Here is a 142133-nt window from a genome sequence, read left to right on the forward strand (position 1 = left end):
CTCAGAACCCGCGTCGCATGTGTGCGCAGAGAAGGCAGCCAGCACGACACACATCCTCCCATCCCCCTGCATGCAACGGGACCATCTTCACGCCCAGGGGCAGCGACACGGGGACATCTCTGAAGCTCGAATCGGCACAGATGAACACCGATGCGATTCAGGGGTCACGAGACACTTTTGTAACCGAGTGTCTCTCCCAGAACGTTTATCCGGTTGTTAGGACTAGGAATCAGCCATCATCCGGGAGGATGAAGAACCAGAAATTCCTGCTACAACAAACACGAGGACCAAGTGTTCCTCGTGACTGACACGTGGGATTTTCTAACAGACTGACTTGGGCTAATTATTCTCTGCCACTCAGAGAAAATGATCTTCAACCCAACCCCCCACCCCTCCCCTGAAAAAAAAGGAAAAAAGAAAAGAATCCAAATGCCCGAGGACTCATCCTGTCTTCAATCTGTTTCAACTGCCACAAAGTTTGTGGAGGTACAATGTAAGTGGCCGTTCTGAACGGTCACAGGCCTTGGTGGGCAGGTGTTACAGACAGGAAATGTGACCTGTGGGTTTCAAGAACTCCATTCTCAAACTGGGGTGCCAGAAAGATTTTGAAAGTATCTTAGATACATTTTTTTAGGTGTATTTATTACCCGAAAGAAGCCAACACAGAATCTAATAAAAATAACCTCAAGATTAAAATGTCATAGCTTAACTAGCAGTGCCCAGAATATAGAGACATTTTCATTATTTCCTCCCAAATGTCCGTGTAAGCAGGTTGGAAGCATCTCCTTCCTGGCTCCAAAACCAAAGTGAAACCAATGTCATGGCCAAGAAAAAGCCTATGAAAGAAGAAAGTAAACAGGCAGGGGCTCCTGGGTGGCTTAGTCAGTTCAGCGGCCAGCTCTTGATGTTGGCTCGGGTCACGGTTTGAGGGATCAAGCCCCGAGCTATCAGCACGGAGCCCGCTCGGGATTCTCTCTCATCCTCTATCTCTGTATCACACGTGCTCTCTCTCTAAAGAAGTAAATAAAAGAAAAAAGTAAACAGGCCAGTTATGTTTTATGGTTCACATAAATAGCTACTTCTTACCACTGCCTTACCCCATAGCACTAACTGTAGAACACATATGTGTAAATACATATGCTATACCGTATTCACGCAATTACGTGCATTTCTAAGGGTTCCAGACCCCGACTTCATCATCATCTAATTTCACTTGCAGGGCAGAAAAAGCGAAATCCAGATTATGGAAGACTCGGGGCACTCCTGAGTCCAGATCTGCCCGTGTGTGGGTCACACCTAGGATGCCAGCCTCCTCAAGACCCGGGGGTAGAGAGGAGGCAGGGGAGGGAGGCAGAGGCCCCTGGCTACTGACCGACTTCACTGAACTCCCCAAGCAGGATGTGAATCACCATGCATTTTGCTGTCCTCCTCAGAAATGCCCTCAGGACGCCGCGCTGTGGTCGAAGCACTGAAGGGTATCCGTGCCGCACGCGAGCTGCTGAGCCAGGGCACCCGTGTCGTCCCGAGAGTCCCTCAGCCCGGACCGCAGGAGGAGCTCGACGCAAGCCGCGTGCTGGCCTGCGCAGGCCAGGTGCAGGGCTGCGTGGAGACAGAGGCCACACAAATCTGGCGTGGGACCCCTGGGGCGACGCCCACCCGGGGAGCAGCTATTCCTACAAACAACACCCCTTCGGCTACACAGAATTTCTGTATTCTGTAAATTTGTCTCTACACCTTTGTCTCTACTAGATCAAAACATTTTTCCTTTTAACCTGATTGGGTTGGAAATGGTTTTAAAAACATCAACCAATTACAAGATTTAACAGATCTGTCTACGGCAACCAAGCAATTTAACGAACGAGAAACGGGAGACTTGAAATGGCAAAGAAAAGACTTTCAAAGTTCTGTGAATTTTCCGTGTACGTAGAAATCCTGCCACAAATGAGAATGATGTGACAAAAAGAAAAACTGACACACCTTCCCTTGGGAAACTAGCACTGAAGGTTTCTGGCATCATGAGCCCCAGGATCCCATGTTCTGCGGAGAAAAGTCTTGTGTCCCTGAACTTGGTGACTGTCCTGTGCGGCCTCGGAGGGAGGTTCTGAAGCATCACGAACGTACTGGCAAGGTAGGCCGCCAGAGCACAGGGTGTTAAGGGGAGGGTTTATTCTAACGTCCGAATCCAGAGGATTAGCTCTGAAAGCATTTTTCTGAGCCCCAACTTTAAGAAATTATAGTGGTTACAGTTTTCAAATACACTTGAAAGAGAGACAACCTAAGAAAAATCTGTACTACTGGGACAGCTGGCGTCGCCGTGGATTAGGATAGAAAGTACGTCCACGGTGCACGCACGCGCTGCTGTGGTTCAAATACCGGTGATAACGACACAGTGGCAACGAGCAGCAGGCATCACCATTGCCATGGTAACAGCAACATTCCCACAGCTTTGCCAACAGATGTTATTCGAAACAAAGCTTGCTGAGCTACTAGGGGCGTAACATGAAAACCAGTGTTTTTAATAAGAAAGTCCGTGTACCATTTACATCCAGTTTACTATTAACTTCCAAGGCATGTGTAAGAAGCCTACCTGATCGATTTCTTGCGTCTTTACAGTTGATGTCGGCACCCAAGGCTAAGAGCACCTGGACTGTGCTCACGTGTCCTTCCTGAGTGTTGAAATACACTTGTTATCACCGTGACAAGGACACAAGTGAGGCATTCAATGCTAATAATGCACGCTAGGTACTTCTTCTAAAATACTCAACTGCTAACACTGAATTCTCACCTCTAAAGGAAGACACATGCGGCTCTCAAGTTCAAGTATAAACCGTTAAAGATTTTGGTGACATTTGGTTATTAAAATACAGAGGATCTACTCTCTAGGCCCAAATTATCGACTAATACAGCTGGGTTTCCTTCAGTGTAAGGAGTATATATCTGGATTCATACTGAACTTGCAATTCCGGAATCTCTCCAAGCAAACGTGCTTGTTGCTGGATAAACAGGAAGAGACAGCAGCCTGTCCTGGATGGGAGTCTTATCATGGCTCATGTCATCATTTACCAAGCACTTTACAGGTTTCCTGTCCAGCCAGCCAGCCAGCCAGCCAGTCAGTACACAGTGAGGCGGAAGTCAAGGTTGCACATTACAGTGTTAGGACCCACTGGTTTGAGCCCCCAGGGCCACCCCAACCCCCCCCCCCCCCCCCGCCCCACCAAATTCCTCCTGGGGGGACACCAGTAGGAGAGTGCAGTTCACAAGAAAAAAAATTATTCCTGTTGCAGCCAGAAAAATAAGTAAAGCCGCTTAAGATAATACACAAAACACCCCTAACACTTAAAACGGGGCTGTAAGGAGCCACTTTTCTAGTGAAGATGTTTTGCACGTCTTAACCGTTTTCTAAGCAGAACAGCCTCACAGAAATCTGAGCTGAAATCCAGTGTACGGACAGAGCACTAGGAATTTCACAGAATGAATTTTTTTGGCTTCGAATAACATTCCTGAAAACGGAAAGGCACAGAGGCGGAAAGGCAGGAGCGAACACAAAACGCAGGCATTACTGGGAGTAGAGGTTTTACCCAGAGGCAAATAAGGGCAGGTTTCTCTTTTAAGGGACACTTCAGGGGCAGGTCACGGGCGGTTCCTTCCCGCACAGAGATGGAACCAAAGAGACAGGGCCGCGAGCTGTCCGCCGCAGGGAAGGAACAGACCTTCGCCGCGTAGTGCAGTGCAGTGAGGTGGCCTGATGCTGCTCTCACGTCCACGTCCGTGCCGAGTTCACAGACCAAGAAGCGGATGGCTTCGTTCTGCCCAGTGAGCGCTGCCCTGTGGATGGCCTGCGCCCCCAGGGAATCCTGGGCAGACGCGCTGGCCTGGTAGATGGGGGGTGGGAGGGGGGAGAACAAAGGTAAGAAGCAAAGAGACCCGGTCCACGGACCTTCTGACATCTGGGCAAAACTTTGGACTTTGTAGGTTTTTCTGGGCAGATGGTAACACAGCTGGTGCCAGACCCTCGCAGGCTCTCCAACCAGAAGGTGGGCACGCTCCAGCCAGAAGGGCACCCAGTGGGGGCAGTGAGACTGCCGCTCAGTGTTACATTATCTACTCCTCACAGGGACCCCCCCCCCGAAGAAATTACGTGTGTCTCCACGTCACAGATGGAAACGCTAATGCTCCAGGAGGTCAAGGGGTCCCCCAGGGAGACCGTGGCGGAGCTGGGATTTGAACCAGGGATTGGAACAACTATGCGCTTGGTTGTTCCCGGAGCTAAAACTTGTAGGAAAAAGCAAAGACATAAAACCACTTCCGTACCTGATGCTTTTCCAGCAGCAGCCTGGCTACGTCGATGTGGCCACACTGAAGTGCGTCCATGAAGGGTGTGGAGCCACAGCTGTCCCTGCAGTCTGGTTGGTACTGGCCCCTGGAGTCCAAACCCACGGTAGGTGACGTGTGGTGCGGACGAGCTGGGACAATCTGGAGCGTGCTCCCCTCCCCTTTCTCCAGAGCCAGCCCACTGTCCCCTGCACCTCCGCTCCCCCTCTGACCTCCCTCCCCCTGTCCTACAGACCCTCATCTTTCCAGCTTCTTCTGCCAGAAGCTGGAGGTCACCCCTGATCCCTCATAACTGCTGTTACCAAAATCTCAGTTCCGTGTCCGAAACACAGCCTCCGACCCATCTTCCTCCCCTGGGCTCCTGCCCGTGAATCCATTCTCTTAGGTACCCTGGGTGTGGCCGTGCCTGCTTAAAACTCGTATGGGCCAATCACAAAGGACAAAATCTAAAACGTCACAGCCACGGGGTCAGGACATTGTGACATCCACCCCTCTCTCCAAGTGCCTTCCTTGCACCCTCCCTCCTCCCTGCGCTCACCACACCCCACCTCCTTCCGGTCCCCCTCCTCCCACCTTCTTCTTTGTCCCACCTCCTTCCTGGTCCTCCTCGTCCCACCTTCTTCTCAGTCCTACTACCCACTTGTCCTACCTTCTTCTTACTCCTACCTGTTCTACCTTCAGCTGGGTCCTGCCTTTTTCTGTTCCTACCTACCTCACTGTCCTATCGTTTCTGTTCTCACCTTCAGCCTATCCTCTTCCTGGTTCTGCTTTCTCAGTACTACCTTCTTCCATTCCGACCTGTCCTACTTTTTCTTAATTCAGCTTCCAAGGTGACCTTCTTCCTTTCCTACCTTCTTCACAGACCTGCCTCCTCCCATCTTCCTTGTTTACGGCACTACCAGTCCCACCTACTTCCTCGTTCTCTTCTCAGTCCTGACTCCAAACGGACTGACCTTCTTCCGTTCCTATCATCACCACGGTCCTACCTCCTACCTGAGTTTTCTCCGTTTCCACCTTCCTTATGGTCCCAGCTGTCCTACTTCCTACCTGGTCTTCTGCTACTCCTACCATCTTCACAATCCCACCTCTACCTTCCAACACAGTCTTACCTCCCTCGTCCTCCTAACATTTTCCATTCTTATCTTCTCCGTGGTCACAACTGTCCTACCTTCTTCCTGGTCCTCTCTTCCTTACAGTCCTACCACATCCACCTGTCCTACCGACTTCCGTTCCTACCTTCTTCTTGGTCGTGCCTCCCACCTGACCTACCTTCTGTTCCTACCTGTCCTACCTCCCACCCATCCTGTCTTCTGTTCCTACCTTCTTCCTGGTCTTCTGTTCGTCCTGGTCCTGCTTCCCACCTGATCCACCTTCTTCCGTTCCTCCCTATCTGACCTCCCTCCTCCCCTATCTTCTTCCATTCTTACCTTCAGGGTCCTATCTGTCCTACCCTCTCCGTGGTCATTCTCTTCTCCTCCAGTTGCCTAGCTCTTTGCCGCCTTTGCATTTGCCGATCCCCTCTGCTCGGAACACCGTTTCTCCCTTCTTCGCTAGGTGAACTCCAACCTCTCCTTCAAATTACAGTTTCGATACGACCTCACAGAGGCCTCTCCTCTCCCTTCCATCTACCGTACGACCTTTGCTCCTGCACAGCACTGCATGAAGCCCTGTTCTCTTCCTACTATACATCATCTCCTCAGATAATCTCTCCCAGTCTCGTGAATTCAGTCAACACTTCTATGTTGATGATGCTCACATTTATAGCTCCGCTCACACCTCTCCTGGGGGACTCAGATCTGTGTCTGTAGCTCCCCACTCCATGTCTCTGCTTGGGTGCCTCACAGGCACATGCAACTCAACATGTCCCAAAGCGAAATTATCACCTTCCCCGCAAACCTGCTCCTCCTGCAGTATTCTGTCTCAGTAAATGGCACCAGCGCCACTGCCAGCTGCTTCAGTGAGAAACCTGTCATCCTTGACTTCTCCTTCCTCATTCCCTTGATCCAATTATTCACCCAGATCTGTTGATTCCGCTTCCTTAGTATCTCCCAATCTCTCTCTCCGCCCCTACAGTCAGCATCTTAGTACAGCCAACGATTTCTCTTAACTGTAATGGCCTCCCAACGTTCACTGCACCCACTCCTGCTTCCCTTCCTACCCGCTCTCCATTTTCCAACCAGAGGACCTTAAAAAATGCAAACTTCTTACTGCCGTCCACCCACCCCTCTGCTTACGACCCTTCAGTGGGGTCTTACACGTTTCGAATAAGATCTAGAGTCTCACACAGCCCCACCTGAGTCCAGTCTTCCTCTCCAGCCTCATCGCGCACTGTCTTCCCTTCACTCCTTAGGTATCAGCCCACCCTGAACTTCTCTCAGCTTACTAACACACATGCTTTCTCTCTGCTCCGAGCATTCCCGGGTACTGTTACCCCTGGAATGCTGCCACACCTCCCACGCTCAGCCTCCTTCAGATCATGGCTTAAATATCCCTGGGGCCAAGATTTCACACTCCCGGCCAAGTTGGGTCTCCCTGTCTTATGTTCCTGGAGGGATCCTGCAATTCCTGGCACTCATCAGACTCACAGGATGCGAACAGTGTCTTCTCTGCCTGTGTGTGAGTTCCATGAGGGGGGACCCATGCTGGCTGGCTTCTGTTGTAGCCCGTGCATCTGGCATAGTGCTTAGAGCTTAGATGCTGAACGAATGAAGACATGAATCCTTGTCGAATGAACAGATACATGGATGATTTTTCCCCCTTATGGTTGTCAGCTATTTTTGTGTCATATTCTTTGAGTTATCTTATGTTCTTTGTTCATTTCTCTTTTCGCACTGTAGCTTCTGAGCAATTTTTCTGAGCTCTACTTACAGTATCAATATTAAGCATCACAATTGGTGAATACTTTGTTCAATTTGCTGTCTTGTTCTTACCTCTGTAGAAGCACCTTTACTGCCTCTAAACAGCCATGCATTGCTGGGAGAAGAGAGTTGAGAGTCAGAGCCTTTTAGTGCTTGTATAAAACTTTCTTTTCCTCTTCTTTCTGCCCTGTCCTTTTAGCTATCACTTATGGGAAGCAGTAATTAGATACACTGTTACCACACTAGAAAAATAAAAATTTAGCTGGGTAAGTGGTAAAGATGTTGCTAGTCAACATTTGATTATCTTGTCTTTATAAGCACTTTCATGGCAAATTCTCAGTCCTAAACTTTCTCCTCAATTTTGTGCTGCAAATCCTTAGGGCCGGTCAGTTTTTGTGTAGGAAAAACATATTATCGTAGACAAACATATTAATAGTGATCCACAACAAAATAACCAGGAATGTAATTCTCCTGCTAAAGACAACCAAACTTGATAATAAAAATTTCAACTATCTGTTCTCCACCACTTTTTGTGAATGGCTAGGTGCTGATTGTTTCTAGTTTCTATGGCAACTAGTCAAACAATTCAAGAGCAAAAAGAAAAGTTTTTCTACTCACTTATAAAGTGCTTCCCCCCCCCCCCTTTTTTTTAGTTGAGAGAGACAGAGAACATGAGTGGGCAGAGGGTGAGAGAGAAAGAATCTTAAACAACACTTAGCATGGAGCCCAAAGCATGGCTCAATCTCATGACTACGAGAACATGACCTGAGCCGAAATCAAGAGTAGGATGCTTAACCAACAGGTGCCCTTCACTTATAAAGTTTTAGAAAGAATTCCTTGGTCTCTAACAGCCCTCTGTGGCTGTAATAATTGTATGCGTATTTCCTAAACTATATCATGTCATAGGTATTCATGTTTTGAGAAACTATAGCCCTGTATTCTAATTCAATGTACTATGCAGGAGGCTGAAGATTATTTTCTAAATTTCTTTTTTTTTTAAAGTTTATTTCTTTTGTGGGAGATAGTGAGTGGGGGAGGGATAAAGAGAGGGAGAGAGAGAATCCCAAGTAGGCTCCACGCTGTCAGCACAGAGCCCGAAGTGGGGCTTGAGCCCACAAACTGTGAGATCGTGACCTGAGCTGAAATCAAGAGCTAGGTGCTTAACTGAGTGAGCCACCCGGAGCCCTTATTTTCTAAATGTCCTGATCTGGACTTTTGAGGTCTTTAATATCTGTGTTATACCACAGCACTTTTTGCTTTCCACTAATTAAAAATAATCTACAAACAGGCAATTCAGATTTAAGGATAATCATTCAGTTGTGCCCCAAGTTTTTATTGACATTATCACTGGATAAGTCAAATACACTCAGGCCCAGGTACTTAATTACAAGCACCTACATTTATTTACATGGTCAGCACTATGGTAGGTGCTGCTGACGATGTGCAGAAATACAGTCTCTTTTTATCCTGCCCGAAACAGTAACAACATAAGAAGATGCTGAAAATAGCAACACCCAGCTGCTCTGTGCTCACTGTGCATCAAGCACTGTGCCAAGGGATTTATGTACATCACGTTCCTTGAAGTCTACAACAACCTTGTGGTATGGGCATCGTTATGGTCATGATTTTGCTGATGAGGAAACTCACTTAAAAGACTAAGTTCATTGTCCACGGTCAAAGACAGTAAGGCACGGAACCAGCTTTCTGTCTAGGAAACTGGGGAGGATTGGACAGACATACAGGAAAAGCGAATGAATGCGAGGAAGAATGTTTGTGCCACGTTCCATTAGTTTGGACAGCAAACTGTGTGCCAAGATGCCCCAAAGCTGCTCTTATTCCTGGCCCTCTAGTTTCCAAACCCCACCCCCGTGGGCGACTCTAACTAGAAGGCGTTCTGCGGCGTGAGGCCAAGTGGCTGCACATCTACGCATGCGTCCCTGCGGGGCTCCTGGCCGTACCTGCCGTGTGCAGGGGGGTTCTCCCGATCTTGCTCTCCGTCTTCCAGGCGTCTGGGCAAACAGTGAGCAAGTACTGGAGGATCACAGGGTCCCCCTCTCGGCTGGCAACGTGGACACTGTTCCAGCCGTCTTTGTTCTTGAGAAGTGGATTAGCGCCATGTTCCACAAGGTCCTGGATCACCTCGAGATTCCTCCTTGTGCAGGCCATCATCAGTGGGGTCCTAAGGCCAACGAGGACAAACCGTCAGACGGAAGGGCAGCTGAGACGTTAGAAGTGTGCGACCAGGTCTTCAGAAAATCACGTGTCCTTGGCAGAGATGAAAACCTACGGGACTCGGGGGTCTGGGAAGCAGGAAAACAGCTTCGACGGGCAACTTCTCTGCCTGCTGTGAGGCCCCTAGAATAGGTGTACCTGAAGGAGGGGAACAGCGAGGAGGCAGGCCCGCTTCTGAACTAGTTTACACTATGGGACTGAACTGAGACGGAGCGAATCGAAGCCACAGTCTGTCTTGTAGTATTTGTGTAAGAGGTACCCTGCCAGACTTATCCCATTTACTTCAATCAGTAACTGTTTCTTAAATTGTGCTGAGAAGGCATCAAAAAAGAACACTGGACATAGTGCCTCCCCATGAGGAGCACACATTGGTGACACAAACCAAACAGCGTGACTATAAGAAGTTTCTGAACTGACTTGTGTCCACAGTTATGGGAATAAGCTACATGAATGTCAAGGGAGGTGGCTCTATCCTTCCTTTTCTGCCACATAAATGATTTGGATGAGCCATTTCAATTCCATGAGCTTCTGGTTTCTTCCCTGCAAAATGAGGAAGACACAACCCCTGGAAAGCAAGGGCAGATCTTACTTACCTCCTTATTCCCAGGGGTTAGAACCCACGTCTGGCACACAGTGGGGAGCTCACTATACCTGGATGACCTCCAAGGCCTCATCTAGGATCTAGCTCCTAAGATTGTTATGATATTAATTTATTACCCACACTTTGGGGGAGGATGTAGTAGTGATAGTAAGAGGGGGAAACCCAAATAAATGAAGGCTGGAACCTTCCAGAAAGACTTCACAGAGGGAAGAATCTTGAGCAAGGCATGAGGATTGGAAAAGCAGGGAAGGTACTGCAGAAAGCCAGGAAGGGGAGAATGGGCAAAAATGCCTCCCTAGGACTACACCTGCCAAATACATCGTCAAATGAACCTTGCCCTTTAATGGTTTTTTGAGGGGAGGCCGGTTCCCCACAGAATTGTTTTGAGGCACGTATGAGGTAACGTGTTTCTTGTTAAGGTCTTTAGACCTACTGCCCAGCAGCAGCAGAAATTCAGTCTTGTGCTAAGTCATGGCCAAAGTGCAGCCCTCAACACATACCCATGCAGACTCCCCCATCCCAGTGGGCAAGACGCACTTCATTTAACTATAAGGCTATCTGCCGTGGCTCATACCTCTATCAGATCAGGAATCTGTTGTAGGCAGGAACTTCATTACGTTATGAATCTTAGGCTGTTCATAACCCCTAAGGAGGCCCAGGTAGTGAGTACTGAACACAATGTCGCTCTAACAAAATGCAGCTGGTTTGGGTGATGGCACAGGTGAGAATGTGGACTGTGGAGGCGGTTAGGCAAGGCTATTCCCGTGATAAGATCACACAGAGCACCGCACACACTCCAGCGTCCTTACAACTGGTGAAATCTGAGTGAGTACGCTGACTACTGCAGCAACGTCAGTTTCTTAGTTTTGATATCGTACTGCAGCTGTGTAAGATGGTACCTTTAGGGGCAGCTGGGGGGGTGGGCGTGTGGGGTTTCCAGCAACCTTTGTTTGCAACCTTCTGCGCACCTTTAACTATTTCAAAGTAGCAAGTTCAAACAATGACACTGTTGTACTCACGCAGCTAGGCGAGGCTCAAGCTATACAGGGTACAGACAATTCCCTGTTTGATCGTATTCTATACTCTTTCATGAAGAGAACGGGTTTGGAACACAAGGCTGGAGCAGTTGACCCCGCAAGAGTACGAACAGTGGTCGCAGTGGGTCATCTGTCCTGTCGGGGAAGGCTGAGAAGCTATGGGGTCGAGGTGGACAAAGTACACGGGAATCTGGGACTCTGCGGAAAAGGGGACGGGGGAGAGATCTTCCTGGAACTCCAGCCACCTACCAGTCTGCCTTCTTGAGGCAGTCCACCGCGGCTCCTCTGCCCAGCAGGTACCGCACGCAGTCCCGGTGGCCCATGCAGGCAGCCTCGTGCAGAGGCCGCTTGTAGTCCCGGTTGGCGGCCTCGATGTCCAGGTCCCAGGACTCCACCAGGTAGGCCAGCACGTCCCGATGGCCGTGGCGGGCGGCGCAGTGCAGCAGGGTGTCCCCGGCGGGCCCCGGGCAGCTCGCGCGCCCGGCTCCCCGCAGCTCCTCCCGGAGGGCGCACAGCCGGCCCTCCTGAGCCAGCCGGTAGGGCCGCCGCGGGTCCCCGGGCGCCGCCATGACCGCGCGGGGCGTCCGGGGCCCCCCAGCCCTGCGCCCCGCGACCCCCACCCTACACCCACCCGGCCCCGCTGCTCCGCGTGGGCCCAGTCCTCCAGCGGGCGACTCGCCCGGCGGGCCGCTGCGGAGGAGCTCACGGGCGCGCGGCTCGTTCCCAGGCTGCAGCCCGCGCGGGCTTCTTTTGGGGGCGGCACCTCAGGTGGGCGGGAGCCTCCGAGGCCCCGCCCCGCGCCCTAGCTCACAGCGCGCCGCTGCGGGGTCCCCCCGGCCCGAGCGCCTCCCGGAGGAGGAGGCCGGCCCCGCGGCCGAGGGAGCCAGCTGGGGGCCGCCGCGGGCCCTCAGCGAGGGGGTGGGTCCCCGCGCGTCCCCACCCCCGACCCCTCCCGCACCCAACCTCAGCCAGCCCCTCGCCCCGCCGCGACCCCTCCTTTGGTCCCCGGGAGCTCGGAGGAACTCTGGGAAACTTTCCGCTCGCCTCCCGGGCCCCAGCGGAAGGACGGACGGGGCGGAGCCTGCCAGCGGTAGCCGCGCCCCCTGCTGGAGCGCGTTCCGATTGGTCGCTGGAGCAGTCCGTCAGCGCGCCCCCTCCTCCTGCCGTTCCGATTGGCCGTGCAGGCCGTCCGTCAGCCCTGGCGACGGGCTCTTCCCGGGGCTGCGGCTAGGGCGGAGCTGGCGGAGGAAGTCGGCGGCCTGCTCGGGCTGGCGCTGCCCTGGGGACGCTGGGACTGGGAGGCCGGGTGGCCCGGGCCCTGCGGCGGCGGCGGCGGCGGCGGCGGTGGCGGCGGGAGCCCGGGTCCGGAGCGCCATAGTGCGTGAGGCAGCGGACGTGGCAGGGAGCGCGGGCGGGGCCCGGCCGTGGGGACACTGAACCTCTGGGGGTCCTGCTTTGGGGTCCGGCCTCGCGGGGCGGGGAGCAGGGCCGCGGGGGCCTCCGGGGCCCGGGCGGAGGTCAGCGGTGGAGGAGTTCGTGCCCGCCGCCGGCCGCCGCGCTGCCGGGGCTCGGCGGGGCGTGCACGCAGTAGGGCGAGGGGCGCCCCCACACTGCGTTCTGTGGCCCGGGGAGGGGACAGCTGGTCGCCCCTCGTCGGTTGCTGAGGACCGAGTCTTGGGGGACGTGGCCTCGGTGGCTGGTAAGCCAGCATTGCCTTTTCTGCCCTAGTGTTTTGACCTTGGGCGAGTCACTTGATTGTGTCCTTCTGCCACTCTTTCGTTTGCGGTCTCCCTTCCCTTTTCTGGATATTAAGAAAATTGGGGTGAGGTGGGAAGGCCTCGAACTTGTTTTGTTGAGATCTAAGCAGGCTTTATCGGGTGATGGGAGAGATTAGGGCAGGTACTGAGTTCTTAGCCAGATCTTACTGGCTATTAGTCACTTAAACCTTCTGCTGTTTTCAGTCCAAAAGTTGCTATTTGCTAGGCCTGGAAAGAGGCTTTACATTTTTGTGTTGTGCTGTGTGGTAAAGTACTTTACGTTAATTATCTAATCTGCAAACAAGCCTGTAAGGCATCGTTACAGGTGTGGAAATTGAGGCCTGAAGAAGTCCTTTCCCCCGTGCAACTACAGGTAGTATAGTCCTCTGGAACAGAGGTAGCTCCTAGCTGGTGGTTCCTGGAGCTGTGCTCGCATAGGTTAAGGGAGATTAAAAAAAAAAAAAAAAAAAAAAAAAAAAAAGACCTCTGGTTAGGGACCCATGAAAACAAGCCCGTTTTCCTAACGAGCATATTGAATTTGGTTCATTTACTGAGTGATATGGGTAGTCATTGGAGACAGAAGTGGGTCCAATATCAGCTTTGCCAAAGTTACTGTTACATTACGTCTTGCCACTTCAACAAAAGGTAGGCATCAAATTATTTTGAAATGCATGACGTTTTAGAACATGCCCAGCATTGCTTTTACTACAGCCGTTGGTTTGGTGCAAATGGAAGTTGAACATCTAGTAACTTCCTATTTTTTGCTGCTAATGCCCTCCCCCATCCTAATTACACACGGCTTCACCTTTTCTTGCCTTATGTCTCCAGTTTCCCTGTTTTAAAAAACAAAATGGGGGGACACACACAGATGCACAATAAGAATATTTCAGACCCAGAGAATTGGTTATGTAACTAGTGCCCAGCGCAATTAATTCTGCCTCTCCTAGGTTCTTCAGCAACCTAGCTTCCGTATCCCCCTCTAGATAACTAGATGATAATGGACATGAGCATGACCACAGCCCTTGTAATTTTCTAGAGCAAAAGCTTGGTGTAGAGGGGAGGAATCTTTATAGTATGCTAACAGATGGAGCTGTGCTTGGGTCTCGCTGATTTCCCAGTTGGACTGCCCGTTCCTTTTGTGCAGGCTTTGGAATTTGTGGTCTGGTGTTTAGTGTCACATTTCTCACATAGTCAGTGCTGGCATTGTGATTTGCTACGTGGCTGTCTGCTCTCCTTATGTCGTATTTTGTGGTGCTGTAGCATTCAGCTTTGGTCATCAGTTCATGATAATTGACATCTTTTTGTGATCTGGGAGTGCATGAACGCTATTGGTATTGGTCTTAGAACTGTACGTTCAGATTTGTTGCCATCGTCTGTTCTCTGCTCATCATATCCCTCTATCCTTCCCAGGCTGATTTTATTTGAAAGCTGAATTTGGATTCTGTCTGTGCCCTTTGGGCTGTGAAATCACTTACTCCTAGAAATTTATCTGTCATCAGAGCATCTCCCGTCGTCTTAGAGCTTCAGCTGTCTCTCTCATGCCTTTTGAGGACCAGTCCTTCCTGGAGCTTAACCTGGCATTTCACAGGTAACTTTAGAACAGAACAAACAAACAACTGTTTTCAAAACAGGAAACTTTCATCTTCCCCTTCAAGAAAAAGGCAAGTGAAACAAAAAACATTATCTCTCTTTTACTCCTTAACATGGTTACTGACCTGACCACTGGGTTCCAGGCAGAAATGTCAGTTACCTTTGTTGTTCTTTTTCTCTTTGATCTCTTTCAGTCTTGTCAAAAAAGAGGTGTTGAACTTCCTTCCTGTTCCCCTTCTCCCTGTTTCTGCTGCTCCCAGGCCTTTACCAACTCTTGTCTCGGTTAGGGAAGTGACTTTGTCTTATTTTACTGGCAGTCTCTGTGTCTACCCATCCTCTGGACCCAGCTTCCAGGATTACTGTTCTGGAGTGTGGATTTGACTGTACATTGACCCGGCTGGTACGCTGGATGATCCCCTGAATCTCCTACACTAAAGCCCACAATTCCTTTAGTGTTATATTTAACGCTTTGCAATCTGTGCCTCTAAATTCCTTTTCCAGCCTTGTTCCCCATCCATGAACTTCTTGTTCTGATGAAATTCGATTTCACACCACACCAATGCTGTGCTATTTCCCTGTGTTTTTTGCACATACTGTTTCTCCTGCCTTACTGAATCCTACTCCTCTTTCGAGGCTGAACACTTCATAAAGCCCTTTTCAACGTTGTTACTCTGTCCCCTTTACTACCACAGCCCTTCGTGCGTGCACTTGTGCAGCATTTATATTGCCTTATGTATGGTACCTTGTGTTTGTTTTGTGGGCTGCCTTATGGGCAGGCAAAATCTTTCCTGTGTTGTGTGCTCACTGTTTAAAATAGCATTTGACATTAGAGATACTCAGAGAGGAAGCCCTCACGGTGTTTATAATGAATCTGGGTCATGGTAGATACTTGAATACTTAAAAGTGGTCGTGGAATGAATGGACAATAGAACAAGCGTCTCAAATATATGAAAATGTATTCTGGTCTGTAAATAGCCATCATTGTCTTATTTTTCCTTTCACCGTTCCTTCGTATCCTTGTGAGAAACCTGCACCTCCGTCCTTGTGCACTGTAACAAGTGAGTGCTGTCTCTCCGTGGGGAGCAGGTGTTTGTGGGGCGTGAGAGGATCTGAGGAAGATGAAGCCTGGGGGCCTAGGCCTTTGGGGTTTAGGGAGAAGCAGGATGTGGCGGTGGGAGGGACCTGTGTCATAGGAGCTAGACCCGGAGTGTTTTCTTTCTGTGTTTGTTTCTGGTAGTGCTAATGGGGACAAACTGTTTTGAAGTTTTTCCATTTTGAGCTTACCGTATTTAGTGATATTTTCCTTTCAGCTAACATTTCCTAAATACTTGCTTGTTATTAAATCTCTGGTTATGACATTTTAGTGAGTAAAAAAAAAAAGTGATCCAGAAATTAAACCTGAAGCTGCTTTTTTTTTTTAGAAGCTGCTTTAAACCTTTGATTATGGAAGGCAGACTGTGACAGTAGAAAGAACACTGCCCCTTAGGGAGTCAGAAGAACTACGTGCCGTCACCTGCAAGCCGCATTGTGACTTGAAGCAAGCCTTGTCTGAGCCCCCCGTGAAATCGTGGCCCCGTCGTAACATTGCGTGAAGTTCCAGTGGGCATATGTGAAGGAACTTCAGCAGCTACGAAGCACTTAGAAGCTGTGAGGTGTAGGGGAGGGTTTCGGAGCCAAGGAAGAACCAAACTTTTATTGAGGGAAACAGCGCAGTGGTTGTGCATTTGTTAGTTTAATCGCAGTCACTCATGGAACAATATGTGCTGGGTGCAGGGCTGAGTGAGTCCCTCCTTCCTCCCTCCTCCCCCTAGAATACAGACCTTTCAGTCCAGCAGGGAGGACCTGTTAACGTACAGTTGGCGATAATATAATAACGATAAAATAATGGCAAGAGTGGTACAATTTGCCTATGAGACGTAAGAAGTACGTAGTTACGTGAATAATTGTTACCAGTATCTCAGAGATGTGAGGGGGTGGTTTTATCACGGAGGGGTGCTTGCTGGCTCGAATGAACACTTTCTGCAGTGCTCAAGTTGGGGAGGTAACTCCGTTAACTGTGTTTAAATTGGGCCCTTAGTTGCAGTTTGAGCTGTGAACCCCTGTCCTCACACCGCAGCACACCCCCGCTGCCTCCATCAGAAGCGCGAGAGGGAAAGTGCCCACCTGTCCGTCCTCACAGAGCCCCTCCGAGAAAAGCGGAGGCTCATGGGGAGCCAACACGAGGTTCGAGGTTCGGGGACGCAGTGAGTTAGTAACAGGACTGCCCTCTGTGGCTCTTGTTCTGAGCACTCTCTCCGATCAGGTACCTTGTACTAGAGAGTTACCTCGATTTGTTTATTTTTTTAAGCGGTTATTTCGCAATCTTTTCCTCCAGAAATTGGAGGCACTTAGTATCTTCATCTTGTCCTTTGAGGTCTGGAACCTGCAAGTTTTAGAGGACTTTCTGTTATCATTTCTGGTTAGTAATGTAGAGGAAGAAAGAAAGTACTTCATGTTAATTTCGATGATCCTCGACCGGTTAAAGTAGGTTTGGCTGCAGTGACAGGTCCAAACATGTAAGGACAATCAGAGTTCATTTCTCCATCTTCTAACAGTCTGAGGTGGTTCCACGTTGTGTGTGTGTAAGTATCGGAGAGTGGGAGATGGGGTGGCACTCTTTAAAGCAGTCATCCAAGGACCGAGGCTGCTGGAAATGCTTCCATTTTGAACTTGGGGCTTCTAAGGATGCCCTAGGGAGTCCAGTTCTCCATTAACTGGAAGAGGGGCACAGAATGGAGGAGTAAGCCTGAGAGGTCTTGTGGTCCTGACCTGGAAGAGGAACCCGTCCCCCCCTTTTTTTTTTTTTTTAATTTTAATTAAAAAATTTTTATTTTGAGAGAGAACGGGACAGCAAGCACGAGTTGGGGCAGAGGAAGGGGTAGACAGAATCCCAAGCAGGCTCCGTGCCAGGAGCACAGAGCCCGACGCGGGGCTCGGACTCACAAACAGCGAGATCACAACCTGAGCCAAGATCAAGAGTCGGATGCTTAACCTACGGAGCCAGCCAGGAGCCCCGGCACCCATCCCATTTATTCACGTGCCATTGGCTTCAGCTCAGTCAGGGTGACATCCCAGCCGTGGTCGAGACAGAGGAGTGTTAGACGAGCTGTGTACCGAGGAAGAAGAGAAACCACTGTCTTTGCCACAAAACCAAAAGCACCCCGCTTTCTGTGACTTGTCGTGCAGCAGAGATCCTGGAGTGAAGCCGACGGATGAAAACAGGATTGAGGAACCACAGCCACGTGTTTCTCATTCATCGAGTATTGGAAGGTCTGTTACTTGCAAGGAGTTGTCCTCAGAACTTTGAGGGATAAGGTGATACAGTGGGTTCTCAGCCGTAGAGGGGCTGCTAGTCTAGGAGAGGTTGAGAATAACTAGTTCCAGGGAGGCTGGCGAGGGTCCAGCCTCTGTCAGCGGGCCTGGCACAGGACAGAATGGCATCTGTGCAGAGATTGGATGATGGGTGACGGTCATAATTCCTCCCGGTAATCACCGCTTTGAAGTCAGACAGCAGAGAGTGGGAACCTGAGGTGCTCGCGGTCTGAGCTGTGGGTGCTCGAAAGGGGGGCCATGAGAGTGGGGGTTGGGGACACATGTCAGGCTGTACGAAAGCCATGACAGAAAAAGCAGCGTAGGAACAGGCAGAGTTCTGTGTGACAAAACGGCTTTCGTACGTTCTCAGTCTTTCCCTGTCCTGGCACGAGGGAGACGATACGTCTGTTAGTCACTGTGCCAGGGTCCCAAGAGGGGCGCAGACGCCTGCTGTGGTACGCAGGGGACCCCTATGGCACGGGCCTAACCTTGCGAGCTTGTCACAGAGCACTCTCCACCTGTGCTCCTTAGAGACTCTCCAGCAGCTTCGAACAATAAGGGGAGCATCACGCTTGCCGGTCAGAGGAGGGAGGCATGCCGCGAGGTTCGGGTGATTCAGGAGGAGGAGGCAGCATTTGAGCATCTGTTTCGAAAAGTTATATTTGAACCGCTGGCTTGTTAATGAGAATGGAGAGGTGATTGGAATTTTGCTCTGGTATTTTTTTTTACCCTCTCACAAGAACCCTCCTGCTGTTACAGTGGATCCTGGGCCTTTCAGGAGACGCCCTGGTGTGGTGGACTCTCATCCTCACATGTCAGCCTCGATGGGACGTCATGAAGTGTTTTCCTGTACGTTGTCTCATTTGGGCCTCAGCCATCCTGTGCATTCAGCGTGGCAGGCTATCGTATTGCCGTTTTTAAGGATAAGGGAGTCAAGGCTTTCGGTGGTTACTGCCCCTCCCAGGCGGAGGGGGTCTTCCGATTCCGGATCTGAGAAGGTGCCACACAGCCCTTTAGTTCAAGGATTTGACTCCAGGGTAGCCGGACACGGGGCTGCTGGCTCTCAGTGCAGTGGGTCAAGGCGCATCATGTCTCCGAGATCTGAGGGCCAGAGAAAATAACAGGCTAGTTTTTCTGACTTCTCGCTGAAGTCCGACAAGTAATTTGTGATGTGTCAGTCCAGTCAGAGTGTCTGCTCTGGCTCCCAGGCAGGCAGTCACGGGCTCAGGGGACGCCATCTCAGATGGGCGATGTCCAGAAGCCAGATCTCTTGGCCTAGGCGCCCTGCTCCTACCGCCGCTCTTAACTGTAGCTTCCTCCATGATGGCTTCACGCCAGAATACACGGGAATATACCAGAACCCTCCGGAAGCAGGGCACCGTGTTCCCCTCATACCTGTTAACGTCTTTCCTCTGCTCTTGTGCCTTTGTAAGGTTTCTGCAGACATTTTATTCTCTCCACAAACATTTAAGATTCTGGCGTATTTTTACAAAATAAATACCTACCTTGTCCATATTGCCTGCTTTTCCAGAAGCAGTTCATTTTGGGTATTCCTGATGTTCTCTTGTCTGTCTGGGGCAGTGCCTTTAGGAGGCCCCCCTGTGTGGTCTGCCCTTGCTGAGTTCCACATGCAGGCAGTTCTGTGGCCAATTCCTAGTGATCTTGGAGCTTGGGGTCCTGTGCCCCCCAACCTAACCGCTCCCCTGCTCTCTCCTCCTCCTCCTTCACCCTCAGTGGCTGTTGAACAGGTGCTGTGTGCAGAGGGTACAGTAGCGGGAAAGACTTAGTTCCTTACCTGCTTGGAGCACACTTCTTGTCGGTCTGACTCCTGGGCATGTGTTTAAGGCATTACTACCTGGTTGATGGTCATTATCAGTGCCTCTGTGTTCTCATTATGACATCGTTGCTATAGTTAGTCAGCTGGGGAAGGCTGGGATGAAGCCATTCTCAGGTACTTTTACAGAAAAAGTTCCAGGGTGAGTGGCGTCTGCATTAGTACCTCGTCTATACACACCTGCTGTCAGCTACTGTCTGGTTTAACAGTTTCCAGGGGCGCTTGGGTTTCTCAGTTGGTTAAGTGTCCGACTTCGGCTGAGGTCATGATCTTGAGGCTCATGAGTTTGAGCCCCGCGTCGGGCTTTGTGCTGACAGCTCCGAGCCTGGAGCCTGCTTTGGGTTCTGTGTCTCCCTCTCTCTCTGTCCCTCCCCCACTCATGCTCTGTCTCTCTCTCTCTCTCAAAAATAAGTAAACATTGAAAAAAAGTTTTTAAAAAGTTTCTGAAAGCTGAATTTAGGGGCATATTGTAGACTTGGGTGGGCATCTAAGCCCTTGATTGACCCCGGTGTTCGAACTGGTTCTGTGTCTCTTGCCTTTTGGACGTCTTCCTTTACCTGACTCGTACCGGTTAGCTGAGCACGTCTGAGCTGGCCCCAAGGCCCTGAGTCGTATGGATACGAGTGGTTTGATGTCCCTTTTATTCTTTTGTGACTTTACCTGTGACAGCTTTCCCCCTCTCTCCAGGCCACTTTGGCAGTAGACCTTCACCTTCTTTAAATAAGATACTCTCTATTAGTAACTTTTTGCACCTATCTCCTGTTCTAATTCTAGACATTCTGTTTGCCGGCTCTGAAACAATTGGGGATATTTGAATTGCTAAAAAAGCAAACTCAGTCATACATTTGGGGTGGGCAGTGTTAGTGGGCTTATTGGTTGGAATTGTGCAGCTGAACCTGGTGTACACGGAGCACCCAAATTGGGGGCCAGGATTTGTCAGTATTCTGGAAAGCGCACTGTAGCTTTACCTTCTTTCACCTTTACTGTTTTTTACCGTTTACCTTCTTTTCCTTCTTTACCTTCCTTTGCCAGTCAGACCACAGGTCCCCATTCAGGCAAAATGATTAGGTTGTTGACTTTTGTTATATGAAGGGTTTGGAGCAGAGGTGGTAAAGTCCTGCTTACATACAAAAAGAGAATAATCAGACTTTAAGTTTATTTTTTTCAATGTACAAAATTTCAAGTACATTTTATTTTTTTAATATAGACACAGCTTACATTCATTTTTTGCCTCTAAGCGTGAATGAGGCTATTTTTTTTAATGTTTTTATTTATTTGCTTATTTATTTTAATGTTTGTTTATTTTTGAAAGAGAGTGAGAGTGGGGGAGGGGTAGTGAGAGAGGGAGACACAGAATCGGAAGCAGGCTCCAGGCTCTGAGCTGTCAGCACAGAGCCCGATGCGGGGCTCGAACTCATGAACTGCGAGGTCATGACCTGAGCCAAAGTCAGATGCTCAACTGACTGAGTCACCCAGGCGCCCATTTTTATTTATTTTTGAGAGACAGAGTGAGTGGGGGAGGGGGCAGAGAGAAAGAGGGAGACACAGAATCCGAAGCAGGCTCCAGGCTTTGAGCTGTCAGCACAGAGCCCAACATGGGGCTTGAAATCACGAACCATGAGATCATGATCTGAGTCAAAGTCGAACACTTAACCGACTGAGCCACCCAGGTGCCCCAAGATTAAAAAAAAAAATTATTTTTAAGTTTACATCCAAGTTAAGTAGCATATAGTGCAACAGTGATCTCAGGAGTAGATTCCTTAATGCCTCTTACTCATTTAGCCCATCCCCTCCCCCACAGCCCCTCCAGCAACCCTCTGTTCTCTGTATTTAAGAGTCTCTTATGTTTTGTTCCCCTCCCTGTTTTTGTATTGTTTTTGCTTCCCTTCCCTTATGTTTATTTTGTACCTTAAGTTCCTCATAGGAGTGAAGTCCTATATCTGTCTTCTCTGACTTATCTTGCTTAGCATAATACCCTCTAGTTCCATCCACATAGTTGCAAATGGCAAGATTTCATTCTTTTTGATTGCCGAGTAATACTCCGTTGTACATATATATACCACATCTTCTTTATTCATTCATCTGTCGATGGACATTTGGGCTCTTTCCATAATTTGCCTATTGTTGATAGTGCTGCTATAAACATTGGGGTGCATGTGCCCCTTCTAAACAGCACACCTGTATCCCTTGGATAAATACCTAGTAGTGCAGTTGCTGGGTCATAGGGTAGTTCTATTTTTAATTTTTTGAGGAACCTCCATACTGTTTTCCAGAGTGGCTGCACCAACTTGCGTTCCCACCAGCAGTGCAAAAGAGATCCTCTTTCTCCGCATCTTCGCCAACATCTGTTGTTGCCCGAGTTGTTAATTTTAGCCATTCTGACTGGAGTAAGGTGGTATCGCATTGTGGTTTTGATTTGTATTTCCCTGATGATGAGTGACGTTGAACATTTTTTCATGTGTCTGTTGGCCATCTGGATGTCTTCTTCAGAAAAGTGTCTATTCAGGTCTTTTGCCCATTTCTTCTTTTTTTGGGAGTTGGGTTTGATAAGGTCTTTGTAGATTTTTGGATACTAACCCTTTATCTGATATTCCATTTGCAAATACCTTCTCCCATTCCATCAGTTGCCTTTTAGTTTTGCTGATTGTATCCTTCGCGATGCAGAACCTTTTTATTTTGATGAGGTCCCAATAGTTCATTTTTGCTTTTGTTTCCCTTGCCTCTGGAGACCTGTTAGTAAGAAGTTGCTGCCGCCAAGGTCAGAGAGGTTTTTGCCTGCCTTTTCCTCTAGGATTTTGATGGCTTCCTGTCTTACATTGAGGTATTTCATCCATTTTGAGTTTGTTTTTGTGTATGGTGTAAGAAAGTGGTCCAGCTTCATTTTTCTGCTTGTCGCTGTCCAGTTTTCCCAGCACCATTTGCTGAAGAGACCGTCTTTATTCCATTGGATACTCTTTCCTGCTTTGTCAAAGATTAGTTGGCCATACGTTTGTGGGTCCATTTCTGGGTTCTGTATTCTGTTGAAAACAGACCTATGTGGCTGTTTTGTGCCAGTACCATACTGTCTTGATGATTACAGCTTGAAGTCCGGGATTGTGATGTCTCCAGCTTTGGTTTTCTTTTTCAGGATTGCTTTGGCTATTCAGAGTCTTTTCTGGTTCCATACAAATGTTAGGATTGTGAAGCTCTGTGAAGAATGCTGGTGTCATTTTGATAGGGATTGCCCAAGATTTTTTTTTTTTTTTTTTTTTTAAACTTGTGTTAAGCCTTCAAAGAATGAACTGAAATTTGGAAGGATCATTTCTGAAGAAGTTAAGGGCCAAGGGGGATTAATGATAAAAAAAACAAACAAATTGTGCTATAGTTCTACTCCTCAGTGACTTGGTTTTAGACATTTTCATGCTTAAACGTTGAGTGAGCTTCTGGCATTTGACACTATGATTTACATGAGTATTTTTAGGACCTGTGAAAACCGCTTTTCTTCTTTCTTGACCATCTTCTGGAAAGGACAACTTTAATTCTGTCCTATCTATTCCTGTCTTTTCTCTCCCCTTTTTCTTTCTTTTTAAATGTAACTAATCAAAATGCTGAACAGTAGTCTAACTATTCTATCTAATGCCATAAGGAGGTAGTTAGATCTTCTATGTGTTAACAGATACAGAAGCATGAAGTCTTGGCTAAACATGAAAATAATATCCTGATGGGAAACGATTAATGTAAAGCTACTAATGTCAATACCCCTGAGACACAGTTGGTGCTGTGATGCGTTGCTAAGGGAGGATATGAAATTTCCTCCTCTGCAGATCCTCCAGAGTGTATCCGATTCTCTTCTGCTTGGGGGCTTTGCTCCTGTCTTCTACATCAACGCCAATACTGACATGCTCTGGGGGTGGAGAGGCATACATCGTGGTCCCCTCAAGGAATTTACAGTGACTGTTTCATTAGTCACTGTGTTCTGCTTCTGGGACTCAGAGAAGCTAGTATGCACAGGGGATGACAAATGAGTTTATTTTTGCAAAGGTGTAGCCAACTCTGAAATATTTATGGTTATTATGGGAACATCAATGGCCTGGCTGAAGTCAAGGAAAAGATGCCAGATCTCAATTTATCCATTAGTGGTAAATTCCTTTTGAATAAACAGTTCATGAGCAGGGCTTTCAGAAGGTATAATAAATAAAAAAGAATCATTTTAGGATCTTATTTTTGGGTTCTTCCTTAAATTCTAAGGAAGAAATGCTAAGAAAACTGTAAAATGACTGAAAGTTGATGGGAATATAGGGACGAAGGAGAGGGCTGGCTGGGGTGGTCCACAGTGACTGTGGTTCTGGAAGTTAAGTATAATTTGCTGGCTAGCTTGTAGAGTTGGTGATAACTAACGAGTGTCCCATTTTTTCTGCCTGTTGGTACAAAACAGTGAGACGGTTTAAACGGAAGCATCTTACAGCCATCGACTGCCAACATTTGGCTCGGAGTCACTTGGCTGTGACCCAGCCCTTCGGTCAAAGATGGACCAACAGAGACCCGAACCACGGTCTCTATCCTAGACCCAGAACAAAAAGAGGGACTAGGGGTATGTCTTCCCAAAATACCTCCCATTTCAGAATCTGTAGCGTGTGTGGCCTTTGAGTATCTCCTGGTGTTTGTAAATATCCCTGCTGTTATTTTGTAGTCCCGTTGCAATAGTTTGACACGTTTTTCATTATTTGTGAGTTTCCGTGAAAATTCCATCCACTATATATGGTTGGTAAAAGCCCCAGGAAAACATGGCTGAATGAATTCCGTTAGCTTGCTTAATCACAGCGTGGCAGAAGACGTGCATCAGCGTCAAACCACTGCGATTTCCTGACTTTCAGTAGTCCGTCAGTAAGTCTGCTGGGGCCATTAGTATTCTCCAGAAGGTCCCCTCACCTAGTGCTTTCATGGTAGGCTGTACCCTTTGTCCCCTTGTCCCCGGGTTGCTGCAGTAACCTGTCTCCATGCCGTTAGGTTTTATTCCAAATCAACTGGAAAATACATCGTCAAGTTAACATTCTTGAGTACCATTTTCTGTCATGCCACTGCAGCGAAATGTTCCCCTGTTATCATCCTGGACGCAGGCTCAGACTTGGCCATCACCCAATACTTATTAATTACATGCAAGTTCTACTTCTGGTAGTTTGGTTTTCTCATTACCCCTCTCTATGCCACACGAAACCCTACTTTTGTTACTAATACCTGTTAGTGTAATCCTGATTGCATTATTTCCCTTTGATGTATTTAACTTCAGAATCCAACTCAGATCTTACCTAGTCATCTTTAAATATTGTCTGATGTTGTTTATCACTTTTGGAACTGCCGTAACCAACTAATGAGGCAGTTTAAACCCAGTGGTGATCTTTTGTTTGTTTTGTGTATATTCAGTCAGCTTCTCTGTGTTGTGAGTTCTTCGCTGACAAAGACTTCATTATCATGTCTATGTTTCCGTGCAGAGTTTTAGCACTCAACATGTGGCAGTCTCTCCAGATATTGGTGTGATTGAATCCCACAATTGGAAAATACCGGCATTTAACCCAGACCTATCGACTTTAAACTCTGGGTTTCTATCAGATTGCCCCAGAATCAGTTATACTTTTTTTTCACCTAACGTAGAAAATATTAAATTCTATAAATTCTGTTAAGGCTGAATCTAGTTTTGTTCCACTCTCTTATTTTCCAAAGTAAGAATTCTGGCTACAGCCATTTCAGGAAGGAATCCTGTATTTTGTTGTATATATTGCTGAGGGTTTAAAATACATCGGTGATGTGTGAAATCACCATTTGGACTCCCTTAAGTGCCTAAAAATCTGGGAGGTCAGGGACTGTATATTCCATGGTTCACTTTTTTTTTTTTAATGTTTATTTATTTTTTGAGAGACAGAGAGAGACAGCGTGAGTCGGGGAGGGGCAGAGAGAGTCAGAGACACAGAATCCCAAGCAGACTCCAGGCTCTGAGTTGCCAGCACAGAGCCTGACATGGGGCTCGAACTCACAAACCATGAGATCATGACCCAAGCCGAAGTCAGATACCCAACCGACTGAGCCACCCATGCACCCCTTTCTTTCCTTTTTTTTTTTTTTTTTTTTTTATCTTCATGTGTCACTTTCTATTTGTCTCAGAATCACAGGTGCTGCATACATACTTATCGAATAAATGCATGGACTAGGTTAGGTACCGCTCTGATAATATGAAAAGGATATTGACTCCCTTCTTTTTATTTTAAGATAAATTAATATGTTTGCTTCACAGGAAGAAAAAAACATAAAGGGATTTTAACTGAGTCAAAAGAGTAGGTTTTCCTGACTCCTAATAACGTGAAGCCTTTTCTACTCATGCAAACTTAGATTTTCTGTTGTAAGAGCGAGCCAGGAGAAGTGAGTTTTTGTTAGTGGGTGTGTCCACGTGAGCAGCTGTTGACTTTTTGTCTGTCCATTCAGGTGTTCAGTTTGTACATACTGCGAGGTGGAATGTGGTCCTCAGACCAGCCAGAGACTGGCCTTTGTCTCTTTCTGTGTATGTGTCTGACTATATGATAGAGCCACATGGAAATATTTTTTCAATTAAGCCATGTATGTAATCACTCGACCTAAATCTATCCTCCTCTCTTCTCTGTGTTAATACACGTTAATTAAAAAGTAGCCGGTCTCGTTTGGGTCCACAGTGGGTCGGCGGTCACTGTCCATTTCTTGTTCATCATGTTTGGGTTTCCATACAGGTCAAGGATGTCCCAGGTACGGCACTGAATTCCTCCTAGCTGGCCAGCAGCGGCGCACCAATGACATGGCCAAAAGCAATTCTGTGGGCCAGGACACCTCTAAGGACTCGGAGGGGGAAATGATCTTTGCCGCGGAGAGCAACTGTGCCCTGCCTCGAGAAGGTGATGGAGAAGCCAGACTGGGCTCGTCAGGGTCCGCGCCGCCTGCGAGGAAGCGGTCCCGGTCCTTTGAGGACGAGAGGAATCCGGCAACAGGGACCAGTCAGTGGGACGGGGCTTCTAAGAAAACGCCACGGCATCGTTCGCTCCTGTCATGCCCAAGATCCCGGGAAGCCAGGCAGGAAGCAGAGGACTTTGTGTCCCGGCCCTCTGCGGAGTCCGGAGAACCCAGCCAGGAAGTGGAAGACGTCGGTCCTGACCCCATTCCTGACTCTTACTATGGGCTCCTGGGGACCTTGCCTTGCCAGGAACCCCAGAGCCACATGGGCAGCCTGCCCAGTGAGGTCCTGAGGCACATCTTTGCTTTCCTCCCTGTGGAAGATCTCTACTGGAACGTGAGCTTAGTGTGCCACTTCTGGAGGGAGATCATCAGCGATCCGCTGGTACGTATAGCACGCGTGGCTCTCTGAGGTCTTCTCTGAAAACACGCGGATTAGTTCCACCTAATGTGTACCTCCGATCTTTGTGCCGCCTCAGAAATGGTGGTTTCTGTTTGCCTGCAGAATAACATCCAGATTCCCGGGGGGGCTTTTAAGGCTTTCCTTGTTTGTCCTATGTGTTCGCAGCCTCCTTGCTCGGTTCTCAACATAGGCCTGTGTTCTCTCCCCAAGTAGCTTTCTGCATCGTGAGTGTCGACTGCATATTCCTCACCCTTTACTGGGTGGTCCAGCCGCTTCCCCACCCCCACCCGTGGAAAGGGCCCCTCCTGTCTTTGTTCGCGTCTTACGCCTTCGAGGTCGGACGTCTTCGAGGCTTCACTCCTTGGAAAGTGAAGTGGAAATCTCGTACTTTCTCTTCCTTGTGTTTCTGTAGCAGTCTCTCCCTCTGTCTGAGGCTTATCTCATCTGTATTATGTTTTAGAAAACCTTCCTCTTCCGTTTGCATTGTTGGCTCATGGATGGGAGGCTCTGGTCCTGTTTGTTTTTGCATTCTGTACCGTGCCCATGGTATTTTACACACGGTAGGTGATTCATAAATGAGTCTTGCGCGGAATCACCCCAGTGTCCCTTTTGAGGCTGATACAGTGGGCAGCCCGTGCTCTCAGAAGAGACTTCCTGCTGCTCACTTCGTCCTGCCCTTCTGCTTGGGCTTTAGGTACCCTTCTTCCGTCCCAGGTGCAGGTTCAAGGGCAAACCTGAGGGCTGGGAGTATGTTTTGCTTGGCTTATATGTCCCTTAGACTAGCCAGTGCGGATAAACCACAGAAATGAAGATGAACTCTGCCTTCAAATGTAGCGAAGTTTGGAAATTTAGGCATTTAGTGAGAGATGCACGTATCCAGACTTAGTACGTTTTCCTTCTAAGCATGCAAGATCTGGGTGGAAATTTCATGTCGCCCTTGCTTCATTCTTTGCTTGAGGTCTTGTCTCCTTTCTGAGAACTGTCTTTCTGCCCCCCCCCCCCCCCCCTTGTTTTTGGTCTTTCCGCCTTTAGATGGGAACTCTGTTTTATGACCTAGTATTTCTACCCACTAAATTGAGATGTCTCCAGCGCAAACTGAAGAGTCACAGATGGGGATAAGCGAGGGCTTTGTCCATTCTGCTCGGGAAGATTTGGGGAAAGATATCCTGGCTTACGCTCACCTCATGAAATATCAGACTGATGCTGTTTTTATCATTGCTAACAATGACATGATGTGTTTATTTCCGGTTTTCTGTAACAGCTTTCGTTTTTGTGGCTCACACTTTCTCTGGCTTTCGTATAAGGTGATGGCGGCCTGATAGAATACGTTTGGAAGTCCTCCCTCCTCTTCAGTTTTTTTGGAGTGTTTGAGAAGAAAGGATACTAATTCTTCTAAAAGAATTAATGCTCAGGAGAATTCTCCAGCAAAGCCATCATCTGGTCCTGGGCTTTTATTTGTTGGGGGTCTTTGGTGACTGACTCAGTCACTTATTATTAGTCTATGGAGATTTTCTGTGTCTTCATGAGTCAGCCTTGCTAGGTTGTCATTTCTTCTTCTTTTTTTTTTTTTTTTTTTTTTAACGTTTATTTATTTTTGAGACAGAGAGAGACAGAGCATGAACAGGGGAGGAGCAGAGAGAGAGGGAGACACAGAATCTGAAACAGGCTCCAGGCTCTGAGCTGTCAGCACAGAGCCCGACGCGGGGCTCGAACTCACAGACCGTGAGATCATGACCTGAGCCGAAGTCAGACGCTTAACCGACCGAGCCACCCAGGCGCCCCGGTTGTCATTTCTTCTTGATTGTCCAATTCATCGATGTGCAATTGTTCGTGCCCTTTGATGTCTGTGATGTCACTTGTAATGTCCCCTCCCTCATTTCTGATTCAGCTATTGGAATCTCTCTCTCTTTTTTTTTAAAGGCATTTATTTTATTTCTTAATGTTTCTTTATTTTTGAGAGAGAGAAAGAGCTCAAGCAGGGGAGGGGCAGAGAGAGAGGGAGACACAGAATCCGAAGTAGGCTCCAAGCTCTGAGATTGTTCTGTTCCTTTTGCAGAGTGGGGTATTGAAATCTCTATGACTATTATGTTGCTGTCTGTGTTTCCTATATTTAGGAGCTCTGATATTTGGCACATATGTATTTATGATTGTTTTATCTTCCTGGTGAATTGGCCCTTTTATCTTAATGTAATCCCCTTCTTTCTCTCAGAGTAGTGTTTGACGTAGACTCTATTTTTGTCTGATACTAGTACAGCCATGGTTCTCATATTATTTGGTCTTCTCTAAAACTCAGAGGTACTAGTGTCCTGATAAGGGAAATTGAAGCATCAGCTTTCCCTGGATTCTATTAACAAGTTGGTGTTGGAACTGAAACCAGGGCCCAGTTCTCCTGGTTTCCAACCAAAACGTGCATAATGTTTCGACCCTACCTGCCCAGCTTTTGAATTGTGAGCTCTAAGTGCTTTTCAAGTGTTAGAAGGTTGTTTATATGTGTGTGGCTTCATCTGCTGTCTTGTAGCCATTGCCTGCGTGTTAGTTTGGATTTTTTTAAACTATTCAGTTCATTCCTTGGAAGAAGCTGTATTACCGATACCTGATGAATGAAGAGCAAGCCGTGAGCAAAGTGGATGGCATCCTGTTGAACTCCGGTATAGAGAAGGAGTCGGACTTGTGTGTGCTCAACCTCATCCGGTGAGTTGCTTGTATTCTGGGAAGAAGGCCGTCTCTGAAGTCCTTTCCCATGCGTTAGCGCTGAGGGTCACCTTCCTCACCGACTCTGCTGTGAATGTCGTACAGCTATACAGCCACCACTAAGTGCTCCCCAAGCGTGGATCCCGGACGGGCGTTGTGGAGTCTGAGGGATCACCTCCTCCTCCCTGAGGCAGAGGCCTGCGTGCGTCAGCACCTCCCCGATCTCCACGCGGCTGCTGCGGTAAGTGAAGTGGCTGTGGGGAGTTGCGAATGCAGCGCCTTTTCTCGCTGGAAGAAGTGTATTGGTGATTGGGTTTGGCTGAAGATCATTCTAGATTTATTTTCAAAATCTTTCTTTGATCTCTGCTTTGAAACCTCAGTCTTTTCATTGGTCCCATTATGGAAATAACAGACCACGTTGTTATAGATTCGTCATTTTGGAATGATGAAGGAATTTTAAGAGCATTTATCTGATTTCCCATCCTGGTGAAGAATCTTCAACAGAAAGTGGTCATCTGGCCTCTGAAAGCTGTGGCTAATAAGGATTTCTTTACAAGGTAGCCCATTCATTGCCAACAACTGGGTTATTTGAAAGGACCAGAGAAATTAAGGTTCTGACTACAGACACTCATGAGTCAGTGGGAAGCTAGAAATAGTCTTCAGTTTCCTGACTCAGTCCTGTGGCTCCTTATCTAGATCAGGAATTCTTAAATTTTCTCTCGGAAGCTACGTGCAACCTCAGCCTGTATTCTGCAACCAGCAGATGGGTGGAGATCCAGCCGTGTGCATTTCTGGCTTTGCTGAAGTGATTTCTGGTGATGGTGGAGTGAGATTTCTTTCTCGGGCTGGCTGGAGTGAAGAGATGTGTGGCGAGATAAGAATGAGAAAGACCCACGTCTAGGGTTGATCGTTTCCGTGTTGGTGAACATTTTCTTAGATCCTTACGGCATGCTGTGTCCATCATGATTCATTGTCAATCATTTACTTAATATTTAACTTAAAGTTTAATAATTATTAAAGAATAACACGAGGTAAGTAGTAGTAATGTTTTAGTGCCAGAGAGTTGTCAGTCTTGACTTTCTCCCCTAAAGATTGCCGTCTCCTTTTGTGTCTCTGCTCCGTGGTGCCTCCCAAGCGGGTACCCATGTCATATGTGCTTGCTTGGACCCTGTTGAGTCTCTGTGGACCTGAGAGCTTGTACTGGCTGGGCCAGGAATGGTGGGGAGGTGAGAGCGTCCTCTCTATGCAAGTATGCAAGGTCCTACGTTAGGTCCTTCAGTAATGTTTCCTAACTAGAGAAAACTAAGAACTCAGATCCAAAAGTGGTGAGAAGAAAGGAGTCTAGGGTGAAAGAAAAGGTTCCCATGGTTCCCCAAATGCCGTGTGGGAAGTCTGCACTCAGTTCGGGCCATTCGAGATGGCAGCCAAACCCCAGGCTCGGCTTTCCTCACTGGTTGTGTGCCGTGGTTTTAGTAATTGTGTTCTGGGTCTTTTCTCCCCTCCCCTCGCAGGGTGTCAACGTGTGGGCTCTGGTGGCGGCCATCGTGCTCCTCTCTAGCAGTGTGAATGACATCCAGCAGCTGCTCTTCTGCCTCAGGCGGCCCGGCTCCACCGTGACCATGCCAGACATCACGGAGACCCTGTACTGTATCGCCGTGCTTCTCTATGCCATGAGGGAGAAGGGGATCAACATCAGCAACCGGTAAACGATGGGAGGCAGAGCTGAGGCCGGGGCGCGGGGAGAGGTCCCATGCTCGCTGCGGGTTCCAGCCCAAGAGCACGCCTTCCCGCTCCCGCTTCTGTAGCCGTGAAAGGAGGGGAGTGTGGGAGTCCCGCGTGGCGAGGCAGGGAAGGGTGCTCTGCGATGGGAAGCGCTGTTCGAGTGGGACATGGCACTGAGGCAAGTGGACGGTCAGGGCTCCAGAAGCCTCAGGTGAAAGTTCCCTCACTAAAAGAATTCTTCGTTCATGAGTGGCCAGATTTTCCTAGGAAAGCATTAGGATTTGGTTCCTCCGTTTGTCTATTGGGGCAGGACGTAAGAATCGTGGCCGAGTCTTGCCTGCCTGATCACCTCTAGTGCGTGGGTTGTTGATCCCGAGCGACCGTCCTGCTTTTGCTTGCCGGCAGGTGCACACAGGCCAGGTTGGAGAGACGCAGCAAACTTTAAGCACCTACTGCATGTCAGCTAGTTTTTCAGGCGTCCGGGATGCCACTGGGAATGAGTCAGCCAATATCATTGCCTCCGTGGACTGTGTGTTCTAGGGAGGGGAGCCAGATACCATAAGTAGATGCGTTCAACAGGGACATTTTAGTGAGTGGGAAGTGGTACAAAGAAAAAGACCTGGGGGGGGGGGGGGCGGGCAAAGGAGGCGGGGAACACTGCGTTACGTGGGGTGAGGAAAAGCTTCTCTGAGGAAGTAACGTTTGAATGGAAACCTGAAGGCCAAGGTGGGGCTGGGCCATTTGAATTAAGATTTGAGGGGAGAATGTTTTAACAGAAGGAGTAGATCATTTCAGGGCCCAAAGACGGGAACGAAGTTAGTGTCTACAAGGAACAGACGCAGTCTAGTGTGGACGACTGTAATAAGGACACCAGTACATGGTTATGTGAGGCCGACAGTGGCCAGATGAGGGAAGCTGATGTGGGCCATGGTGAGAAGTCAGGATGAAACCCAAGCTGTGAAGGGCAGTGGTCAGAGGGCCCTGATCACCGACCCAGAGACAGGCGGTGTGATGATGCACCTGTCCTGGGAAAGCGGAAGGTGCAGAGAGGATTTCCTTCCTCTGGAGTCCATGGGCGTGGCTGGTGGTGCCCTGTGAGCTGTGGCCCCGTCGGATGGAGCATTCATTCTCCAGAAATGTCGGAGTATACGCTGTGTTTCTGAGTTAAGTTTCATCATTGAACATAATTTACGTTGTATCCCACACCAAGGGACAAGGAGTTTAATAATTTTTTTTTTTTAATTTAACGTTTATTCATTTTTGAGAGAGAGTGTGAATGGGGGAAGGGCAGAGAAAGAGGGAGACGCAGAATCCGAAGCAGGATCCAGGCTCTGAGCTGCCAGCACAGAGCCCGGCACAGGGCTCAAAACTCACGAACCGTGAGATCATGACCTGAGCTGAAGTCAGACGCCTAACTGAATGAGCCACCCAGGCGCCTCAAGGAGTTTAATGATTAATTTGGGTGAGACAAATACACAAATGGTGAATCATGTTCTCAAGTGCAAATTCGAACCTGCTAATTACCTCCATGCTCAAAAGGACAGAGATAAGGGATGGAGGGTGTGATGTGTTGAATTTTGTTGTGTTTCTGTATTTCGTCCTGCTTTACCTGGGAGATAATAATACTGGAGACTGACGTGTCATGTTATTAAAGGGGTTTGTTGCTTGGAGATCACTTCTCACTCTGGGTGCAGGGAGCGGTGCACTAAATGTGGGCAGCTGGTGATGGAGGGAGAGAAGTCTGGGGTCGGTGTGAACATAGACTTTGGAGTGGCCTCTAGCAGGTGCCCTGTGTCATCTTTGGCCCCTTGTGGTGACTTGGAGGCCGTTTTGTTTTCAGTCGTTGGTAATCATATCTTGTTATCTGTGTAGCACCCTTCCTTTGGGCCCTTAAAAGATAGAATGTTCTTCATGCTTCTCTACCAGTGATCACCTTACAAGAAGCAGAGAGCAGAGCAAAGGAGTCTCAGAAAGATAAGATGATGTTAAATTGATTCTGAACAAGAATCTCACTGCTGGGAGTAGAATTTACATTTGTTTTCAGCTGGTTCTTACTGCTTTTGTGTTGAGTTGTCTCTTAGGGTCATAGCTAGTGACTTGTTCCCCAAAGAACATGTCCTGGTCTCTCTCCTTTGCCATTACACACTGGAGCCAGGCATCTTTCCCGAGTTGTGCTTTCCGAGTGTTTCGGTCAATTCTAGGTATATTTAAAGTGTTTTATTTTTAGTTTTTATTTTTATTTCCATAAAATGGTGGTAGGTATTTCTTTTGAGAAATGGTAAGGAATCTAAATACATCTGTGGAAAACAAGATACAGATTGTGACTTAATTTGAAAATCTCTAAATCTGCTTTTTCCCTATTAGGATTCACTACAACATTTTCTATTGCCTGTATCTTCAGGAGAATTCCTGTACTCAGGCCGCAGAAGTTAAAGAGGAACCATCGGTTTGGCCAGGGTATGTGTATAGGGGTGTGTGTGTGTGTGTGTGTGTGTGTGTGTGTTATCTTCTAGTCTCGATTCTTTCTTAAGGAGGAGAGGTGTTTTGTCTTAACAGCTTCCTTGAGGTATAATTTACATTACATGAAACTCACCCGTTTTAATTGTACAATTCAGTGACTTTCAGTAAATTTACTGAGTGTGCAACCAACATCATAAGCTAGCTTTGGAGCATTTTTATCACCCCAAGGGAAGGCCTTTTGTTTGGTTAATTTTGTTTCTCCGATTTGCCGGTTTGCTTTGTGACGGTCCGTCACCTGGTCTTTTAAATTCCTTTCTATTTTTCTAATTTCTGTAATGATTATAGCAAGAAAACAACCATCCAGCTCACACAGGAACAACAGCTGATTCTGAACCACAAGATGGAACCCCTCCAGGTGGTAAAGATTATGGCATTTGCAGGTAAGGGAGCTCGCCAGTCGTGGACTACAGTCAGGTTCATGCCTCTTATCCCCACACCCCCTTCCCTGTTACCTGCCAGAATTTCTTCCCTCGTTCTCTTATCCAACTCCCACAATTAAATACTTTTAGAAGCAGCTGTTAGGGAATGCTTGCCTTTTTTTTTTTTTTAATCCAGGGAGCATCCACACTGGAGTTCTAGGTTGGACAAATAGTTCATAGGAATTAGTTTGTGGGATAGATACCACCAGGATTGACCCAGCTCGTCATTTGTCATTGTATATGCTCGGTCACTGATGGCTCATGGAGTGGCAGGTCCTGTGCCAGTAGCTCCCTGATTTCTGTAGGGTAAAGTCTAAGAGCTTCCCTGACCATTTGATTCTAACCTACATTCCTAAATACGCTGTCTGTCATTTTCTTGCCTCAGTCAATTAATTGTACTTATAGTCTCCTAAAGTACTTGGTTATTCTTTTGTCTGAACCTTCGCCCATATTGTTTTCTCTACCTGAGATTCCTTCCTGCTGCTTTTCTGCCTAAATATCCTACTGTAAACAACAGCAACCATTCATCAAATGCCTGGCACTGTGCTGAATCCTAACAATGTTCCATAAGGCTGGTTAGTTATCTGTGTTTTATAGATAAGGATTTGAAGCTCAGAAAAATTAAAATGACTTGCCCCAGGTTAAATAAGTGGAGGAGGTAGAATTCAAAGCTGGATCTGTTTCTTCCTCAGAACATGCTTTTTCCCCTCCCCTTCGCTCCCCCCCCACCCCCTTCTTTGCTGTGTTTGACTCTGTCATTTTCGTTTCTTCCTGATGGAGCCTTCTTTAGCCATTTGAGTCCTACGTGATCTCTGAACTCTTACAGCAACTGATCATGTGTATTAACTATTTGGTACCTGATTATATAAGAAGTATAGCCAACACAGACATTTTATAGATACTTCCACACTGTGTCATTAATCTTCACAGTAGCCCTGTTAGGTAGGGAAAGAGTTACTCTTTTTTTCTTTTATAGGTGAGATTTTTTTGTTTCCAAATTCATATTCTTTTTTGGTCTACTGAGTTGTCACACTTCCATTTTGTTCTAATTGTTTCGACTGTGTTAGTATTGTATTCCCAACAAGATTATAATACAGGAACCTTGCTTTATGTTTTGTTTTTTTTTTTTTTAACATACTCCCAGTGTTTAGCATACAGCTGATCATGCAGTAGGTGCTCATAGGTACTTGTGAAGTGAATGGTAACTGAATAACTGAGTGAACGGTGGAGAGGCAGGGCACACCAGAGAGCTCAGAACGGGCCAGAAGCATCCTTGAATCTCTCTCGCGTGCTCTTGCTGTTGACGCATTACTGATGCCTACGCCGGCAATAGCTACTCTTCCTGAACTTCTCGGCTGGGATTATCTTTGATGGTTATCTTTATCCTGCCAGACCCTGCATAGTCAGTGTTGCCCGCACATGGCTGAGGAGCAGAGTGACGGTCAGTGAGGTCAGGTGCTCGGCTAGAACCTGCCAGAGCCATGATCCCAGCCCAGGTCAGTCTGGCTTAGAATGCACTCCTCTTTGCACTGCACCCTTTTTAGTTTTTACCAGTATTGAGAAACTTGTCACTGTCTGGTGTCAGGCAAGAGGCAAGGTAAGCATGGATAAGACTTGATTAGGACGTCCTTCGGAACGGTTTTTCCTGGTCAGAGGGTCACCTCCTTTCCTCTTGGCTTCCCCAGGCACCGGGAAGACCTCTACCCTGGTCAAGTATGCTGAGAAGTGGTCTGAGAGCAGGTTTCTGTATGTGACATTCAACAAGAGCATCGCAAAGCAGGCCGAGCTAGTCTTCCCCAGCAATGTCATCTGCAAAACCTTTCATTCCATGGCCTATGGACACGTCGGGCGGAAGTGAGCATGGCGTCGCCACCGTCATTGTTGTGTCTAATTCCTGTTTTTCCCATTGTGATCATCATGGTTACATATGAACTTGTATACAACAGCACTAAGAAAATTTAATGCTTTTCTCTCCATTCAAAGGCAGGGAATACAAAGATATTTAGTGATTTCTACTTTTACCCTGTAAAAATATATTGTTTGCAAAGACTAGTGTCTTACTGAGGTGAGCATCCTCCTTCTTCTGGAGCTGAGGCACAGAAAGTCAGAATGACTTGTCTGAAGTGCAGACTTTCACCATCCTGACTGACATGTTTCCCTTGGCTGAGGGAGGGGGGACATCGCAGCTGAAGTGCACTCTGCCCAGGCCTCCTGGGGGCCTCTGAACTAGCATACCATCAGACGTGAAGGCTTCAGGGAGCTTCGAGTGTCCCCCCAGACCTCTTGGAGTCTGGTCCACACCATGGAGTAATAGTGTCTGCCTTGAGCCACTCCCTCTTTCTGGTTATTGTGTGAGAATTTTTGAAAGCCTGGTGAAGCCATTTCAAATCCTACATGGACCTTGTTAAACTTCTCTAACTTTTTTGTTTTTCTTTTACCCCTCATGTATATGTGACACTCCAGGTGGCCAGGTGGTGTCACTGTAGAGAAGGGGGTTGGGGTAGTGGAGAGACACTAAATCCCATGTTACCAGTAAAGTCAAATACTGTTTATCTGGGGTATGCATTCCAGGTACCAATTAAAGAAGAAATTGAATCTCTTCAAGTTGACCCCTTTCATGGTCAATTCTGTCCTTGCTGAAGGGAAAGGTGGATTCATAAGGGCCAAGCTCGTGTGTAAGACTTTAGAAAACTTCTTTGCCTCGGCTGACGAAGAGCTGACGATTGATCACGTGCCTATCTGGTGTAAGAACAGCCAAGGACAGAGAGTCATGGTTGAACAGAGTGAAAAGCTGGTGAGTATCTAACTGTTTTTCATATTACGGGTCTAGGACAAATGAGCAGAGCTGACATGATCCAGTGTTCTGCTTATCTTCCGTTTCTTTGAACCTGCTGGCAGGGAGTCCAGGTGGAGGGTCAGACTGCAGGCCTGCCTCGATAGCCATGAGGTGTGCGGTGTCTTCTGTGAAGCGCACTCACAGACTTATCTTCACACTGGTCCTCTTTATTTGACAGATGAGGTTTATACCCACCCAGACACAGGGACACGGGAGCCCGGACCAGGTCTTTGTCACGGTTCTGCTGTGACGGCAGATCCCTCTGCTGTAGTGGCATCCTCCCAGGGTTTATGAGAGCTTGTAGTGAGTGGGTCTGCTGAATGTAGAATCTACAGATCGGGAATCACTTTTCTCGTTTTTATTGTCTTTTTAATTATTAGCCATTCTTTGTATGGTTTAGTGGTCAGTCATAAATCTAGAGAGTTAGTCCAGCTTTTTCTGGTTCATCAGATCTTGTGCTCTTTATCCACCCCCCCCCCCCAACCCCACAGATCTTGTGCTCTTTGAGCGATGTTCTGTCACTGGGCTTGGTATGGCCCCAGCTTCTTACTCATCTCTGCACTTGACATTGTCCAAAGGCTATCGTGGAGCCAGAGGGAGGTTAGGTGACTGCCGCTCACCGTGCTGTGATGGTGCCTTTGCTCTGACCTCTGTATATGGGAATGAAAGTGATTTCAGGAGGTGTCTTTTCGAGGGTCTTAAACCATGACTTGCCATATCACTTGCTTTCTAGAACGGTGTCCTTGAAGCAAGCCGACTCTGGGACAACATGCGGAAGCTGGGGGAATGCAAAGAAGAGGCGTACCAAATGACTCACGATGGTATGCCAGTTCCCAGATCTCCACATCTGTTAAATGTGACTGTTCCACTTACGGGTTCTGACTCCTGCTACTCCCTTCTTTTAGGCTATTTGAAACTCTGGCAGCTGAGCAAGCCTCTGCTTGCCTCTTTTGACGCCATCTTTGTGGATGAGGCCCAGGACTGTACCCCAGGTGATAAACTATTCAGGACATCAGTAGTCTCAAACACATAGAAACAACATCACGATTATGTAAGAGGACATGTGAAATAAGTTGATTATTCTCATTTGTCATAAAGAAGAGGAGCAGATGATAATTTAGTCATGCGGAAATCCCTCATTATTTGACTCTGGGTTCCAGCACTTGTCCTTCCCCCCACTGAGAGCAAATTTATTTTCCTGTAAATGTTTTGCTTTGGTTATTCTTAAAACGTTGACTAAGCCTAGGTCATCAGGCGATCAGGTCCTAGACTCCTGCTGAGTGGGCACAGCCAGTCAGCTCAGAGTGGAAAGTTTGCGTTGTGTGGTTTTCAAGTGGCTGATAGAAAACAGTGTGACTTTGTAGGTCCTTTCTGAGCTTTGGGTTATAATCATAGAGAAGGCAATTTGTCTCATTTTTTTTATTTGCCAATGTGGTTTCTTAGACTCCATCACTTATCCGGGACTAAAAATAATCTGCATTCCTAGGATTAGAAACGGTTTCTCTTGTCCACGATACAGTTGTTTCTTTGCATTGCCTGCGTATCCCGCAGGGAAAGACAACCCTGTTGTCCAGAGTGCCCTGGCTTAGTTTCATAAAGCATTTTCATCTTTTTCTGTGGTAAATATGGTTTCTTTTTGCTCTGTGAGTTGGCATCCTTCAGCTCTCTTACCGTGCCTCTTATTGGTTGCAGCTATCATGAACATAGTTCTGTCTCAGCCATGTGGGAAAATCTTTGTAGGGGACCCACATCAACAGATCTATACCTTCCGCGGTGCGGTCAATGCTCTGTTTACAGTCCCTCACACGCACGTCTTCTATCTCACACAGGTAAGCGCTCTCTCTGCTTCCGAGTCCCCGGAACCATATAAGCGAGCATGACGCTTCCCCAGCCTCGTTTTCCGCTGGTTACCGTGCGCCAGGCACCGCGCAGGGTTTCCCGTCGGGCGCAGGGTGTGTAGCAAATCCTCGCTTCTCCGCCGTGGTGCCGTGTGCTGCTCAGGGGGCCTGCGGGGTCCCAACTGTTTGCATAAGTTACGCGCCTCTGTCACCGTGTTCTCACTCGCACTGCCGGCGCCTTCCCGTGAATCGAGGGGGTGGCACCAAATGGTGCTGGCAGTCTTCGTATTCTTCCCTGTGACGCCCTTGGGGTAAAGCAAACAAGCGGTTCACTCGAGAGTGCCCTGGTGACGCAGCAGACGTGACTGACTGCTGGCCCTTGGGTACGTCCCCAGCATTCTGCATGACGAAGCGCAGAGGGCGAGTAAGGTGCGTCTGCACGCCCGAGCGTGCCTGCCGGCCGCGTCTGACGCACGGTGCCGCCCTGACGCACGGGCGCTGTTGTGAGCGGGTTGTGAGCTCAGCGGCCTGCTGTCGTGTGTGGCGCCGCTGGGACTCGAGAGAGCGGCTGACAGACTTGGGTGTTTGGCGTTTTCTCAAAAATGAACGGAGGGAGCTGTGACTTCAAGGAAAACAGCTGACAAATGTTTGTTGCCAAAGAGAAAACCCCTGCTTTCAAGTGAAAGGAAAATTTTGGAAAACGCCTGTCTGCCACCGCCAGCCTGACAACTGGTGGCGTCCTTGGTTGTCTGAAAAAGCCCGAATGATCCTCCCTTTTCCAGTACCTGTCTAGATTTCTTCTGGAAAGAAGATTTTTATCTTCTCCCCCCACTTAGTTATTCAGTCGTTTACATCAATATGGATTCACGGGTATTTTATTTTTAGATTTTGGGGCACGGCTCACGCCAAATGGTTCTGCAGCAGCCAAGTATTATTTGTTCAGAGTCTCGTGTTTTCCTTCGACAGCATTCTGGACGTTCACCGAAGCACGTAGTAGTGTGTTTAAGTCATAAATGCCTGGAAGAGGGCAATACATACATAAATACAGGAGTTTGGAGACAAGTGGTGTCTTTCTAGTTGCAGTGATCAAGGAAGCGTTGGGTATGGGGCCAGGTTTTGAAGGGTGGGGAATTGTTCTGCCGTGTGCGGAGGCAGGGAGGTGCAGGGAATGCTTGAGAAGGGAAGCTACTACTGATGGCCGGCCGCGTGGGGCCGTGGTTTTAAATTAATGTTAGGGAGTCTCCGAGGCAAGGGGAGAAGCCCCCCCACCCTCCCTCCATCTTTTGTGTAGTTTACACGTTTTCATTAGATTTGATTTGGAAGGAAGGGTAGATTTGCTTAAAAGTTTTCCACTGGTCTTGGGGAATAAAAGGAATCAAGGCGGTGAGGGATGTTGAAAATGCACGCATCACCTTTTCCTTCACGTGCTGCTCTTCCGTGTCTGTGGCCAGGGTGTGGCCCGATGAAAGTGTGCGGGGCAAGAGTCATGTGTCAGAGGCATGGAGACTCGCTTGGCAGCAGGAGGGAGAGACCCAGGGGGTGAAGCAGGAAGCTCGGGTTGCTGAGCTGAGTGGAGCTGGTAGCCGTGGTGGGAAAAATAGTACAGAGCCCATGGTGGGAGAATTTCCTAGGTGTGGATTTGGGGGTAAGGAATAAAGAAAAATAGGTAGCCTGAAGGTTCGAGATGGAAAAATGCAATTCTGAAAGCTTGAAGTCAGCGATGGTTGGGTTGTTAAGATTCTTCCATCCAGTCCTAGTGGGCTTACCGTGGGGAATCGGCCCATCCCCTTTCCAGGTAGGGTGTCGGGGGTGACCGGTTGGGTTTGGCAAGGCCGGGACTCGGTGGTGATAGAAACATGCTAACGTACTTCAGGGAGGGGTTGTTGACTCCTTTTGTTTTGTCATTTTCCCGCAGAGTTTTAGATTTGGTGTAGAAATAGCTTATGTGGGAGCTACTATCTTGGATGTCTGCAAGCGAGTAAGGAAAAAGACTTTGGTCGGAGGAAACCATCAGAGTAAGGCTTCGGTTACTCTCTGTTTATTTGCTACAAAAATTAGTTTTCCTGTTTATTTGGATTTGCCACAGTTTGTACTCTCTCCCAAAAGGTGGCATTAGAGGTGACACAAAGGGGCAGGTGGCTCTGTTGTCCCGGACCAATGCCAATGTGTTTGATGAGGCCGTGCGGGTGACCGAAGGAGAAGTGCCTGCCAGGATACATTTGATTGGGGTAAGAGTAAATTTCTGTTGACTGCTTCATGTTCAGAAACAGACATAGCCGATGAAAACCGTCAACTTAATTAGGATTATTATGCAAGTTTGGGGCACTGCCTGCACCGGGACCAAAGTCTTCGCCCCTGGCTGTTCTGATTATGTGAGCCGGACGTTCCTATAAACACTCAGTGATGACTGAGGACCTTTCCTTCCACTTCTTGAAAAATTAAGGCCCTTCTCATCTTGGCTGTGCAAATGAGGCCGCCAGCTGGCTACCTGTGAGTGTGTGTGTTTTGTTCATTAGCCTGAGAACGAGTGAGCTGCCAACACAGCTGGGGAGTGCTGGCGGGCTCCAGTGTAGACAGTGTGAACACCTGGGTTCTAGCTCTGGTTCTGTCACTAACTTTGCGTGGCTTCTGGCAAGTCACAATTTCTGTGTGCCTCGTTCTCTCCATCTCTGAGACAAAAACAATGCCTTTCCTTTACCTGTTTCATGGGGAAGTTAGGATTAAGTGACACGTGTGCGACATTTTTAACTCTTGGAGGCAAAGTTAGCTGACTAAAAGACATTCGCTCCTTTTATGAAAAAGTGTTTTTGAGGGCCTACTATGTGTAGGTCCTCACTAAATAGAGTCAGTGAATCGTAATCAAAAGATGTTCAGTTTTCTTTTTTATTGATAAAGATTATATAGCCAAGTTACAGAAGTTTTAGAAGTTAAAGGGGGAAAAAATCACCCTTAATCTCAGTGTTTCAGATACTACTTCTCAGTTTGCTACATATGTCTTTGTCTTTATAGACATGCATTTCTACATATTGCAATTATAGTGTACATAAAAACGTGCATTTTTTTTACTCCGCACGTAAGCTCCTTTTCTATCATGTTGCTACGGGAGTGACTACAGTATCTCATCTAGTGGTTATAGTGTAATTCATGCATTTTTGTTATTGTAAGAAAATAGCACTTCTGGAGTGTTGCCCATGCTGGGCATGGTAGACCGTAAGCGGCTCTTGTCCCTCTGTCGCTCCCCCAAGCTGTCTGAAGCGTGTGTCAGCACCTTTGACCACATCTGCCTTCCAACTATAACACGTACTGTCTTATTTTGGTCTCTGTTTTATGTTAATGGCTTATGTGTCCCTTCCCAAAATGATGGCACATCCTTGGAGTGTGGCGCCTTGGTTGTGGCTCTCTTCTCTGCTGGGGTACCCCGGCAGTGCTGAGCTTGTGCTGCTAGGTAGAATGGGGTACACTACGATATGATCAGCCCCTCTCCTGCAGGAGCTAACCTTTTACAACATGCAACAGGTTGGGCCTGCAGACATTCTCTAGTGTAGCTCTTTCCTCCAAAGAGAGGGGGTAAATATTCATACTCCACACTTTGTATTCAGGCGTTATTGTATCTTTCATTATAGCCATGTTCCTGTCCCTAGAAGATAGATAATTTTTTTTTTTTAATTTTTTTTTAATGTGTGTTTATTTTTGAGAGAAAGAGAGAGAGTGAGCAAGCACGCATGAGCAGGGAAGGGGCAGAGAGAGAGGGAGACACAGAATCCAAAGCAGGCTCCAGGCTCTGAGTTGTCAGACCCCAACGCGGAGCTTGAACTCACAAACCAGGAGATCATGACCTGAGCTAAAGTCGGATGGTTAACTGACTGAGCCACCGAGGCACCCCTGGAAGGTAGACAATTTAAATTGCCCCTTTTTGACAAGAAAGCGACGTGCAGCAGGTTCTTGCCCCCTCTTTTTTTTTTTAAACATCGGAAGAGTTAGAGGTGGCAGCCGGAACTTAGCATTTGATAATCCTGAGTGTTCAGGCTGCGTGACAACCCATTGCTTCTGTGCTTGATGAAGGTTCCCGCGTTCTGTCTGTGTGCTTTGGGGTGCAACTTGGGATCCGTTCCCAAGAAAACCTCTCACCCCCAAATCCCATCTCTATGTTTGCTTTACTTTGTTTTGTTAAAACAATGACAGTAACAAACTCGCATGGAGAACAACAAAAAAACCAAAAATCCCACCACAAAACTTTTTCAGGGGATTAAATCATTTGGATTGGACAGAATCATTGATATTTGGATCCTTCTTCAGCCAGAGGAAGAACGGAAGAAACGTGAGTACCCTCCTGGCAGTGGTGTAGTGGACCAAAGTGCTCTAGTGACAAGGGATGGGAGAAGGCTGGGCGTGTTCTGAGTCAGCACTCTTGTTTTCCCTGGAGAGGATGGAGCAGGCGTGGCTCTGTTCCCACCCAGAGCCGGATGCCTGAGGCCTCCTGTTTCCAGAGGTGCAGAGAGCCCTTTCCAGACCCTTCTCTCAGGAGTCTGAATTTCTGCCTAATGTTGGTCCCCCAGGCCGTCTTCCCTCACCATCTTTCTGTGTGCCTGGCACCTTTACCCGCCGAGACCTCTGCATGGGCCCCCACGATCCTTTCTAACACTCTGGAGCGCATTTCTTTCCCGTCCTGCGCTTTTTCACATCCCTGTGAGGTAGGTAAGGACGCCAAGGGTAGGGCTCTTGAGCCTCGGTTTGGAGACAGAGAGGCTAGAGCACAGGTCCTTTTTGACTTGCCCCGGGTCACACAGCAGGTTAGTGATGCAGTCGGGACTAGAACCCGGATCTCGCAGCTTCGAGACGTTTGCTTACGATGCCGCAGTCTAGTGCGGCCCCGTCGTGTTAACCCGAGTGCGTGTTCTCCTCAGAGAACCTCGTTATTAAAGACAAGTTTATTAGAAGATGGGTGCACAAGGAGGGCTTCAGTGGCTTCAAGAGGTATGTGACCGCGGCTGAGGATAAGGAGCTGGAGGCCAAGATTGCAGTCGTTGAGAAGTATAACATCAGGATTCCAGAACTGGTGGAGAGGATAGAGAAGTGTCACATAGAAGACCTGGACTTCGCAGGTAAGGAGGGCACGGCCTCTTCTCGTCCTGGCGGGACGAGGGTCGGGCGCTCGACTTCCTGCATGCAATCCCGTGTGGCCACGAGGGTGTTGTGCTCCCGGCCCCTCCTGGGAGGAAGGGAGCAGAGGGGCTGTTCGCTGGGGGCCCTGTGTGTGAGCCCGGGCTGGCCGCCCAGCGCTCCCGTGGGCCTCTGCCCCTTCGCCGGCAGACGGGGGGTGGGCAGGTCCCCGTGGGCCCGGGGGTGTGATTCCGATGGACTGGCTCGCCTTTAGTGAATTTGCTACATCCCCTCATTTTATTTCTCTCTCTCTTTTTTTTTTTCCCCCGACTGTTGTTTCCTCTTTCCCTGCCGAGCAACATACGGGTGAGGGAACGTTGGTTTTAGGAGTAAAGCGGCGAGAGCACGCTTTTCCTTTCCTGTCTCGGTCCTTCCCCTGTCAGGCCCCCATCTAATCGTACGCTCTCTGTTTGTTCCAGAGTACATTTTGGGCACTGTACACAAAGCCAAAGGCTTGGAGTTTGACACTGTGCACGTTTTGGACGATTTTGTGAAAGTGCCTTGCGCCAGGCACAACCTTGCACAGCTGCCCCACTTCAGAGTCGGTGAGGAGCCTGTGCGTGGGGGGGGGGGAGGGGGGGCTGGGCACCTCCTCTGGATGGCCTGCTTTCTGTTGTCTGGTATGGGCTCTGGGCAGGATCCTTCTAGAAGAAAAACAGCTCCATTTCTGTGGTTTTTTATTGTTGTACTGTGTTTTTCGAAACGCCTATCTTTGGCCCACCCCCCAGGGCTGCTGGCGGGATGGCTGTGCCCACGGCCGGCCTGTTCTGCCCATACCAGCTCTCAGCTCTGGGATTTTCACCACCGCATACCCGACGCCCAGCCTCATTTAAGCTTTAACATACACAGGTGACCTGCTCACCCAAGTGTTGTTTTTTAAAATTAAATCCCCTTTTTCTTAAAGAGGCCAGGAAATCCTAAAAGGTGAAAAAGTAAGCACTTTGTGTTGTCTTTTGATATAAATTTATACTCAAGGCTATTTGTTATGCTTTGAGCATCAGTGCAGTTATTATGGTTTTGAATCGTAGAATTAAACCATGTGAAGTTTTTCTGCAAACAAACGCTTCATTAACTGTGAACTCTGAATCTGGGGCATAGGGTACATCGGTGGGGTGCAAATAGAAATACTAGAAACTCCTTATCTCCCATGAATATATTCGTTAGGTTATAGAAAGACGTGGTGTTGAAGATAAATTAGAGCAGAGGGAGGCAAGGAAGGGCCCTTGAGAGATAAGAGTGGCTTGATACTGGGGAAGAAGAGTTTACTTAATATGCTACTGTTTTGTTTTTTTTTTTTTTCCCCTTGCTGGTCATTGAACCCGTATGTGTGTTTTTGGTTTTTCTATAACAGCTTTATCGAGTTGTAATTCACATATTATACAGTCTACCCATTTAAGGCACACAGTGTAACAGCCTAACACGTACTGACACCTCAGCCGCTCGGTACCGAGCTCCCAGCATCGTGTTGGCTGTTGTGAATGTGAGGGGAGTGGCTTCAGGCAGGCGGGAAAGCCTCGTAATGTGTGATTCTTCCCTGCTCGTCGGGTGCCAGCCCAAGACGTTTCCAGCTTGGACTGAGTAAGGGAGGCGGACGGTGTCAGGAAAAGGAAAGAATGTGGGCTTTGGAGATAAGTAGCATTGGGTTCGGCTCCTGGGCACTTGCTTATTAGCCTTGGCCTGTGTGTCAAAGTGACTCGAACTCTGTGAGCCTCAGTTTCCCCCATCAGTGCCACCTGGCTGTCATGAAGGGAACTGGGAGAGTGGATGAAAACATGCACCCGGCACAGCACGGGTGATGAGTAACTAGTGAGCAGGATCCTGGGATGTACCAGCAGCCGCACAAATTAAAACTTGGCGTTTCGTGCCACAAGTCTTTTAGGTCTTTGTTTGTTTTTGGAGGTGGTATTTGTAGGAAAATTTTGTGTATACGGCCAGCCGGTCTTGAGTGGTTTTTCTTAGTGGGGGAGCATGGAGGGGTGGTAAACATTTAGATGAAGACGTACATTGTCGTAAGCAGGCTTTTGAGTTGATCCACTTCTTCCCTTTACTTTCTTCAGAGTCGTTTTCTGAGGATGAATGGAATTTACTGTATGTCGCGGTAACTCGTGCCAAGAAGCGTCTCATCATGACCAAGTCCTTGGAGAACATCTTGACTTTAGCTGGGGTAAGAGGAACCAGTAGCATAAGTTAACTTAGCGACATTCACAGTTTATGCGTTTGAACGAGGGGTCAGTCTGTGGCCTGTGAAGGCCTTTGGTTCAGGCTCCTGAGCGGGAAGAGAAGGGCTCCTCTCGCTCCAGCGCACAGGGGCTCGTGGCTCTTGGGAAAACACCAGCAAGAGTGTTTTCTGTGTCTGCACTTCCTTCCTCCCCTTCCCTGGCCGGCTTGGAAGGAATATGTCCTCAGCAGGGGAGCATGAATATTCAGGCACCTCCCCCCTCCCAGGGAGGGGTGGGGCTGAGATGCCAGAAAAGGTCGGTGCTCAGTCTTCACCCCTTACAGACCAACCTGCTCCCCACCTTCTTGATTTCTGACTCTTTGCTGCCTTTCACAGGTCGGAACATAAACCATTTCATCTCTTCAACCCTGTTGGAAACTACACCAGAAATTTGAGCTCTAAGTCACTGCTTTGAGTAGTAGTCCATCTTTCCCTGAACCAAAGATACTTAATTTTTACGCTTAAGTTTCAGGTGTCAGCTTATAAATACTCTTTCCTTCTTCGCGCTCTCCAGAACAGAAAGGATTTTATAGAGCAGGATGAGTTAGTCCAAGCGCCGTATTTCATGCTCTGTCAGGGTGGTGAGAATATTTGGAGCTGTAGAATCTAAGCATTGCCACCAACGGCTTTGAACCTCAGGGCGGGCAGAGGTGTGGAGGGGTAGTCAGTTTTCAGTAAATGGCGGTCAAAGTCCTTGCGTTGTTAAGTGGTGGAAACACAGAACCCTGATGTTCAGAGATGCCCATTTCGAGGCACCGGGGGTGGGGTGGTGGGCGAGGGGATCGCTGCCCTCCCAGAGCCCGATTTCTAGGTGAAGAGACAGATGGTAAACAAGACAACACGTAGGATTTCTCTTCACATACTTGAGGGAGATGGTCTGAGCCTTCCAGCTTGAAACTTTGCAGATCCATACTCTGACCCATGACGACAGCTAAAGCTTCTTGCATAAGACTGATCACTTTGCATTTTCATAGTACTTTTGTCTTTCAAGCCTCCTTGTCCTTTTTCCTTGGAGCCCCTCGGGCCCATTTGGCCCTAAGAATGCATCTGGAATTTGAAGTCAGCTGCGTGTTCCCCACGTGGCGTTCCCTCACCCGGGTCTCACCGTGTGTGACCCGCTCGCGTGTCGGAGCTCAGAGCAAGAGCCCTTTTTTTGATGGCATTCTGATTGGTTTCTAGAGATGACCTGGAGCAGACCTTTGCACACTTTTTCTGTGAAGGGCCAGACAGTAAATAGTTCAGGCTTTGAGGCCATAGGATCTCTGTTTAATCTGCTCCACTCTGCTGTCAGAGCACGAGAGCAGCCACAGGCAGTTCAGTAGTGAATGATGTGGCCGTGTCCCAATAAAACTTTATTTACAGCAGGCACTGGGCTGGATTTGGCCCCATGGTTGACAGATAAGTGTGGCTTTTCTTGATGTCTAAACCAGTACCCGGGGAGGAAGTAGAAACGCATTGGATGCTGAACAACACTGGGGTTAAGGGCACCGAGCACCCCACCCCCACCCTCCCATACCCCACACCATTGAAAATCTGTGTATAGCTTTAGACTCCCCCAAAACTTTTTTTTTTAGTGTTTATTTATTTTTGAGAGAGAGAGAGAGAGACAGAGCATGAGTTGGGGGGTGGGGTGCAGAGAGAGAGGGAGACACAGAATCTGAAGCAGGCTCCAAGCTCTGAGCTGTCAGCACAGAGCCCAATGTGGGGCTTGAACTCCCAAACCGTGAGGTCATGACCTGAACTGAAGTTGGACACTTAACCGACTGAGCCACCCAGGCGCCCCCCCAATACATGATTTTCTTAAGATAAAGTAAGTTAAATGAAAATTGTAAGGAAGGGAAAATAACATTTACAGCACAATACTATATAAAATGCATGTATAAGTAGACCCATGCATTTCAGAGTTGCTCAGGGGTTAACTGTAATAATTTTTATGTACAAATAATCTCTACCTGTTACATGAGTTTTTGTGTAAATTTTGATCGTAAGTATTTTTTTTAGAACCTATGGTGTAGTTTTCTCCTAGAAATAGCTGCACTGGTGGTTGGATTTAGAACAAAAGCAAATTGTCACATTGGTAACTTTTAGTGGAAGTGTTATAGAGCGGTGATATTTCACATGTATTAAATGGGATTTTTTTTAACTTATGAAAATTCTGAGATACTCAAAAGTCAAGAAAATAATAAATTGAGTTACCATATTCAAATCATACATATACATATTTGGAGTATGCACCTCTACAATTACCATATACAAATCATATGTATATGTAGTTAGAGTATGTCTCTAAAAATGGATTTTTTTTCATAATTACAGTGCTATTGGCATAACTTGTAAAATTTATAGCAATTCCACGTGGCCTCTGCCACCCAGTCCATAATCATACTTTTGTGATTGTCTCAAAAATGCCTTTTTTGAGTTGGTTTGTTCAAATCAGAGTCCACATTAAGCTTTGGTTGTGAGGTCTCTTAAGTTTCATAATTCAGAACAATCTAAGACCCCTCCTTTCTTTAATGCTTCTGTCTCTGAGCCACTTGTCCTACAGAATGTTCCACATGCTAGATTTGCTTTCTTGTGGGCTCGTATGGATCTCGGTTCATAACAGTATTTATTGGTTATTTACGCCATTCTACTGTATATAAAAGTTGTAAAACGACACTAGTATTATTATTAACAGAGTACTGAGTGGAATTTAAGATTTTCTAAGAGCTCTCTTTCTCCAAATCCCACTAAAGATGTGCTGTTACCATGTTCTGAGGGCACTTGAAGGAAGTCCATTTTCCCCTGTGGTCAGATCCAGCAATTTGGTTACAATTAGGTAACCTCTGTTTGCTTACTGTCTCTACAAGGATTGCTTTGCTTCTTTTTGATTTGTTTTTTTTTTTTTTTGAATACGTGAAACACTTACGTCTCCGAAGGCAAACTTTGTAAAAAGTGTTAAAAGTCTCATTCTGTCTTTGTCCCGCCAGAATCTCTCCTTCCATCATTATGGCTATGATTTATTATTATTACTTTTAAAATTTGTTTTAAAGTTTATTCTGAGAGAGACCGAGCACGAGCAGGGGAGGGGCAGGGAGAGAGGGGGAGAGAGAGAATCCCAAGCAGCCTCTACACAGTCAGCGTAGAGCCCAGCTTGGACCTTGAACCCAAGAGCCAGACACTCAACCAACCAAGCCACTCAGGCACCCCATCGCTGTTTTTTAAAATTCATTTTTGATTCATCCCGTGGTGTTTCTTTTTGCAAGTATCGGCAAATATGTATAAATGTTTCTATTCTCTTTTTTTCTTGAAAGGTAACATCCTCTATCTAATGTTCTGAACTTTGCTTTGTCACTGAGAAATGTGTGCGGAGATCACTCATTCTTATTAGTTCATGAAACTCTCTCCCAACCCTTGAGACAGCTGAGTAGTAGTCCCTGGGTCGGTGTGTCATGACTGATACGGTCCCTGACTAATGGCTACCGAGTTCCTTCCAGTCTTTTGCTTTGAATATTAATACCACGAGGCATAATCCTAGGCACAAGTCATTTTCTGTTTTACCAGTGCGTCTTGGGGAATGCGTTCTAGAATCTCGGTTTCTATGTAAAGGGTAAACGGACGTGAGATTTTTGTAGATCCTGCCAAATTCTTCACAGTGGCTGTAGCCCTTACAGTCCACCAGTTACGAACAAGAGTCAGAAGGCTTTTTAAAGCTAACTGGACGCTTATCTGTTGGTTATGGCATACGTTTTATGGAGAACGTGAGTTTTCCCCCACGAGGAGAAGGATACGGAGTCTAGAGAAATACTTCCGTCTTTACTGAGACTGGGCAGGAAGACATCTGTTGCTCGCAGAACTGCTCTGAGGAAACCCCCGAAATACGGCCCGTCTGTGTGAACAGATATTGGAGTTTGAGGGCCCTTGCGTGAGAGGAAATGCTTCTGCTTTTTGTCACAACTTAGGACTTTGTTTGGGGACATCCTCTCTGGAAGTGGCTACATCCCCCCTCTGCTCAGAGAGGAAGGCTGTGGGGAAGCAGGGCGATAGTTATAGACTAAGAGAGCACGTGAACAGTAGAGTCCTGCCTGCGGAGGCTTTAGAACAGAAGTGAGCCGCTGTTTCCTGCTACCTGGGCTGGGAGGCCATTGTGGTCCTTCGAACCCTCCTTTTCCTCTGCCCCCCCTTGGAAAATCTAGCTGATCAGCAGAAGCCTTTTTTGTTGCTTTGTTTCTTTAACTCTTGAGGAAGTGAAGGGAGTCATCGCCTCATTGAATGAGGCGTCGTGCAGCTGGGCCGGCCACTCAGGGACCACTGTCGGCCCCCCGGCCCCGCGATGCTTACTCCAAGCCGCACAGGCACGTGCTCAGAACGGTGCGTGGCACGGAGTTGGTGCTCAGTGCTCGTCCGCTGGGCGGAAGCAGCGTCCTTCCTGCTGTGAGGCCGGGCCTGAGTCCACGGCCCCAGGTCAGACCGCCTCCGTGCACATCCCAGCTCTCCCGCCCGGGCACTAGGTGGGCGCGTCACGCACGCTCTGTGCTTCTGTTTCCTAATCTGTAAACCTGGCCCCGCAGCAATCACGGCGCCTCGGAGGAGAGGTTAGAGGAGCGCCACGCGGCCCGAGGGGGGCTGTATTGGAGGGGGGGCATGGGGGCCCTCAGAGACGCGGAGCTCCAGGAGGGAGGCGTCGAGGGGAGAGCCAGCGTTAGAGGAGAGGCACGGTGGTCGGGGCAGGGACGCACTCGCTCCGTCAGCGGTACTCGGCGTGCTTTTTACACGACTGAAGTGCTGCCGTCGTCATGTGCTTGTCGTGTAGCTCTGTATCGCCACTTCCTAGGAGGGACCTCTGACTGCTGCCGGAAGACCACCGGCCCTGGGCCCCACATCTGCTGTGGTCAACTCTCTGATCTTCTGCGTAAGTGACCTCATTTCTCAACTCCCATGCCTCACCTGTGCAGTGAGGACGGTGACAGGACCGCCCTTGGGAAATCCTTGGCGAGGGATATATGTTCGGCCCTTTGTAAGCCGAGGACCCGACTGCCGGCCAGGGGCCAGTGCATCTAGAACCCAAACAGCCTGGCATCGCTTAAGGGAGGGATGTGTAGGCAGTGGTGTCCCGTGCCTTTGGGTTCCTGAAGGCCGGGGGTTCAGAGGAAGCCGTGGGGTTGGATTTTGCTTTTCCTCCTTGGGATAGTTCTCAACAGCTGGCCGTAGTCCTGTTGTCGGCCCTTGACACGGTTTGGTGTAAGCCCTTGGCAGCTCCTCCGGTGGCCGTGCTTCCCAGCAGCCCCTGGTCTTCATGCCTGTGGCAGCCTTGGAGACCCAAGATGTCACTGAAGAGGGGAGTCAGCTTTTTGTTTTTTAAAGTAGGCTCCGTTCCCAGCGTGGGGCTTGAACACAGAGCCCTGAGGTCGAGAGTTGGATGCTTTACTGACTGAACCAGACAGGTGCCCCAGGTGGTTTGATTCACTTGTTCACTTTGATGACAGACTAGATGTATGGAGCTCCTGTTAATGTGCAGAGGGGTAGGGGTAACAAAGTGAGTAATGCGCTCCACGGTCTCGTGGAATTTATGGTCTCAGAGGGAAGCTTTTAGGCAGTTTTAGATCCACCAGCAAGATCTGGGGAGTTGAGGAGTCGGCCTCATGTACGTGTGCCATGGAATCCCGGTTCGGGCCAGATGGACACGTCTCTATCCCGCTATAGCACTGTGCCTCTCGGTGCGCCCGTGACTGTTTTCAAACTAATCATCTATATGGAAAGATTTCTTTGTCTTGTTTGGGATTTTAAAAGTTGGTTTTATTTTTTTAGCTTTTAGCAATTGCTGGGCCTTGAAATGACTCTTTTGCCCAGTGGGGTCCCTCTGCATCTTAAAGATCCTATTTATGGTTTTTTGTGTGTTTGTTTTGAGGAGGGCACTTGTTGGGATGACCACTGTTGTATGTAAGTGATGAATCGTGGGAATCTACTCCTGAAGCCAAGAGCACACTACGTACACTGTATGTTAACTAACTTGACAATAAATTGTATTAAAAAAAATGATCCTATTTATGGATTGGAAATGGAATTTCTCCCTAAGGGGTATGCTCAGTGCCCAATAGGACTTAATCCTGTTAGAATTTGATAAACTGATTCTAAAATTCATATGGAAGAGTGATAGCCCCAAAATAGCCAACTTAGGAAGAACTGGTGTGGGGACTTGTGGATGGATATTCTAAGTATAAAAATTTAAGCAGTCTGGTGTTGGTGCCAGAAGAGAGAGATCAGTGGGAGTCCCCAGAAAGTCATGTGGATGTGTGGGAACATCATATGTAATAGCTAGGGATTACAGGCGCATCTGGGTGACTGCATCGGTTGAATGTCCAACTCTTGATTTCCGTATCAGGTCATGATCTCATTGTTCGTGGAGTTGAGCCCCATCTCTGGCTCTGTGCAGACAGCACGGGCCTGCTTGGGTTCTCTCTCTCTCTCTCTCAAAAATAAGTAAACTTAAAAAAAAAATCGTAAGGGGCCATTTGGTGGCTCAGTTGGTTAAGCATCTGACTTTGGCTCAAGTTGTGATCTCATCCGTGAGTTCAAGCCCTTGAAGCCTGCTTTGGATTCATGTCTCTCTCTCTCTCTCTCTCTCTCTCTCTCTCTCTCTCTGCCCCTTCCCTGCTTACTCTTTGTCTCTCTCTCTCAAAAATAAGTAAACATTAAAAAAAACTTAAAAAAACAAACAGGGATTGCAGATGGATAGGGAAAGAATGTTCTAGTCAGCCAGCAGTGTTGGGGCAGTTGGCTTTCCATATAGAAAGAGTCAAGTTAAATTCTTTATGTCCTCATAATAAATTCCAACTGGATTAAAGATCTAAATGTAAGAAAAAAATTTTAGTAAAGGAAAAAATATACTTCTATCTGTCTGAGTAAAAAAAAAAAGAAAAATTTTAGAAACGTTAGAAAAATATCTTAGGTGAGGAGGGTTTTCTTAATAAGCTTGACATAGAAATAGGAAGTCAAAAAATAGCTATTTATGATTACATCAAAAGGTAAAACTTCAGTGTGATAAAATAATAGCCAACATTTCACGAACCTTTAAAAAACATCCTTTGAGATGCTCATTCTGCCATTTTCCAGATACGGAAATGGAGGCACAGAGTGGTTAAGTAGTTTGCTCAGAGACACACAGGTAGCAAGTGGAGGGGCTGGGCTGTAAGCCTGGGCAGTGTGATCCCGGCCGGTGCCCTTCACTGTGCGAGCCGCTGCTTCACATAAAAGACTGCCACAGGATGGCAGGGGGGGGGGGGGGGGGGGGGGGGGGGGGGGGAGGGGGACGACGCTTTTGTCCGTTTGGCGATGCCGAGTGAGCTGCTGTTCTAAGAGCCTGGCTGGGAGCCACTTGGGTCTCTGGCCTCCTGGAGCTTATGCAACAGCAGGAAGTAGGGCTGACAGAGGTCATGAACAACTACAGGTTTGTCAGAAACTGGCAGCCGAGTAGTCATATAGGCACAAGATATAAACGAGAAGTTCACAGAAAGGGAACCCCGGTGGCCGTGAACAGATTTAAAAAAAAAAAGCAAGCTCTGCCATGGTCCAGGAAACACAAACAGAAATAATCAGACTGGTAAGGGAGAAAACGTTTGACCTTTCAAGGTATTGGCTAAAATGATGGGATGTGGGCGCTCCCGGTGCCCCCTGCCGCTCAGCAGTGTCTTGAGAGAGCACGTGCTGGGGACCTCCCGTCTCCTCCCAATAGATAATAGATGCTAGACATGGACCAAACCCAAGTTCGTCTGCCGGATGTGGGGAGAGGGTTTTTTCCAGAGGCAGCCATACGGGGTGATGGGAGAGCAAGCCTCAGGCCACCTGCTGGAAGGAGGTGAGAGGGAAGGAAGTCCCAGAATTGAAAGGCAAATGAGAAAAGGGTGGGGGTGGGGTTAGAGGTCACTGCTGTCTTAGTAGTCCCGTTAACCCTTCTGTTCTGGCTTTCAATCCCCACTGTCTTTTGATCATTCTTCGCTCTTGAGGGAATTGGGAAGATGACCCGTCTTCTTACTTCCTGCTGAAATGGGGCAAAGATCCCGGTTAGAGGAATGGAAACCTGCTCTTGTGTAGGCGTGTTCTTTAGTTCCATGTTGAAACCCAACATCCTGCATTAGCAAGAGTTTTGTTCCTTGATTATTCGTTCTTGTACCATATTTGGTCTTATTTCATCTGAGCCTTATGGGAGCCTTGTAGCTGGGTAGCTTCAGACCAGTCCTCCTGAGGTAGGTTCGGGTCTGTCAGAGGCCGGTTGCTGTTGCAAGTGGGTTTCTTTTGGATGTTGTCCTTGCTGACAGCGGGTAGGTGGGGCCTGTGGATTCGGTAAGAGAGTGATGAGTCCCGTAGTTTCGCAATTTAAGACTACTTTGCTTGTAAAATAAGTCCACATTTGACAAACTTGGCCTAATTGTTTACGTATCTTTTTTTAAATCTGCTTTGCTGGAACTTTTCATAAGGAATTTCAGATTGAACTTTCAACAGCCTTTTGAGGCTCAAAAGACAAGCCAAATACTTGCCATCAGACTTTGCCTGGAACACCTACAGATTTGGGTGAATTCCTCTCTTTGAGGTCTCCAAAATATCTTGAGCTTCCTGCACCTGCCAGGAACCCTGTAAGCAAGCTATCAGACTGAGTTTTCTAAGGGGTTTCAGTGGCTCCATGAAGTCACCCTTAATTCCTTAAAGCTGTCTGGGGATATCTGAGTCTATGCATGTGTCCCTTAAATGTGACATTCCAGTCAAAGCTTTAGTAATATAACCAGTGTTTCTAATTGCATTCTGTCATAAGGAGATCAGTTTTTTACTGAACTTATGTAAATAAATACATTGCCATGAAAATAAGAATAGTCACTGAGGAAAAAAAACTAGTCACTGAGAGTTTCTGAACACTGGAGGGATCAGGTTGGGAGAAAAATATAAATGTTTCATATTTGTTTACAAAGGAATATTTTACCAAATTTGTGCAAGTCACAGCCTTCAATCTGGAAGAGCAAACAGAACCAGCAATGTTGCAAACAAGAATCTGTCTGGATGCAGTTTTCCTGTTAGTTCAAAGTCTCCGTCAGAAACAAAGGACTCTCAGCTGTAGGAAGGCTGCCCTCAGCCCTCAGCCGCCAGCAGGGATTGCCCTGACTGAAGACAGCCACTTTGCCAAGGGCATGCCCTCTACCCCAGTGGTCACAACCAATGACCTTAGTTTAGGACATTCTGAAGGGTAATCCAAGTTCTAGAACTCCTCAGAGAATCAGCTATGAGGTTTGTTATTGTACCACTGCTCAACTTCTGTGTGATCTTGCACTCTTAGGCTCTCTTCTCTTTCCCAGGTGTTGATCACTCCCTAGTAGACTTTTTTTAAGATTTTAAATGTTTATATATTTATTTTGAGAGACAGAGGGAGTGCAGGCAAGGAGGGGCAGAGAGATAGAAGAGAGCAAATCCCAAGCAGCTCTACGCTGTTAGCACAGAGCCCAGTGGGCAGGGCTCGAACCCAGGAACCGTGAGATCATGACCTGAGCCGAAAGCAAGAGTCAGACGCTTAACCGACTGAGCGTCCCCAAACTTTTTACATACTAGTTCTCCACAGTCTTAGTCCTGACCATGTACAAAGTTCCTTTCCAGATTCCTTTCTCACGGACCTTCTGCAGCTTTACAGAATTGTTTCCCCTATTATTTCCAGTAAACCAGCAACTTTAAATTAGCTTTAATTCCGAATAATTCCCCAAAGATCATGTGAACTTTGGGGCACCTGGGTGGCTCAGTCGGTTAAGTGACCGACTTCGGCTCAGGTTATGATCTCACAGTTTGTGATATCGAGCTCCACGTCAGGCTCTGTGCTGACAGCTTGGAGCCTGGAGCCTGCTTCGGACTCTGTGTCTTCCTCTCTGTCTCTGCCCCTCTCATGCTCTGTCTCTGTGTCAGAAATAAACATTATAAAAAAAAATTTTTTTTTGAAAACACTTGGGTTAGTTTCTGTCTCTCTGAGTTTTAGGATGCCTCATTTTTACAAATGCCTTTAAACAAACTAAGTAGAGCTCTTTTACAAATTAATTTTAGCAATACCATGCAGAGGTAGAGAAAGTAGCTCACATTTACAACATACATGGACACGCATATAAATACACGAACAAGATGCAAACATCTTAAAGGCCCAACTTCCAGATATCTCCCTTTTACAAACCTAATTGCAAGATGGTATTATATAATTTATGGATTTGTTAATTGGTCGTTTTTCTCCAGAGTCTAATGAATATTGTGGCCAAGCAGTGTTGCAAAAAATGCCCAGTTTTGGAGAAGGCAGCCCAAAGGGCTGCGGGTGGGGGAATCAAATGGTTACGTCCCATTTTCCAAGTAGAACATAGCAGGTCTCATTCAAAGATACCAAAGCTATAGCAACACACAAATGAAATGAAGCCCAGAATGGCTTGGTGAGTGTTGGTTCTTCCTCCCAGAAGTCAGGGCTTCATGAATGGAACAAAATAGCTTCCTAGTTTTTGGTTCTTCCTGAAAGCCTGAGTTCCACTGACTGAACCAAATTGCTTCCTCACCCGCCTTTTTTCTTAAGAAAGGGAGGCCGAGAGAACCCAGCCTCCCTATTCAGAGACAGCTGAAGGGGAGGAAGAAATCTAAGAGCCAGACCAAATGGGAGGAAGAAATGAGCTCATGTGCCATCTGATATGAAGTACTCGCCAAGAGATGTCTGTCGAAATCGAACCCCTAAACTGTTGCCTTGCCACGAGATCTAAATTAAGCACGAGAGGTTGGCTGCACCCAGTCAGGACGGGGCCCCGGGGAGGGACCCTTGGGCAGAGAGCCCAGGCAGCTGCCTGGACCCATCTCTGGCCTCCGCTACTGGCTGGGGGCCAACGAACCACCAGCAAAGAGTTCCCAGCTGGCTCGCCAGATCTGAAGCCGAACCCAAGTTCATCTGCCCAGTGTGCAGCAGAGACTGGGACATGAAGCCAGCCGCAAGGACGGGATGTATTCGAGGGGCAAACCTCAAACCCGCCTGCCGGAAGGAGGAGAGTCTAGGACTACAAGGGCAGGTGAAAATGAAAAGGCCTGGGTAAAAAGTCACAGCTGCGCTTACCAGGCCTGTTAACCCACTGGCTGCTGGTTCAGACATAAACTCTGTGCTGTTTGTACGATGCTGGGAAGCCCTCCCCCTTTGTCTCCTGGGAGTTCTCCGCACAACGATGTGACATCACCACAGATGGAATGCAGAAGCAGTTGTCTTCCATTAAGCCAGACGTTAAAGAGATTTGCAAATGCGTAAAACAATGCTACTCTCCTAAGCTTTTTTTTTCTTTTCTGAAAATACAGTTGTTTTTCATAAAAACATGTTACCAGGAGATAGGTTTGTTATTTTTAGGAAGAATAAGCATTATAAAGTTTCTTAGTCTAAATTTACAACGTTGTGAATCTTAAGGGATATAACTCACATCAATAAATCTTTGGAGCCCTTAATGTTTACTAGTGTCATGGGGTCCCAAGACCAAAGTGAGAGCCACTGTTTGGAGCGGTGCTTTCCAGAGTGCAGCTGGCAGTCCGTTCATGATTTAGGAGACTAACTTTGTGGGCTATGATAAGCTTTTAAAAAAGGGTGAGGTGGAATAAAATCCAGAAGAGAAAGACTACATTGCACATAAGGTTGAATACAGTTTCGTGGAACTATTATTTCAGTCTTTTATGTACGCGTGTATGTGTGTACAGAAGTGTAATGCTAAGTGGGTTTCTTGGTGTGGATCGTGGGGAGAGTGCTTGTAAAAAGAAACTTGCACGTATGGGTGGGAAGGCACGTCCAAGTGTATTCATTCCTGCATCTCAGGCAATAATTTGAAAAAAACCTGAGTATCCATACAGACAGAATGGCTACATAAGATGTGGAAGAACGATTTGATTAAATCCTGTGTGGCACTTGAAAGAAATGGATTAGGAGAGAAGCAAACTCAAAGTATTAAATACCTTTAAGATAACATGTAATGTTCTTAGACGCATATATAAACTCAAAGCCATTTTAGAATGGATCGAAAAGGATGCACGGCCCATTCACGAAGCTGGTTGTCTCTGGGGAGTGGACTAGAGATGACAGGCAAAGGGGATTTCAGCAAAATCTATCGTTTTATTTTGAAAGGCTTTCCTGGTTTGGTTGCCCCTCAGTTACTGGTGGGAACATGAGTGTTTGTTATCTTCTTTTCTGTAGCAGGCAGACAGATCCTGCAAGAGAGAAAACCAAGTAAATCAAAATCCTGGATATAGATTTTGCAAAAATTCGATCAGTAGCCCATTGTAATCCAGAAAATACGGGATCCTAATTACTTGGGCAGCAGATACTTGTGGTCTCGCTAGTATGCCACAACTGTGTTAAATTCCTCCGGGGACACAGTAGACCAGACATTGGTCCCTGTTCTTGGGGCATTTCGTGTAGGAGGGGATTCGTGCTTGATTTGGGTGTTGGCAGTGTGCCAGGCTCTGACCACTTAGTATATGTTAGTATTCCTCCTTCATGACAGCCGAGTGACGCAGGTGCTCTGTTACCTGCATTTTATACGGGGAGAAACTGAGGCTTACAGAGCTTCAGTATTCTCTCACTAGCACGGCCAAAAGCTTGGGAAGATGGAATGTCCCAAGTCGATGTGGGCACATCTTTTAAGGTCCTCTGTTTCAGCTTACCTGGGTTGAAAAGCGAATATGCAAATAATGTTTAATGATTCCGGGACAGGTCAGCAGGACGTAAAATCCAGAAACAGTCCTGCAGTGTCATTATAGCCAAGAGTTTTACATGTTTGCCCATTAAACTTTTTTTTTTTTTTTTTTTTAACCTGGTCATTTTAACAAGAATCTGAACTTGTTTCAGTGCTTCAGCTGAACTGCATCAGTGCTCTGCCTTGGAGACAGCCTTGCAGGCGGGGGAAAGGCAGAAAAACTGAGGGAAATCGGGGCGGGCAGTGCATGTCTCATGCAAGGACTCGGGTGTGTCTAAAGAGTGTTTCCAGTTGTGTAGCTATTGGAGTTTGCAGGTAGAGTCGGGGAGAGGCATTGCCCTTACTCCGTCTCACTCTTTCTTTCTCAGGAGTACTTCTTGCAAGCAGAACTGACGAGTAACGTGTTGAAGACCGGGGTGGTTCGCTGCTGTGTGGGGCAGTGCAACAACGCCATCCCCGTGGACACTGTGCTCACCATGAAGAAGCTCCCCATCACCTACGTATGTGCTCTTGGCAGCAGGTTTAGCCTTCCATAGAATCTCATTCGGTCATTTGCAGCTTATTACACGAGAGCTGTGTGCCGATCTGGGTCGAGATAAAAGAAGAGTCTGTATAATCCTTGTTAGGCGCTTTTCATAAGGCACAGGCGATGTCGGGTCTATGGCTGTGGCAGAGGTGGAATAATCGGGAGTCAGGCTGTGTTGTGTGGCAGAGTCCGGGAGCTTGGGTTGTGGCCACTTAGAGGACAGCTGTTTGCCTCGAGGGCCCGGTTCAGCTTTCCTCGGCCCTTCATCCCTTGCCTTGATCGTTTCTGGTTTCTGCTCTGCGGGAATCGAGAGAGTGGAGTCTAGTCTAGATAGTCATGCTCCGGGATAGGTTGTTACCTCAGAGGCTTGCACGGGTCTGGAAACATCAGAATGATAATGCACAGTTTCTTGGTGGAAAGCCCCTGTCCTTCAATCGGCCGCCTCACCTCTTTTTTTACCCCTCTCTCTGCAGAGCAACAGGAAGGAGAACAAGGGCGGCTACCTCTGCCACTCGTGTGCAGAGCAGCGCATTGGGCCGCTGGCCTTCTTGACGGCCTCCCCCGAGCAGGTGCACTCCATGGAACGCACCATCGAGAACATAGTGCTGCCCAGACACGAAGCCCTGCTCTTCCTCGTCTTCTGAAAGCCACGGGGAGCTTTCTCCACGGTACAGAATGCCTTGTGTGGATTCCAGTTACTTGAAGAAAGCCAGTGTGGGGTGGGGTTCTCACTCACCTGAGACTCTGAATTCGCTCACAGAGCATTTTTTGAGGAATACAAAGCCAACGAGAGTTGGACCTGCCATTTCTCCATTCCTTGTAGGTAGCCCGTTTCCACCGCCCCTCCTCTGTGCGCATCAGGCTGGGGACGTGGGGGTGTTCTTTTGATAAAAAACAAAACATTTTATGTATTTAAACTTTTATTACAAGATTTCAATTAAACAGGCATTGTAGCACTGGCATACCACTGTGTGACACTTGGCCTCAGCCCTGTTGTTTTTGAACTTTCTCCAACTTACTCTTTTCCACACCTCTGTCACTGCTCCCATGAGACACCAAGCAGAGTATGACACTTAACTTCCAGGGTGGTAACTGACAGGTCAAGAAAGAGATTTTTGTGCCGTGGGGACTCACATATGTGTGAGACGAGGTGTGTGCCTTTGTCATTGCACGGGGTTCACGGTTTAAACGGGAAGCAACACAGTGCACAGAAAGGCAAGCAGAAAGTGACAGTAGCCAGGCTCGTGTTTCCCACAGGTAAAGCTGAGGATCAGGAAAACTCAAGAGAGAAGTGGAATGTTGTCTGGCCACTGGGGGGTGGCGGGGGGAGGGGGCCCCGGGAGAGGGGGGACCTCGGTGCCCGGTTCGCTGCCTGGGGCTACTGGGTGGATGTTGTAAGAAAGCTGTGCGTACAGAAACCAGTGACAAAACTCACATCGTCTAGACGTACATGGATCTGGTGTTTTTACGTTTTTGCCACACAGCACGTCAGGGATGCAGATGGCAGGTAGGGGAGCTGGCGCAGCGTGACCCAGAGAGCTCGCCGCTCCTGGTCTCAGCCCACCAAGCGGCGTCCTGGAGCGGGCCTCGTAGCTTCACTTGTCACGGCCTCCCCTTAGCCTCTTCCGTCAGCCTGGTGGCGCTTAGAGTGCGGGCCGGTGAGTAGAGCAAGCGTGCTGTCGGATCGGGCCCGGGGTGCTCTGGAAGGGCGGACACCAAGCTAATGTTTGCGTACTGAGGGGCGTTCTCAGAGCGGGACCTGAACACACAGGGGGGAGACTTCCGTGGCAGGGGGACGGGGCCGTTTCATCCCCTCGGCCAGGGTTCCCGGCCTAGCTGTAATGAATGCCTCATGGATGACTTGGAATAAAAGAGCCAGTGAAAGGAATTTGGATTGGTCACAATTTTCACTGTCCTTCGGAGGAGGGATAGCGGGGAGGGGGGTAGCAAGCAAAGGTGCATGAACGTGTTTTCTGGTAATGAAGTTGTGCCAGCCAGAGAGAAAGCGGCTTATCTGCTGGAGCTGTAATTGACTCACTGAACCTTCCTCGAGCACCTGCTGTGTGGCAGGTGCCATGCTGGTGGGTGTACAGCCTCACAGTGTGGTCCCTGACTCCCAGAGACTGCGACGCGAAGTGTGATCTCAGTCTGGGGTGGACCGGCCTTGGAGGGAGGGCCGCACAGGTCCTCGAGGACTGGCCCGGCATCCTTACCAGAGCTGAGGTTGGATGGCTGCCCAGCTAATGGGACAGATAGTCAGCTTTTAAAGAATGGAAGAATTTTCTAGGCAGAAGGAACAGCAGGAAGGACACAAAGGAAGTGTGTGGTAATGGCACTGCCAGAGCAAAAGGTCAGTACTAGCATTTTGGGACTGGTTTTGAAAAGTAACAAAAACTAGGAATATTAATACTGGTATTTAATTTTTCAAGCGTTAAAAATTGACACTAAATATCCGGTGTGTTTCAAATAGGCATTTTTTACGTGCCCAGTAAAAATACAAAAGTGTTAAATATCCATTGTCATTTTTCTTAAAATTGTTTTTAATGTTTCTTTTTTATTTTTGAGAGGAAATGAGAGCGTGCGTGTGAGTGGGGGAGGGCCAGAGAGAGGGAGACACAGAATTCAAAGCAGGCTCCAGGCTCCAAGCTGTCAGCACAGAGCCTGATGTGGGCTCGAACCCATGAACCGTGAGATCATGACCTGAGATGAAGTTGGATGGTTAACTGACTGAGCCGCCCAGGTGCCCCAAAAGTAGAGTCTTTAAAATAAGAGGCTTTCATGATTTTATTTAGTTGTGAATGGTTTTTTGTGCAAGATTTTCTGTATTTTTTTTTTTTTTTAAACCACATTAACTGGGAAAAAATAAGGAACATAGTTATAAGCTAGTTCCAGATATTTTACTTTGGTTAATTAATTTTTATTGATTTCTCTTATTTGATAACTTAGAGGAGACCTTTGTGAATTCTTTTAAGAATCTTCAATCTATTGATAGCTCATCTCAAAGAAAGCATTTCTGATTTGCCTTCATCTTTGATTTGATCATGTATGTAGAGAACCTGATGCAGTTACCCATATGAAAACGAATGCTGTTACATTTAGAAGGTATTTGAAATAAGTGTTAAAACACCACAGTGTATCATAGACCCATGCATTGGTTTGTCCTTTCATGTGATTATACTTAAGGCCTATATCAGATTTTAGATTTCTTCTTTTTATTAAAAAAAAAAAGTTTTTTTAATATTTATTTTTGAGAGGGAGAGCACAATCAGGGGAGGGCAGAGAGAGAGGGAGACAGAATCAGAAACGGGGGCCAGGCTCTGAGCTGTCAGCACGGAGCCCAGTGTGGGGCTCGAACCCACAGACTGCGGGATGACGACCTGAGCCGAAGTTGGACACTTAACTGACTGAGCCACCCAGGCACCCCTCAGATTTTAGATATCTAAAAAAGGTAATGAGATGATTGGTATCAGGACACTCTAAAATATTCATTGATAGGTATTGTAAAATATCACAGAATAGCAGTAGCTGAGAGTGCGGTCACTGATGGTGTGAAGCTGAAGGAGATGCTTGAGTAAATCAGAGGCATCTGTGTGGCCAGTAGAGTATGTGCACGGTGGTAGCTGGCTAGCGGGGGCCGGGTGGGGGGTGAGGGCCAGATGGCCAAGGGCCTTGAACAGCAGGCCAGGGAGTCTGAGTGGTATTTGGAAAAATTAGGAGGAATCACTGAAAATTTTAAGACTGCAGATTGTTTTTCTAGGAAGGCTGTCCCAGTTGTAGCTTGGAGGATGTTTTACACAGGTCACAGCTAAATTAAGATGTTATCATTTAGCACAGGGCTGTGCTCGACTACGGGACTCAAGGGGACAGGTGAGGAGTGCTGGTGACTAGATTAGCGGTTCTCAAAGTGTAGTCCCCAGATGAACAGCATCAGCATCACCTGGGAACTTGTTGGAAATGACACATTCTTGGTCTGGATCAGAAACTGTCACATTGAGGCTCAGCAGTTGGTATTTAACAAGCCCACAAGCGATGCTGTTCCATGCAGAATTTTGAGAACTCTTATTCTAGATATTAAGGTAAAACCAATAGGACCCTGAGAATGTTTAGATGGGGATGGACTGTGACAGGATCTCAGGGGGATTTCCTGTTGCTTGGCTTGCCAGCCACAGGATCTCAGGGGGACTTCCGGTCGTCTGGCTCGTCAGCCACAGGATCTCAGGGCGACTTCCGGTCGTCTGGCTCGTCAGCCACAGGATCTCGGGGGACTTGCGGTCGTCTGGCTCGTCAGCCACAGGATCTCGGGGGACTTGCGGTCGTCTGGCTCGTCAGCCACAGGATCTCAGGGGGACTTGCGGTCGTCTGGCTCGTCAGCCACAGGATCTCAGGGGGACTTGCGGTCGTCTGGCTCGTCAGCCACAGGATCTCAGGGGGACTTGCGGTCGTCTGGCTCGTCAGCCACAGGATCTCAGGGCGACTTGCGGTCGTCTGGCTCGTCAGCCACAGGATCTCAGGGCGACTTGCGGTCGTCTGGCTCGTCAGCCACAGGATCTCAGGGCGACTTGCGGTCGTCTGGCTCGTCAGCCACAGGATCTCAGGGGGACTTGCGGTCGTCTGGCTCGTCAGCCACAGGATCTCGGGGGACTTGCGGTCGTCTGGCTCGTCAGCCACAGGGTCTCGGGGCGACTTCCGGTCGTCTGGCTCGTCAGCCACAGGATCTCAGGGGGACTTCCGGTCGTCTGGCTCGTCAGCCACAGGATCTCAGGGCGACTTCCGGTCGTCTGGCTCGTCAGCCACAGGATCTCGGGGGACTTGCGGTCGTCTGGCTCGTCAGCCACAGGATCTCAGGGGGACTTGCGGTCGTCTGGCTAGTCAGCCACAGGATCTCAGGGGGACTTGCGGTCGTCTGGCTCGTCAGCCACAGGATCTCAGGGGGACTTGCGGTCGTCTGGCTCGTCAGCCACAGGATCTCAGGGCGACTTCCGGTCGTCTGGCTCGTCAGCCACAGGATCTCAGGGGGACTTCCGGTCGTCTGGCTCGTCAGCCACAGGATCTCAGGGGGACTTGCGGTCGTCTGGCTCGTCAGCCACAGGATCTCGGGGGACTTGCGGTCGTCTGGCTCGTCAGCCACAGAATCTCAGGGGGACTTCCGGTCGTCTGGCTTTTTGCAGGGTAGATGAGAGCACCCTCCATTATGACAGAACATGGGAGGTGTAATAGGTTTGTGAACACAATGATGACTTCAGTTTTGGACATGTTGAATTTGGGGTACTTGTGAGAAATACAAGTAGAATTGTCCAGGAAGTTGGTGGGGAAATGGGTCTATACTTCAGCAGATGGCCTTGGGCTGGAGCTAGAGATTTTGGGGTTGTTATTGTGTAAGTGGTGGTTAAGGTGGTGCAGTTTAAGGGTCTTGTGTTTACTCCAGCAGAATATCGAGAAGAGCAGGGGTTTGAGAAGCCCGAGGAACACCAGGGTTGGGGTAGAGAAAGGAAGAGGATTTTTGGAGAGAATGATAACTGATGCCAGAAGAGAGAATTTAAGGGAGGAAGGAGCTTAGACAAAAGTGGTCATTAGCATCTGAGTCAAGTGAAGGCGGAGGGTTGTTTGACTGACACTCTGAAGTCAGGGGTGGCATAGCATGGTCAGTTGCAGTGAGACCAGAAGCTGGTGGGCAGCAGGGTGTGGGTGGGGGGCTCCAGGGAACTTGGTGGACTAAACATGTCTTCTGAAACCATACAGAAATGGCATAAACCTGCAAGGGCAAAGAAAACAAAAAGGTGATAATAGGCACAAAATTTTGCAAGTTGGAAAGCAGATAAGTGAGTGGTAACTGACTCCACTCATCTGAGTAAACTGAGTCCTTGGCCCAAGAACTCTCAAAAGATGTGGGAATTGATGGCAGTGGGTTCTTCTGGAAGGAGGGTGTAAAGGTGGAACAAAACCCAGGAAGGTTGGTAGAAAGCTTATTTAAAAACCATTTCAATCTTCAGATTTTTTGTTCTAGTCTGTGTAACTGGGCAGCTTTTCATCCTCAGCCGTAGCAGAAGACCAGAGGTTCAATCTCTGCAGAGGAACATGTCATAGGAGACTAGGCATGGCTGCGGGCAGGGCCATAGTAAAAACAAGGCTGTTGTCTTAGTGAGCCCAGGCTGCTATAACAGAATGCCAGAGACTGGGTGGCTCATGAACAACAGGTGTGTATTCTTCACAGCTCTGGAGGCTGAAAGTCCAGGATCAGGGGTCCGCAGATTTGGTGTCTGGTGAGACAGACACCTTGCCGGGCCCTCCTCACATGGTGGGAGGCTTAAGGGAGCCCTCTGGGGTCTCTTTTATGACACTGATGCCATTCATGAGGGCTCCACCATCGTGACCTAATGACCTCCCAAAGGACCCACCTCCTAATACCATCCCCTTGGGGGTTAGAATTTCAACACGTGAATGTTGTACACACACAGAAATACGAACATGGTGGCACACATACTATAGGTGGGAGATTGCCCGTTCCTTGGTTGGACTGTGTAACCATCTTTAGCGGAAACACTGACAGTGGCATGAGGGGTTCCTAAGGAAATTGGCCAACCAGATTACCCACTGCCAAGAGCTAAGTCTTCAAACCCCACCCAAGTGCTCAGATTTTCAAGCACATTTTTAGTGCTCCACTCTTATATAGTGGCAATAAACCAAGGATTGCCAGGCATCTGAAAAGAATCTCCAAGATGAAGGTTGGACATCAAAACAGTCAACCAACTTGGAGGAAACAGTCTATGCAGGGAAAAGAAAACATCTGTATTTCTTAAACATATTCAGAGAATAAGAGAAGACAGTATATCTGGGAAATAACAGGATCGATATATATATACACACATACACATGAATATTCAGAGACAAAAGTATAAAAGAAATAGAAAAAAAATAGAATTGTTGGGAGGATTGGGGCACGTGGGTGGCTCAGTTGGTTAAGCATCCGACCTCGGCTCAGGTCATGATCTCACAGTCTGTTAGTTCGATCCCCTCATCGGGCTCTCTGCTGTCAGTTCAGAGCCTGGAGCCTGCTTCGGATTCTGTGTCTCCCTCGCTCTCTGCCCCTCCCCCACTCACTCTCTCCGTCTTTCAAAATATGAATAAACGTTAAAAAATTTTTTTAAAAAAATTGTTGGAAGGATAGATTGAGAAAATAATTTGGAATGTAGAGCAAAAACAAAGATTGGGAAAAAAAGGAAATAAGTAGTTAGAACCAATATAAGAAGTTGAGCATCTGTAAAAGTTTCAGGAAGAGAAAGACAGAGGCTGGGAAATTGTTTTTAAAAATCATGAAAATTACCCACAACCGAATATATGAGTTCCCAGATTCAAATGCTCAACAAAATGGATTAAAATAGACCTACAGTGAGGCTATCATGGTGAAATTTTAGAAACACCAGAGACAAAGATCGTAGAAGCTCCCGGAAAGAAGTCATCTACAAATCAAAATGTCTTCAGATTCCACAGCAACAGCACCATGGAGCTGTACCTTCAAAACTGGGGGGAAAGGATTTCTGACTTAGAATTCTACACCTAACCAGAGAATAAAGGCATTTTCACACAAAAGTTTTACTGACCAAGAAGCTGCCGGAGGATTGAGTTACAATGAAGTCAAGAGCAAACCAAGGAGGAGGAGGAGGACGTTCCTCTAAGAAACAAGAATGTGGAAGACGTGGAGGGCATACCAAGTCTTCCTCAACATCTTGGGAGGATATTTACATAGCAGGGAGAGTGTTCAGGCTGGAGGTAGTGATAAACACCCAGAAAACAAAGGAAATGGAGAGGGGAAACAAGGAAATTGTGAATTCTTTAATAAATTAAAGCAACAGGCTGTGGTGAGAAAAAGCAGTGATTGTGAACTCACTCGGCGGCACATAGCTGTGCTTTCATAGGCTTGCTAATGTCAGTGTGTGTGATGGAGGCCGGGAAACGTGTGGACGTGTGACTGGCAGGAACGTGTTCAATCTTCAGCTTCCATAGTAAGATGTCGGCTACAGTGCCTGAAATTGAAAAATGGAAGTAGAAGTCAGTAAGAGCTTAGAGATACAGACAGGTGTACCACACCAATCAGCTAAAAGATTTTCTTTAAGGTTTTTGTTTTGTTTTGTTTTGTTTTTGAGAGAAAGAGTGTGAGCAGGGGAGGAGCAGAGAGAGAGGGAGTGAGGGAATCCCAAGCAGGCTCCATGCTGTCAGCACAGAGCCCGACGCGGGGTTCGAACCCATGAATTGTGAGATCATGATCTGAGCCGAAATCAAGACTCGGATGCTTAACTGACTGTTGTCACCCAGGTGCCCCCAGCTAAAAGATTTTTAAACCATTTCCTTTTGGGAGGGGGAGATAGAGAGGTGGGGTGCTTTTCCAGTAAAGTATCTTATATCCCTGTTGGCTTAAATCCTGCCTTTACGGCAGACCTTTAGAATATGGGTGGGCAGTGAAAAAATGGGACACGGTCCATGTAGACGAGTCTCAAGTGAGGCTGGGAAGAGGTAAGACAGTGGATGGGGGATGATGGGGCTTCAGGGAGGGGAGTTGGTTTTTAAAGTGTAAGAAATGTGAACACGCGTCGTGCTGAGTGGAACTAGCAGAGGGGCTGATGGAGGGTATGGGCGAGGGGCGTTGGTTGATGGTTAGGGTGAGGGCTGGGATGTGAGATGTAAAGGAAGCACGTATAAATGGTTAAGGAGGAAGTTTAGTTAGCTGTCACTAACTAGTTTGAGGCTGGTGTAGAGGACACGCATAGAAGCGGATAGCACAGGCTCCGGACACTGTCCCCAGACAGATGAAGACCCCACACGTACCCCTTTCTGAGGTCTCTTTCATGAAAGACCTAGGGCTGTGAGGGGTTCAGAGCGTTTGGACGGGGACTCCCTCCCTGGGCTACATGGTTACAGAATCTCCAAGAGAGCCCAGCCGGGCCGTCCCTCGTGCTCCTCACCACCAGTCATTTTATATGGTTTCCGTTCCTAGTGGTTTGGACAAAAAGGTAGAATCGACGGAGAGAGAGGAGTTTCAGCCTTAGATGCCTTTGCTTGCTTCTTCCATTTGCTGTTGTAGCAATGTCGTTTCTTCCCCTGCGCCAACCGGGTCCTCCCCTCAGCCTTCCCCACGTCAGCACAGGCACCATCACCCAGATCCTTTTGACCTTACCCCTAATGGATCTTGAGTCCATTTCTCTCCATCATCCCATCTCTTCGGCCCGCGCTCTCGTCTCTCCAGGCCCAGCGGCCACATCCGGCAGTGGCTCCATGCCTTTGCCCTGGCTCATCTCTTCTACTCTCCCTGTGGAAGGACACAGCGTCTTAAAATGAAGGCTAAATTGTGTCCCTGCTTCTTTTAAGCCCCTGCTTAAAACCTTCCAGGGGCTTCTTGCTGCAGCTAGAATGTCAGTCTGACTTGAGTTCCAGGCAGAAAAGACCTCTTGGCAAAGCGATATTTTCTGGCCCACACTCGCCCAAAGCTCATCTATCATGGGCCTTACCAACGGCCCCAGAAGGAGCCAACACGATATCAACACCTTGGTTTTATTTTCCTTTTTTAATCATGTGATTCAATGGTTGTGGATCTTTTTAAGTGATCATTTCCCCAATGGTACATTTTCCTAATCTGGACCCGTGGTAAAACAGTAACATTTTAATCTGTTGTTTCACAGCTACTTAACAGGGACAGCAGCTTTCTAGCCTGAAGTCGTGGGGACCTTTCTCCCTACCCTCTGTTCTACCTCCTCTGCTCAGCCAGTTCCCCATGTTAGGGTCTGTTAGAATATCCCCACTTTCTATTACTGAATTCAGTACCGGATTTTGTATCACTTTTTGGGCCGTAACCCAAAACAAAGACTCTAAAAGGCATTGAACAAAAAATGTTATGATTTTACCCAGGGTCTTTTGCCTCTGTCATTCTTTGTGTCCGCTTTGCCCCAGCTGACTTCTCTGCTGTTTGCAGAAGTTTGGGGCACTGTGTCCAGATGCAGCAGTGACAGAAGAAAGCCTGTGTCTTCTGTGTCTCTCAGGAGTGGGGAAACCTTTCCCAGAAGCTTCCCTAGCTGACCTCACACCTCACTGGTCAGAACTGGGTCACCTACCCGTTCCTAAACCAATCACTAAGGAGGGGGATGGCTTTACGTAATCAGCAGTTGCTTTCCTGGAGTTTGAGACGTCATCTTCCTCTGATGCGCGTGGCTGTGTGGACAAGACTAAAGACCTATGTGTTTGAGGAGGAAGGAGAGGGGGAGAGGGGTAGGCAGCCCAGCACCTGGCTGTACAGTATATAAATACATCTCAGTTACAAAACACCTCCTACGTGGTAGATACACTTAGAACCTCATGTGCCTTATTCCACGAGGTCTCCACAACTAAGCGGGAGGAACAGTGGCAGAACAGACTCTGGAGTGGCGGGCCCAGGCTGTGGCGCTCGGCGGCCTGTAGGTGAGAGCTTGGGCTCAAACTCAAGTGCCGCATCCAAACCCGTGGTATTTCCGCTACCGCCATGGGAACGGTTGGAACAGCCACTCTTCAAAAAAAACAAACAAAACCAAAAAACAACTATGTTTCTTAACAGCCAAGTGCATAGAAGGCTTTCAGATGTTCTCAGCCATGGAATTCTCCAAATTTGACTCCTAGTTAAAGAGTATAGCAGCTGTAATTAGATGGGACTCAGGGTGGCAACTAGAACGTTTTCTTTTTTTTCTTTTAATTTTTTTTTTAAGTTTATTTATTTTTGACAGAGACAGAGTACGAGCATGAGCTGGGGAGGTGCAGAGAGAGAGAGGGAGACACAGAATCCAAAGCGGGCTCCAGGCTCCAAGCTGTCAGCACAGAGCCTGACGCGGGGCTCGAACTCAAGGACCGTGAGATCGTGACCTGGGCTGAAGTCGGATGCTTAACTGACTGAGCCACCCAGGCACCCCTAACTAGAATGTTTTCGAAGCTTCCCCTCCCCCCCCAGTAGCACCCAAGGTGCTTCTGGAAACTAAGGCTTCTCGAAACATGCTGAGACATCAGCAGCCACTTGCAGCCAGGCGGCCCTTGACCACTAGGAATTAGAGCAGCTTGTGTGCCCTCCAGGTCACCTTTCCTCCAAGGGGATTTTGAAGATTACACACTCATTTTGTACTTCATGCTTTTGGCTCTCTGCCCAGAGAATTGAAAAAACACCCCTGGAAAGGTAACCATCTGAGTTCGCGGTGATGGTGTCTACCAGAAAGGGGCTGTTGGGTAGAGCCAGTGATGTGGAGGAAGACCCCAGTGTTCTGATCGCATTCTCGTCCATCCTTCATCATAAGTCCCATTACATCTAAAATGCTTCTCAAACATCCAGCCCTGTTAGTAATTTCTTCCTTCCCTGAACTTCTGTAACATTACTGCGTTCATGACTCACGTGGCATATATAGCGACTGAACTTGTGGTGTGGGGTTTTTGTTATTTTTTAATGTTTATTTGTGAGGGGGGCCCGTGGGAGAGGGAATGCACACGCTAGCGGGGGAGGGGCAGAGAGAGAGGGAGACAGAATCTGAAGCAGGCTTCAGGCTCTGAGCTGACAGCTCAGAACGTGGGGCTCGAACCCATGAACCTCGAGATCATGACCTGAGCCGAAATCAAGAATCCGACACTTAACTGACTGAGCCACCCAGGCACACCTGTTTTGCTTTGTTTTGATAGATCTTTCTTTTTGGCCAGGCTGTAGGCACGTCAAGGATAAGTACCAGGTTTTCAATTTCAGCATCTCTAGTGTCTAGAGAAAGAGGGGAGAGACACATGCCCTTTACAGAGCACTTTCGAATGTCTCTTTTGATCCTTGCCTACACGAGAAGGACAATACGTGTGTTATCTCCACTTCAAAGATGGAATGTCAGTCTGTGTAATGTAAGGGATTCTTCCAAGGTGACGAGGCCAGCAAATGGTAGGAGGACAGCTTGGCCTCAGGTTTTCTAAGTCCTGTGCTCCTTCTACTGCACAAAGGTAGTATTAAGCAAATGCCACATTTATAGGGCACGTAATGTCATAGGAGCTCAGAGGTAGATGATCTTGTACATTTGGGTAGTTCATGAAGGCCTCCTGGAGAAGGTAGAAATCGAGCTGCTTCTTGAACAGTAGGTTGGACAAATGACTGAGTATGGCAAAAGACTGACAGATGAGTTGAGACTGTGAGCAATGTGCCCAGCCCACGGGGACACAGTGGGACAGTTCCCGGGAAGCACTGGGAAGTGCAGCGAGGGAGGCAGCACGGAGCGGGGTTCTGGAAGGCCTATGTGGGAGCCGAGTCTCCACTCTTGCAGACCAGGAGTGGGGGGTGGGTCTCTAGGAGAATAAGCATCCTCCTGCAAGAGGACTCCTCAGCCAAGGAAGTAGGAGCACCATTACCGGACAGAACCGGGGGCTGCTTCTGAGGACAGATGGGGTAAGTGGGGAGTGGGGATACCGGAACCCTCTGAATTTTCCCCCCGTATCTTCATTCCAGTGTTGCCCAATCAGTGCTCTGCCTTTCAGCTGAGAAACCTGGCAGGGCTGTAAACTCAGCTACTGTTACTCAACAGCATGAGGATTCAGAATCTTAAGTTGGGTCTCCAGCCCTCTTGGCCTTGATCTCTGAAGGATGACACTCAGCCTGGTTCTAGAAGCCTCTAGGTTGCAGTCTGTGGCTTGAATTGAGACTTTGAGGATTTGAGCTTGTTACTCTCTTTTCTAAATCATTCACTGCCACTGATAGTGGCCACCCATCGGCGGCCTTGGGTTTCCTTGGCCATAGTGTTTTAGGATGGCAGCAGCTTGATTTCTACCTTCTCCAGGCCTTCATGAACTACCCAAATGTGCATGCGGTCTCCAAGAGCTGGGCCTTCTGTGGGCGTGCCATGTCAGGTAACTTCCGGGGAACTCATTCTCGGCGTGCTGTGGGCTGCTAGGTTTCCATCTCAGAATATCAGCAGGATTTCCACTACTTTCTACCCTCCTGAAGGCAGATATCCTCATTTCCCTACTCCTCTGTAATTTGCAGTGTGCTATCCTGGCACCGAATTCCCTATCGGTTAGGAACTTTTCAGTGACAAGTAATGACAATGGAATCTGTCCTAAGGGAAAAAGAAAATGAACGTCCGGGGCCATAGAACCATGGGGAGTTGGAGGATTCGGTTGCAAAAATGGATTGAGACTAAAGCCAAAATCTGCTGAGCCAAGAAACAGCATGACAACCATCCAATGGGGTTGAAGCATCGCCAGGTGCTGCTTTTTAAGTTCTGTTGTGCTCATTCATTCCGTATTCAAGTTTCTGAGTGCTAACTAGGTGAGGGTGTCTGGTGGGCCTGGGTTGGAGCTGCACACCCCCGTGGGAACAGGAGAGGGGATATCCGCCTCTAGGTTGGTGGGCAGTAAGGCCCTCCCACACAGTAAGCACAACGGTGGGCCCCCAAAATTGTAGAAGAAGGAGTGTTATATCCCAGGTAGCTAAAAACAACAAAAGAATGGGTAGATTTACAGATAGGCCCCAAGGGGAGAAAAGCATGAACCAGACTTCCACGTACATATAGTGTCATACATTCATAAATTCTGGGAAAATAAATTCCCACAGGCTTGTGGGAAAACAAGTAAACTCAAGATTCTCCTAACATTCTTGATATTCTGAGGCCAAGACGTGGCAGTCTCAGCTAATAGTAAAGGTCATTCCTTGGCGAAGAAAATGGATTGGGCAGTTAGAAACATGGAGAGATCCTTACATGTGCTCTTTTGGTCCCTGTCCTCTTACTTCCTAATGTCTAGAAGAAGGTTTAAAAAGAAGAGAGTAAAAATCTTATTTATTGATCACGAAAAAGCAAGACAAAGTAACAAAGATGAAGGGCAATCAATTTTCTTCATGGCAAATATTGTGGAAGACAGGAAATGAGAGAGGAGAAAACAATGTGAATGATGCAGATTTGCAGCCAGCTGACAGATGTCGTCTGGGCTAAAGGCTTACCGGTTGTAGAACTTTCAAATCCTTTTGAGTCCTATATACTTTTTTCACTAAAAAAAAAATAATAATAATAAAAAGATTGACTCTTCTTAGTACCTTGTGGGTATCCCTGGATTCGTTTGTTAATTCATGCATCTGACATTTATTGGCATTTACTGAGTGCCAAAGATCGAAAGACAAATTGCATTTCTTTGATGGCTCTGGAAGGTATTGTGGTAGATAGTCTCCAAAGATGGCTTCCATTGATTCCTTTTGTTGTTGAACCCCCACCCCCACCCCGCCCCTTGAACCTGGCTGCCTGGTGACTTGCTTTGGCCAATAAAATGCAACAGAAGTGACGTGTGGCAGTCCCTAGCCTTTAAGGGGTCTGGCAGTTGCTTCTTTCAGTTGCCATGTAACAGTCTGATCACCCGCTGGCCACCATGCTGTGAGGAAGCCCCAGCCAGCCCGGAAGAGTGCTGGTGCACCTGGTGAGCCAGCAAAGCCTTCTTAGACCTTGCAGCCCAGCCCAGCCCAGCCCAGCCACGCTGAATGCAGCCCAGTGAGTGCATCTAGTTGATGCCACATAAGCACCGGCTGAGCCCAGTTGGCCCCCAGAGATAACAGTGGTAGCTGAGAGCTTCCATGATTTGTTTTGCAGCAACAGATGAGTGGAGGATGTAGCATGATACCAGGTCAGTTGGCAGGACCTTCCCAGGTGGAAGGGATCTGAGGCTTTCATGTAGCATAGTGGTGATTCTGGAGAACTCCGGTGTGCAGCCTACTGGTAGGGGGGAGGTGGGAGGGATTAGGAAGGGCCCCTGATGTGAGGGAAGAGGTGCGCCTCAGACCCCGACCGGGTACTGCTTACTGCTTACACCTGCCCTTCCGTAGGTTGTCACTACTCTCTGGGCACTCCAGGTCCCATGTGTACTCCCAACAGAACCCTCGGGGTATCGGTCAAGTTCTGTTTATGTGTAAAATGGGGATAGAACTCTGAGGCAAGTGCTTGGCACTGACAGGGAAGGATGGGGAGACTGGATGCAGAAAGACAAGAGGCTGAGTGTCACCAACATCACCTCCTTTATAGCTGTGCCTGAGAACAGGCTACCCTGTGTCAGAGAATATTGCCATACTTCAGTTAAGAGCATTTTAATTTATTTATCCAGCATTTGGTAATCACCTGCAGGGCACTGCATCAGTCCCTGAAAATTCAAAGATGAAAACAGTTCCTAATTTCAAGATGTCCATCACTGCTCAGGGGGTAAATTCTGGGGCTGTGGTATGTTTTGGCATCATACAAGTTACTTAAACGTGTCCCTAGGAGGACTGCACCACCCAATAGGAGAATTCATTTTACCTCTTCACTTAAAAAACAAACAAACAAACAAACAAACAAACAAAACCACTTGATTTATTTATTCACCTTCACCCTCCTGGCCTCCATCCTTCCAGACCTCAGCTCCACCCGATGCTGCTTGCTTCTGGGTCTAGATCTACTTCTCTAGATCTATTTTTTTGTCGTGCAATTTCCCCAGCTTGAACTTGGTGCCTCATGGATCACAGACTTATTCTGTGATGGACCTGAACCAGGTGATTCTACAGCTTAGAAATGGGCCCCCAGAGGTCATCGTATTATTTTCCAAAGATGACAGTGAAGTGGAACCGCAGACCCATGAAGTGGCCATGTGACTCACCCCTCGTACAGCCACAGACACCTTTCAGAATTCTGGCTCTGCTGAACACCTGCCAGCTTGTGTGTGTGTGTGTGTGTGTGTGTGTGTGTGTGTGTGTGTGTGTGTGTGTGTAAGTTGTGTCTTCTGTCAGATTGGCTTTTAAGACAAGGGTCAAACTCTTAAAACTTCTTATAAAGAACAAAATGGATCCAGTTAATGGTGAACTCTAGAAACGCAGGGCTGAAGAGAGAAGCAAAAAGTCGCAACAGTCAGGTTCAGGATAATCAAGTATGGAGCCCGATGGCAATGAACGTGTCTCAGCTCGTGCGTGGCAGTGAGTTTCCTCTCGTTCGAAAAGAGAATCGCAAGGAGTGACAAAGGGTGTGGCTCTAAAATCCCAACTCTGGCCATTTGAAATTCCTACCCTTCCTTCCCTTTGGATGAAACCATCTAAAGCGATGACGGGAGGTTGGTAAGGAATGGATACTTTGAGAGCTTCTGGAGGCACGGGGATGCTTGCCTGTGCCCCACTTCCTGGATGCTGGCGGTGGCTCCCTGGCTGCCCCTGGCTGTGCGTGAGGCGGCTCATGGCCCATTTATAGTGGGGACTGCTCCTCTCCTACCCCACTACCCTTCCTAAATTTCATCTAAGCTGGCATCAGTGGAGCCATGTGACCTTGGGCAAGTCAACTGCTATCGGCCTCAATTTTCTCATCGATAAAAGGAGGTGAGATTAGGCCTGTGATTTTACAAATACATGTTCTAAAGGAAAGAAAGAGAACAACACAGGGAAAGAGACTGTGTGCGCCAGGCACACCTGGGCCATAACCTGTTGCTTCTCACATGGAGGTCTTATTAGAGATTTTCCAGAACTGAGATCAGATCCAGATTTAGGCAAGATTTTTTTTTTCTCCCTTTAGAAAGAGAGGCCGAGCTCTACCATTTGGGGCTCTGTATTCCCCTGCTTTCTCCTTTTTTTTCTTTGTGGTATGTTTCTCCTCAGTGATTTTTCAGTGCGCTATTTTTTTTTTTTTTTGTATTGAAAATAGACATTTTGTTTATACAAGGTACAATTTCAAAATAACAGTTATAAAATATGTAGCTATAATTGACAAGGAGTATAAATAGAAAAACGTATATATGGGAAATGTCACTGAGTTCAGTTTCCTTCTTTCTGAATCCTTAAATCAAGAGGACTCACTGGGCACAGTACCTCTTTGCTCCTTTTCAGTGCATGCAGAGCACCTAACTGGAGAGACGGTGGTTAGGAGCTACGATGACGTCGTCATCCTCGCAGCCGTCTCATAAGCCAGGAGGAGCCGCATAATTCTCTTCCAGCCGCAGGGGTATTTATTTCTCTTCTTTGTGAACTGCAAGTAGGGATGCGGGATGGAATAGTCAAGCTGATGAGCTCTCCTGAATAAGTGTCTTAATGAAGTAAAAGGAAGGCCGAGGTGTCCAGCCACTCCCAGGAAAGCTTCAAGTGCCAGGACTTTAGGAAGTCAGCCCTCCTCCTGAGACAGGGCATCCTGAGACTGGAGAGGCTACAAATACAGGAGGTGTCTCGGCTGGCCACGGTCGATAAAATGACACCAACATGTTTGTTTTATCATCCCGACGGGCTCTTTGCTGGCACCCAACACCTGAGTCTTTCCTTGGACCTCTTCGGCTAGGGAAGAGTTGGCATCCTTGCTTCAGCCTTGGCTGCCCTCAGCTTCCCCCTGGAGTTTCCTAGGTCGTATGCTTGGTTTTCTGCATCCTCGTCTCTGCCGTTGGTTCCCCCAGTCATTGGTATCTCTTCCATGTTCTCCATTGCAACAGTGCGTATCTGCGAAGTTTGCCTGTAAAGCAGGTAATTCACAGGTTTTGAAAAGAGGAGAGGGTTGCCCGCAAACCAAGTCAACAGATGGTTCCTATTGAACACTCAGATGGAGAAGGCCTAGATCGCTTCCATTCACAGATGGAATTTAAACCTTAGTTTGGTATTTTAACGCCCTCATCCGCTAAATATTCACCATGCTGTTGGAGCCACTCACCGCCTCTTTTCCCTCTGCTAAATAGCAGTAGTCAAATGGCAGGAACAAAAAGGAAAGAGTCCTGGGAGCCTGGGGAAGCCAGACAAGATCGTCTTGATAAAAATGATGCGATATTTATAAAGCTTTTAAAACAGTTCTTGGCACTTTGTACGTGTTAAAGAAACAAATATATTAATCAGTTCCTGAGTCACCAAGAGTAGGGGAGGCAGAGTCTTAATTCCACATGTTTCCCTGTCACTGTTTTTTTAGGCCCCGAGTTTCTGGGTCAGCAGTTTTCTTCCATGGATTATATCATGTACCTCTTGAGGATAGGCAAGTCTAGGGCATTTCAAAGTAAACACTTCGAATCCAAACAAAGCCAAAACGTCAATTTGAAGAGCTTTATCGACCCTAAGCTCACTGCAGTTACTGTTTACAATAGCCAAGATACGGAAGCAACCTAAGTGTCCGTTGACTGATGAATGGGTAAAGAAATGCTATGTAGATACAATGGAATATTACTCAGCCATAAAAAAGAATGACATCCTGCCATTTGCAACAACACAGATGGACCTAGAGGGCATTATGCTACGTGAAATAAGTCAGACAGAGAAAGACAGATACCATATGATTTCACTTATATGTGGAACCTAGAAAACAAACATGGACAAACAAAACAAACACACGTGTGGGTACAGAGAACAAATTGGTGGTTGCTAGAGGTGAGGGGCTAGTGGCCAGCAGGTGAAATAGGTGAAGGGGATTAAGAGGTACAGACTTCAGTTATAAATTAAATCATGGGGATGTCATGTACAGCATGGGGAATGTAGTCAATGATATTTGTAATAACTTTGTACCGTGTCGGGTAGTAAGCAGACTTAGCGTGGGGATCATATCATAATTCATAAAAATACTGAATCACTATGATGTACACCTGAAACGAATTGGATATTGCATGTCAACCATACTTCAATAAAAAAAATAATACAGTACATAAGCACTTTGAGCTCCTTGGAGTGAGAGCTAGACTATGGATCAGGACTCTAGGCCCACGTACTGAAAATAATTTGCTAAAAGCCAATTTGTTGAGTGACAAATCTACCTAATAACCTACTTGCAAAAAAAGAACTTTATGGCAAAGAATTGATTCACCAAATGACCAAGTAGTTATTATGCTTTTCATTATGCTTTTCAGGTTTATCAATTCTTCTTAAAGATACATTTATGAATATTTCCTTATTATAGTCAGTGAATATTGATGTTTTCATCTTATAAGCATACTTATTAGCCATGTATACCAAATATACAAAGTCTTTTAAGATTCTTTTTAATGTATTCTTAAAATAGACTATGTATACTTTTTTTAAGTCAATATAGTTACTCATTATAATCTCTTAAGAATGTAACTCCAAATACAACAGCTCATGTGGAAATTTAGTTACAGTGATATTTTGAAAATCCTTCAAAAGTCATTTTTGATTTTGCCACATTTGAGCATTTTTGGGATTGTTTTGACAGATTTTTGAGTAACACATCAAACTTAGTGTGTTAATTTCTAAACGATCTGTGAGGTTTCTGGCACCTCTTTTGGTTGAGATGGTATTACCAGCTTTTGAAGATTGATGTGAATATTTAGGTGACTTTTTCGTTGTGGCTTTAGAGCAGTATTTCATGGAATATTCATGTTGCCAAAGTCAGGCTCAAAGGATGATATAATCTTTATACTGATAAATTTAGCAAAGAATATTTAATGACTAGTGACTAAATAGTTTCAGCAAACTTGATTTCCATTGTTCATTGTGTAATGCTGAGGAAGGATCCAGAACAGCCATAGCAATATGGAATGCTGGAACACTGGTTATTAATTAATAGGAGTAGAAAATTAAGACTAATATGCCATTTGAGGCTTTAATGAAAATGATACAAGTACCTAAAGAGTAGAAAAATAATGAAAACTCTGGGGCACCTGGGTGGCTCAGTTGGGTGAGCATCCGACTTCGGCTCAGGTCGTGATCTCATGGTTCATGGGCTGGAGCCCCGTGTCGGGTTCTATGCTGACAGCTCAGAGCCTGGAGCCTGCTTCGGATTCTGTGTCTCCCTCTCTCTGCCCCTCCCCCAGTCATGCTCTGTCTGTCTCTCTCAAAAATGAATAAACATTTAAAAAATATATAAAAACTCAAATTTCAGCAAGTGGCAGAAGATGTACTCTACCCATGAAATGTATATATTGCAAGAAAATATACTTGTGAACGTAGCGTAAGAGCTGCATCCCCATCAACTTAGTTATTTGGCATGCTTTCCTTCCAAAAAGGAAAGAAAACTTTTCTGTTTCTGACTGGGGGCCTGCGGACTGTCTTGGAAAAAGTGAGGGGTGTCCCGGGGCTGGCTCCCCTTTGGGCCAGTATAGAAGGGGGTGCGTGCAAGAGCCTGCCTCAGTAGCCGGGAAAGGGGTCCTTCCTTTGCGAGGGCAGGCCCGGAGTCTTTACGGTGACACTCTTTTCTTGGAGGAAGAGCAGTCTCGTCCGGCGTGATTCTCTTGCTCTACTCACCTGGATCTTTTGTAACACACCAGAAGTCCCACACATACTACACAGAGCACAGTGACAGGCATGACGATGGCCGCTGTAAGAGAGCAGAAGTGAGCCGTCATGCCAGAAGTCCCGGGAGCAGGTTCACTTCTAAGAACTGGACAGTGTATGGTTCACCTTCCTGCAGAGAGATCCGAATGCCTTCCCAGCCAGCTTACTGTTGTTAACATTTCTCGAGTTCTCTGCGGCCCGATGCACTCTACTTGTGGGCCAAAAGTCCATGCTTTCCCCACCAACGCCACCAGTTCATGTTGTCCTCATCCCCCGCTCCTAATCCCATCCTTCCCAACGAGAGAGATACGGTGACAGGATGAGAAGGGAAGGCAAAAGCCTCAGAGTTCAAGGGCTGGGGTGGGACTGTGCGGACAAGAAGCCATATCTGCTATGAAAGCCACAGTCAGAGAGCGGACAGGGCGAGGGTCCTCCTCAGTTGTCCCTGAGACATCCTCTCCTTTTTCGTCAGCTTCACAGAATCCTGATTTAGAAACCACAGCATGCAGTGTAGCATATCTCCCAATTTCACCCGTGTTGTTTTTTTTATTTGCCTGCATTGTTTTTTGTTTTTTGTTTTTTTTATTGGCAACTATGGTGAGGCAGATGGTAAGGAGAATGAGGTGGTGTTCTAAGAGAGGTGTTACAGGTAAGAGGAGAATAAGATAATGGCTGAGGAGAAGGGAAAGATCCTGTTTTGGGCAAGTTGGAAGGCAGGGTCTGGAGTGGTGGGAGGCCAGTGGCTCTCGGCCATTTGAGATTTATTAGACAAGATAGGAACAGTGGGATCTCCTGGTAGCAAGAGGGCTTAGCCAGAGGACACAGTGAACCTTTTTTTTTTTTTTTTAATGTTTTATTTATTTATGAGACAGAGAGAGACAGAGCATGAGCAGGGGAGGGGCAGAGAGAGAGGGAGACACAGAATCCGAAACAGGCTCCAGGCTCTGAGCTGTCAGCACAGAGTCCCACGTGGGGCTCAAACCCACGAACCGTGAGATCACGACCTGCTCCAAAGTCAGACGCTTAATTGACTTAACCCCAGGCACCCCTGTAGTAGTGTTTAAAACAATTTTTAGGGGCACGTGGGTGGCTCAGTCAGTTAAGCGACCGACTTCGCTCACGTCATGATCTCACTGTGTCTCCCTCTCTCTCTGACTCTCCCCCTGCTCTCTCTCTCTCTCTCTCAAAAATAAATAAACATTGGAAAACCACAATTTTTATATTAATCTCAATCTCTTATTAATAGAAAAATTAAATTAGTAAATAAAATATATCCATCCAATGGAATATCATTCAGCTTTTAAAAATTATGAAATGAGGGGCGCCTGGGTGGCTCAGTTGGTTAAGCGTCCAACTTCATCTCAGGTCATGATCTCACTGTCCATGGGTTCCAGCCCCGTGTTGGGCTCTGTGCTGACAGCTCGGAGCCTGGAGCCTGCTTCGGATTCTGTGTCTCCCTCTCTCTCTGCCCCTCCCCTGCTCACGCTCTGTCTCTCTTTGTCTCAAAAATAAAAACATTAAAAAATGTTTTTTAATTATGGAATGAATCTGTATTTATTAACATGGAAAGATGTCCACAATATCTTAAGTGAAAAAAGCTGGTTGAGATAAAAATGAACCAAAAAAGAATCTCCAGTAGGCCAGATGTATGTCCATATGCACAGGACAGCCTTGAAGGATAGATCCCAAAGTATTAAGTCATGGTGGAATTGTAGATAATCTTTACTTTCTTTTTTAAAACAAATTTCCTTTTTTCCTGACGTTGTTGACACGATACTGTCATCAGAAGACAGTAAAGTTGTAAAAGCAAAACTACCTGTGTCTAAGTAAATAAAAATAAAATAGAAAAGTCCCAGAGGAAATAACGGGAAACATGGCAAATCAGTGAGAGATGTTTTGAGTTTTTAGACTTATCATTAATCATCATTATGACTAAAAACCAGAAATAAATTTCTAGGCAGAGATGGTGTACCCTAGGGTAAACTATTTCTTCACACTGACTAATAGGCTTGTTATGCATTTACTGTCCACGGAGGGATTTATTGGAAAAGGCCAGCTGATGTTAACTATGGTTCTACTTTCATAATGCATCTTCCTGTTTCTTCTGAATAAGAATAGAATCTGCAGACTCCAAGTCCAGGGAGGGGAGGGCTCTTGAGCCAACGATACGACAGAGCAGTTTGAATTCAGTGACAAACTCAGATCCTTGGCCTCTTCCTCAATTATATCGAGGCAAACTGAGTAAAGAAACCGACACCAAAATCACTAAAATGATAGGTAAACATATCAACTGGCAAGTTCCCCACCCTTTGGTGTTTCCTCGCGGGGTGCATGGGCTGGAGAAAAAGGAAGACAGAGAGGTCTGGTGAGCCAGAGGACAACAGAGGAGGATTTGAGTTGGGGGAGGGAGGAGAAAGAGTGGATTATTGCTTGGGAGGCCGGGAAAGGCCAGTAACTCCCTGCCCTGCCTTCATCCTACAGCGCATGCGGGTCTGATGTAAGAGGTGGCCTTGGCAGCCAGTGGCCACTGTCCAGTGCGGATGATGAAAATGTCCCCTGAGAATATGGGGACTCACCATTCCTTAGCAGTCCCTGCAAACTAGGTCAGCCAAGGAGTGCTATTTGCCATGTGGCCATGACCGGAGTGCTGGTGTGCCCGTGTCCGAGGAAGGCAGTTTTGAAGTAAGAATATCAATTCGTTATTCCTGGGCAGTGTTTCTCTGCTGTCTCTTACTGTGCTAAGCACATAACAAGTGTTGGGTTCAGAGTAGGCACTTAATAAACACGTAATTGATTGAATTAAACCCTTAAGGGTCCATAAATTGAAGTACTTCTGACCTGCTGTTTGCTTCTCAATGAGAAATCTGCATTTTATTGCAACTTAGGACCAACGTGGCACCAAGTAGAACTCGATTGATATTGAATACACAGACGAATGATATAGAGCTAGCTCGTATTAAAGGCTGAGCATATCAACTGCAGCAAATTTATTTCTGATATGAAAGACGAGAGGTATGACAGTTTGAAAATCTAACTCTTCCCTCCCAGCATATTAAAGGGACGTGGCCGGGTGAACACTTGTCCTAGGTGACATTCTACCTTTTTATTTTACAATCGGGAGTCCTCAAGAATAGCCTAGCCAAGGATTGGAGACCAGATAGTTAGAATGAAGGAATGAAATTATTGATTAAAAAGGCTGCCAAGTGAGCCTGTAGATATTTAAGACAATGAAATGATGAATCACACTTCCTAAACGTTTATTAATAAATGTCCAAGTCCTCAACTTCACTTATTCATTTGCTGTTTATTAGGCATCTACCATTTACCATTTTCTGTTGAACTAAAAAAAAAAAAAAAGCAACTTTTAAAAGCTGTGATAATCATTTATATAGCTTATTTTAAAAATGGTGATATCAGTGGTTATCAATGGGCTGATTAAAATATTCACATTTGCTGAGCGACTACTACGGTAAAGCGTTTATATACCCTTACAAACACTCTCAACTGCTTGCTTCTTCGTGCAGAAATAGCAACACTTACTGATGCTCAGGGAGCCAGTGAATGTCTCTGCCACTTGAATCTGACGGGTATACTCTTGGTCCACAGTACTGGGATATATATGACGTAGTCGGAAGTCACCATCACTAAGTGTCTTTAGAAAACTAGCATGATTTCCATTTTAGCTTCCACCTTCTTAGCAGATAAAACTTAACGCCTAGTGAAGTATAACTCATTTTTATTTCTTTGCTGACAATTATTTGATCTGTCTTGTTAAGTTAGGTGCTAACATGTTTATGTTGAAGCACCCTCGAAGAAGGAAATCTTATAACAGGAAAGATTTAAAGTTTTTGTTTGTTTGTTTGTTTTTTGTAATTCTCTGTATGTCCAAAGTTTCTTGCACGGAGCTATCAGACTATTGCAGGTGTTGAGTTAATGTGTATTACACGACACTTCAGAGTTTGGGAGAGAGTTTCTGATGTTTTAGTCCAGTGAAAGTCACGAACTGGAGAAATACATCATAAGATGATATCCCGTAGTAAAGTAGTTGTTTGAAAATCGACATAGGAAATATGGCCCCCAAATTTTATGTGTAGGATTTTATCCTACAGATTTCTTTGCACATAGCCAAGTGATAGATAGAAGGCTTTCCAATTAATCACTGTTTGTCATGTAGCCAAGACTGTCAACAGTCACATGCCCATAGGGGGTTGGCTACACAAACTGTAGCAAATCCAGGTAGTGGAATATTTGGTAGCTGTTTTAAAGAATGAGGTGGTTTCTATGTGTTGATATGGAAGGATTTCCACGAGGTACCATTAGTTGAAAATGAACACAGGTGCAACACAGTGAAACTAAAATACCTAGCTAGCATCGTGTATCGATCCTCTCTGAAAGGATGCCCAGAAAGCTGGTAACAGGAGTAACTTTCTTCCTACAAGGGAATTTTCAGTTTAAGATGGGGCTTTGTGCTGTATATGTTTTTGTAATTTGTAATTTTTAAACCCCGGCAAATATTACCAATTCAAAAAAATGAATAAAAAACTTAAAACTTTGTGGAAAGGTGAGCATAGTATATTACATAAGGAGAAAAATTAGGCTGGCTACTTGACTTACTGGTCACCTCTTACGTGATAAACATATTTTAGTTTCAATCTCTTGCCTTTGCATATAAGCTGTTAAAATGGCTGAAGCTGCTTGTTTTTTTTTTTCTAGATGACACTTGATGCAGATAAAATATAATCATAAGAATATGAGTCGTTCTCTAAGAGGATAACTCGTGAATAGAAAATAGAAATAAGTTGTGTTTTCTCTGTATAAATTACAGTGGTTTTTTTTTTTTTTGGCTTATTGAAAACTTGTACAGACAAAAGTCTTAGTCTCTCTTACTACTTGCATTTCTGCCTTCTTTCTCTTCTTCTCTCTCCTCCCCTTCCTTCCTCTTTTTCTTTCCTCTTTTCCTTGCAAACACTTTTCCACTCTCCTCCTTAACACTCACCGGGACAGTCTCTTCCTCTCCTACGTTGAGTGTTGTGTGCATCTTGTGTAGACAGCAGCCTTTATCCCAAGAAGTGTGGCCAGTCTTGCTGTAAAGTGCATGGGGCTAACACCCTGCGAGAGATTAATGCAGCTAACGGATGAATAACATCATGTTACTGACAGCCGCTCACACGCTTGTGGTTCTCTGCTAAGTCTGGGATGAGTCTAGCCTGGCTTAGTGGAACTGAGTAGCTGAACGAGGAGGCCCTTTTGTGATGTGCCAGCTCTCTGGTTCCCACGTGTGTAGCCTGACAGAGAGAAGCTACCAGTATTGAGATAAACAGTCATGGTAGAATCCCATAAGTAGGGTGATCCTATCTATGACTTATTATCTACACTGAGTCACTTTTGAGAGTGAAAGGGGCTGTGAGTGGCCATGCTGGGGCAGCAGGCATAAGCCAGGACTGTTCCGCACCCTGAGACCGAGGTCCTCAGGGCAGAAGCACTGCTAGGACCAAAAAAACAAAACACTTACCAGTCACAGTTCCGGAACTGTATGAATAGGTACCTGCAGAGAAGAGAGTGCAGTTCAGTTATTGCCGTAGTCCTAAAGGCACTCATTTCTCATTAAGCAGGAGGAATTCTAGACATTTTGGCTCCCATCTTAAAGCCTGAGAGAGTCATGGCTGGCGGAACCAAACTTCCGTTAGCAAAGAACAAGGGTAGTTTACTTAGCTGCTGGGCCATGCTTAAGGATCACATATGCCCTTTTGCACAGCAAAGGAAACCATCAACAAAACGAAAAGGCAACTTACTAAATTGGAGAAGCTATTTGCAAGCGACATAACTAATAAGGGGTTAATATCCAAAATGTATAAATAACCTATACAACTCAACACACACACACACACATACACACACACACACACACAATCCAATTAAAAATGTGCAGAGGACTTGAAAAGATGTTTTTCCAAAGAAGACATACAGATGGCCAACAGGCACATGAAAGGATCCTCAACATCACTGATCGTCACGGAAATGCAAGTGAAAAACCACAATGAGATATTACCTTACACCCGTGAGGATGACTAGAGTCAAAAAGGCAAGACATAACGAGTGTTAGGGAGGATGTGGAGAAAAGGGAAACTTGTGCACTGTTGGTGGGAATGTAAACCGGTGCAGCCACTGTGGAAAACAGTATGGAGGTTCCTCAAAAGATTAAAGAGCTACCACATGATCCAGTAATTCTATTGGGTATTTACCCAGAGAAAGCAAAAACACTAATTTGAAAAGTTATATGCACCCGAATGTTTATTGCAGCACTATTTACAACAGCTGAGATATGGAAGCAAGCCCAAGTGTCCATCAATAGATGAATGGATAAAGAAGATGTGGTGTGTATAATCACAACGGAATGTTACTCAGCCATAGAAAACAATGACGTCATGCCATTTGCAACAACACAGACAGACCTAGACAGTATCAGGCTAAGTGAAATAAGTCAAACAGAGAAAGACAAATACCGTACGATTTCACTTGGATGTGGAATCTAAAAAACAAAACAAATGAACAAACAGACAAAAGCAGAAACACTCATAAATACAGAGAACGAACTGATGGGTGCCAGAGGGGAGGAGTGTGGGGGGCATGGGCAAGGTGGGTGAAGCAGGGGTGGGAGATACAGGCTTCCAGTTATGGGATGACTAAGTCATGGGGATGAAAGGTGCAGAATGGGGAATGTAGTCAAATGTATTTTGTGGTAGCGAAGAAAACCCCCACAAAGAATCAGATATGCCTTTGCGGCAGACGCAGATTACCAAAGGCTGTTTCATACCGCAGATCGCGACTCCAGATTGCAGAAAGCTTCCACCGTCCTCCCATATTGGGAGACGGCAGATACCATTCAGATCGGCAAAGCCTCTGCCATGCAGGTCAATACGCCGAGCCTTCTCACCTCTGGGAGACGGACTTTCTTTTCCAGCTGACCGAGCCAAGGCAGAGCACAGAGGTTAGAGAGCAGAGCAAGGAGGCTGTGGCACAGAACAGGAGGCAGAGGGTTGCTGAGTGGCCTGGACTTTGGATTGCAAGGTGTGATGCTAGGCAGCCAGCTCACTCGAGGTCTCCACCCACATCTCATGGACTGCTGACCTCTCCTAAAGTATGCAAAGCCAGTGCTAACCTGGCGTCTCCTGCGAGGCAGAGGGGGTGTGTTCCAAGGCCTTTGCTGTTGTCTGAGCTGGGGCTCGGGAGGGTTCATTATTGATTACCCCTGTGGTTCCCGCAGCCGGAGGCTTTGATGGTATCAGCCTGGAGCCTGGCTCAGTAGCTGCCTTTGTGGCCACTGTGCTGTCTGACTTGGAAGTGAATGCTGGCTCTGTAGGAAAGTGCAAGATATGGAGAACATAAATACTTTGAAGAGTGTCTCCGCGCAGCTCTAGAAGACAGTGGACTTCAGACTTGCTCTAGTGAGCCCACCCCGGGCCGGCCCTCGCCCGGCACCCTCCTCCAGGGCTCTTTGGGGAAATCCCTTCAGTGAGTAGCCTATTCCTCCATCTGGATGGCCGAGGGACATTTGAGAACACGAGAGGATCTACAGCTATTTATCATGGTGCACGTAACCTAAAGATCCCACGGATTCGAGTCGTTCCCGGCTTGTTTACTAGAGAAGGCGCGGAAGATGCGGTGAGGGACTGATCTCAAAAAACAAGTATGACTGTATTTACCAAAGATATCTGGGCTGCTGATTTTAGTTTCCTTTCTGCGTGTTTGCACACAGCTTTTGAAATAAGGGGAAGCCTGAGATTCAGCCAGACCGAGTTTTAGAGTATTTGAAGACAGTGCCCTGGTTTTGCCCCGATCTAAGGGAGGGCAGCCCTCCTGGTGTTTATGTCCTCACCCTCCCTGTGCTAACTGGCATATAGCCGCTCCCAAACTGTGAGGCGTGGTGGCAAGACTTCACTATTCTCTTTCCATGAAAAATGGGTCTTCCGTTGCACTCTTCATGTCTGAGAGTTTGATGGCACAGTTTCATCTGACCACGTGTTTGATGCACGAAGCAAGGCTGGGAGAGGCCCCTTGATTATTCTCATCAGTGGGTGATCTGGGCATGACTTGGGTCAAAGGGGTCTTGGAATTACCCCAAACTTAAATGTAGCCAGTACTCTACTATATCCTCTTGTTTGTAGTCAACTAACTAACTAACTAACTAGGAGGAAACCTCCTTCTGGCCTGTCTTCCCTTCAGCATTGGTTCTCAGCCTTGGCTCCCTGAGAATCACCTGGGGAGCTTCTAGAATCCGAGTTCCCAGACTGCTCCCCAGACCACCAGAGTTCCAAGGAGATCCCAGTGTGCCTCCACGGCTAAGAAGCCATGTTCTAGCTCAGAGCTGCCAACGGCAGCAGAGAGAGTACACCTGGGGCCAAAAGGGGGAGACCAGGGCCAGGAAAAGCCACTGGATGACCAGACATAAAACCTCAAGAGTTAAGTGTAAAGTAAGGCTTTCCCAGGATATAGAGCACATTGTCCCAAGCAGCTAAGGTCTCAAATTTTCTTGACATCAGGACAGTGCCGGGGATTGGGTTGGTTAAGTGTCCAACTTCGTCGGCTCAGGTCCTGATCTCGTGGTTCATGAGTTTGAACCCTGCATCGGGCTCTGTGCTGACGGCTCAGAGCCTGAAGCCCGCTTCGGATTCTGTGTCTCCCTCTCTCTCTGCCCCTCCCCTGCTCTGTCTCTGTCTCTGTCTCAAAAATAAATAAACATTTAAAAAGAAAAAAACATCAGGACAGTGCTGAGCAAATTGGGATAGAAGATTACCTAGGAAAGACCCTGGAAATGCGGGGTGTTCGCAGCTTTTTCCCGGAGCTGTCATAGTTGGGATGGTTGGGGGACAATTCTTCAGGGGTCCCTCATGTTTCCCCATGCCTTGTCAGCAGAGTCCCTGACAGCCCTTTCTCAGGACTAACTTTTCAGGGATGCTCGTGAAATCTCGGAAGGTGGAGATGGCACCTCCCTCTGGAGCAAAGGGCAGACATGGCTGGCCAGTTATAAAAGACTCCGGTTGCTTGAACTCAGGCCTCCTCTCCTGTGGGGCAGCCTGCTGGATGTACAGGCATCTTCTAGATCCATCCCTGCCGCCCCCGTGGGACACAGGGAGGAGGGAATTGACAAAAGCATGCCCACGCTCCCGCTGACTGCTGAGCCCTGTAAGGGAGTCCTTGGTCTCTGAATTGGGGAGCTAATGTTCTTCGCAGGCACCCAGGAAGTTTTGGTGGGTTAACACACCAGGCAGGCAAAACCTCAGATCCTCCCCAATTCTTGATGAGGAAATACATCTGCAACTAAGTCTGATCCAGCATATGAAAAGTGGATTTGGAACCACTATTAATTACAGTAAAACCTTGGATTGCAAGTAACCTGTTCTGTGAGTGTTCCACAAGACAAGCAAACATTTCTAATAAATTTTAACTTGATAAACCAAAGACGCCTTGCAATACAGGTTGTACGTGACGCTGAACGTCACATGATCATACCTGAGCCAATGGTTCTTGAAATTCCCGTTGATATACGAGTGCTTTAGATTACAAGCATGTTTCCAGAACGAATTATGCTCGCAAACCAAGGTTTTACTGTAAGTCCAATGAAACCTGGGTATCAAGTACCTTTGATTTAAAAGAGAAAACGAAGCTACTATAAAATTTAATTTTGACTCAAATAAAAAGTGGGTTCTGTTTGTTGGAGTCTGCAGTGGGACTCCAGCAGGGCCTCAAGAATCTGACACATTTGTGGGGACCTGAGAGGTGGTGGAGAATGGGAGTCCTTAAAACGTTTCCAACGTCCCTACCTTTTCCAGAAAGGGAGGTGCTCTCTGGCTCTGGGGTCACCCCTGCCGGCATTTCTGTAGAGGATGGCTTTAGATGAGTCAGGGAGGGGTCTCCTAGAGAGAGCATAACCACATGGCATTTATGAGCCTGAGGGTGGAGACTTGCTTCAGAACTGGCTATAAATAAAAAAATAATACATACAGAAATTTAAAATGGAGATATCCGGCTTCCTGGGAGAGGTCAGAAGCACAAGAAATAGTCAACAAACAATGTGTCCCAATCTGTCATTCCCATGCAAATGCAAACAGACTGCCAACTATTTTTCTAGGCTTTCCAAAAAGTTGCGCACATATCAAATGTCTTTTATTTTTGGGTAGAAGGGTATTCATGAGATCAACTCAGTTTTATAATGTTGTCTTTTACATGGGAAAATACATGACTACTCAGTAGCTTCAGTTATTTTGTAAGGAAAAAAAATAAAATAAAAGCATCCCAAGCACAAGAGGTTAGGAAAAGTAATGGAGGGAGTTGTTAGTGGCAGAAGGTGAGATGTCTTTGTGCCAGTGAAGCCTCAGGGTGCTCGAGTCTGTAGGTTCTACAAGTCTGTAATTCCAGGTCTCCCCCCTTCCTTCCTCTTCCCCCACCCTCCAACAGCTGGTTCAGAGCCTACAACTCTTCTCCATCCTGGATTCGTTCATCCAAATGGATTGGAACTTCAAAGAAACAGTCACTCTCCCTGCAGTGGAAAGCCCTTATTTTTGCCCCTGGATTACAGGTACCAGCGCGTGCCCGGACTGGACAGAGTAAGCTGTCTACTCTGTGTTTTTGCCACAGTGCTATTGCTCGTACCTGTCCTCACCCAGCTCATCATTGGAGTGGCATTTGATGCCATGTGGTACTATGTTCTGCCGCTGAGTGATTCCCTTGCAACAAACAGAAGGCTTCCTCCTTGCCCTGATGTCTGCGAGACGGACGTGCAGGGGGAGAGGGAAGGAACGCACACTCAGTGAGAAAGTCTGGCTCTTCAAGGACTCTTACAGCAGAGGGAATTTGCTCTAGAACAACTCCTTCTGTCCCCTTCCCCAGAGAGGAGTGGAGAATGTTCACAGATGTTATGAGAAAGTATCTAGCTTGCAGTTGGATAGCCACCAAATATGCAATAAACCATGAGCTAATCTTTATGTTTCCAAAGTAAGGGACTTAGTAGTCCTGGAAATAGCCCTACTGGCTTCCACTCCAAGGTTGTTGACTTCTTCTGGCAAAATTACCCAGTTGTGGACGGTTAAAAATAATTGATTCGGACAACCTTCCCTCACACGTGCTCTGGAGTGCTGGCTGGACACCAGCCATGGGTGACCAGGCTAAGGGAATCTGCCCGGTGGGTACCCCCATTCTCCTGGGTGGCTAACAACAGAGGACAGTAATAATTTCCCTGCACACCATCTTCTAGGAAGAAATTGGGAAAGATCTCTGGAAAGCAAGCATGCTGTGAGCATACACCCTTGTCTGTAGCCAAATTCTATCATAATCTTAAAGCACCAATAGTAATAATATAGGCATAACTCAGAGAGATATTGTGGGTTCAGTTCGAGACCACCATGATAAAGTGAATGTGGCAATAGAGCAAGTCACATGAATATTTTGGTTTCTCAGTGCATAGAAAAGTTATGTTTAGGGAGGGGCCAAGATGGCAGAACAGCATGGAAGTTTTTTGCGTCTCTTGTCCCTGAAATAGAGCCAGATCAACACTAAACCATCCTGCACACCTAGAAAACTTATTTGAGGATTAATACAACAATCTGTACAACCTGAACCCGAGAAAAGTTATGTTTACACTATAGTTTATTAAATGGGCAATAACATTGTGCCTAAAAAAATCAATATACATACCTTAATTTAAAATGCTTTCCTGCTAAAAAATGCTAACCATCATTTGAGCTTTCAGTGAGTCATAATCTTTTTGCTGGTGGAGGGTCCTCCCTCGGTGATGGCTGCTGACTGATCAGGGTGGTGGTTGCTGAAGGTTGGGGTGGCTGTGGCGATTCCTTAAAATAAGACACCAGTGGGGACACCTGGGTGGCTCAGTTGGTTAAGCATCTGACACTTTGTTTTGGCTCAGATCATGATGTCACAGTCCATGGATTTGAGCCCCGCATCAGGTTCTATGTGGAGCCTGCTCAGGATTCTCTCTCTCCCTCTCTCTCTCTGCCCCTCCCCCACTTGAGTGCACACACTCTCTCTCTTTCACTCTCTCTCAAAATAAATAAACAAAACAAAACAAAATAAGAGACCCCAATGAAGTTTGCTGCAGCGACTGACCCTTCCTTTCACGAATGATTCCTCTGTAGCAGGTGATGCTGTTTGATAGCATTTAACCCACAGTAGAACTTTCAAAATTGAAGTCAATGCTCTCAAACCTGCTGCTGCTTTACAACTGAGTTTGTGTCATATCCTGAATCCTCTGTTGTCATTTCAACAATCTTCACAGCATCTCAGCAGGAATAGATTCCATCTCAGGAACCCATGGGAAGCAACTCCTCATCCATTCAGGTTTTATCCTGAGATTGCAGCCATTCAGTCCCATCTCAAGGCCCCACTTCTGATTCTGGTCCTCTCGCTGTTGCCACCTCATCTGCAGTGACTCCCTCCACTGAGGTCGTGAGCCCCTCACAGTCATCCACGAGGGCTGGAACCAACTTCTCCCAACTCTTGTTATCCTGTGAATGTTGATATTTTGACTTCTTCCCACAAATCATGAGTGTTCTTAATAGCATCTGGAATGGAGAATCCTTTCCAGAAGGTTTTCAATTTACTTTGCCCAGATCCATCAGAGGAATGGCAGTGATAGCCTCATGGAATGTATTTCTTAAATAATAAGACTTGACAGTTGAAATGACTCCTTGAGCCATGGGCTACAGCATGGGTGTTGTATTAACAGGCATGGGAACAATAATAATGCCGTTATCCATTTCCATCGGAGCTCTTGGGTGACCAGGTGCATTGTCAATGAGCAGTCATATTTTGAGAGGAGTCGTCCTGAGCAGTGGGGCTCAGCAGTGGGCTTAAAATATTCAGGAAACTACGGGGCACCTGGGTGGCTCAGTCAGTTGAGCGACTGACTCTTGGTTTTAGCTCAGGTCATGATCTTGAAGTTCATGAGTTCGAGCCTCACGTCGGGCTCTGTGCTAACATTGCAGAGCCTGCTTGGGATTCTCTCTCTCTTTCTCTCTATGCCCCTCCTCTGCTTGTGCTCTCTCTTCATTTCTGTCTCTCTCAAAATAAATAAATAAACTTAAAAAAATGTTCAGTAAACCATGTTGTAAACAGAAGTGCTGTCATCCAGGCTCTGTCGTTTCATTTCCAGAGCACAGGCAGAACGGATTTAGCATAGTTCTGAAGGGTGCTAGGCATTTTGGAATGGTCAGTGAGCATTGGCTTCAACCCAAAGTCACCAGCTGCATTAGGCCCTCATGTGAGAGTCAGCCTGTCCTTTGAGGGGTTGAAGCCAGGCATTGACTTCTCCTTTCCAGCTATGAAAGTCCTGGATGGCGTCTTCTCTCACTCCAAGGCTGTTTCATCTGCGTTGATCATCTGGATAAGCTAGATCTTCTGGATAATTTGCTCGCTTCACCTGCACTTTTATGTTGTAGAGACGACTCCTTTCCTCAAATCTCTTGAGCCCACCTCTGCCGGCTTCAAGCTTCCTCACCCCTGTCAGCTTTCATAGAACTGAAGAGAGGTCGGGCCTTGCTCTGGGTGAGGCTCTGGCTTAGGGGAATGTTGTGGCTGGTTTGACCTTCTATCCAGACCACTCACACTTTCTCCAGAAAGAAACACTCGTGTGTTCTCCGGAGTAGCACTTTCAGTTTCCTTCAAGGTCTTTTCCTTTGCATTCACAACTTAGCTGACTGTTGGGCACAAGGGTGCCAGCTTTTGGCCTGTCTTGACTTTTGACATGCTTTTTTTCCACTAAGCTTACTTATTCCTAGTTTTTGATTTGAGAAGAGATGTGATTCTTACTTTCACGTGAACACTTAGAGGCCATCGTAGGGTTATTAATTGGCCTAATTTCTGTATTGTTCGGTCTCAGGCAACAGGGAGGTCCAAGGAGGGGGAGAGATGAGGTAGGAGTCAGTCGATGGAGCACTCAGGATACATACACAACATCGGCTGATGAAGTTAACTGCCTTACATGGGTGTGGGTTGTGGCACCCCAAAGCAATTACAGTAGGAACACCAAAGACTGTTGATCCCAGATCACCACAACAAATATGAGAAAGTTTGAAATACATCAAGAATTATCAAAATGTGACCTACAGACACAAAGTGGGCAACTACTGTTGGAAAAATGGCATCAACAGACTGACTCGCTTGAGGCAGGATTGCCACAAACCTTCAGTTCGTAAAAACAAAACAACAAAACACACAATTATGTGTAAAATGCAACACCGCAGAGCGCAACAGAATGAGGTGTGGCTGTAGTGAATGTTGACCGGGGCTCACTTAACATTGCTACAACCCACAATGTTGACCTCAGGTTCATTTTCTAGATAATGAACGAAGTTCCAAGATAGGAGGGCCCTTGCTCAGGATGGTGCGGGGCCGAGCCAGGTTTGGAACTCAGAATTGTGTGACCCTAAATCCTGTACATTTCCCACCCCCAGAGGTGTTGTTTAGAGGCCCAACGGTTCAGTTAGCCTCAGACTTCCACACAAATGTCTTGTCCCCCTCCCCTGAGAGATGGGCTCCCACAGCCTTCCACACTGCCTTCCGTTCTCTGTACGGTCTTGGCGAGGGGGACAGAGAGACAGTGCAGGGCCGTGTACTTACTGATGCACTTGAGATTGGGAATTGTCCAGTGGGCAGTGTTCGTGGTCTTGTTAAGCACGCACTCTGTCAGGGTGGACGTCCCGGCTTTCCGCTTAAAGCCAGTGTTACAGGTATACCGCTCGGTGGAGTTCAGTTTGTAACTCTTGACCCGGATGTCTGCATATTCCACAGATGTGGGAGGAGGGCACGTGACACCTGCAAAGGTGCAGACAAGAGAGGAGAGGTGACCACATTTCAGCTGGCTCAGAGGAGCTCCCCAGGGTCACTTGGGTGGCACTCAGCACCTTCGAGCCAGGGACTGGCTCTCCTGGGGGCCCCTTAGGATACACCCCACATTCCAAGCATGTGGAAAACGTTCAGTAAGGGCTCTCATCGTTTAGAGGCCTCCCAGGAGCCTTGCCTTAGGCGCTCGCCATCCAGCATGGCTCGGGACTGGGGAGTCATCAGTGGAAACCCTTCTCCCTGCCCTCCCCTTCCTATTGGTCTTCCCAGCCCACGCAGCCCAGCCCGGGCCTCTGAGCTCTCTTGCCTGAAAACAGTAACAGCCCTGGGATTGCTCTCCCTGCTTGTTCTCCCTGAAAGCCTTTCATCCGTTTCTGTAACACAGCCAGGTATCTTCAGAAATGCATATGATGGTTTCACTCATTCCTGGTTGCCCACTGCTCTTAGGATAAAAACTCACATCCTCAAGAAGTCTTCAAGGCTCTGCTGGATGGGGCCCCACCTCCTCCCTAGCTACTCTCCCCCTGTCTCCCGCCCCCAGCCACACTGGCCTTCGGTCCCCCCCCCCTCTGCCACTCACCATGCCTACCACTCTCCCCAGCCCATCTCCTGCCATCCTCCCTAACTTGAACATGACTTTCTCAGGAAAGCCTTCCCTCCCTGCTGCTCCCCGCTCAAAGCAGCCAGGTCCCGTAGTTCCGTGTTCTTTCCCTGCGCAGTCAGCTGCCTTCAGGGTTGTATGGAAGACACTGAGATGTTATAATGTCTGTCTGTCTGTCTCCTAATGTGCGCTGCGAGCTCTAGAGGGTGGGGGCCACATCTGTTTTGCCCGACACCACCCTCCCTGAGCCTAGTACAGTAACTGGCAAGAGAAGGTGTTCAAGAAACACCTGTTCAGAGAATGACATTTATTATGCACATGCCCTTTACCCCAGCGATTTCGCTTCTAAGAATTTTCCCGACAGACATGCTGGCATATTTATGAAGTGAGTATGTACAGAGTTATTGATTATAGTAGCCAGTATCTGTGTGAATTACCTCGCATGTGGTCAGCAGGAGACTAATTTAGTAACTTACAGTACAGCTACTCCTTGAAGAAGTGCTAGTCAGACCTCTGTAACAGACGAAAGGGTGCTCTTTATCACTGAAGTGGAAAGATCTCCCAGACACACTGTTACATTAGGAAGAAGACGAACAGAACCCCGTGTGTCATTCGCTGCCATCGGTGAAAAAAGAAGAAATGGTACCTATCCACAATTTTTTGTCTGTACATAAAATCTCTGAAAAGATGCAAAAGACTATTAACACTGGAGGAGAGACAGCTGAGGACACGCTGGGAGTGGGAGACTTTTTACTGAATGCCTTATAGCTTCTCACTTTTTTCCTTTCCATACTTTCTGAATTTTTAGTAGTACAAATGGTTTACCTGTTAAAAATGCTTTTGAAAGTTTTTGGAATGCTCTGTTTCTTCAGCTGTTTTGTAAATGGATGTTTTTCCTTTTCATAGATTACATCTAAGCCAGGGTGAGAATTGAAATAGTTAATAAATAACCAGTGCCACCGAGATGCTGACCGATTGGGATGGGTGCGGGCAATCATGGGGGCCGGGCGGCTGGCCACTGGCCACAGATGGAAGGCCACACTGATGAGGGCTGGCAGAATATTAGTTGTGCCCAAATGTTATATACTGTTTAAAATACATGAAATTCTTCATAATGAAATAAGTTGGGGTGAGGGATTTTGGGGTTCCCTGCCATAGGAACTCAGACCTCAGTTGAATCTAGGGCAAGAGAGGGGTAAATCATGCCAGGTGTGAGTGTTCACTGCTTCTATTGTAAGATGTTGCCTGTGAAATAAATGTGAGAAATGCAGAAGATTCTAGAATTAGGTATTTTTGGCTTTCTCTGAGCCAGTTAAGGCAGCTTGAGGTAAAATTGAAGCCAAGAGGTTTTGCAAAGCCATTGGGAGGATTCTGGGCCCTCTTTTGGGAGACAACCCACCAGTCACTCCCAGCAGACCGTGGCTGTGACGAAGTGCATGCCCAGTGAGAACTAACATACCTTTTGTCAGAAGAATGGTACCAAAAGAAGGTAAGAGCCAGAGCTAGACCAATTCAAGTTTTCTCCAAGCTGTGCTACAGTGTTGAAAATGCCCCCCACCCTTTCTAATTAGAAGTTGAAAGATTTGAGCAAGATTTAGACACTAAGATTTTCTTCGGTATGAAACTTACTGGTTAAACCCCATGTCCTGGGACTTGCCCGACCATGTACATTGATTTCATTTTTGTGGCACCTCTACAGAGAGGTGCTCAGTAGATCTGCAGGGTAAACTCCAGACCTTGTCTAATGACTTGAGGGCGTGATACCTACTGAAGTTCTTGATCCCCGTATCTGGCTATATGCCAGGAACACACAGTTCTAGTCTGCAAGTGTGATGATTTAACTACTTGAAAATACTGTAAATGGCCCAAATCCCAAATGGATGAGGTGAGTTCAGTCACCTGTCCATCGTAGACTTTGGTGCAAGGTCTGAGGGGGACAGAATCTGGAAAATGCAACCATCTTCTGTATTTCTCCATGTCATAGTGAGGATTCTGGATTCTGGAACGTGAATCCCCATCCGTCCCAGAAAATGTAATGTCTCTCTGATCTTAACCTGGGTGTGGTGAGTGGTGCTGGTTTCCTTCTGCATCCTTCAAATAAGCCAGTCTAGTTTGATTTACCCAAATAGTGTCGGTGTTTGCTTTCCTGCAATCTGAGACTTCTTTTGGTTGGGCAGGATCTGGGGTCCGCTTTGGTAGCCACGGGCCCCCAAATGGCAGCTTTCTCCTTCCCTTTCACCTGCTTCCTGTGGGCTGGCCTGTCTCTTCCTAGGAACCCTAGCTTTCAGGACTAGCCCCCTGATTCCTCTGCCCCAGTCTTGCCTGTGTTTTCCTGCAGAAAGCAACCCCTGGATTGCCACACTCCCCAGCTGCTGCCTTAGGTTTGGATGTCCAAGAATGACGGCCAGAATCACCAGGACATGAACTCACAGCCCAGGCCCCTTATGCCATATCCCACCGGCCAGCTGGGCTTCTTTACACATTAGGGTCAGAGGGATCCCCCCTCCGAATTCAGAATGTGGTCAGAACAGTCTGCTGTAAATGCCTGGCAGCCTGCAGGTAGACCAGCCTGCCAGCGGATGAGCTGTTGGGTTCTCCCTTCCTCCTTCAGGAAGTAGGCTCTCCCGGCTGAGGCTCCAGCATGCCTCATACCTGAGCCCACCTGAGCTATGACAGCCCCATGGATCAGTAAAGCCCAGGCCTTACTGTAGTCTTCCTAGTCTCAGGAGAGGAAATGGATTGTTTGATTTTTGTTCTTAATCCAGCCACTGACTTTTAAAGTCCCACCGATAATCTAGTCTTAGATTTTGTACAATATAAGATACATCTGTGCTGTTCTTTACCACTCCATGCTAGTAGTCTCAATGCTCCCTCTTCATTTACGTGGCTTCTAGAGTGGACTCAAACATTTTCTTTTCCTTTTCAGTGAGGTCATAAGATAATCTTGATTTAGATGTATCAGTTTCCTAAAAATACTATTTTCTTACTAATTTCTATACACAAAATTAATAGGAGAGAAGAAATCTGTCTGCTTAGATTTACTTCCTTTACCATCCCCTGTCTTCTCTCTCTCTCCCATCTGGTCTTTGGATTGTATCTTGTTCACCTGAATCCCTCCCAGAACATTTTTATTCACCAGGTAGTCCTCAAGTTCCATTTTTAAGTTCAAGTAATGTTCTGAATCTATTGATCTTCTGTCTGTCATCTTTTTTTTCAGTCTCTGCTGTTTTCTGTGTTGTTTCCACACTGGATATTTTTCTCGGCAGATTGTTCTACATCTTCTAAGTCCTAAAATATTCTCCTCCATTTAGAATGGTGGTTTTCAACTTTTAGCATTTGTGGCACACTTTGAAATGAAACATCTGTGACCTGTCACTGAGGGGGATTTAGAAGGTCAAGGCATTGGTGACCATATCAGCAAGAGTTATAAAGAATTGATGCTATGGTAGAAGGGCATCAGTGCTAAAGTGTGACTCATTTCATGGCCCCTTGGAGCTGGTTGCTATGTGTGTGGGCAGTTTATTGAGTCTATGTGAACTCAGAGTTCTTACAGATTTCAAAAAATATGCAGTCTTCTCTGTAATCGCTTGACTTATTCCCCTTATCTTAGATTCATGACAGATAGTACCCCTCTCAGCTCAATACACCCCTTCTGCCAAATGCCGGTGTTACTGCAGGTGTATTCAGTTTTGCAGCAATCAATCTGACACAGCAACTAGGACAGGGTTCACAGGAAACATGCCATGCACACAGTTGAGAACCACTTCTTTGAAAGGAAAAGTAAACCAGGACAGACACTGAGTAAACAGTGACAAAGTTTATAGCCTCTACAGATTTTCCTTGAAAACTCATCGATGCTGTTAAATCAGAGGGCAAAGGTCTAAAGGCACCGTCAATGCTCTTTTCTTCTTGATAACCTCTGGGAACCAGTCATCATCAATGAGAAAGACAAACACAGCCCAGGTTTCCCACTGTTGGAAGAAGAAGTTACAACTATGGAAAGGGGGGGAGAGGATGACTAGAAAGTGCCCTATGATGTTAAAGAGAATTGGGACCAGCGATATCAGAATGTAACCATGGTGTGTGTGTGTGTGTGTGTGTGTGTGTGTGTGTGTGTGTGTGTTTCATGCATGTGTGTGTACGTGTGTCTGTACATGGGAATGTGCATGTGCAGATGTGTGTGTGTTTGTGTGTCTGTGCGTGTTCCAGCTCTCTCCTCTTACAATGCTTAGAAGCAATGACGTATCAGCACTGAATGTACTTGGTGCCCAGATCTTGGTCTCCATCAGAAGAAACCATGGCTACTTGAGGAAAAGGCTGATTCCAGGGCTAGGATGGGGAAGGCATGCCAGAGGAGCCTGGAATACCTTGTACCAGAAAGTAAGGAGATACTCAAAGAATGATGGTGACATATCAAAAGGATATAGGGTGAAGGCTGAACTGGCTGTCACTGGCCACATACAGGACCATTTGAGTATCAAAACAAAGACAGTAATTATGACAGATTATGGAACAACATAAAACAAAACTCTGTAAGTCTGAACTAATATAAACAAATAAATGAATAAATAAGTGAGCAGAGGGAGAAGAGAAAGCCCTCCTTAAGGTATAATTCTAACTAATAGAGAAAGAATGATGGCATAAGGGAAGAAACAATGCTAGAATGAGCGGATTGAAGTTTGATAATGGACAGGACATTTATATAGTGTGGCGGATTCCACTGTGTCAGTTTAGCTAAGTGGGACACGCATTCCTCAAATCTCCTCCCTGCATGGTGACCAGTTAGCCTGTGGCACAATCACCAATCCTGGGACAAATCAAGTTCATGTGCCTCCTGATACAGTTCACTGAGAAGGACACAACATCACACCTGTGGTATTTCTCCCCCAGATCCATAATCTGAATCTCATCATGAGGAAACACTAGTTGAACCTAAATTGAGGGACATTCTAAAAAACACTTGGCCTGTATTCGAGATCAAGAAGGATAGAGAAAGGCAAAGGAAATGTTACAGACTGCAAGAGGCTAAGGGGACATGGCAACAAAATGTAACATGTGGTCCTGGATTAGATTTGGAATCAGGGAGAAAATGGCTAACAAGGGCATTATTGGGACAACTGACAAAATTTGAACATGCCCTGAATATTAGATAATAATATTGTGTCCAGGTTAAACTTCCTGATTTTTGATAAGTGTTCTGTGATTATGTGAGAGTGTTGTATTTTAGGAAGGCATGTAAGAGAATGTATTCTTAGGAAATATATACTGAAGTATTTAGGCATAAAGGGGCATAGTGTCTCCAACTTATTTTCAAATACTTCAGAGGAAAACACACATATGTTATAAATATATAGACAGAGGGGTGATAAGGCATATGGGGCAGAATGTAAATAGTTGGTGAATCTGGGTAAAGGGTATTCAGAAGGTCTTTTTTTCCTGTTCTTGCAGTTTTACTATTAAGTTTGAGATTGCATCCGAATAAATAAGGTAAAAAATAAGCAAAGTAAGTAACCAAACAAAATCCAGTTGGCGAATGTCACCCGCGTCCCTTTCTTTGAGGATTGCTCTGGAAGGAAACTCTAAGAGCCCTCGACAACTCAGGCCGAGATTATAATCTGGTCAGGAAAATGTTCTTTACGTATTTCCCTCCTTGTGGTTTTCACAGTGCTGCCTTTCCCTCTTCTCTTGTCCCTTAATCACACCTTTTAGAGTTCCTCATTCCATTTCCAGAGGCTAAGAGTAGTGTTTCCACTCTTTCCACGTTCAATATTTTGACTGTGGCTTTGGTGGGTTGTATAGGTTCATCGTTGCCGTGTTCGAGTCCATATTCTGCTACATCAGCTCTGTTCCTTACTGTCGTCCTTTTCATCCTGGGCCCTCTCTGTCAGTGATTCCTAAATGTGAGCATACAGTAGAGCCACCTGGAGGGCTTATTAAAACCCAGAGTGCTGGCCTGTCCTCCCAGAGCTCCTGAGTCGTAGGTCTGGGGCAGGGCTGCAGAATCTGTATTTCTAGCAATATCCAGGTGATGGTGATACTGCTCATCCAAGAACCATGCTATATGGTATTTACAGGTGCAGGGTCTCTTGGCATCACCACAAGTTACTTTCTTGCAGGCATTTAAAGTTTCTCTTGAAGTTATCTCAACCTATGGTGTTGATTGCATCAGTGAAGGTTTCTTTCACAGGTTCTTCCTGATGTGCTCTTCTGAATTTCCCTTCTAGCAGTTTTTAATTGGACCCAATCCCTCCACCCCCATTTAAAAAATGTACCGACTCCCGGAACCTGGGCAGTCTGGCTGTGTCTTCTCTGTGTCTACACACCATGCAACAGTTTACCCCATGAGAGGAATTGCATACACGGAAGTATGAATATCTTGAGTTGGGTGGCCTAGATTATAGGGCTCTGAGAACAGGGAAGTGATGCACTTTGCCAGCCCACCAACATGGGCTTGTTGGTGCTGTCTCTACATTTATTAAACACGTTGCCTAAACCAGCACTGGGGACACGAAGCACACTGGAAACTCCCAACTAATCCAGGGTCATTGCTACAATTCCTCCCTGCCCCCACAGCAGTTCCTGGGCTACTCGTGCAGCAGGTTATGAATTCTAGAAGGAAAACAATAAATGCATTCTACTTATTTAAAAAAATGTACCTACTCCCCATGCACGTGTGTGTGTGTGTGTGTGTGTGTGTGTGTGTGTGTGTGTTTAGCTTGGTAGTACCGTGGGTTTAGTTCCATGCTACCAAAATCTTAAATCTGTGTTTGTAGTGCTTTGCTGTATGTTAACAAAGATGGAAAAATACTTAGAGATGGAGGGTGGGGTGGAATGGGGAGGAATGATCATAAAACACTCCACTCTAGAAATATTTAACAGTAGACCGGAAGGGATAGTCTAATAAAAATACTAGACTCTGCTCTATGATAAAATGTTCCCTCCTTCTGAGGGAGCCTGAGTTGACCATGGAACTTTGGATGTCCCAGGTAATATTACAATATTGGTGGCTGGAAAGTCTCCATTCAGCCATGAATCAGTGATGCCATAAATCAGGACACGAGAGATAAGAAGTCCCCAGAGGGAATGGCTAGGCAAAGACTGGATTTAGCTGGTTTTTCCTCACCTACCCCTTTCTTTCCTTAAGCCAAGTTTGCTTTTTGATGCTGACAGCATCGTTGTCCTCGGCCTGGAGAAACTTGTGAGATCGCAGAGTCAAGCTCTCAGCCTGTGGAGGACTCATGACCCCTCCCATGGGTGATTCTGAAACTTTGGAAGGGAAGGAGAGTCTAAGAACCCCTACCGCGCTCCAAACACCACACATACAGTTACTTTCAAGACCAGTCCATTTTGGGGGGGCTGCAAAGACATCTTGCACAAAATTGTACTTATCTTTTTGTAGCTGGCTTATTTTACTTTAGCATATTGTACTTAGCACAGTCCATATTGTGGTACATTACACAGTTTCCTTTCTTTTTAACGCTGGATAATATTCCATTGGTATGTACATACCATATTTTGATTATCTATAATTCATTTGTTGATGGACACTTGGGTTGATAACATGTTTTAGCTATTGTGAATAGGCTGCTATGAACGTGGATGTACAAATGCCTCTCTGAGACCCTACTTTCAAGTCTTTGGGGTGGATACCCAGAGGTGGAATTTCTCGATCATATGGTAATTCTATTTTTAATGTTTGAGGGTCTGCTATACTGTTTTCCACAGTGACTATACCATTTTACATTCCCAACAACAATGCACAGGGTTCCTTTTCTCTACATGCTCTTGTTTTTTCATCTTCATGGTAGAAGATGTATCTCACTGAAGTTTTGGTTTCATTTCCCTAGTGATTAGTGCTGTTGAGAATATTTTCATGTGTTTACTGCACATCTTTTGTATCTTCTTTGGAGAAATATTTAATCCAGTTCTTTGCCCATTTTTGAATCGGGCTGTTTGTTTTCTTATTGTTGAATTTTAGGAGTACTCTATATATTCTGGAAATTAATCCTTTATCAGATATACAGCTTGCAAATATTTCCTCTCATTCTGTGGTTTGATTTTTACTCTGTGGATAGGGTCTTTTGATGCACAAAATTGTAAAATTTTCATGAAGTCCAACTTGTTTGTTTTTGTTGTTGTTGTTTCCTATGCCTTTGGTGTCATATTCAGGAAATCACTACCAAATCCAATATCATGAAGCTTTGTCCTATGTTTTCTTCTAAGAGTTTTATTGTTTTATGTCTTATACTTAGGTCTTTTATCCATTTTGTGTTCATTTTTGCATATGATGTTCTGTAAGGTTCCAACTTCTTTACTTTGCATGTAGGATGTCCTGTTTCCCTAGCACCATTTTTTAAAAAGACTGTCCTTTCCCAATTGAATGGTCTTGACATCCTTGTCAAAAATCATTTTGCCATATATATGGTGTTCATTTCTGGGCTGTCTATTTCATTCATTTGTATGTCTCTCTTAATGCCAATACCACACTGTTGTGATTACTGTAGCTTTGTAGTAAGTTTTGATATGAGGAAGTATGGGTCCTCCAAGCTTTGTTTTCAAGATTGTTTTGGCTATTTGGGATAATTTGAGATTCCATATGAATTTTAGGATGGGTTTTTCTCTTTTTGCAAAAGACATCATTGGGATTTTGATAGGAATTACATTCAATCTGTAGATCGCTTTGGGTAGTATTGACATGTCTTTCAATCCATGAACATGGGATGTGTTTCCGTTTATTTGTATTTTGTTTCATTTCTTTCAGCAATATTTTGTAGTTTTCATTATATAGGTCTTTCAGCTCCTTGGTATAAGTGTAATAATAAAATACTCCTAAGTATGTTATTACTTTTGATGCAACTGATTTTTGTATGTTGACCTTGTATCCTGCTACTTTACTGAATTCATGTAGTAATTCTAACAGAGTTGGTGGGTTTTTTTTTTTTTTTTTGGTGGAATTTTAAAGTTTTCTGCATATAAGATCATACCATCTGCAAACAGAGATAATTTTACTTCTTCTTTTCCAATTTGGGTGGCTTTTATTTCTTTTCCTTGCCTAACGCTGTGGTAGAACTTCTAGTGCTATGTTGAATACAAGCTGTGAAAGCTGGCATCCTTGCCTTGTTCCTGATCTTAGAGGAAAAGCTTTCAGTCTTTCACCATAGAGTATAATGTTCACCATGGGTTTTTATGTATGGCTTTTATCATGTTGATTAAATTTCCTTCTATTCCTAGTATTTTGAGTGTTTTTTTTTTATCATTAAAAGGTGCTGAATTTTGTCAAATGCTTTTTCTGCATCGAGATGCTCATGTGTTGTTCCCCCTTCATTTTCTTAATGTGGTGTATTAACACTGATCAGTTTTCATATGTGAGCCATCTTTGCATTCCAGTAATAAATCCCACTTGGTCATGGTGTATGATCCTTTTAATATGCTGCTGAAATCAGTTTGCAAGTTTTTTTTTTTAAGGATTTTTGCATTAATATTCATAAAGGGTATTTGTCTGTAATTTTCTGTTCTTACAGTGTCTTTATCTGTCTTTCGTATCAGGGTAATGCTGGCCTCACAGACTGAGTTAGGAAATGTTCCCTCCTCTTTAATTTTTTCTACCTTCTTGACAGGTTTTGGTATTCTAGGAATTTGCCCATTTCACTTAGGTTATCCAATTTATTTGTGTACAATTGTCCATAGTATTCTCTTATAATCCTTTTAGTTCTGTAGAATTGGCAGTAATGTCCCCGCTTTCATTTCTGATTTTAGTAATTTAAGTCACCTCTCTTGTTTTCTTAGTCCATCTAGCTATAGGTTAGTCAATTTTGCTGATCTTTTTTAAGAACATACTTTTGGTTTCATTGATTTTCTTGTTTTTCTATTCTGTATTTCATTTATCTCTGGTTTAATCTTTATTATTTTCTTCCTCCTGCTAGCTTTGGGTTTGGTTTGCTCTTTTTCTAGTTCCCTGAGGTATAAAATTAGGCTGTTGACTTTAGATCTGTCTTTTTTTTTTTTTTTAATATAAACATGTATAGCTATAAATTTCCCCCTTAGCTCTACTTTCCATAAGTTTTGGTATGTGTGTTCCCATTTTTATTCATCTCTAGGTCTTTTCAAATTTCCCTTATGATTTCTTCTTTGATCTTTTGGTCGTTTAAAAGTGTATTGTTTAATTTCCACAATTTTGTGAATTCTGTAGTTTTCTTTCTGTTATTGATTTCTAACTTCATCCTGCTGTGATCGGATTAGATATTTTGCAAGATATCTGTCTTTTTAAATCTATTGAGACTTAACTTGTGGCCTAATGTGTGGTCCATCCTAGAAAATGTCCCACGTGGATTGAGAAGGATGTGTATTCTGGTGGTCTGTTATTAGGTACATAAATGTTTATAACGGTTATATTTTCTTTCCATATTGAACCTTTTATTAATATATAGTGTCCTTCTTTGTCTCTAAACTTTTTTTTATTAAATGATTTTTTAACTTTTTTAAAAGTTCATTTATTTTGAGACAGAGAGAGTGCACACATGCATGCATGTGAGCGGGGGTAGGGCAGAGAGTGAGGGAAAGGGAGAGAATCCCAAACAGGCTCCACGCTGTCACCACAGAGCCTGCTGCAGGGCTCAAACTCATGAACAGTGAGATCATGACCTGAGCTGAAATCAAGACCTGAGCTCAACCAACTTAGCCACCCAGGCGCCCTTGTCTCTAAACATTTTTTGATTTAAAGTCTATTTTGTCTGATATTAGCATAGCCATCCCTGCTCTCTTTTGGTTACTATTTGCATGGAATATCTTTTTGCATCTTTTCACTTTTAATCTATTTTTGACTTAAGCTTGTCTCTTGCAGACAGCATATAATCAGATCAAGTGTTTTATTCATTTTGCCAATCGTCTTCCATTAAACAGTTTAATCTATTTACATATAAAGGAATTACTGATAAGGAGGGACTTCTGTCATTTTGCTCTTTGTTTTCTACATACCTTTTAGCTTTTTTGTCCTTCATTTTTTGCATCACTGTCTTTTTTTTATGTTTAGTCAATTTTATGTCATGAAACATAAATTTCTCCATTTCTTTTGTGTATATTCTATAGTTATCTTATTTGTGGTGTCCAGTAATTCCTTTAAATGTAAATAGATTAAATGGGGATTGCATTTAACATCCTAAATTTATAACACTCTAATTTGAATTCATACTAATGTAACTTCAATGAGATACAAGAACTCCTTTCTTACAGCTCTGTCTCTGTTGTTGATGTCTCAAAGTTATATCTTTATACATTGTGTGCCCCAAAAACATAATCTAATAATTCTTTAAAACGTACTAATCTCTTAAATTATGTAGAAAACAATATTTGGAGTTACGAACCAAAGTTACCTTTTACACTAGTATTTTTTTTTCTTTATACATATGAGTCTCTTAAATCATGCAGAAAACAAAAAGTGCAGTTACAAACCATTATTGAGTAATACCAGCTTTATGATTGCCCATGAATTATTTGCCTTTACTGAGCTCTTTATTTCTCTATCCAGTGAAGCTACAGTCTAGTGTCTTTCTGTTTCACGTTGCAGAACTCTTTGAGTATCTATTACAGGTCAGGCCCAGTGGTAGTGAACTCCCTCAGCTTTTGCTTATCTGAGAATGTCTTAATTGCTGACTTTTGAAGGATAGGTTTTCTGGATTCTTGGTTGGCAGTTCTTTTCTTTTAGCACTCTGAATATATTGGCCCAGTGCCTTCTGGTCTGCAAAGTTTTTGATGAGAAATATGCTGATAATCTTATTGGGGAATCCCTTATATATGACAATTTGCTTCTCTCTCACTTTCAAGATTCTCTCTTTGGCTCTGGCTTTTGAAAGTTTGATTCTATAGTGTCTTGGGGAAGGTCTCTTTGAATTTATCTTACTTGGAGTTAATTGAGCTCCTTTGAGGTTTATATTCATGTCTTTTATCAAATTTTGGAAATTTACAGCTATTATTTCTTGAAATATTCTCTCTGTTCCTTTCTTTCTTCTTTTGAGACTCACACAATGTTGGTCTCTTGATAGTGTCTCATAGACTCCTTAATCTCTGTTTACCTTTCTTCAATCTTTTTTCTTTCTGTTTCTCAGACTTGATCATTTTTGTGATTTCCATCTTCAAATTTGTTAATTCTTTCTTCTACCTGTTCAAATCTGCCTTTGAATTTGTCTAGTGAATTTTTCATTTAGGTTATTGTACTTTTTAGCTCCAAAATTTCTTTTTGGTTTCTTTTTAGATTTTCTCTCTCTTTATTGATATTTCCATTTTGTTTGTACACCATTTTCTTTAACTTTCTCCACATTTTCCTTTAGTTTTTGAGCATCTTTATGACAGTTGTCTTAAAGTCTTTGTCTAGTATATCTGCCATCCAGTCTTTTTTCTGGGACAATTTCTATTGATTTTTTTTTTCTTTCTTTTGACTGGGTCATACTTTCCTGTTTCTTTCTATGACTTGTGATTTTTTTGTTGTTGTTGTTGAAAACTGGACATTTGAATCTAATAATGTGGTAATTCTAGAAACCAGTTTTGCTCATCTCTCATGGCTTGCTGTTATTTATTTATATATTTTAAAGTTTTTGTTTATTGATTTTGAGAAAGAGTGCATGCATGAGTGGGGGAGGGGCAGAAAGGGTGGGAAAAAGAGGATCCCAAGCAGGGTCCATATTGTCAGCACACAGCCCAACACAGTGCTCAATCTCATGAAACATGAGATCATCACCTGAGCCAAAATCGAGAGTCAGATGCTTAAGTGACTGAGTCACCCAGGCATCCCTATTTATTTTTTTATTGTTGCAGGCTGTCACTGTGCCACAGGTCAGCCTGAGGTATAACTTAAGGTCTTCTCGGGTCTTTTCTAAACTTTTCTCGGGGCTTGCATGGCCACCTTTCTATTTTTCCCTAGATATGCAATTGTTCATGACTGTCCTAGTCTTTAATGTCTGGCTCCCAAAAGGAGGAAATGGGAAAAAAGAAGGGGTGGGGGAAAGAAGGATACTAGCTCTCTAAATCCTCTGGAAGTCACTTCAGCTTGTCTGAGAGGGGCTTGCAACAGGAGGGAGAGATACAACAACAATGGCTTCCCACTTCTTTGGCAGCACATCTGTGAGCAGAAGCACTAATCAGCGATCAACGATCCCTTATATTTATGGGACAGGGTCCTTTCTGCCCTCCCCCTGGCTCCTGCAAGCCATGTGCAGGCTGTGCCAGGAACACATGCACAGCTGCCTGCCCTGGGGCTGGAGGTGAGGGCTGGGCAGCTGCTGTTGTGTAAAGACCTGAAACTAACCACAGTTTACCTTCCCAGTCTCCCCTGGAAGTTGCAAGCTTTCAATAGATTCCAGAGTTCCAAAATAGTTCTGTCAGACAGATTCTGCCAGTGCAATGATTGTCCAGGGGAGTAAATAGATTCCTGATACTTCCTACTCTACCATCTTCCCAGAATCCTTTTTGAATAAATGTTTCCCTGGGCATACAATTCTAGGCAGATGATTTTTCTCCTTAGCACTTTGAAGCTTTCTAGCTTTTTTTTAAAGTTTATTTCTTTTGAGAGAGAGAGAGAGAGAGAGAGAGAGAGGCAGAGAGAGAGAGAATCCCAAGTAGGCTCCACACTGTCAGCACAGAGCCTGATGTGGGGCTTAAACCCACGGACTCTGAGATCATGAAAGTCAGACGCTTAACTGACTGAGCTACTCAGGTTCCCCAAAGTTTTCTAGCTTTTAATGTTGACGTTCTATTGAAAAACCCACTGTGTGTCTAATTCCTGTTTCTTTGCCAGCAATGTGTCTTTTCTCTCAGGATACTTCATATCTTCTCTTTGTTTTGGTGCTCTGCAGATTTATCACAATGATTCTTTTTTTTTTTTTTTTCAATATGTGATGTTTATTGTCAAATTGGTTTCCATACAACACCCAGTGCTAATCCCAAAAGGTGCCCTCCTCAATACCCATCACCCACCTCCCCTCCCTCCCACCCCCCATCAACCCTCAGTTTGTTCTCAGTTTTTAACAGTCTCTTATGCTTTGGCTCTCTCCCACTCTAACCTCTTTTTTTTTTTTCCTTCCCCTCCCCCATGGGTTTCTGTTAAGTTTCTCAGGATCCACATAAGAGTGAAACCATATGGTATCTGTCTTTCTATGTATGGCTTATTTCACTTAGCATCACACTCTCCAGTTCCATCCATGTTGCTACAAAGGGCCATATTTCGTTCTTTCTCATTGCCATGTAGTACTCCATTGTGTATATAAACCACAATTTCTTTATCCATTCATCAGTTGATGGGCATTTCGGCTCTTTCCATAATTTGGCTATTGTTGAGAGTGCTGCTATAAACATTGGGGTACAAGTGCCCCTATGCATCAGTACTCCTGTATCCCTTGGGTAAATTCCTAGCAGTGCTATTGCTGGGTCATAGGGTAGGTCTATTTTTAATTTTCTGAGGAAACTCCACACTGTTTTCCAGAGCGGCTGCACCAATTTGCATTCCCACCAACAGTCCAAGAGGGTTCCCGTTTCTCCACATCCTCTCCAGCATCTATAGTCTCCTGATTTGTTCATTTTAGCCACTCTGACTGGGGTGAGGTGATATCTGAGTGTGGTTTTGATTTGTATTTCCCTGATGAGGAGCGACGTTGAGCATCTTTTCATGTGCGTGTTGGCCATCTGGATGTCTTCTTTAGAGAAGTGTCTATTCATGTTTTCTGCCCATTTCTTCACTGGATTATTTGTTTTTCGGGTGTGGAGTTTGGTGAGCTCTTTATAGATTTTGGATACTAGCCCTTTGTCCGATATGTCATTTACAAATATCTTTTCCCATTCCGTTAGTTGCCTTTTAGTTTTGTTGGTTGTTTCCTTTGCTGTGCAGAAGCTTTTTATCTTCATAAGGTCCCAGTAGTTCATTTTTGCTTTTAATTCCCTTGCCTTTGGGGATGTGTCAAGTAAGAAATTGCTACGGCTGAGGTCAGAGAGGTCTTTTCACAATGATTCTTGGTATGGGTTTGTTTTTGTTTATCTTGCTTGGTGTCATTTCCCAAGTTTGACCTTTGGTGTCTTTGATGGCTTTAAGCCTTTCTGGAAAATACTCAGCCATTATCTCCCTATATCCTCTTCATCAATGTCCCTATTATCATCTTCTGGAGCTCCAGTCATGATCCTTGTTCTATCTGTCTAAGTCCAGGTTGCTATGTATAACGAAATACTGTAGACTGGGTGACAACAAACATTTATTTCCCACATTCTAGACATTGGAAATCCAAGATAAGGTGCCAGCATGATTGGGTTGTGGTGGGAGCCCACTGCATGGTTTACAGACTACTACTGCCTTCTTGCCTTATCCTCACAGGGTTGAGAAAAAGAGAGCTCTGAGCCTTTACCTCTTCTTATAAGGACACTAATCCCCTCATGGCTACACCCTTATGACCTCATCTAAATGGAATTACCTTCCAAATGCCCCACCTCTGAGTATCATCACCCTCAGGATTACGATTTCAACATTTGAAGTTGAGAGGGTACAAACATTCATTCCATAGTTCTGTCCTTTATATCTTTAATCTCTGATTCACCATCCATTTCTCTGTGCTGTACTCTGGTATCTTCAGACTCATCTTTTAGTTCACTAATTTCTCCTTAGCAGGCTCTAATTTGATCTTTAACTTCTGTATTGATTTTTTTAAATAAATGTTTGAATGTTGATTATTTGTAGTTGATTAAATCCATTTATTGTTGACAAGTATTTACCAGGGTGAGTCAATAATCAGTTACAGAATTTGTATTTGAGAAGGATGGTTGCTTCAGAGTACCTCCTATTCAGTACCCTCTTCCCCTCCTGCACATACCTAAAACCCTTTTTGTTGTGAAAATCATACATCCATAAGTATATAAAGTGTTTATGTGCAGTTTAAGGATTAATCATAAAATGAAGACTCATGTGTATGCCAATCGGCTTAAGAAATAGAGTATACCAGTAACTTAGAGGTCACTTGAGTGCCTTCCCCAGATGCCTTTATCTCCTCAAGAAATGAACACTATGCTGATGTTTGTAATAATCATTGTTTTGCTTTTATTTATGGCTTTACTGCATAAATAAGTATTCCCAAGTAATAAAATACCTAGGTTTTGTTTTGAATGTATTATATGTATTCTTCTCTACTATGCTTCTCACACAGTGTCATGTTTTTTATTTATGTTGATGCATGTAGCTAGAGTTCATCCACTTTTGGTATTAAAGTATTATATGGAAACACCACAGTTTATCCATTTTACTGTTGTCAGACATTTGGATTGTTTCTAGTGTTTTGCTTTACAAATAATAGTGCTAGAAATAACCTTGCACATGTCTCTTGATGCTCATGGAAAAGAGTTTCTTTATGGTATTTTCTTAGTAATGGCATTGCTGGGAGATAGCATATGTGTATCAATTTTGGATAATACCAAACTGTTTTCCAAAGTGACTGCACCAATTTATACTTCCACCGGCAGTAGGCGGGTTACTTTTTCACAGTCTCACTAACATTTGTCCATCTTAATTTTTAAAACTTTTAAATTGAATCCCAGGATAGATTTGAGGAGAATTGACATCTTGAAGATATTGAGTCTTCTTATCCAGAAACAATGTATATCTCTCTACTTATTTAGGTTTCTTTCAAAAAGTTTTATAATTTTTCTGTATAAAGGAGTGACATATCTTTTGTTGATTTATTCCTAGGTACTTTGGGCGAGGAGTTGTGCTTTCTAAATGTTATCTTTTAAAAACATTCATTATCAAAATGCTTTTTGCAGGTACACAGAAAGAATATTGGTTCTTGAATATTGACTTTTAATTCGGCAATCCAGCTCCATCCTTAATAATTTATCTGCATATTATTATGATAAAATAACAATCATATATCTGAGAAAAATGAGCTTAAAAAGTTCACTTCAATCTGTATAATGTTTGCTTTTCTTGTCTTACTATATTGGTTAGGACTTCCTGTACAAGGTTGAAGAGTAGGCATTATACCGTGAAACTTTGTCTTGTTCCTATTTTGAAAGGGAATATTCAGGTTTGTCTATTTATTCCTGAGTTAGTTTTGGTAATTTTTTAAAAATAAGGACCTGCCACCTACACTTTCAAACTTACGAGCGTGAAGGCATGTTAAACGTTTTATTTATCTCCTCTTTTACATGCCTAATGTTATTTGTTTATCCTTTCTCTTTTATCCTTGATTAATTCTGCTAGAGGTTTGTTCATTTCAGTAGATTTTTTTTCAAAGAACCAAGTTTTGGATTTGTTGCATCTCTCTGATGTACCTCTGTTTTCAGTGTTATTTACATCTGCTTTTATCCTTATTATTTGCTTCATTCTTCTATTGGACCTATTCTGCTTTTTAATCATGTCTGTAGTTGGATCCTTTGCATGTAATGTGAAACTTTCCTTATTTTCTAATGTAAGTATTTATGGTTCTAAGTTTTCAGAAGATAGTGTTTTTGTTTTGTTTTGTCCTAATTTATTTTGTGTTATTTTTTTCTGACTTACATTCCTTGTGATGAGAGAAGTTGGTCTATATGATCTCTATCATTTGAAATGCATTGAGGCTGATTTTATGACCTGGCAACACATAGTTAGAGTTTATAAATGTTCCCTGGCAGCACCTGGGTGGCTCAGTTGGTTGAGTCTGATTTCTACTCAGGTCGTGATCTCGTGGTTCATGGGTTAGAGCCCCGAGTCGGGCTCTGTGCTGACAGCTTGCTCAGAGCCTGGAGCCTGCTTCGGATTCTGTGTCTCCCTCTCTCTCTGCCCCTCCCCTGCTCACGCTCTGTGTCTCTCTGTGTCTCTCAAAAATAAATAAATGTAAAAAAAAATGTATAAATGTTCTCTGTGTGTGGTATTCAGTTGTTAGACATAGTAGTCCATATTTGATCAAGCTTGTTAATTATTTTCAAAACTTTTATATTCTTACTGATTTATTTTCACATTTGACCCATCAAACACTTGGAGAGGTATGTTAAAAGCTTCCATTATGATCGTGTATTTGTTAATTTTTTTATTTTTAACAAAATTTTTTTAAATGTTTATTTATTTTTGAGAGAGACAGAGACAGAATGTGAGTGGGTTGGGACAGAGAGAGAGGGAGACACAGAATCTGAAGCAGACTCCGGGCTCCGAGCTGTCAGCACAGAGCCTGACGCGGGGCTTGAACTCACAAGCTGTAAGATCATGACCTGAGCTGAAGTCAGACATTCAACCGACTGAGCCACCCAGGCGCCCCTATTTGTTAATTGTTTTGATAGTTCTAATCATTTTTGCCTCATATATTTTGAGGTTATGCTTTACAGGTACACAGGCTTAGAATTGGTACCATTCTGTGTTAAGTGATCTCTCTCTATTTACTGATTATACTAACCTCTTTAACATGCATCCTCAATGTGTAAATGTTAATTCATATCCACAGCCTCCTCCCCAGCAATACAAGAACATTGGAGATGCTTTAATGCCATCACCCATTACCAGTTTCTTTTTGTTTGAATAAGTCTTTATTTCATCATCTTTCTTAAATGACAGTTTTGTGCAACATAGAATTCTGGGTAGTTATCATTACCTGTCTTCCGTACTTCATTGCTGTTGTTGAGGATTTAGCCAATACTCAAATTTGCATGCCTTTGTTGATTTTTTTTTTTTTTTTTTTTTTTTTTTTTTTTTTTTTTTAAGAATTAGCAGTGAAGAGGTACCCGGTGGCTCAGTTGGTTAAGCCTCCAACTCGGATTTGGCCTAGGTGGTGATCTCATGGTTTCATGAGTTCAAGCCCCACATCGGGCTCTGTGCTTGTAGCATGGAGCCTGCTTGGGATTCTCTCTCTCTCTCTCTCTCTCTCTCTCTCTCTCTCTCTCTCTCTCTGTCCTTCCCTGGCTCACACTGTCTCTGTCTCTCTCAAAATAAATAAATAAATGTAAAAAAATTAAAGAAAAAAAAGAATTAGCAGTGAAGACATGTGGGTCTGGAATTTTTTGGAGTTGTTTTAAGCTACAATTTTAACTCTCTAAAATATAAGACAACTCAGGTTATCCATTCCTGAGTGAACTTTGGTATTTGTGTTTCAACGAATTTGTCCATTTTATCTAAGTTGTCATATTTACAGCCATAAAGTTATTCATAATAAAACTTTATGACCCATCGGTATCTGTAGGATCTGCAGTGATGTTCCTTTTCATTCCAATGTTGAGAATCAATGTTTATTCACTTTTCTTCTTGATCAGTCTGGCTAGAGGTTTAGGATTCTATTGATCTATTGAAATACCAGCTTTTAGTTTAGTTGATATTGTCTGTTGTTTTTTCTGCATTCAATTTCATTGATTTCTGCTCCTATCATTACATTCCCTTCCTTATGCTTACTTTAGGTTTAATTTGTTCATTGTTGTCTGGTTTCTTAAGGTGGAAGCTTAGATCATTGATTTGAGACTTTTCTTCTTTTCTAATATAAGTACTTAGTATGATTAATTTCTGTCTATGATCTCTTTGAGTTCCACAAATTATGTTATTTAAATGTATTTTTATTATTTTCAATTAAAAAAAATTTCTATCTTACCCTTCTAATTTCTTTTTTGACCTGCAGATTATTTATAATAATATAATAAAATTATTAATATAATAATTTATTGAATTTCCAGATATTTTTATCCAGAGGATTTTCCAGATATTTTTCTGTTAGTGCATTCTAATTTAATTCCATTGTGGTTACAGGACATATTTTGTGTAATTTCAATGATTTGGAAATTTGTTGAGGTTTACTTTATGGCCCACAGCATGGTCTCTCTTGTGAATGTTCCATATGTATTTGAAAAGAATGCGTATTCTGGTTGTTGGATGGGCGTGTCTTCTATAAATGCCAATTAGATTAACATTTTGATCTTCTATATGTTTACTGCTTCTTTTTCTATTTTTTTTTTTAACTGGAGGAATAGTGTTAAAGTCTCTAACTATAATCCCGGATTTGTATTTTTCTTCTTTCAGTTCTATCACATTTGCTTTATGAATTTTGAAGCTCCATAATGTAGGTACAGACACCATTAGGATTTCTATGTCTTCCTGGTGAATTAACCCCCTTATTATGTAATGTCCCTCCTTATCCCTGGTAATATTCCTTATTCTGATGTCTACTTTGCTGTTAATACAAATACTCCACATTTCTTCTGATTATTGTTTGCATGGTATATCTTTTTCAATCCTTTTTCTCCTAACATATCTTTGCCTGTATATCCTAAGTGGCTATTTTGTAGCCAGCATATAGTTGAGTTTTTTTTTTTAATTTAATTGAACAACCTCTGTTTTTTAATTGGTGTGGTTGGATCACTTATATTTAATGTAATTTTTGATGTGGCTGGATTTAAGCCTACCATTTTTCTAGATGTTCCTGTTTGTTCCATCTGATCATTGTTCATTTTTCCTCTTAACTCCCTTTTTTGGGTTGATTATTATTTATTATCCCACTTTATCTTCATCATTGGTTTATTATGTGTACCACTTTAAATTATTTTTAGTGATTTTGCTAAGGTAAAGAATATACATCTTTATTTTATCAGAGGTTACCTTCAAATAATATTACAGCATCTCACATATATATAACTATGCATCTAACCAATGCATAGTTAACAATTTCTCCCTCCCATTTTTTTGTTGTCATACATTGTACTTTTATATATTCTATAAATGCAATACTTTGCTACTATTTTTGTTTTAAATAGTCAAATATTTTTAGAGTGATTTAAAAGAAATAATATATTTTATTTACCTCCATTTTAATCCTTTCCAGAGCTTTTTTTTTTTTTTTCAGATATCCAAGTTTCTGTTTAGGATTATATTCCTTTTGCCCAAAGAACTTTTTAAAGTGTTGCTTATGGTGTAAGTCTGCTGGTGATGAATCCTTCTACTCTTTGTTTGTCAGGGAGAGTCTTTATTTTGTTTTTATTTTTGAAAGATATTTTCCTGGTTATAGAATTCTGGAATGACAGATTATTTTGTTTTGTTTTATTTTAGGACTTTCAACATGTCACTCCATTTTCTTGTGGCTTGCATAATTTCTGAAAAGAAGTCTGCTTAAATTCTTATCTTTGTTCTTCTATGTGGAAAGTCTCTTTATCCACTTTATCATAATTTTTCTTTATCTTTGTTTTTCAGCAGTTTGAGTATGATGTGTTTCGGGATGAGGGTTTTTGGGTGGGAGAGGGGGGTGGACATTTACCTTGTTTGGTGTTCTCTGAGATTCCTGGATCTGTGATTTAATATCTTTTATAAATTTGGGAATATTCTCAACTATTATCTCTTCAGATATTTCTTGTGCTTCATTCTCTCTTGTTTCTGGAATTCTGATCACACATATATTAGCCTATTTTCTGTTGTCCTACAGATCTTAGATACTTTGTTCCATTTTTTTCTCTCTCATTTTTTCTCTTTGTGTTTCTGTTAGAGTAATTTCTACTGACCTATATTCAAGTTAACTGATTCTTTCTTTGGCTGTGTCTTTGGCTTTGTGCTATCAGTGTTCTGATAAGTCTGTCAAAACCTTTCTTCATTTCTATTACTGATTTTTTTTTAAATTTCTAACATTTACATTTGACACTTTCATATGGTTTCCACCTCTCAACTGAAATTCCACATTTGTTCAGAAATACCATCCATCCTTTCCACTGAGCCATTAACATGTGGATGATATTTATTTTAACTTTCAGTCTCATAGTTTCGATTTGGGGGTCATCTCTGAATCTTGTTATTGCTTTGTCCCTTAATAGTGGGATTGTGTCGTTGCTGCTTTTTTTGAGTGTCATGTAATTTTTAATTGAATGCTGGACCATGTGTGTAGAACTGAGATAAATAGTATTTATGCCTGAAAATGAGAAAGCTTCTCCTGCTAGACTGATAGTGTGGGGGGATTGGTCAGTCTAGTCAGGTTTTGAATTGGGTTTGGATTTTGTTGTTCTCTGGTTACCTTCAGAACACCACTGGCTTCAAATTCGTCTAGTGGTAACTTGTGGTTAGGGCGGGGGCTGGAGTGCCAGAGGGTTTCTCTATGTCCCTAATCCTCCCTCATCTTTTGTCCTTCTCTCTGTATCTAAACCACAAGAGGACTTCTCTACACCCTTGCTCACCACACCCTCAGTGATTGACTGCTGTGCTTGTTACTTGGCGCTCACGTGCTGGAGGTGGTGGGGTCAGGAGAAGTTTGCTGTTGTCCTAGTCCTATCCCAGTCTTAGGATGCCTTGTGTATCTGGCTTTCAGGGTTGGAGCTTTCAATATATGGCTCCTTACTTTCATGGCATGCAACTTCTCCCTTATATCTTTAACAGGTTTTGTGTAGAAAAAAAGCTTCCTTCCCCTTGTCCCACAGTAGTGGACCTCCAGTGGAATTGGTATAGGATCCTGAGCCAGGACCAAGTATGTGTGGGTTTATTTCTGGACTTGGTATTCTGTTTCATCAATCAATATATTTGTCTGTTAATCTTGACACCAATACTACTATGTCTTGATTATTGTAGCTTTATAATAAATCTTGAAGTCAGGTAGTATCAATCCTGCAACTTTGTTAATCATTTTCAAAGTTGGGTTTGGTCCTTTACTGAATTTTAGAATAAGTATATCAGTTTCTACCAAAAAAAAAAAAAAATCCCTTTGAAAGTTAGATTGGAATCGCATCAAATCTAGAGATCAAGTTGGGGAAGAAGTGACATCATAATAATATTGAGTCTTCTCAATATCTATAAACAGTATCTCTCTCAATTTATTTAAGTCTTCAGTAATTTGTCTCAGAAATTTTATATAGTTTTTGGTTACCAGTTTTGCACATTTTTTTGTCAGATGTATTCCTAAATATTTCCTAATTTTTATGTCAACACAAATGGTATTTTGTTTCAGTTTCTAACTTCTTATTGCTAGTATTTTATATATTGACATTTGTGAGTTAATTGTGTATTCTGAAGCCTTGCTAAACTCACTTCTTCTAAGAGCATTTTTGTAGATTCCATAGGATTCTCTATGGAGATGATCATGTCATGAGATTATTTGAGTATATTTCACGATTTCATTTTATCCACTCGGCTTACTAACTGTAATTCTTTGTTGTATTATTTTGGTGGTTGCTTTAGGATTTATAGCGTATTTACCTCATCACAGTTCACCTTCATGTGACATTATACTGCTTTGCATATGCAGTTCTTATGGACCTTAAGCAATATACTTCCATTTCTCTTCTAGCCTTTGTGCTATTGTTGTCATACATTTTACCTCCACATATGTTATAAACACCACAATAGATTATTATTATTTTTGCTTTAAACAGTTGGTGATTTTATTGGCTACAGATTTTAATAGATACTTCCTCTGTATTATTCATCATTTCTGGGTGTTTTGTAGCAGGAGAGTTTTTATTTAGAATATCTACTCTGTCATTTTGCCGAAAAAGGAAACCTACTAGTGGTCTTTCCATTGTGAACATGCCTCAAGAAAAGATAACAATTGATATATGAATGCACAAGGGTATCAAGACACTGAAGCCAGCCCAGTCAGCCACACAATGACCAGTTACTTACTATACAAAGCTAAACTCATAAATATAACAGAGATAATACATTTGATTGTATCAATAACCTTTCTTTCTAGAGGCCTTAATCATATCTTTTGATACTCAATTATAATTTCTGTATATATTCTCTCAGAACATTATTCCTTAGATATTCCGTGTAAGCACGTCTTGCCTCATTTATAATATTGTGAGTTCCTTGTGGAACATAATATTATGGTGAATGGATTTCACAGTTCTCTGCTGCTCCCACAGTGCTAGGTAGGCCTGGTAGGTCATAGGTGTCTTCTGGGGTTAGTGGCTTATGAATACACAGAGAGGAATGGATGAAGTAATGAAAATAGTAAACTTAAGGTTCTGGGATTTTGAAAATTCTCAAGTAGCCAAAAAAATCATATACAAGCCCCAGTGATCACAAATGAAGTCACCAAAATAGCGTGGAGGGCCACACCTCTCTCTATTTCACAGAACCTGTGAATCAGACTCCTCTGTCAAGTTGATTTACACAGTCTAATATATTAAGTATCCTTGGCCCAGTCTCATATCCAGAGTTCAAAAGGTATCCTGTTAGCATGCCCTTCCCGTTCTTTAAGGAGAGTCGGAATCCATTCCCATTTTTTCCCTCTTATTCTACCAAGTATATGTCCACGGCATGCCAAGTGTGTTAAGATACAAAGAAGAATAAGATGTAATTTCTCCCCTCAAGAAGCTCACTGTGATGCTGACACATCAAAAGCATAAAGGCCTTGTGTTCACAGTAATCCATTTTCCTTCATTTTTCTAGCTGAAATGCCAGCCAAGCCAACACATTTATTTCCTTTTGGCACTCACTTTGTTAATCATTTTCAAACTTGAATTTGGTAAACACTCTATATCCAGGTCATTATCTTTAACTCATCAATTCTTTTCTTTCTCTCTCAGGCTCACTAACAGAAATTCCCAATCCACTTTTTGTGTGGCAGATGAATTCATCATAGTTCAAGTCCTTAAATATTGATTTTTGAGGGATCAGAATAGTTGAGTGGCTAGAGGGTAAAGAGCAAAGAAAAGAGAAAGAATGAAATAGACTCTATACTTGTAAGACTCAAGAGGAAATCTGCCCCCTCCTCTCTTCCTTATTGACACTGTCTTGATTCAGGATTTCATCACCACTTACTGGAACTATTACAAAAGTTTCCAACTTAGCTTCCTGCCTTCAGACCCTTCTGACTACAGTTTACTCTTCACATTCTTTACAAGAGTAATCTTTCTACCATGTAGGTCCAATAATGTCCCTCCTGCCCAGAGACCTTCAATGGCTTCCTACTGCTCGAAAGATCAAGTCTTTCCTAATAGAAAACATTCAAACAACGTCAACCATGTTTAATGAGTAACATGGATATGACTCCCAAGTGTATATACTGGGGGGGGGGGGGGGGTGGTTATACATGTTGTCACTGAGTTACTCACTATTTGGTAAGATCAATTTGGCAAAGGTGATTTAGCCCAAACAAGTTAGTTGAAAGTGATGATTTGATTGAAAAAGAATATCCCCAGGAGTATTTCTTCCATTTTTTGTTTTTAGATGTTGAGGCATTTTCCCTGCCCTTTTTTGCTCTGTATAGCTTATTTTCATCCAGTTATTCCTACTGTGTGCTTTTTAGAACATCAAATATTTAAAAAAACTTTTATTTTATATGTATGTATATGTATATACATGTATGTATATATGTACATATGTATGTATATATGTATACAGAGAGAGAGAGGGAGAGAGAGAGAGGGGGAGAGAGAGAGAGGAAGAGGGAGAGAGGGAGGGAGAGGGAGAGAGAGAGGGAGAGGGAGAGGGAGAGAGAGAGGGAGAGGGAATCTTAAGCAGGCTCCGTGCTCAGCTCCCAATATAGGGCTCAATCCCACGATCCTGGGATCACGACCTGAGCTGAAATCAAGAGTCAGCTGCTCGATCGACTGAGCCACCCAGGTGCCTCAGAACATCCAACATTTTGAAACGACCTAAATATCCAGCCTACACACATCTCTAGCCATAAGGAACTGTTTAAACAAACTGCAAAAATGTTATAAAATTTATGTATAAAACATTATAATATGTATAAAAGTATGCACAAATGTTATATATGGTAACTTTATAGAACGCATTTGCAAACTTTATGAAGTCATGAAAACATTGCCAAACAAGATCAGCTATAATGAATTAAAAATGAATCTGAGAAAACCCCCAAATTCTACATCTTTTTTTGTGCTACTTCTTTTGTAGTTTGATTTTCTCTTTACAAAGGCAATTTAAATTATGAGAGAAAAATAAGAAAAGGCAGACAACTAAGCAGACTTACACTCACACACACATGACCCATAGTATCTCCCTGCTCAATGGCAACTACTTAAGGATCTTCTAGTAAAAACTGAATAATATGATGCATATTATTTGAAAGGAACTTCACTTTGCTTATGCAGTCCTCCACTGTTGAACACTTAGGTTGATTTCAATACATCCCATATTTTGTGCATTATAGTTTTCATCAGTGTTTTGTTATGAGTAGCAGCACAAAGCAATTATAACTAGATAAGATGGATTTCAAATAAAAAAAAGGAAAGGTTTGAGTAAAACTCCCTAGAATTCTGCAAAAAATGGTTTAAAAAATGTTTAAGCACACACAAGTTGTAAAACCACCCCAAAGTGTACTAACACCCTGTACAACGAAACCCAAGTTGGTGAGATATATTTATCTTCAAACAAATCATCATTTTCTCCAGCTGCTTTTGGAAAATCATCTTCAACCTTTCAGGTTGTGAGGATCTTTAAGAATTAAATTACTTCATGCTCAAGTTGATGGGTTTCCCCTCCAAATCATGCCTTTTGAATGAGAACAGATAACAGCAACTTGCTGTGTCTGTTAGCACTGCAAACTAGCAGGAGCATATCTGAGACTGTATTATTTGCTCAGCTGGTGATAAGGAATGGGCTTCTCTCTATAATTTCTGACCAGGATCATAGTACCAAGTAGCAAATTTAATCATTTGTATCCACTTCCCTTCCTAGCTCATTGAAAAACGTTGGGCACAGTCTACTCTGTTAGCTCTCTCTGTTCATCTTTTCCCTAATACTCTGTTGTCTTGATTACTGTGACCTTATTAATAAGTCTCAAAGTCAGAAGTATTATTTCCAATTCAGTTGTTTTTCAAAGTTGTTTTGGCTACACTGTGCCTTATGCATTTTCAGGTGAAATCTGCCATCAGTTTGTTGATTTCTGCAAAAAGCCTGCTGAAATTCTGACCTGGGTTGGGGGGAGTGTTACCTTAACAATATTGGGTTGTCCAGTCCATGAGCATGGTATACAGTCTCCATCTGTTTAGGTCTGCTTTCATTTCTCTGAGCAGTGGTTGGTGGTTTTTAGTGTCCAGGTCTTTCTCACCTTTTGTCAGATTTATCTGTAAGTGGGTCATACTGTTTGATGCTATTGAAAATGATTCCTATTTTTTAAATTTCAATTTCCAATGGCTCATTGCTAATGTATAGAAATGTAACTGATTTTCACAGACTAATGTTTTGTCTACAGCAACCAAGGCTTAAAGAACAGCTGATGTTCAAAATAAGTGTAAGAAGAATTCAGCTCAGATCATCTTTCCAACAAATAGTGCTAGAACAGTTGGATATCCATTCGCAAAACAAAACCTGAAACCAAACCAATAGGGAAGCTTCAATCCATACTTTACATTATATAGAAAATTACTCAAAAAGGAATCACAGACATAAATGTAAAACCTTAAAGCTATAAAACCTCTAGAAGAAAATCTTTGTGACCTTGAGTTTGGCAAAGATTTCTTAGAGAGGACACTGAAAGCTATTAAAATACATAAAAGAAAAATTAATAAATTGAGCTTTCTCAGAATTAAAAATTTCTGTTCTTCATCAGATACTGTGAAGAGAATGAAAAGATAAGCCACAGACTCTGAGAAAATATTTGCAAATCATATCTGATAAAGGTCTTGTATCCAAAATATATAAAGAATGCTGGAAACTCAATAACAATTCAACTCAATTTTTAAAAGGGCAAGAGGTTTAACCAGATGCTTTACCAAAGAAGATACATTGGTGGCGAATAAGCACATGTGAAGATGCTCAACATTATTAGTTATTAGAAAAATGCAAATTAAAATTACAAGGGTCCACTACCCACCTATTAGAATGGGTACAACTAAAGAGACTGATGAACCACACACACACACAATTTGGCAAATATATGAGGTGATGAATGTGTTAAACTTATGATGGAAATCATTTCACAAGAAGTACATATATTAAATCATTGTATTGTACACCTTAAATTTACATGATGTTATATGTCAATTATATCTCAGTAAAGCTGGGAAAATATTTTAAAGGAAAAAAAAAAACTGATCATACCGAGTGCTGACAAAGATGTGGAAGAATTGGAACTCAGACACTTGCTGGTGGGAATGTAAAAATTAAACACATACATGCCCCATGATTCAGCCACTCCACTCCCACCTTCTCTACCCAAGAGAAATGAAAGCCTGTGTCCACACAAAACCTACATATGAATGTTCATCACAGCTTTAAATGTAATAGCTTCAAACCAGAAACAACCCAGATGTCCAGTAAGAACTGAATGGATAAACAAACAGTGTGATACCCATGCAATGAAATACTACTCAGCAATAAAAAGGAGTGAACTATTGATACAAAGGACAAGACGGAGGGAGAATTATCAGAATAATGACTATGCGTGAAAGTAGCCAGACAAGAAACAGTACACATTGGATGATTCCATATATATAAAATTCTAGAAATCACAGCAAGCCAAAAGTGAAAGGCCATGGTGGTGGCCTGGGGGGATAGAGCATCACGCAGGACAAGAGGAAACTTTCGGTGGCGATGATTATATGGACCTTCTTGATCATGACGGTTCCACAAGTGTATACATTTACCTCTAAACCCATCAGATCATGCCATTAAATGTATGAAGTTTATTATATCCTGTATTTCAATAAAACGGTTCAAGAAACACAGGAAACATCAGGAGCAGCTGAATGGCAGCAGTACCTTGGTGAGGCCAACAACCACGCTGTGGCTGATGAGCTTTGGAGACCTTTCCTCTGCGCTTGGAAGGGTACAGCTCAGCCTGGCTGGGCTCAGACTAAAGCTGCACCTCACTTCCACGTCGTGCGGGTACAGTTGCCCCGGTCTGCTGGCTACTCGCTGGCTAGCGAGCTGAGAGGAACTGACTAGGTCACCAACACAAGTCAGATTCTCAGATGTGGGGGGAAATCCATAGTGTCAAGAGAATAAAACTTCATGAAAGCCCGCAGAGCTACAGGGTTCACACCAACCCAGCCGCAGCAGCAGCAGCAGCCGTGGATGGATAGCTCTGATCACCCACTGGGCGGACAGACTGGACCGACTCGGTGCAAATGATGGAGAGTCTTGCCTTACACACACACACACACGCACGCACGCACACACATCACGGGGTTAACCAACTCCCGGAGAGTGTACGATGGGTGGATGGCCTTCAGTGAATCCCTGCCCCCCCCCCCCCAATTCTATGCACGTGCATTGATGCATTTTTCTGGGGAGAGGGTTCCGAGCCCTGTTGAGACCCTCAGGTCGCTTCCTGACTGTAAAAGGATCAAGAAACGCTGACAAGGACAAAGCCAGACCGTCTATGCTTTCTCCTCCCTGCTCTCTAGCTCCCCGGGATGAGAACCTGGGAGTCACTCGTTCGGGTCTTCCTGCTGAGATTACATCTGACGACCCACGTTCGTCGCGAGCGCACCGAGCCATCACCGGCTTGGTCTCTTCCCCGCTGGCCCGGGTGCGCGGACCCCAGGCTGCTAACCCTTTCGCGGTTTCCTGCTGCTTAGGAATCTGCACTCACCGGCCGCACACGTTTTCTCTCCGCAGGGACGCAGCCCTCACCCCGTCCTACCGCCGCGCTCCGGGTCCGAGGGCAGAGACCCAGAGACCGGGGGTCTTCCTCGGACCCCCGCGGGCTCTGCCAGCGGTGTAGACGGCACCGTTTTCCCCCGGGGGGTGGGGGTGGGGGGCTCAGACAGCCGCCTTCCCAGATTTCTCCGAGCGGCTGGGAACCTCCGGCCCGGAGCCCCGCTGGCGACCCCGGCTCCGTCCCTTCGCCTCGGAAGCGGGGAAGGCGCGGCTCGCGTGCCGGGGGTGCGGGCCCTCCCCGCCGCCCCGTCCACGTGTCCCCGCGCGTGGGCGCAGCGTCGGGTCCTGGGCACCGACCCGCGGCCGCGGTAGGTGGGGCGCCCCCGCCGCCTCTCCCCCCTACCCCTCCCCGCCCCGCCGGGGACGCGCGCCTCTCCCTACCGGGCGTCGCCGGCGGCCGGAGCAGCAGCAGCAGCAGCAGCAGCGGCAGCGGCGCGGGGAGGGCGCGGAGCCCGCAGCCCTGGGGCGGCCGCCGGCCCATGTCCGCACGCTCGGCCGCGCTCCGGCCCGCCGGCCCCCGGGCTCGCGGCCGCCCCGACGCCCCGCCGGCCGCGCGGGCAGATGCCCGACCGTCCCCGAGGCGGTGGCGGGCGCCACTCCCGGGACTGGCCGCCCCGCCAGTCGCATTCGCTTTCGCTTTTGCTTTGGCCCCCGGAGGGCTGGGGAGAGGTGCGGAGCCGTGACAGATGGGTGACTCAGCATCCCCACCCCCTCCTCTCGGAAAAGCCCCGCCGCCGCCGCCGCCGCCGCCGGGCCCCCCGCGCCGCCGCCCGCGTCCCCGGAGCGCCCCGGGCTGCGCGGAGAGGGGTCCGCATCGCCACCTGCGCAGGCCCGCGGTCCTGCCCCTCCGCCTGTCTCCGCGCCCCCGGGGTCCCCACTCGGCCACCGGGGCTCGTGTCCCCTCGCACAGGGCGTTCGCGACGCAAACTCTTATCAGCGAGCGCGGCTGGTGGGCGTTCACACCTGATTGCTGCGGCGCCCCGGGCACCTCCCCTCTCGCTGGTCCCCGCCTGTCGCTCCGACCGCCGCTTTGCCGGTGTCTCTGCACTTCTGGGCCGGAGACCGGCTGGCGGGCGAGTGGCCCTGAGCTCCGCTGGTGTCGTCCGGTCTCCGTGGGCGACGGCGGAGGTGTCGCCGCGCTGTGGCCGGTCGGGCCGCCTGCCTCCTGTGCCACCTGCGCTTTGTCCAAATCCGGGGGCGCCTTTCTTCCCCAAGGAAATTGCAGACATTTGAAGGGGGCGTGGAGGGCGCGGGGGGAGCAACGAAAGGCCCGGCAGTTCGCGTCTCTGTGCCCCGGTGCCTCTCGTCAGACAAGCGCTCCTAGTTTTCCGTCTGCCTCTTTGGCAGGCGGGTTATTTTCCTTTCTTGGGATCTCAAGCGGCGCCTGAAGTTGTTTCGAGCCGGTCTGTGATGAGAAAGCTCAGAAACTCCCGGTCACAGGAGTGACATTAGGCAAGACGGGGCCTCTCTGCTCCGCGTTCCGTTCCCCCGGTGGGAGCATCTCCAGTGACTGCCATATAGTATCCCAACCAGGAAGGGGACCTCAATGCGATCCGTGGGCCTTGTTCGAATTTTGTCAGGTTCCCATGCGTCCGTTCGCGTGTGGATTCAGTTCTGTGCAGGTGTGACACATGCGGATCCGTCTGTGACCAACGCTGTCAAGACGCAGAAGGGATGGGCCACAAGGAGGGATCCGTCCTTGTTACTTTTATGGCCACAGCCACCCTCCTCTCACACCCTCCCTGAGCCCTGGCAACCGCCGATCTATGCTCTATGTCTGTGATTTTGTCATTCGAAGAATGCGTGTGAGAGGCGGACTTTCTTCACTCAGCATAATCCCCTGGAGATCTCTATCAGAGATCTTGCCCTGTGAGAAGTTGCATTTGTGAATAGCACTCATGATGGTTTCTGTCTTTTTTTTTTTTTTTAATTTATTTTTGAGAGAGAGAGAGAGAGAGAGAGAGAGAGAGGGCGCAGGGGAGGGGCATAGACCGAGGAAGAGAGAGGATCTAAAGTGGGCTCTCTGCTGACAACAGCGAGCCTGATGTGGGGCTGGAACTCACAAACGGTGAGATCATGACCTGAGCCGGGAACTCGCCAACCCATAGATCAGACAGACGCTCAGCCGACTGAGCCACCCAGGTTCCCCGCTGGTTTCTTTTTTTAAATGTAGGAGCTCTGCCATCCGCCACGCAACAGCCCTGTGCTATTACACATGCATTCGTTTCCTAGGGCTGGTGTAGCAAAGTACCAAAGCTAGGTGGCTTAAGACAGCACACTGATTCCCTCACAGTTGTGGAGGTCAGGAGTGTTGGCTGGGCCACGCTCTCTTGGAAGGCTCTCCAGGCAGATCCTCCCCTGCCTCTTCCAGATTCTGGTGTTTGCTGGCAATTCTTGGTGTCCCGGGGCTGGTACATGTGTCCTTCCAGGTACATGGCCATCTTCTCCTGTATATCTTCACGTCATCTTTCTTCTGTGTGTGCAGTGTCCCCAGTCCTAATAACCTCATTTTAACTTGATGACCATGACTTTTGGGGTTGGCCCTCTTCCGCCCATGGCAACGTGGTAGCTCTGTTTCTGCCAACAAAGTCCAAAACCCATTTTCTCTGGCCAAACGACACTGAATTGACTGCAGGGCACCTGAGTTCCTGAGGTATAGCGTCTAGACTTCAGGGGTGATGCCGGTGGTCGTTCCTTTGCTGGCTCCAAATCCGCATGCCCATACAGGGATAGGGAACTCGGCCAGCAGCCACCGCTCAGAGCAGAGCTGGTGTTGAGAGCAATGCTGTGGAGTCAGGACAGACAATGCCCGGTGGCAGGGTCTTCAGTCACCAGCTATCTGCTGTGGGGGGATAGACACTGAGCCCTTGGAGCTGGAGGGTAAGATGTCAAATTGTGTCACCAAGAAGGGGAGGGCTGTGGCTCAAGGCTAATGGACTTTTCTTTCTCTTTTTCTTTCTTTTTTCTTTTCTTTTCGTTCTTTCCTTTTCTTTCTTTCTTTCTTTCTTTCTTTCTTTCTTTCTTTTCTTTCTTTCTTTCCTTCTTTTATTTTCTTTCTTTCTCCTTTCTTTCTTTCTTTCTTTCTTTCTTTCTTTCTTTCTTTCTTTCTTGTTTTCTTTCTTTCTTTCCTTCTTTTATTTCCTCTTTCTTTCTTGTCTTAAACTTTTAAATTCATATAACACAAAATTCACCATTTGTTACTGTATAATCCAGTAGTTTTTAGTATAGTCACGATATTGCCCAGCCATCACCACTATCTCATTCCAGAACATTTCCATTACCTCAGAATGAAACCCAGTGCCTGTTATTAATCACTCCCAATTTCTTTTCTCCCAGCCTCTGGTAACCTCTAACCTACTTTTGTCTCTATACATTTGCCTATTCTGAAGAATTAGAATGTAATCTAATCTAACCTATATCTAATGTAATCTAATCTATAAATGTAATCATAAAACACGTCCTTTTGGGTCTGGTTTGTCTCAGCATAATGTTTTCAAGGCTCATCCATGTTGTAGCATGTATTAGCCCTTCATCCCTTTCTGTGACCGAATAGTACTCCACTAGATAGGTATTACGCGTTTTGTTTATTCATTCACCGGCTCATGGGTATTTGAGTTATTTTCATCTTGGGGCTAACATGAATAACTACCGTATGGTAGCACAACCATTGCACAACCATTAGTGCAATGCATAGCCCTTATTCAAATTTTGTCAGCTTTCTGTGCATTTGTGTGTGTTATATGTATAGTTCCATGCACTTTTGTCATATGTGTGCACATTCGTGTACAAGCTTTTGCATAACCATGTTTTCATTTCTGGGAGGTGTGTACCTAGGAGTGGAATCGTTGGGTCATGGGGTACTTCCAACAGCAAGGAGACTCATGGAGCCATTTAGGAAGCAGGGACAATTGGTTCTCAGACTGGAGGGTGATGCCTTCTGGTGCTCACCAAGTGAGGGTGTACTTGGTTTGGGGAGATATTGACTTAGGAACTAAGGGACCAGCATAAGGGCATCTGGCTATCACAGCTACCCTGAGGAAACCATGGCAGCGAAAGTTACGGCGAGAGAATGAAAGAACACCACTCTACTTGTAGAAGGAAAGAACAGACAAAACCAAAGACGCAAAAACAGATGGAAGAGGAAAGAAGTGTTTATTGGTACTCAAAATATAAAACAATCACATTTCCTTATTTTTGTAAGTCATATCATATCTGACTCTAAGCTTTCTCTTGCCAAGATCAACAAAAATCTGATTGTGTTCTCCCTGCCCCCCCCACCCCCAATGGCAAATGGTCCTCTTCCATTCCCTTGGGTTTCACCAGGACCCAGGAAAAATAGGGAGAGGACTGTGCCCTGTGTCTTCTTGGTCACTCCCGACGATCATTGTCCAGACCCATCCTCTGGTCTCTGGTCTCAGCAAACCTCCCTGACTCCCTTCCCGGTAGCCCACCCCATCCCCTTGAAAACACTTTTTGTGCATCCAGTTATCCTCACAATCTAGGCAGATTATCTCAATTAGCCTAGGTCGTCCTCCAGAAAAGACCTATTTGGGTTACCCTCCTAAATGAAACAAAACAAAACAAAAACAAAAACAAAAAAGAAAAAACCCAGAAACTCAACCAAATAAACAGTCTGTAAATTGCATCCCTGGAGGGAAAGGCCCAAATTCTAGTATACTATCCCTTGCCTGGTCTTGGGGAAAATCACCCCTTATCTTCTTCCCTATGATGAGTCTTGGGAGCAAAAATCCCCAAGAAGCCAATTCATTTCCTGGTAGCTCACCCAGTTATATTAATCTGGAGCCTCCTAACCATAATTCTAATCACTTTGTAGTTGAGAAAATTATGCTGTGAAATGGATTTTGAATTTTAAATATTTCAACCTGTCGGAGTAGAGTGAGCTTAACAATTATTTAAAATTGTTCTGTTTTTGAACTCAAAGTTCCTTTGGTATTTTACTTTTTAATTGACTTTGAAGCCCTATTCTCTCCAGTTCTTCATTTTATTGGCCAGATATCTCTTCTCACAGCACTTGTGCACACAAAAAAGACCACAATGAATGGATGTCATGCACATAAAACAGCAGCACTGAATAATTCTCAAACATCTTCTGAGTCTCCAAGAAAAACTGAATTACATCCCTGCCTACTTGTTAAAGGCCACTCTTTGCCACCTGTTATTTTGGCAATACCTTGTTTGCACCTCTCCTACAGGAGTCACACGGATATCTGCACCCTCATGTTCACTGCAGCATTATTTATAATGGCCAAGATATGTAAACAACCTAAGTGTCCATCAATGAATGAATGGATAAAGAAATTGTCTTATATATATATTCTATATGTATGTACAGTTTATATTATATATTTTACACACAGAGACTGGAATACTATTCAGCCATAAAAAGAATGGAATCTTGCTGTTTGTGACAACATGGATGGACTTCGGGGGCATTATGCTTAGTGAAATAATACAGAGAAAGACAAATAATGTCTCATATATGGAATGTAAAAGAAAGAAAGAAAAATTCAATACAAAAACACTATTTAAAATTTTTTTAACAATTATTCATTATTTATTTATTTTTAAATATGAAATTTGTTGTCAAATCATTTATTCATTTTTTAAATAAAAGTTCTTGTTAAATTGGCTAACGTGCAGTGTGTACAGCGTGCTCTTGGTTTTGGGGGTAGATTCCTGTGATTCATCGCTTACATACAACACCCAGTGCTCATCCCAACAAGTGCCCTCCTCAATGCCCGTCCCCCATTTCTCCTTCTCCCCCGCCCCCTCATACACCCTCAGTTTGTTCTCTGTATTGAAGAGTCTCTTATGGTTTGTCTCCCTCCCTCTCTGTTTGTAACTATTTTTTCCCCTTCCCTTCCCTCATGGTCTTCTGTTAAGTTTCTCAAGTTCCACATATGAGTGAAAACATATGGTATCTGTCTTTCTCTGCCTGACTTATTTTACTTAGCATAATACCCTCTGGTTCCTTCCACGTTGCTGCAAATGGCATGATTTCATTCTTTTTGATCGCCAAGTAGTATTCCATTGTATATATAAACCATATCTTCTTGATCCATTCATTAGTTGATGGACATTTAGGCTCTTTCTGTAATTTGGCTATTGTTGAAAGTGCTGCTATAAACATTGGGGTATATGTGCCCCTATGAATCAGCACTCCTGTACCCTTTGGATAAATTCCTAGTAGTGCTATTGCTGGGTTGTGGGGTAGTTCTATTTTTAATTTTTTGAGGCACCTCCACACTGTTTTCCAGAGCGGCTGTACCAGTTTGCATTCCCACCAACAGTGCAAGAGGGTTCCTGTTTCTCCACATCCTCTCCAGCATCTATAATCTCCTGATTTGTTAATTTTAGCCACTCTGACAGGTGTGAGGTGGTATCTCAGTATGGTTTTGATTTGTATTTCCCTGCTGAGGAGTGACGTTGAGCATCTTTTCATGTGTCTGTTGGCTATCTGGATGTCTTCTTTGGAAAAGTATCTATTCTTGTCTTTTGCCCATTTCTTCACTGGATTATTTGTTTTTCGGGTGTTGAGTTTGGTAAGTTCTTTACAGATTTTGGATACTAACCCTTTATCCGATATGTCATTTGCAAATATCTTTTCCAATTCCGTCGGTTGCCTTTTAGTTTTGTTGATTGTTTCCTTTGCAGTCAGAAGCTTTCTATCTTGATGAGGCCCTAATAGTTCATTTTTGCTTTTAATTCCCTTGCCTTTGGAGACATGTTGAACAAGAAATTGCTGTGACTGAGGCCAAAGAGGTTGTTGCCTGTTTTCTCATCTAGGGTTTTGATGGTTTCCTTGCTCACATTTAGGTCTTTCATACATTTTGAGTTTATTTTTGTGAATGGTGTAAGAAAGTGGTCTAGTTTCATTCTTCTGCATGTTGCTGTCTAGTTCTCCCAACGCCATTTGCTAAAGAGACTGTCTTTTTTCCATTGGATACTCTTTTCTGCTTTGTCAAAGTTTCATTGGCCATATATTTGTGGGTCCAATTCTGGGTTCTCTATTCTTTTTTTTTTTTAATGTTTACTTATTTTTGAGAGAGAGACAGAGTACGAGTGGAGGAGGAGGTAGAGAGAGAGTCAGAATCTGAAGCAAGCTCCAGGCTCTGAGCTGTGAGCACAGAGCCTGACATGGGACTCAAACTCACGAACTGTGAGATCATGACCTGAGCCAAAGTCAGACACTTAACCGACTGAGCCACCCAGGCGTCCCTTGGGTTCTCTATTCTATTCCATTGTCTATGTGTCTGTTTTTGTGCCAATACCATACTATCTTGATGACTACAGCTTTGTAGTAGAGTCTGGGATTTTGATGCCTCCTGCTTTGGTTTTCTTTTTCAACATTACTTTGGCTCTTTGGGGTCTTTTGTGGTTTCATACAAATTTTAGGATTGTTTGTTCTAGCTTTGAGAAGAATGTTGGTGCAATTTTGATTGGGATTGCATTGAATGTGTAGATTGCTTTGGGTAGTAGTGACATTTTAACAATATTTCTTCTTCCAATTGATGAGCATGGAATGTTTTTCCATTTCTTTATGTCTTCAATTTCCATCATAAGTTTTCTGTAGTTTTCAGCATACACATCTTTTACATCTTTGGTTAGGTTGATTCTTAGGTATTTTATGGCTCTTGGTGCAATTGTAAATGGGATCGATTTCTTGATTTCTCTTTCTGTTGCTTCATTATTGGTGGTATGTAGAAATGCAACCGATTTCTGTACATTGATTTTGTATCCTGTGACTTTGCTGAATTCATGTATCAGTTCTAGCAGCTTTTTGGTGGACTCTTTTGGGCTTTCCATGTAGAGTATCATGTCGTCTGCAAAAAGTGAAAGTTTGACTTTTTCTTTGCCAATTTTGGTGCCAGTTTTTTTCATTTTGCCAATTTTATTTAATTTTGTTGTCTGATTGCTGATGCTAGGACTTCCAATACTATGTTAAATAACAGTGGTGAGAGTGGACATCCCTGTCGTGTTCCTGATCTCAGAAAAAAGCTCTCAATTTTTCCCTATTGAGGATGATATTAGCTGTGGGCTTTTCATATATGGCTTTTATGATGTTTAGGTATGTTCCTTCTATCCCAAATTTCTTGAGGGTTTTTATTAAGAAAGGATGCTGTATTTTGTCAAATGCTTTTTCTGCATCTATTGACAGAATCATATGGTTTTTATCCTTTCTCTTACTAATGTGATGTATCACAATGATTGATTTGTGAATGTTGAACCAGCCCTGCAGCCCAGGAATGAATCCCACTTGATCATGGTGAATAATTCTTTTTTTTTTCTTTCTTTTTTATTTTTTATTATTATGTTTTTTAACATTTATTTATTTTTGAGACAGAGAGAGACAGAGCATGAATAGGGGAGGGTCAGAATGGGGGAGGGTCAGAGAGAGGGAGACACAGAATCTGAAACAGGCTCCAGGCTCTGAGCTGTCAGCACAGAGCCCAACGCAGGGCTCGAACTCACGGACCGCGAGATCATGACCTGAGCCGAAGTCGGCCGCTTAACCGACTGAGCCACCCAGGCGCCCCGGTGAATAATTCTTTTTATATGCTGTTGAATTCTATTTGTTAGTATCTTGTTGATAATTTTTGCATCCATGTTCATCAGGGATATTGGGCTATAATTCTCCTTTTTTTGTGGGGTCTCTGTCTGGTTTGGGAATCAAGGTGATGCTGGCTTCATAGATTGAGTCTGGAAGCTTTCCTTCCGTTTCTGTTTTTTTTTTTTGGAATAGCTTGAGGAGGATAGGTATTTTCTCTGCTTTAAATGTCTGGTAGAATTCCCCTGGGAAGCCATCTGGTCCAGGACTCTTATTTGTTGAGATTTTTGATAACGGATTCAATTTCTTCACTAGTTATGGGTCTGTTCAAATTTTCTATTTCTTCCAGTTTGAGTTTTGGTAGTGTGTGGGTGTCTAGGAATTTGTCCATTACTTCCAGATTGTCCAGTTTGTTGGCATATAATATTTCATAGTATTCTCTGATAATTTTTTGTATTTATGAGGGGTTGGTTGTGATAAATCCAATTTCATTTGTGATTTTATCTATTTTGGTCCTCTCTCTTTTCTTTTTGAGAAGTCTGGCTAGGGGTTTATCAAATTTGTTTAGTTTTTTTTAAAAAAACAGCTCTTAGTTTCATTGATCTGTTCTACTGTCGGGTTTTGTTTGTTTGGTTTTTTTTGTTTTTTTTTTTTTTGTGGATCCTATATTGTGTATTTCTGCTCTAATCTTAACTATTTCTCTTCTTCTGCTGGGTTTGGGGTGTCTTTGCTGTTCTGTTTCTAGTTCCTGTAGGTGTGCTGTTAGATTTTGTATTGGGGATTTTTTTCTTGTTTTTTGAGACAGGCCTGGATTGCAATGTATTTTCCTCTTAGGACTGCCTTTGCTGCATCCCAAAGGGTTTGGACTGTTGTGTTTTCATTTTCATTTGTTTCCATGTATTTTTTAAATTTCTTCTTTAATTGCCTGGTTGACACATTCATTCTTTAGTAGGATGTTCTTTAACTTCCATACATTTGGAGGTTTTCCAAACTTTTTCCTGTGGTTGATTTCAAGTTTCATAGCATTGTGATATGAAAATGTTCATGGTATGATCTCAATTCTTTTATGTTTTTTGAGGGCTCTTTTGTGACCCAGTGTGTGGTCTGTCTTGGAGAATGTTCCATGTGCACTTGAGAAGAATGTGTATTCTGCTGCTTTTGGATGAAAAGTTCTGAATATATCTGTCAATTCCATCTGGTCCAGTGTATCATTCATGGTCATTGTTTCTTTATTGATTTTCTGCCTAGATGATCTGTCCACTGTTGTAAGTGTAGTATTAAAGTCACCTGAAATTACCATATTCTTAAATTTTTTTTTAACGTTTATTTATTTTTGAGACAGAGAGAGACAGAGCATGAATGGGGGAGGGTCAGAGAGAGGGAGACACAGAATCCGAAGCAGGCTCCAGGCTCTGAGCTGTCAGCACAGAGCCTGACACGGGGCTCGAACTCACGGACCGCGAGATCATGACCTGAGCCAAAGTCGGCCGCTTAACCAACTGAGCCACCCAGGCGCCCCTGAAATTACCATATTCTTATCAATAATATTGCTTATGTTTGTGATTAATTGATTTATTTATTTGGGTGCTTCCAAATTGGATACGTAGATATTGATAATTGTTAGCTCTTCTTGATGGATAGACCCCATAGTTATGATATAATGTCCTTCTTCATCTCTTGTTATAGCCTTTAGTTTAAAATCTAGTTTGTCTGATATAAATATGGCTACTCTGGCTTTCTTTCAACTTCCAGTAGCATGATAGATGGTTCTCCATCCCCTCACTTTCAATCTGAAGGTGTCCTCAGGGCTAAGATGGATCTCTTGTAGACAGAAAATAGATGGGTCTTCGTTTTCTCATCCATTCTGATACCCTATGTCTTTTGATTGTAGCATTAAATCCATTTATATTCAGTGTTATTACTGAAAGATATGCATATAGTGTCATTGTGTTATCTGTAGGTTTCAAGCTTGTAGTGATGTCTCTGGTACTTTGTGGTCTTTGCAACATTCCACTCAGAGTTCCCCTAGGATCTCTTGTAAGGCTAGTTTAGTGGTGATGAACTCCTTCAGTTTTTGTATGTCTGGGAAAACCTTTATCTCTCCTTCTATTCTGAATGGTAGCCTTGTTGAATAAAGGATTCTTGGCTGCATATTTTTCCTATTCAGCACATTGAATATTTCCTGCCACTCCCTTCTGGCCTGCCAAGTTTCAGTAGATAGGTCTGCTACACTCTTATGTGTCTACCCTTGTAGGTTAATGCCCATTTGTCCCTAGCTGCTTTCAGAATTCTCTCTTTATCTTTGTATTTTGCCAGTTTCACTATGATATGTTGTGCAAAAGATCAATTCCTGTTACATCTGATGGGAGTTCTCTGCCTCCTGGACTTCAATGTTTGTTTCCTTCCCCAGATTGGGGAAGTTCTCCACTATGATTTGTTAAAGTATACCTTCTACCCCTTACTCTCTTCTTCTGGAACTCCTATGATATGGATATTATTATGTTTCATTAAATCACTTAGTTCTCCAATTCTCCCCTTGTAGTCTAGAATTTTTTTTATTTTTTTAATGTTTGTTTATTTATTTTTATTTTTTAAAATTTACATCCAAATTAGTTAGCATATAGTGCAACAATGATTTCAGGAGTAGTTTCCTTAGTGCCCCTTACCCATTTAGCCCATCCCCCTTCCCACAACCCCTCCAGTAACCCTCAGTTTGTTATCCATATTTATGAGTCTCTTCTGTTTTGTCCGTCTCCCTGTTTTTGTATTATTTTTATTTCCCTTCCATTATGTTCATCTGTTTTGTCTCTTAAAGTCCTCATATAAGTGAAGCCATATGATTTTTGTCTTTCTCTGACTAATTTCACTCAGCATAATACCCTCCAGTTCCATCCACGTAGCTGCAAATGGCAAGATTTCATTCTTTTTGATTGCTGAGTAATACTCCATTGTGTGTGTGTGTGTGTGTACCACATCTTCTTTATCCATTCATCCATCAATGGACATTTGGGCCTTTCCATACTTTGGCTATTGTTGATAGTGCTTCTATAAACATGGGGGTGCATGTGTCCCTTGGAAACAGCACACCTCTATCCCATGGATAAATGCCTAGTAGTACAATTGCTGGGTTGTAGGGTAGTTCTATTTTTAGTTTTTTGCAGAACCTCCATACTGTTTTCCAGAGTGGCTGCACCAGCTTGCATTCCCACCAATAATGCAAAAGAGATCCTTTCTCTGCATCCTCACCAACATCTGTTAGTGCCTGAGTTGTTAATGTTAGCCATTCTGACACGTGTAAGGTGGTATCTTAGTGTGGTTTTGATTTGTATTTCCCTGATGATGAGTGATGTTGAGCATTTTTTCATGTGTTGGTTGGCCATCTGGGTATCTTCCTTGGAGAAGTGTCTATTCATGTCTTTTGCCCATTTCTTCACAGGATTATTTGTTTTTTGGGTATTGAGTTTGGTAAGTTCTTTATAGATTTTTGGATACTAACCCTTTATCTGATATGTCATTTGCAAATATCTTCTCCCAGTCTGTCAGTTGCCTTTTAGTTTTGCTGATTGTTTCCATCACTGTGCAGAAGCTTTTTATGTTGATGAGGTCCCAGTAGTTCATTTTTGCTTTTGTTTCCCTTGCTTCCAGAGATGTGTTGAGTAAGAAGTTGCTGCAGCCAAGATAAAAGAGGTTTTTGCCTACTTTCTCCTCGAGGATTTTGATGGCTTCATGTCTTACATTGAGATCTTTCATCCATTTTGAGTTTATTTTTGTGTATGGTGTAAGAAAGTGGTCCAGGTTCATTCTTCTGCATGTCACTGTCCAGTTTTCCCAGCACCACTTGCTGAAGAGACTGTCTTTATTCCATTGGATATTCTTTCCTGCTTTGTCAAAGATGAGTTGGCCATACATTTGTGGGTCCATTTATGGGATCTTTATTCTGTTTCATTGATCTGAGTGTCTGTTCTTGTGCCAGTACCATACTGTCTTGATGATTACAGCTTTGTAGTATAGCTTGAAGTCTGGGATTGTGATGCCTTCTGCTTTGGTTTTCTTTTTCAAGATCGCTTTGGCTATTCGGGGTCTTTTCTGGTTCCATACAAATGCTAGGATTATTTGTTCTACCTCTGTGAAGAATGCTGGTGTTACTTTGATAGGGATTACATTGAATATGTAGATTGCTTTGGGTAGTATCAACATTTTAACAATATTTGTTCTTCCTATCCAGGAGCATGGAATCTTTTTCCATTTTTTTTTTTTTTTGTGTGTGTCTTCTTCAATTTCTCATAAGCTTTCTATAGTTTTCAGTGTATAGATTTTTCACCTCTTTGGTTAGATTTATTCCTAGGTATTTTATGGTTTTGTGTGCAACTGTAAGTGGGATCGATTCCTTGATTTCTCTTTCCATCGCTTCATTGTTGGTGAATATGAATGCAACCGATTTCTGTGCATTGATTTTATATCCTGCAACTTTGCTGAATTCATGAATCAATTCTAGAAGTTTTTTGGTGGAATCTTTTGGGTTTTCCATATAGAGTATCATGCCATCTGCGAAGAGTGAAAGTTTGACCTCCTCCTGGCCAATTTGGATGCCTTTTATTTCTTTGTGTTGTCTGATTGCAGAGGCTAAGACTTTCAATACTATGTTGAATAACAGTGGTGAGAGTGGACATCCCTGTCTTGTTCGTGACTTTAGGGGGAAAGCTCTCAGGTTTTTCCCATTGAGGATGAGATTAGCATTGGGTCGTTCATATATGGCTTTTATGGTCTCGAGGTATGCTCCTTCTATCCCTACTTTCTTGAGGGTTTTTATGAAGAAAGGATGTTGTATTTTGTCAATGCTTTCTCTGCATTTATTGAGAGGATCATATGGTTCTTGTCCTTTCTTTTATTGATGTGATGAATCACGTTAATTGTTTTGTGGATATTGAACCAGCCCTGTGTCCCAGGTATAAATCCTGCTTGTTCGTGGTAAATAATTTTTTTAATGTATTGTTGGATCTGGTTGGCTAGTATCTTGTTGAGGATTTTTGCATCCATGTTCACCAGGGAAATTGGTCTATAGTCCTCCTTTTTAGTGGGGTCTCTGTCTGGTTTTGGAATCAAGGTAATGCTGGCTTCACAGAAAGAGTTTGGAAATTTTCCTTCCATTTCTATTTTTTGGAACAGCTTCAAGAGAATACGTGTTAACTCTTCCTTAAATGTTTGGTAGGATTCTCCTGGAAAGCCATCTGGCCCTGGACTCTTGTTTTTTGGCAGATTTTTGAATACTAATTCGATTTCCTTACTGGTTATGGGTCTGTTCAAATTTTCTATTTCTTCCTGTTTCAGTTTTGGTAGTGTATATGTTTCTAGGAATTTGTCCATTTCTTCCAGATTACCCATTTTATTGGCATATAATTGCTCATACTATTCTCTTATTATTGTTTTTATTTCTGCTGTGTTGGTTGTGATCTCTCCTCTTTCATTCATGATTTTATTTATTTGGGTCCTTTCCTTTCTCTTTTTGATCAAACTGGCTAGCGGTTTATCAATTTTGTTAATTCCTTCAAGCACCAGCTTCTGGTTTCATAGATCTGTTCTACTGTTTTTTCTGGTTTTGATAGCATTAATTTCTGCTCTAATCTTTATTATTTCCTGTCTTCTGCTGGTTTGGGGTTTTCTTTGCTGTTCTTTTTCCAGCTCTTTAAGGCATAAGGTTAGGTTGTGTATCTGAGATCTTTCTTCCTTCTTTAAGAAGGCCTGGATTACTATATACTTTCCCCTTATGACCACCTTTGCTGTGTCCTAGAGGTTTTGGGTCGTGGTGTTATCATTTTCATTGACTTCCATATACTTTTTAATTTCCTCTTTAACTGCTTGGTTAGCCCATTCATTCTTTAGTAGGATGTTCTTCAGTCTCCAAGTATTTGTTACCTTTCCAAATTTTTTCTTGTGGTTGATTTCAAGTTTCATAGCATTGTGGTCTGAAAATATGCACAGTATGATCTCAATCTTTTTGTACTTACTTAGGGCTGATTTGTGTCCCAGTATATGGTCTATTCTGGAGAACGTTCCATGTGCACTGGAGAAGAATGTATATTCTGCTGCTTTAGGATGAAATGTTCTGACTATATCTGTTAAGTCCATCTGTTCCAGTGTGTCATTCAAAGCCATTGTTACCTTGTTGATTTTTTGATTATGTGATCTGTCTATTGCTGTTAATGTGGTGTTGAAATCTCCTACTATTATGGTGTTACTATTGATGAGTTTCTTTATGTTTGTGATTAATGGATTTATATATTTGGGTGCTCCACATTTGGCGCATAAATGTTTACAATTGTTAGATCTTCTTGGTGGATAGACCCCTTGATTATGATATAATGCCCTTCTGCATCTCTTGCGACAGTCTTTATTTTAAAGTCTAGATTGTCTGATATAAGTATGGCTACTCTGGCTTTCTTTTGTTGACCATTAGCATGATAGATGGTTCTCCATCCCCTTATTTTCAATCTGAAGGTGTCTTTAGGTCTAAAGTGTGTCTCTTGTAAACAGCATATAGATGCATCTTATTTTCTTATCCATTCTGTTACCCTATGTCTTTTGATTGGAGCATTGAGTCCACTGATGTTTTGAGTGGGTACTGAAAGATATGAATTTATTGCCATTATGATGCTTGTAGAGTTGGAGTTTCTGGTGGTGTTTTCTGGTCCTTTCTAATTTTTGTTGCTTTTGATATATGTACACACACACACACATTTTCATCTTTTCTCCCCTCAGAGAGTCCCCCTTAAAATTTCTTGCAGGGCTGGTTTAGTGGTCACAAACTCCTTTAATTTTTGTCTGGGAAACTTTTTATCTCTCCTTCTATTTTGAATGACAGCCTTGCTGGATAAAGAATTCTTGGCTGCATATTTTTCTGATTTAGTACACTGAATATACCCTGCCACTCCTTTCTGGCCTGCAAAGTTTCTGTGGATAGGTCTGCTGCAAACCTGATCTGTCTTCCCTTGTATGTTAGGGACTTTTTTCCCCTTGCTGCTTTCATGATTCTCTCCTTGCCTGAGAATTTTGTGAATTTGACTATGATATGCCCTGTTGATGGTCTGTTTTTGTTGAATCTTATGGGGGGTCCTCTGTGCTTCCTGGATTTTGATGTCTGTATCTTTCCCCAGGTTAGGAAAGTTTTCTGCTATGATTTGCTCACGTAACCCTTCTACCCCAATTTCTCTCTCTTCCTCTTCTGGGACCCCTATGATTCTGATTTTGTTCCTTCTAAATGAGTCACTGATTTCTCTAATTCTTAAATCATGCTCTTTTGCCTTAATCTCCCTCTTTTTTTTCCTGCCTCTTTATACTCTATAAGTTTGTCCTCTATATCACTGATTCTCTGTTCTGCCTCGCCCATCCTTGCTGTGCAGCATCCATCCATGATTGCAGCTCAGTTATAGCATTTTTTATTTCATTCTGACTAGTTTTTATTTCTTTTATCTCTGCAGAAAGGGATTCTAACCTATTTTCGACTCCAGCTTGTATTCTTATCATGATTCTAAATTCTGGTTCAGACATCTTGCTTGTATCTGTGTTGGTTAAATCCCTGGCTGTTGTTTCTTAGTGCTCTTTCTTTTGGGGTGAATTCCTTCATTTTGTCATTTTGAAGGGAGAAAAGGAATTAATGAGGTAGAAAAATTGAAATAAAAAAATTAAAATTAAAAAAATATTAAAATTAAAAATTAAAAACACACACACACACAAATCAAATAGATGATGCTAGATCCTAGGTGTGTTTTGGTCTGGTGTTGAAAGTGGTTTGACAGATTAGAGAAAAAAACGGGGGTAGGGGAGAAAGAAAAAAAAATGAAATCGTTTGAGAATTTGAAAAAATTAACACACTGAAGTAGACTAAAATGAATAGTCTAAGTAGACTAAACAGATTAACACACTGAAGTAGACTAAAATAGAATTTGAAAAAATATACACAAAAATAAAGAATATAGTAGAAAAAAATTTTAAAAATTTTTAATAAAAATTAAAAATAAATACAATTTTTTTCTTTTTCTGTATTCAAGAAAAAAGAAAAGAACCAAAAAGAGAAAAGATTTTTTAAAAAGAAAGAAAAAAAAAATGAAATCGTTTGAAAATTTGAAAAAGTGAATACACTGTAGTAGACTAAAATAAAATGATGGAAGTAAAAGAGAATTTGAAAAAATTTATATAAAAGCAAAATACATAGTAAAAAATTAAATAAAAATATTTTAATAGAAATTGAAAGTAAAATGAAGTTTTTTCTCTTTCTGCATTCAAGAAAAAGAAAAGAAAAAAGAAAAAGAAAGGAAAAAAAGGAAATTGAAAATTTGAAAAGGTGAATACAGTGATGTAGACTAAAATCAAATGGTGAAAGTAAAATAGAATTTGAAAAAATTTACACAAAAGTAGAAAATATAGTAATAAAAATTACAGAAAAATATTTTTAATAAAAATTGAAAATAAAAATGAATTTTTTCTCTTTCTGTATTTAAGAAAAAGAAAAATGTAAAAGAGAAAAAGAAAAAAAAGAAAGAAAATTGAATAGATGAACCTGCTAACAGATTGAAGTAGGACTGAAATTACTTTGTTTTCCCCTAGAAGTCAGTCTATGTAGCGCTTTATAGTCCATAAACTAAGCTGGCGGTGAGTCTTGTGTTCTTGAAGAGCGAAGTTGGCCCAGTTGGGTGGGGCTCAGTGTAACGGCTCCGATCTCCACTAGATGGCACTGCTAGCCTACTGGGGTGGAGTGTTGTGGCGCTTGTAAGTGCATATGCGCATGCACGGGAGTGGTGAAAATGGCGCCACCCAG

At 44.7% G+C, this 142133-nt stretch overlaps 3 protein-coding genes across 22 annotated transcripts; 1 reads left to right on the forward strand and 2 right to left on the reverse strand.

Moving 5' to 3' along the window:
• Positions 1–621: 621 nt before the first annotated feature.
• Positions 622–11946, reverse strand: ANKRD16 (ankyrin repeat domain 16). 3 transcript variants are annotated; one of them, XR_006219580.1, is made up of 8 exons: positions 11310–11946; positions 9149–9369; positions 7263–7305; positions 4312–4420; positions 3711–3872; positions 2588–2666; positions 1373–1599; positions 622–1011 (listed from the first exon to the last, which is right to left on the reverse strand). XR_006219580.1 is itself a non-coding variant. In XM_042990958.1 (8 exons), exons 1-7 carry the CDS (start codon positions 11627–11629, stop codon positions 1442–1444), a joined length of 1092 nt encoding a protein of 363 aa, XP_042846892.1. In that variant the 5' UTR covers positions 11630–11946; the 3' UTR covers positions 622–1011; positions 1410–1441. The 3 variants fall into 3 exon arrangements, 2 of the variants coding, with proteins under 2 accessions (XP_042846892.1, XP_042846893.1); XM_042990958.1 differs by having other exon boundaries at positions 1410–1599; XM_042990959.1 differs by lacking the exon at positions 1373–1599.
• Positions 11947–12281: 335 nt separating this feature from the next.
• Positions 12282–62015, forward strand: FBH1 (F-box DNA helicase 1). Of its 9 annotated transcripts, XM_042990952.1 has the most exons (23): positions 17387–17716; positions 18518–18607; positions 24007–24162; positions 26324–26925; positions 29504–29634; positions 29740–29875; positions 31146–31336; positions 33721–33813; positions 34162–34256; positions 35981–36149; positions 36867–37089; positions 37865–37952; positions 38037–38123; positions 38824–38960; positions 40885–40984; positions 41076–41197; positions 43212–43287; positions 43874–44071; positions 44549–44674; positions 46187–46293; positions 59414–59545; positions 60045–60239; positions 61056–62015. In XM_042990952.1, the coding sequence occupies exons 1-22, from the start codon at positions 17659–17661 to the stop codon at positions 60213–60215; spliced, it is 3288 nt and encodes a 1095-aa protein (XP_042846886.1). In that variant the 5' UTR covers positions 17387–17658; the 3' UTR covers positions 60216–60239; positions 61056–62015. The 9 variants fall into 9 exon arrangements, with proteins under 9 accessions (XP_042846891.1, XP_042846887.1, XP_042846890.1 ...); XM_042990951.1 differs by lacking the exon at positions 61056–62015 and having other exon boundaries at positions 60045–60384; XM_042990957.1 differs by lacking the exons at positions 17387–17716; positions 18518–18607; positions 24007–24162; positions 61056–62015 and adding exons at positions 12282–12437; positions 14228–14405 and having other exon boundaries at positions 60045–60384.
• Positions 62016–74904: 12889 nt separating this feature from the next.
• IL15RA (interleukin 15 receptor subunit alpha) lies at positions 74905–96177 on the reverse strand. Of its 10 annotated transcripts, none has more exons than XM_042990961.1 (9): positions 96060–96171; positions 94941–95007; positions 94412–94606; positions 89602–89757; positions 86940–87134; positions 86595–86741; positions 85293–85325; positions 79751–79823; positions 74905–77027 (listed from the first exon to the last, which is right to left on the reverse strand). In XM_042990961.1, exons 2-9 carry the CDS (start codon positions 94999–95001, stop codon positions 76856–76858), a joined length of 1032 nt encoding a protein of 343 aa, XP_042846895.1. In that variant the 5' UTR covers positions 95002–95007; positions 96060–96171; the 3' UTR covers positions 74905–76855. The 10 variants fall into 10 exon arrangements, 8 of the variants coding, with proteins under 8 accessions (XP_042846895.1, XP_042846894.1, XP_042846897.1 ...); XM_042990960.1 differs by having other exon boundaries at positions 94941–95070; XM_042990963.1 differs by having other exon boundaries at positions 86715–86741; positions 94941–95070; positions 96060–96169.
• Positions 96178–142133: the final 45956 nt, after the last annotated feature.

Source organism: Panthera tigris, chromosome B4, assembly GCF_018350195.1.
Source record: "Panthera tigris isolate Pti1 chromosome B4, P.tigris_Pti1_mat1.1, whole genome shotgun sequence".
NCBI lineage: Eukaryota > Metazoa > Chordata > Mammalia > Carnivora > Felidae > Panthera > Panthera tigris.

Coding starts and splice junctions, on each gene's coding strand:
- ANKRD16 (XM_042990958.1), bottom strand. CDS start 11,629: ATGGCGGCGCCCGGGGACCCGCGGCGGCCCTACCGGCTGGCTCAGGAG. Junction 2,667..3,710: donor CACTGCACTACGCGGCGAAG/GTCTGTTCCTTC, acceptor TTCAACACTCAG/GAAGGACACGTGAGCACAGT. Junction 1,600..2,587: donor AGACGCAAGAAATCGATCAG/GTAGGCTTCTTA, acceptor GTCTCCACGCAG/CCCTGCACCTGGCCTGCGCA.
- FBH1 (XM_042990952.1), top strand. CDS start 17,659: ATGAAAACAGGATTGAGGAACCACAGCCACGTGTTTCTCATTCATCGA. Junction 31,337..33,720: donor GGGATCAACATCAGCAACCG/GTAAACGATGGG, acceptor TTTCCCTATTAG/GATTCACTACAACATTTTCT. Junction 36,150..36,866: donor TATGGACACGTCGGGCGGAA/GTGAGCATGGCG, acceptor TATGCATTCCAG/GTACCAATTAAAGAAGAAAT.
- IL15RA (XM_042990961.1), bottom strand. CDS start 95,001: ATGAAAGGCTTTCAGGGAGAACAAGCAGGGAGAGCAATCCCAGGGCTG. Junction 87,135..89,601: donor CACCTCCCTTTCTGGAAAAG/GTAGGGACGTTG, acceptor ACTTTCCTACAG/AGCCAGCATTCACTTCCAAG. Junction 85,326..86,594: donor ATCTGGAGTCGCGATCTGCG/GTATGAAACAGC, acceptor TCTTCTCTGCAG/GTACCTATTCATACAGTTCC.